The sequence below is a fragment of the Erythranthe guttata genome, chromosome 12, assembly GCF_056151865.1.
Source record: "Erythranthe guttata isolate IM_541 chromosome 12, IM_541, whole genome shotgun sequence".
Classification (NCBI taxonomy): domain Eukaryota; kingdom Viridiplantae; phylum Streptophyta; class Magnoliopsida; order Lamiales; family Phrymaceae; genus Erythranthe; species Erythranthe guttata.
In genome coordinates this window covers 10,596,973-10,741,151 of record NC_142544.1, presented here as the reverse complement: position 1 = coordinate 10,741,151, position 144,179 = coordinate 10,596,973, and positions in this window count along the sequence as shown.

The window sequence follows — 144,179 nt, the reverse complement described above, 5'->3', positions numbered from 1 at the left end:
ACTTGCCGTTAGACAAGAATTGTAGCCAGCTGAAATAGCTTTCTTATGCCGCCAGAACTAGTTGATATGGAGTCCGGATGAGAAAGTTATGCTAAAATTCGTGGATACTACCAAAGATGTTCATGGTTTCTCTCTTCTAATTTGATATTATTTTCTTAATTGCAACTCTTTTCTTACTCTTTGATCATTTTTGCTTCTTGGACACCTAATTTTCGATTTGTACCTATAAGATACCAAGTCCACCAATTAAAACAAGAATATAAATTAATCCGAAAAAAAATCCACGTAAACATAAAAGTAGAGTTTTATTTCTACACTCCACTTTATCTTTTTAATCTAGTGTTTTTGTTGTTGTTTGTTGATGCGTATTAAAGTCCTAGTATTGTAGTTTGTATTTTAAAGAACGCAGTTGCGAATGCACTTTTGCACATGTTTTATTCCATGTATGTTTGTGTATGTCCATGTGAGCGAGTGTGCTTGTGCACGTTTGTTGATTTGTATTAATGTCCTAGGATTGTAGTTTGTGTTTTTATAATCCTTTTTGCGAATGCGCGAGTACTTTTGTGCATGCTTTTGTACTTTTACTTATGTGCGTATCTTTTCTAGCAAGTGTTTTTGTGCACCTTTCTTGATGCGCATTCATGTCCTCAATTTGTAGTACGGATTTTCATGATCGCTTTTGGAATCAAATTTTGACCATGCTCGTGTCCGAATTTGGAAATTTGTCGTTACTCAGGAATTGTAGCCAGCTGAAATAGCTTTCTAATGCCACCGGAACAAGTTGATTTGAAGTCCGGATGAGAAAGTTTGGCTCGACTTCGTGGACACTACCAAAGATGTCGAGGGATTCTCTCTTCTAATTTGATTTTATTTTCCTAATTGCAACTCTTTTCTTACTCTTTGATCATTTTTGCTTCCTGGACACCTAATTTTCGATTTGTACCTATAAGATACCAAATCCACCAATTAAAACATAAATATAAATTAATTCGAAAAAAAATCCACGTAAACGTAGAGTTTTATTTCCACACTCCACTGTATCTTTTTAATCTAGTGTTTTTGCGGTTTTTTGTTGATGCATATTAAAGTCCTAGTATTGTAGTTCGTGTTTTTAAGAACGTTGTTGGGAATGCACTTTTGCGTATATTTTTTTACATGTACGTTTGTGCATGGCCATTTGAGAAAGTGTGCTTGTGCATGTTTGTTGATTTTTATTAATGTCCTAGGATTGTAGTTTGTGTTTTCATGATCCTTTTTGCGAATGCAGTTTTGCATGAGTAGTTTGTGCATGCTTTTGTACTTTTACTTATGTGCGTATCTTTTCTAGCGAGTGTTTTTATGCCCGTTTCTTGATGCGCATTCATGTCCTCGAACTGTAGTACGTATTTTCATGATCGCTTTTGGAATCCAATTTTGACCATGTTCGAGTCCGAATTTTGAAATTTGTCGTTAGACTGTAATTGTAGCAAGCTGAAATAGCTTTCTAATGCTTCCCGAACAAGTTGAGTTGGAGTCCGAATGAGAAAATTATGCTCGACATCGTAGACACTACCAAAGATGTTCACGGATTCTCTCTTCTAATTTGATTTTATTTTCCTAATTGCAACTCCTTTCTTACTCTTTGATCATTTTTGCTTCCTGGACACCTAATTTTCGATATTTACCTATAATATAGCAAAACCACCAATTAAAATAGAAATATAAGTTAATCCAAAAAAAATCCACGTAAACGGAAACGTAGAGTTTTATTTCCTCACACCACTGTATCTTTTTTATCTTGTGTTTTTGTTGTTGTTTGTTGATGCGTATTAAAGTCCTAGTATTGTAGTTCGTGTTTTAAGAACGTTGTTGCGAAGGCTCCGTTGTACATGTTTTTTTACATGTACGTTTGCGCATGTCCATTTGAGCGAGTGTGCTTGTGCATGTTTGTTGATTTGTATTAATGTCCTAGGATTGTAGTTTGTGTTTTCATGATCCTTTTTGCGAATGCACTTTTGCGTCAGTACTTTTGTGCATGCTTTTGTCCTTTTACTTATGTGCGTATCTTTTCTAGCGAGTCTTTTTGTGCACCTTTCTTGATGCGTATTCATGTCCTCGAACTGTAGTACGTATTTTCATGATCGCTTTTGGATTAAAATTTTGACCATGTTCGAGTCTGAATTCGGAAATTTGCAGTTAGAAAGAAATTGTAGCCAGCTGAAATAGCTTTCTAACGCCGCCGGAACCAGTTGATTTGGAGTAAGGATGAGAAAGTTATGCTCGACTTCGTGGACACTACCAAAGATGTTTAGGGATTATCTCTTCAAATATGATTTTAGTTTCCTTATTGCAACTCTTTTCTTATTCTTTGATCATTTTTGCTTCCCTGTCACCTAATTTTCGATTTGTTCCTATAAGATACCAAATCCACCAATTAAAACAGAAATATAAATTAATCCGAAAAAAAATCCACGTATACGTAAACGTATAGTTTTATTTCTTCACTCCACTGTATCTTTTTTATCTAGTGTTTTTATTGTTGTTTGTTGATGCGTATTAAAGTCTTAGTATTGTAGTTCGTGTTTTTCAGAACGTTGTTGCGGATGCCCTTTTGCGCATGTTTTTTTACATGTACGTTTGTGCATTTCCACTTGAGCGAGTGTGCTTGTGCATGTTTGTTGATTTCTATTAATGTCCTAGGATTTTAGTTTGTGTTTACATGATCCTTTTTGCGAATGCACTTTAGCGTTAGTACTTTTTTGCATGCTTTTGTACTTTTACTTATGTGCGTATCTTTTCTAGCGAGTGTTTTATGCACGTTTCTTGATGCGCATTCATGTGCTCAAACTGTAGTACGTATTTTCATGGTCGCTTTCCGAATCCAATTTTGACCATGTTCGAGTCCGAATTTTGAAATTTGCCGTTAGACTTGCATTGTAGCCAGCTGAAATAGCTTTCTAATCCTCCCGGAACCAGTTGATTTGGAGTCCGGATGAGAAAGTTATGCTCGACTTCGTGGACACTACCAAAGATGTTCATGGGTTCTCTTTTCTAATTTGATCATTTTTCCTAATTGCAACTCTTTTCTTAATCTTTGATCATTTTTGTTTCCCTGACAACTAATTTTCGATTTGTACCTATAAGATACCAAATCCACCAATTAAAACAGAAATATAAATTAATCCAAAAAAAATCCACGTAAACGTAAACGTAGAGTTTTATTTCTGCACTCCACTTTATCTTTTTTATCTAGTGTTTTTGTTGTTGTTTGTTGATGCGTATTAAGGTCCTAGTATTGGTTCGATTACTTGTTCTTGCGCTTGAACTTCACTTTGTGTTTCTTGAACTACTTCAAGTTCTATCATGCTGCCTTTTCTATCGGATGAAAACTCCCTTTCCATAAAGGTGGCGATTCTCGAAACAAACGTCTTTGCTTCATTGACATAATAAAATTCGTATCCCATTGAGTCTTCGGGATACCCCACAAAATAGCATAAGTCGGATTTACTATCCAACTTATCTCCCACTAATCGCTTCACATAAGCGGGACAATGCCATATCCTAATATGTTTGTAGTTGGGTTTCCGGGAATGCCAAAGTTCATAAGGTGTGGATTTAACTGCTTTGGTGTTAACTTTATTCAGCAAATACGCGGCAGTGCGAAGTGCATGACCCCACAAGTATGCCAGTAAGTTCGTGAACCCCATCATTGATCGAACCATATCCAATAAAGTTCGATTCCGACGTTCGGAAACTCCATTAAGTTGAGGAGTTCCAGGTGGAGTCCATTGAGATTGTATTCCATTCTCTTTCAGATAGTCAATGAACTCGATGCTCGAGTACTCTCCACCACGATCGGATCGCAGCTTCTTAATACTTCGTCCGAGTTGCTTCTCTACTTCGTGTCTAAAATCTTTGAACTTTTCAAATGTTTCGGACTTGTACTTCATCAAGTACACATACCCATACCTAGAGTAATCGTCGGTAAAGGTAGCGAAGTAGTTGTATCCACCCTTCGCATTAACACTTAGTGGACCACATACGTCTGTATGGATCAAATCCAAAAGAGCCTCGGCTTGTTCCATTTTCCCTTTGTAGGGTGACTTGGTCATTTTCCCTTTAAGGCAAGATTCACAAGTTTGTAGTGATTTCACGTCCTCCATAGAGAACAATCCTTCACTAACAAAATCGTTCATCCTTCTCAAAGGGACATGACCTAATCTAGCGTGCCAAAGTTGTGCGGGGTTTTGATCTATCTCCACATCACGTTTCGTCGGCCAAGTAGGCACTGGGGGTTGTACAGCTCGACATTTAACAACTCGACATTTAACGGCCAAATCCACCAATTATTTCTACACACCATTGTATATTTTTTATCAAGTTTTTTTGCTGCTGTTTGTTGATGTGTATTAAAGTTCTAGTATTGTAGTTCATGTTTTTAAGAATGTTGTAGCGAATGCAATTTTGCGCATGTTTTTTTACATGTACGTTTGTGCATGTCCGTTGGAGCGAGAGTATTTGGGCATGTTTGTTGATTTGTATTAATGTCCTAGGATTGTAGTTTTTGTTTTCATTATCCTTTTTGCGAATGCAATATTGCGGGAGTACTTCTGTGCATGCTTTTGTACTTTTACATTTGTGTGTATCTTTTCTAGCGAGTGTTCCTGTGCACATTTTTTGATGCGCATTCATGTCCTCGAACTGTAGTACGTATTTTCATGATCGCTTTCGAAATCCAATTTCGACCATGCTGGAGTCAGAATTTGGAAATTTGCCGTAAGACAATAATTATAGCCAGCTAAAATACCTTTCTTATGTCGCCGGAACCAGTTGATTTGGAGTCCAAATGAGAAAGTGATGCTCGACTTCGTGGACACTACCAAAGATGTTGAGGGATTCTCTCTTCTAATATGATTTTATTTTCCTAATTGCAACTCTTTTCTTACTCTTTGATCATTTTTGCTTCATGGACACCTAATTTTCAATTTGTACCTAAGAGATACCAAATCCACCAATTAAAACAGAAATATAAATTAATCCGGAAAAAATCAACGTAAACGTAAACGTAGAGTTTTATTTATACACTCCACTGTATCTTTTTTATCTAGTGATTTTGCTGTTGTTTGTTGATGCGTATTAAAGTCCTAATATTGAAGTTCGTGTTTTTAAAAACGTTGTTGCGAATGCACTTTTGCACATGTTTGTTTCCATGTACGTTTGGGCATGTCCATTTGAGCGAGTGTGTTTGTGCATGTTTGTTGATTTGTATTAATGTCCTAGGTCTGTAGTTTGTGTTTTCATGATCCTTTTTGCGAATGCACTTTTGCGTGAGTACTTTTGTGCACGCTTTTCTACTTTTACTTATATGCGTATCTTTTCTAGCGAATGTGTTGGTGCACGTTTCTTGATGCACATTCATGTCCTCAAATTGTAGTTCGTACTTTCATGATCGCTTTTGGAATCCAATTTTGACCATGTTCGAGTCCAAATTCGGAAATTTGCCTTTCCGTAGGAATTGCAGCCAGCTGAAATAGCTTTCTAATGCCGCCGGAACCAGTTGATTTGTAGTCCGGATGAGAAAGTTATGCTCGACTTCGTGGACACTTCCAAAGATGTTGAGGGATTCTCTATTCTAATTTGATATTATATTCCTAATTGCAATCCTTTTCTTACTCTTTGATCATTTTTGCTTCCTGGACACCTAATTTTCGATTTGTACCTATAAGATACCAAATCCACCAATTAAAAAAAAATATAAATTAATCCGAAAAAAAATCCACGTATACGTAAACGTAGAGTGTTATTTCTACACTCCATTCTATCTTTTTTATTTAGTGTTTTTGCTGTTGTTTCTTGATGCGTATTTAAGTTCTAGTATTGTAGTTCGTGTTTTTAAGAACGTTGTAGCGAATGCACTTTTGCGCAAGTTTTTTTATCTGTACGTTTGTGCATGTCCATTGGAGAGAGTGTGTTTGTGCATGTTTGTTGATTTGTATTAATGTCCTAGGATTGTAGTTTGTGTTTTCATGATCCTTTTTGCGAATGCACTTTTGCATAAGCACTTTTGTGCATGCTTTTGTACCTTTACTTATGCGCGTATCATTTCTAGCGAGTGTTTTTGTGCATGCCTTTGTACACTTACTTATGTGCGTATCTTTTCTAGCGAGTGTTTTTGTGCACCTTTCTTGATGCGCATTCATGTCCTCGAAGAGTAGTACTTATTTTGATGATCGCTTTTGGAATCCAATTTTGACCATGTTTGAGTCCGAATTTGGAAATTTGGCGTTAGGCACGAAGCGTAGCCAGCTGAAATAGCTTTCTTATGCCGTCAGAACCAGTTGATTCTGAGTCCGAATGAGAAAGTTATGCTCGACTTCGTGGACACTACCAAAGATGGTGAGGGATTCTCTCTTCTAATCTGATTTTACTTTCCTAATTGCAACTCTTTTCTTACTCTTTGATCATTTTTGCTTCCTAAACACCTAATTTTCGATTTGTACCTATAAGATACCAAATCCACCAATTAAAATAGAAATATAAATTAATCCGAAAAAAATCCACGTAAACGTAAACGTAGAGTTTTATTTCTACACTCCACTATATCTTTTTTATCTAGTGTGTTTGTTGTTGTTTGTTGATGCGTATTAAAGTCCTAGTATTGTAGTTCATGTTTTTAAGAGCGTTGTTGCGAATGCTCTTTTGCGCATGGTTTTTTATGTGATTATTACTCCCCCAATTCCTTCAGTTATGCAAGCAATGAACCCGGATTATTAACCTATGATGCTAATATAATCATAACCCGCTTCTGTGTGTATTATGATTATAATACTCTAGATTAAGTCACTGTATTCCTACACAATTAATTCTAGAACACAACATTAAGCACATATCACAATAATGGATACCTAAGAGATTAACTATATTCCTATGTTCATACCACAAAGGCTCTTCTACCACAGTTCTAATTATTAACCCGATCTTCCGATTCATGCGATTAACAATAACATAAAAGCACATAAGTTGATCAAGTTCATGCACTTAATAAAACAAGTAGAAGAAATAATCCGGAATTAAAACTTGCATAAAATCATAGAATTGGGTTCATAAATCCCACATAGGGTTCCAAATAAAATCCTAGAAATAAGAAAAATAGCTACTCATGATTAAAGGAAAAACGCAAATAAAATAAGTCATAAACGATAAATCTATGCTTAGAGTCTTCGAATTCTTCGTCTTCGTTATTGCTTCGTTTCTCTTGAAATTGTGTAAAAGATGGATGCCCAATTGTGTGCTTGACTTGGTCTTATATAGGGTGAAAAACTTGGTGAAGAAGGCAGTTTCCTAGTGCAATTAAAATCCCTTTACTGCGCTGCTTCGTGGTCTCGGACGGCGATCCCATGTTTTGAACTAAAATTCGGACGGCCGTCCGAGCTTTAAATCTTCATATTTTGATTTTTTTCACTTTTGGCCCATATTTTCCCAAAAATTGCTATTTTTACCCCATACTTCTCCAATTCTTCAATTTGTACCTAAAATATAATAAATCAACTTTTTATGCGCCAACTATCGTTAAAACATACCAAAAGCTCAAATATAAAGGTACGGTAAAGTGTAAAAATATACACTTAAGAGTACGTTTGAGCATGTCCATTTGAGCGAGTGTGTTTGTGTATGTTTGTTGATTTGTATTAATGTCCTAGGATTGTAGTTTGTGTTTTCATAATCCTTTTTGCGAATGCACTTTTAGGTGAGTACTTTTGTGCTTGCTTTTGTACTTTTACTTATGTGCGTATCTTTTGTAGCGAGTGTTTTTGTGCACGTTTCTTGATGCGCATTCATGTCCTCGAACTGTAATACGTATTTTCATGATCGCTTATGGAATCCAATTTGGACCATGTTCGAGTCCGAATTTGGAAATTTGCCGTTAGACAAGAATAGTAGCAAGCTGAAATAGCTTTCTAATGTCGCCGAAACCAGTTGATTTGGACTCTGGATGAGAGAGTTATGCTCGACTTCGTGGACTCTACCAAAGATGTTGAGGGATTCTCTTTTCTAATTTGATTTTATTTTCTTAATTGCAACTCTTTTCTTACTCTTTGATTATTTTTGCTTCCTTGACACCTAATTTTCAATTTGTACCTATAAGAAACCAAATCCACCAATTATAACAGAAATATAAATTAATCCGAACAAAAATCCCATAAACGTAAACGTAGAGTGTTATTTCTACACTCCATTGTATCTTTTTATCTAGTGTGTTTGTTGTTGTTCGTTGATGCATATTAAAGTCCTAGTATTGTAGTTCGTGTTTTTAAGAACGTTGTAGCGAATGCACTTTTGCGCATGTTTGTTTACATGTACGTTTGTGCATGTCCATTTGAGCGAGGGTGTTTGTGGTTGTTTGTTGATTTGTATTAGTGTCCTAGGATTGTAGTTTGTGTTTTCATGTTCCTTTTTGCGTGAGTACATTTGTTCATGCTTTTGTAATTTTACTTATGTGCGTATCTTTTCTAGCGAGTGTTTTTGTGCACGTTTCTTGATGCGCATTCATGTCCTCGAACAGTAGTACGTATTTTCATGATCGCTTTTGGAATCCAATTTTGACCAAGTTTGAGTCCGAATTTGGAAATTTGCTGTTAGAAAGGAATTGTAGCCAGTTGAAATAGCTCTCTAATGCCGCCGTAACCAGTTGATTTGGAGTCCGGATGAGAAAGTTATGCTCGAATTCGTGGAGACTACCAAAGATGTTGAGGGATTCTCTCATCTAATATTATTTTATTTTCCTAATTCCAACTTTTTTCTTACTCTTTGATCTTTTTTTACTTCCTCGACACCAAATTTTTGATTAGTACCTTTAACATACCAAATCCACCAATTAAAACAGAAATATAACTTAATACGAAAAAAATCCTCGTAAACGAAAACGGAGAGTTTTATTTCTACACTCCCCTGTATCTTTTTTATCTACTGTTTTTGCTGTTGTTTGTTGATGCATATTAAAGTCCTAGTATTGTAGTTCGTGTTTTTAAGAACGGTGTTGCGAATGCACTTTTGTACATGTTTTTTTTACATGTACGTATGTGCATGTCCATTTGAGCGAGTGTGTTTGTGCATGTTTGTTGATTTGTATTAATGTCCTAGGATTGTTGTTTGTGTTTTCATGATCCTTTTTGCGAATGCACTTTTGCGTGAGTGCTTTTATGCATGCATTTGTACTTTTAATTATGTGCCTATCTTTTCTAGAGAGTGTTTTTGTGCACGTTTCTTGATGCGCATTCATGTCCTTGAATTGTAGTACGTATTTTCATGATTGCTTTTGTTATCCAATTTTGACCATACTTGAGTCCGAATTTGGAAGTTTGCCGTTAGAAAGAAATTGTAGCCAGCTGAAATAGCTATCTAATGACGCTGGAACCAGTTGATTTTGAGTTTGGATGATAAAGTTATGTTCGACTTCGTGGACACTACCAAAGATGTTCAGGGATTCTTTCTTCTAATTTGATTTTATTTTCCAAATTGCAACTCTTTTCTTACTCTTTGATCATTTTTGCTTTCTGGACACCTAATATTCGATTTTTATCTATAAGATACCAAATCCACCAATAAAAGGAGAAATATAAATTAATCCGAAAAAAAATCCACGTAAACGTAGAGTGTTATTTCTACACTCCACTGTATCTTACTTATCTAATGTTTTTGCTGTTGTTTGTTGATGCGTATTAAAGTCCTAGTATTTTAGTTCGTGTTTTTAAGAACATTGTTGCGAATGCACATTTGCACATGTTTTTTGTACATGTACGTTTGTGCATGTCCATTTGAGCGAGTGTACTTGTGCATGTTTGTTGATTTGTATTAATTTCTTGGATTGTAGTTTGTGTTTTCATGAGCCTTTTTGCGAATGCACGTTTGCGTGAGTACTTTTGTGTATGCTTTTGTTCTTTTACTTAGGTGCGTAGCTTTTCTAGCGAGTGTTTTTGAGCACGTTTTTTGATGTGCTTTCATGTCCTTGAATTGTAGTACGTATTTTCATGATTGCTTTTGGTATCCAATTTTGACCATATTTGAGCTCGAATTTGGAAATTTGCCGTTAGGAAGGAATTGTGGCCAGCTGAAAAAGCTTTCTAATGCCGCCGGAACCAGTTGATTTTGAGTCTGAATGAGAAGTTATGCTCGAGTTCGTGGACACCACTAAAGATGTTGAGGGATTCTCTCTTCTAATTTTATTTTATTTTCCTAATTGCAACGCTTTTCTTACTCTTTGATCATTTTTTCTTTCTGAACACCTAATTTTCGATTTGTATCTATAAGATACCAAATCCACCAATTAAAACAGAACTATAAATTAATCTAAAGAAAATCCACATAAACGTAAACGTAGAGTTTTATTTTCTACACTCCATTGTATCTTTTTTATCTAGTGTTTTTGCTGTTATTTGTTGATGCGTATTAAAGTCCTAGTATTCTCGTTCATGTTTTTAAGAACGTTGTTGCGAATGCACTGTTGTCCATGTTTTTTTTACATGTACGTTTGTGCGACTGTGCTTTTGAGCGACTGTGCTTTTGGTTGTTTGTTGATTTGTATTAATGTCCTAGGATTGTAGTTTGTGTTTTCATGATCCTTTTTGCGAACACACTTTTGCGTGAGTACTTGTGTGCATGCTTTTGTACTTTTGCTTATGTGCGTATCTTTTGTACTTTTGCTTATGTGCATTGATGTCCTCGAACTATAGTACGTATTTTCATGATCGCTTTTGGTATCCAATTTTGACCATGTTTGAGTCCGAATTTGAATATATGCCGTTAGAAAGGAATTGTAGCCAGCTGAATAGTTTTCTAATGTCGCCGGAACCAGCTGATTTGGAGTCCGGATGAGAAAGTTATGCTCGACATCGTGGACACTACCAAAGATGTTGAGGGATTCTCTCTTCTAATTTGATTTTATTTTCCTTCTTGTAACTCTTTTCTTACTATTTGATCATTTTTGCATCCTGGACACCTAATTTTCGTTTTGTTCATATAAGATACCAAATCCACAAATTAAAACTGAAATATAAATTAATCCGAAAAAAATCCACGTAAATGTAAACGTAGAGTTTTATTTCCACACTCCAGTGTATCTTTTTTATCTAGTGTTTTGCTGGCGTTTGTTGATGCGTATTAAAGTCCTAGTATTGTAATTCGTGTTTTTAAGAACGTTGTTGCGACTGTACTTTTGCGCATGTTTTTTTACATGTACATTTGTGCATGTCCATTTGAGCGAGTGTGCTATTGCATGTTTTTTGATTTGTATTAATGTCCTAGGATTGTATTTTGTGTTTTCATGATCCTTTTTGCGAATGCATTTTTGCGTGAGTACTTTTGTGCATGCTTTTGTACCTTTACTTATGTGTGTATCTTTTTTAGCGAGTGTGCTTGTGCATGTTTGCTTATTTGTATTAATGTCCTAGGATTCCAGTTTGTGTTTTCATGATCCTTTTTGCGAATGCACTTTTGCGTGAGTATTTTTTTGCATGCTTTTGTGCTTTTACTTATGTGCGTATCTTTTCTAGCGAGTGTTTTTGTGCACGTTTCTTGATGCGCATTCATGTCCTCGAACTGTAGTATGTATTTTCAAGATCGCTTTTGGAATCCAATTTTGACCATGTTCGAGTACGAATTTTGAAATTTTCCATAAGACAAGAATCGTAGACAGCTTTAATAGCTTTGTAATTCCGCCAGAACGAGTTAATTTGGAGTCCGGATGAGAAAGTTATGCTCGACTTCGTGGACACAACCAAAGATGTTCAGGGATTCTCTCTTCTAATTTGATTTTATTTTCCTAATCGCAACTCTTGTCTTACTCTTTGATCATTTTTGCATCCTGGACACCTAATTTTCGATTTGTACCTATAAGATACCAAATCCACCAACTTAAACAGAAATATAAATTAATTCGAAAAAAAATCCACGTAAACGTAAACGTAGAGTTTTATTTCCACACTCCACTGTATCTTTTTTATCTAGTGTTTTTGCTGTTGTTTGTTGATGCGTATTAAAGTCCTAGTATTGTAGTTCGTGTTTTTAAGAACGTTGTTGTGAATGCACTTTTGCGCATGTTTTTTACATGTACGTTTGTGCATGTCCATTTGAGCGAGTGTGCTTGTGCATGTTTGTTGCTTTGTATTAATGTCCTAGGATTGTAGTTTTTATTTTCATGATCCTTTTTGCGAATGCACTTTTGCGTGAGTAGTTTTGTGCATGCTTTAGTACTTTTACTTACGTGCGTATCTTTTCTGGCGAGTGTTTTTGTGCCCGTTCCTGATGTGCATTCATGTCCTCGAACTGTAGTACGTATTTTCATGATCGCTTATGGAATCCAATTTTGACCTTGTTCGAGTCCGAATTTTGAAATTTGCCGTTACACTAGAATTGTAGCATGCTCAATTAGCTTTCTAATGCCGCCCGAACAAGTTGATTTGGAGTCCTAATGAGAAAGTTATGCTCGACTTCGTGGACACTACCAAAGATGTTCAGGGATTCTCTCTTCTAATTTGATTTTATTTTCCTTCTTGTAACTCTTTTCTTACTATTTGATCATTTTTGCATCATGCACACCTAATTTTCGATTTGTTCATATAAGATACCAAATCCACAAATTAAAACTGAAATATAAATTAATCCGAAAAAAATCCACGTAAATGTAAACGTAGAGTTTTATTTCCACACTCCAGTGTATCTTTTTTATCTAGTGTTTTGCTGGCGTTTGTTGATGCGTATTAAAGTCCTAGTATTGTAATTCGTGTTTTTAAGAACGTTGTTGCAACTGTACTTTTGCGCATGTTTTTTTACATGTACATTTGTGCATGTCCATTTGAGCGAGTGTGCTATTGCATGTTTTTTGATTTGTATTAATGTCCTAGGATTGTATTTTGTGTTTTCATGATCCTTTTTGCGAATGCATTTTTGCGTGAGTACTTTTGTGCATGCTTTTGTACCTTTACTTATGTGTGTATCTTTTTTAGCGAGTGTGCTTGTGCATGTTTGCTTATTTGTATTAATGTCCTAGGATTCCAGTTTGTGTTTTCATGATCCTTTTTGCGAATGCACTTTTGCGTGAGTATTTTTTTGCATGCTTTTGTGCTTTTACTTATGTGCGTATCTTTTCTAGCGAGTGTTTTTGTGCACGTTTCTTGATGCGCATTCATGTCCTCGAACTGTAGTATGTATTTTCAAGATCGCTTTTGGAATCAAATTTTGACCATGTTCGAGTACGAATTTTGAAATTTTCCATAAGACAAGAATCGTAGTCAGCTTTAATAGCTTTGTAATTCCGCCAGAACGAGTTAATTTGGAGTCCGGATGAGAAAGTTATGCTCGACTTCGTGGACACAACCAAAGATGTTCAGGGATTCTCTCTTCTAATTTGATTTTATTTTCCTAATCGCAACTCTTTTCTTACTCTTTGATCATTTTTGCATCCTGGACACCTAATTTTCGATTTGTACCTATAAGATACCAAATCCACCAACTTAAACAGAAATATAAATTAATTCGAAAAAAAATCCACGTAAACGTAAACGTAGAGTTTTATTTCCACAGTCCACTGTATCTTTTTTATCTAGTGTTTTTGCTGTTGTTTGTTGATGCGTATTAAAGTCCTAGTATTGTAGTTCGTGTTTTTAAGAACGTTGTTGTGAATGCACTTTTGCGCATGTTTTTTACATGTACGTTTGTGCATGTCCATTTGAGCGAGTGTGCTTGTGCATGTTTGTTGCTTTGTATTAATGTCCTAGGATTGTAGTTTTTATTTCATGATCCTTTTTGCGAATGCACTTTTGCGTGAGTAGTTTTGTGCATGCTTTAGTACTTTTACTTACGTGCGTATCTTTTCTAGCGAGTGTTTTTGTGCCCGTTCCTGATGTGCATTCATGTCCTCGAACTGTAGTACGTATTTTCATGATCGCTTATGGAATCCAATTTTGACCTTGTTCGAGTCCGAATTTTGAAATTTGCCGTTACACTAGAATTGTAGCATGCTCAATTAGCTTTCTAATGCCGCCCGAACAAGTTGATTTGGAGTCCTAATGAGAAAGTTATGCTCGACTTCGTGGACACTACCAAAGATGTTCAGGGATTCTCTCTTCTAATTTGATTTTATTTTCCTTCTTGTAACTCTTTTCTTACTATTTGATCATTTTTGCATCATGGACACCTAATTTTCGATTTGTTCATATAAGATACCAAATCCACAAATTAAAACTGAAATATAAATTAATCCGAAAAAAATCCACGTAAATGTAAACGTAGAGTTTTATTTCCACACTCCAGTGTATCTTTTTCATCTAGTGTTTTGCTGGCGTTTGTTGATGCGTATTAAAGTCCTAGTATTGTAATTCGTGTTTTTAAGAACGTTGTTGCAACTGTACTTTTGCGCATGTTTTTTTACATGTACATTTGTGCATGTCCATTTGAGCGAGTGTGCTATTGCATGTTTTTTGATTTGTATTAATGTCCTAGGATTGTATTTTGTGTTTTCATGATCCTTTTTGCGAATGCATTTTTGCGTGAGTACTTTTGTGCATGCTTTTGTACCTTTACTTATGTGTGTATCTTTTTTAGCGAGTGTGCTTGTGCATGTTTTCTTATTTGTATTAATGTCCTAGGATTCCAGTTTGTGTTTTCATGATCCTTTTTGCGAATGCACTTTTGCGTGAGTATTTTTTTGCATGCTTTTGTGCTTTTACTTATGTGCGTATCTTTTCTAGCGAGTGTTTTTGTGCACGTTTCTTGATGCGCATTCATGTCCTCGAACTGTAGTATGTATTTTCAAGATCGCTTTTGGAATCCAATTTTGACCATGTTCGAGTACGAATTTTGAAATTTTCCATAAGACAAGAATCGTAGTCAGCTTTAATAGCTTTGTAATTCCGCCAGAACGAGTTAATTTGGAGTCCGGATGAGAAAGTTATGCTCAACTTCGTGGACACAACCAAAGATGTTCAGGGATTCTCTCTTCTAATTTGATTTTATTTTCCTAATCGCAACTCTTTTCTTACTCTTTGATCATTTTTGCATCCTGGACACCTAATTTTCGATTTGTACCTATAAGATACCAAATCCACCAACTTAAACAGAAATATAAATTAATTCGAAAAAAAATCCACGTAAACGTAAACGTAGAGTTTTATTTCCACACTCCACTGTATCTTTTTTATCTAGTGTTTTTGCTGTTGTTTGTTGATGCGTATTAAAGTCCTAGTATTGTAGTTCGTGTTTTTAAGAACGTTGTTGTGAATGCACTTTTGCGCATGTTTTTTACATGTACGTTTGTGCATGTCCATTTGAGCGAGTGTGCTTGTGCATGTTTGTTGCTTTGTATTAATGTCCTAGGATTGTAGTTTTTATTTTCATGATCCTTTTTGCGAATGCACTTTTGCGTGAGTAGTTTTGTGCATGCTTTAGTACTTTTACTTATGTGCGTATCTTTTCTAGCGAGTGTTTTTGTGCCCATTCCTGATGTGCATTCATGTCCTCGAACTGTAGTACGTATTTTCATGATCGCTTATGGAATCCAATTTTGACCTTGTTCGAGTCCGAATTTTGAAATTTGCCGTTACACTAGAATTGTAGCATGCTCAAATAGCTTTCTAATGCCGCCCGAACAAGTTGATTTGGAGTCCTAATGAGAAAGTTATGCTCGACTTCGTGGACACTACCAAAGATGTTCAGGGATTCTCTCTTCTAATTTTGTTTTATTTTTCTAATTGCAACTCTTTTCTTACTCTTTTATCATTTTTGCTTCCTGAACACCTAATTTTCGATTTGTAGCCATAAGATAGCAAATCCACCAATTAAAACAGAAATATAAGTTAATCCAAAAAAAATCCACGTAAACGTAAACGTAGAGTTTTATTTCCACATTCCACTGTATTTTTTTTATCAACTGTTTTTGCTATTGTTTGTTGATGCGTATTAAAGTCCTAGTATTGTTGTTCGTGTTTTTAAGAACGTTGTTGCGAATGCACTTTTGCGAATGTTTTTGTACATGTCTGCATGTCTATTTGAGCCAGTGTGCTTGTGCATGTTCGTTGATTTGTATTAATGTTCTAGGATTGTAGTTTGTGTTTTCATGATCCTTTTTGCGAATGCTCTTTTGCTTGAGTACTTTTGTGCATGCTTGTGTCCAGTTACTTATGTGCGTATCTTTTCTAGCAAGTGTTTTTGTGCACGTTTCTTGATGCGCATTCATGTCCTCGAACTGTAGTACGTATTTTCATGATCGCTTTTGGAATCCAATTTTGACCATGTTCGAGCCCGAATTCGGAAATTTGCCGTTAGACTGGAATTGTAGCCAGCTGAAATAGATTTCCATCGCTGCCGGAACCAGTTGATTTGGAGTAAGGGAGACAGTTATGCTCGACTTCGTGGACACTAACAAAGATGTTTAGGGATTCTCTCTTCTAATATGATTTTAGTTTCATAATTGCAACTCTTTTCTTATTCTTTGATCATTTTTGCTTCCACGAGACCTAATTTTAGATTTGTACCTATAAGATACCAAATCCACCAATTAAAACAGAAATATAAATTAATCCGAAAAAAAATCCACGTATATGTGAACGTAGAGTTTTATATTTTCACTCCACTGTATCTTTTTTATCTAGTGTTTTTATTGTTGTTTATTGATCCGTATTAAAGTCCTAGTATTGAAGGTCGTGTTTTTAATAACTTTGTTGCGAATGCACTTTTGCGCATATTTTTTTACATGTATGCTTGCGCCTGTCCATTTGAGCGAGTGTGCTTGTGCATGTTTGTTGATTTGTATTAATGTCCTTGGTTTGTAGTTTGTGTTTTCATGATCCTTTTTGCGAATGCACTTTTGCGTGAGGACTTTTGTGCATGCTTTTGTACTTTTACTTATGTGCGTATCTTTTCTAGCGAATGTTTTTGTGCACGTGTCTTGATGTGCATTCATGTCCTCGAACTATAGTACGTATTTTCATGATCGGTTTCGGAATCTAATTTTTACCATGTTCGAATCCGAATTTGGGAATTTGCCGTTAGACAGGAATTGTAGCCAGCCGGAATAGCTTTCATATGGCGCAAGAACCAGTTGATTTGGAGTTTGGATGAGAAATTTATGCTCGACTTCGTGGACGCTACCCAAGATGGCGAGGGATTCTCTCTTCTTATTTGATTTGATTTTCCTAATTGCAACTCTTTTCTTACTCTTTGATCATTTTTGCGTCCTCGACACCTAATTTTCGATTTGTACCTATAAGATACCAAATCCACAAATTAAAACATAAATATAAATTAATTCGAAAAAAAATCCACATAAACGTAGAGTTTTATTTCTACACTCCACTATAGTTTTTTAATATATTGTTTTTGCTGTTGTTTGTTGATGCGTATTAATGTCCTAGTATTGTAGTTCATGTTTTTAAGAACGTTGTCGCGAATGGAATTTTCCGCATGTTTTTTTTACATGTACGTTTGTGTTTGTCCATTTGAGCGAGTGTGCTTGTGCATGTTTGTTGATTTGTATTAAGTCCCTAGGATTGTAGTTTGTACCTATAAGATACCAAATCCACCAATTAAAACAGAAATATAAATTAATCTAAAAAAAAAGACACGTAAACGTAAACGTAGAGTGTTATTTCTACACTCCACTGTATCTATTTGATCTAGTGTTTTGGCTGATGTTTGTTGATGCGTATTAAAGTCCTAGTATTGTATTTCGTGTTTTTATGAACGTTGTTGCGAATGCACTTTTGCGCATGTTTTTTTACATGTACGTTTGTGCATGTCCATTTGAGCGAGTGTGCTTGTGCATGTTTGCTTATTTGTATTAATGTCCTAGGATTGTTGTTTGTGTTTTTACGATCCTTTTTGCGAATACAGTTTTGCGTGAGTAGTTTGTGCATGCTTTTGTACTTTTACGTATGTGCGTATCTTTTCTAGCGAGTGTTTTTGTGCCTGTTTCTTGATGCGCATTCATGTCATCGAACTGTAGTACGTATTTTCATGGTCGCTTTTCGAATCCAATTTTGACCATGTTCCAGTCCGAATTTTGAAATTTGCCGTTTGACTTGAATTGTAGCTAGCTGAAATAGCTTTCTAATGCCGCAGGAACCAGTTCATTTGGAGTCCGGATGATAAAGTTATGCTTGACTTCGTGGACACTACCAAAGATGTTTAGTGATTCTCTCTTGTAATTTTATTTTATTTTTGTAATTGCAACTATTTTCATACTATTAGATAATTTTTGCTTCCTGGACACCTAATTTTCGATTTGTACCTATAAAAAAAATTCACGTAAACGTAAACGTAGAGTTTTATTTCAACACTCCAGTGTATCTTTTTTATCTAGTGTTTTTACTGTAGTTTATTGATGCGCAATAAAGTCCTAGTTTTGTAGTTCGTGTTTTTAACAACGCTGTTGCGAATGCACCTTGGGGCATATTTTTTTACATGTACGTTTAGGCATGTCCATTTAAGCGAGTGTAATTGTGCATGTTTGTTGATTTGTATAAATGTGCTAGGATTGTAGTTTGTGTTTTCATAATCCTTTTTGCAAATGCACTATTGCGTGAGTACGTTTGTGCATGCTTTTGTACTTTTACTTATGTGCGTATCTTTTCTAGCGAGTGTTTTTGTGCGCGTTTCTTGATGCGCATTCTTGTCCTCGAACTGTATTACGTATTTTCATGATCGCTTTTCGAATCCAATTTTGACCATGTTCGAGTCTGAATTTGGAAATTTGCCATTAGACAGGAATTGATGCCAACTAAAATAGCTTTTTAATGCCGCCGGAACTAGTTGATTTGGAGTCCGTATGAGAAAGTTATGCCCGACTTCGTGGACACTACCAAAGATGTTCAGGGATTCTCGCGTCTTATTTGATTTTATTTTCCTAATTTCAACTCTTTTCTTACTCTTTGATCTTTTTTGCTTCCTAGACACCTAATTTTCAATTTGTACCAATAAGATACCAAATCACCAATTAAAACAATAATGTAAATGAATCCAAAAAACAATATCTACGTAAACGTCAACGTAGAGCCTTATTTCTACACTCTACTGTATTTTTTTTATCTAGTGTTTTTGTTATTGTTTATTAATGGGTATTAAAGTCCTAGAATTGTTGTTCGTGTTTTTTAGAACGTTGTTGCGGATGCATTTTTGCGCATGTCCATGTGAGCGAGTGTGCTTGTGCATGTTTGTTGATTTGTATTAATGTCCTACGATTGTAGTTTGTGTTTTCATGATCCTTTTTGCGAATGCACTTTTGTGTGAGTACTTTTACGCATGCTTTTGTACTTTTACTTATGTGCGTATCATTTCTAGTGAGTGTTTTTGTGCACGTTTCTTGATGCGCATTCATGTCCTCGAACTGTAGTACGTATTTTCATGATCGCTTTTGGAATCCAATTTTGACCATGTTCGAGTCCGAATTTGGAAATTTGCCGTTAGACAGGAATTGAAAATAGCTTTCTAATGCCGCCGGAACCAGTTGATTTGGAGTCCGAATGAGAAAGTTATGCTCGACTTCGTGGAAACTACCAAGGATGTTCACGGATTCTCTCTTCTAATTTGATTTAATTTTCCTAATTGCAACTCCTTTCTTACTCTTTGATCATTTTTTCTTCTTGGACACCTAATTTTCGATTTGTAACAATAATATACCAAATCCACCAATTAAAACAGAACTATAAATTAATCCAAAAAAAAATCCACGTAAACGTAAACGTAGTGTTTTATTTCTACACTCCACTGTATCTTTTTTATCTAGTGTTTTTGCTGTTGTTTGTTGATGCGTATTAAAGTCCTTGTATTGTAGTTCGTGTTTTTAAGAACATTGTTGCGAATGCACTTTTGCGCTTGTTTTTTTACATGTACGTTTGTGAATGTCCATGTTAGCGTGTGTGCGTGTGCATGTTTGTTGATTTGTATTAATGTCCTACGATTGTAGTTTGTGTATTCATGATCCTTTTTGCGAATGCACTTTTGCGTGAGTACTTTTGTGCATGCTTTTGTACTTTTGCTTATGTGCGTATCTTTTCACGTGAGTGTTTTTGTGCACTTTTCTTGATGCGCATTCATGTCCTCGAACTGTAGTATGTATTTTCATGATCGCTTTTAGAATCCAATTTTGACCATGTTAGTCCGAATTTTGAAATTTTCCATAAGACAAGAATCGTAGTCAGCTTTAATAGCTTTGTAATGCCGCCAGAACGAGTTAATTTGGAGTCCGGGTGAGAAAGTTATGCTCGACTTCGTGGACACAACCAAAGATGTTCAGGGATTCTCTCTTCTAATTTGATTTTATTTTCCTAATCGCAACTCTTTTCTTACTCTTTGATCATTTTTGCATCCTGGACACCTAATTTTCGATTTGTACCTATAAGATACCAAATCCACCAACTTAAACAGAAATATAAATTAATTCGAACAAAAATCCACGTAAACGTAAACGTAGAGTTTTATTTCCACACTCCACTGTATCTTTTTTATCTAGTGTTTTTGCTGTTGTTTGTTGATGCGTATTAAAGTCCTAGTATTGTAGTTCGTGTTTTTAAGAACGTTGTTGTGAATGCACTTTTGCGCATGTTTTTTACATGTACGTTTGTGCATGTCCATTTGAGCGAGTGTGCTTGTGCATGTTTGTTGCTTTGTATTAATGTCCTAGGATTGTAGTTTTTATTTTCATGATCCTTTTTGCGAATGCACTTTTGTGTGAGTAGTTTTGTGCATGCTTTAGTACTTTTACTTATGTGCGTATCTTTTCTAGCGAGTATTTTTGTGCCCGTTCCTGATGTGCATTCATGTCCTCGAACTGTAGTACGTATTTTCGTGATCGCTTATGGAATCCAATTTTGACCTTGTTCGAGTCCGAATTTTGAAATTTGCCGTTACACTAGAATCGTAGCTTGCTCAAATAGCTTTCTAATGCCGCCCGAACAAGTTGATTTGGAGTCCTAATGAGAAAGTTATGCTCGACTTCGTGGACACTACCAAAGATGTTCAGGGATTCTCTCTTCTAATTTTATTTTATTTTTCTAATAGCAACTCTTTTCTTACTCTTTTATCATTTTTGCTTCCTGAACACCTAATTTTCGATTTGTACCCATAAGATAGCAAATCCACCAATTAAAACAGAAATATAAGTTAATCCAAAAAAAATCCACGTAAACGTAAACGTAGAGTTTTATTTCCACATTCCACTGTATTTTTTTTATCAACTGTTTTTGCTATTGTTTGTTGATGCGTATTAAAGTCCTAGTATTGTTGTTCGTGTTTTTAAGAACGTTGTTGCGAATGCACTTTTGCGAATTTTTTTGTACATGTCTGCATGTCTATTTGAGCCAGTGTGCTTGTGCATGTTCGTTGATTTGTATTAATGTTCTAGGATTGTAGTTTGTGTTTTCATGATCCTTTTTGCGAATGCTCTTTTTCTTGAGTACTTTTGTGCATGCTTTTGTCCATTTACTTATGTGCGTATCTTTTCTAGCAAGTGTTTTTGTGCACGTTTCTTGATGCGCATTCATGTCCTCGAACTGTAGTACGTATTTTCATGATCGCTTTTGGAATCCAATTTTGATTTGAGTTCGAATACGAATTTTGAAATTTGCTGTTAGACTGGAATTGTAGCCAGCTGAAATAGCTTCCTTATGGCGCTAAAACCAAGTGATTTGGAGTCCGGATGAGAAAGTTATGCTCGACTTCGTGGACACTACCAAAGATGTTCAAGGATTCTATCTTCTAATTTGATTTTATTTTCCTAATTGCAACTCTTTTCTTTCTCTTTGATCATTTTTGGTTCCTGGACACCTAATTTTCCATTTGTACCTATAAGATACCAAATCCACCAACTAAAACAGAAATATAATTTAATTCGAAAAAAAATCCTAGTTAACGTATACGTAGAATTTTATTTCCACACTCCACTGTATCTTTTTTATCTAGTGTTTTTGCTGTTGTTTTTTTATGCGTATTAATGTCCTAGTATTGTAGTTCGTGTTTTTAAGAACGTTGTTGCGAATGCACTTTCGCGCATGTTTTTTACATGTACGTTTGTGCATGTCTATTTGAGCGAGTGTGCTTGTGCATGTTTGTTGCTTTGTATTAATGTCCTAGGATTGTAGTTTTTACTTTCATGATCCTTTTTGCGAATGCACTTTTGCGTGAGTAGTTTTGTGCATGCTTTTGTACTTTTACTTATGTGCGTATCTTTTCTAGCGAGTGTTTTTGTGCCCATTCCTGATGTGCATTCATGTACTCGAACTGTAGTACGTATTTTCATGATCGCTTTTGGAATCCAATTTTGACCTTGTTCGAGTCCGAATTTTGAAATTTGCCGTTAGACTAGAATTGTAGCTTGCTGAAATAGCTTTCTAATGCCGCCCGAACAAGTTGATTTGGAGTCCGAATGAGAAAGTAATGCTCGACATTGTGGACACTACCAAAGATGTTTAAGGATTCTCTATTCTAATTTGATTTTATTTTCCTAATTGCAACTTCTTTCTCACTCTTTGATCATTTTTGCTTCCTGGACACCTAATTTTTGATTTGTACCTATCAGATAGCAAATCCACCAATTAAAAGAGAAATATAAGTTAATCCCAAAAAAAGAAAATCCACGTAAACATAAACGTAGAGGTTTATTTCCACACTCCACTATATCTTTTTTATCTTGTGTTTTTGTTGTTGTTTGTTGATGTGTATTAAAGTCCTAGTATTGTAGTTCGTGTTTTAAGAACGTTGTTGCGAATGCACTTTTGTTCATGTTTTTTTACATGTACGTTTGCGCATGTCTATTTGAGCGAGTGTGCTTGTGCATGTTTGTTGATTTGTATTAATGACCTAGGATTGTAGTTTGTGTTTTCATGATCCTTTTTGCGAATGCACTTTTGCTTGAGTACTTTTGTGCATGCTTTTGTCCATTTACTTATATGCGTATATTTTCTAGCGAGTTTTTTTGTGCACGTTTCTTGATGCGCATTCATGTCCTCGAACTGTAGTACGTATTTTCCTGAACGCTTATGGAATCCAATTTTGACCATGTTCGAGTCCGAATTCGGAAATTTGCCGTTAGACATGAATTTTAGCCAGCTGAAATAGCTTTCTAACGCCGCCAGAACCAGTTGATTAGGAGTAAGGATGAGACAGTTATGCTCGACTTCATGGACACTACCAAAGATGTTTAGGGATTCTCTCTTCAAATATGATTTTAGTTTCCTAATTGCAATTCTTTTCTTATTCTTGGATCATTTTTGCTTCCTGGACACCTAATTTACGATTTGTACCTACAAGATACCAAATCCACCAATTAAAACAGAAATATAAATTAATCCAAAAAAAAAGACACGTAAACGTAAACGTCGAGTGTTATTTCTACACTACACTGTATCTATTTTATCTAGTGTTTTGGCTGTTGTTTGTTGATGCGTATTAAAGTCATAGTATTGTAGTTCGTGTTTTTCTGAACAATGTTGCGAATGCACTTTTGCGCATGTTTTTTTACATGTACGTTTGTGCATATCCATTTGAGCGAGTGTTCTTGTGCATGTTTGCTTATTTGTATTAATGTCCTAGGATTGTAGTTTGTGTTTTCATGATCCTTTTTGCGAATGCAATTTTGCGTGAGTACTTTTGTGCAGGCTTTTGTACTTTTACGTATGTGCGTATCTTTTCTAGCGAGTGTTTTTGTGCACGTTTCTTGATGCACATTCATGTCCTCGAACTGTAGTACGTATTTTCATGATCGCTTTTGTAATCCAATTTTGACCATGTTCGAATACGAATTTTGAACTTTGCCGTTAGACTGGAATTGTAGCCATCTGAAATAGCTTCCTTAGGGCGCTAAAACCAAGTGATTTGGAGTCCGGATGAGAAAGTTATGCTCGACTTCGTGGACACTACCAAAGATGTTCAAGGATTCTATCTTCTAATTTGATTTTATTTTCCTAATTGCAACTCTTTTCTTTCTCTTTGATCATTTTTGGTTCCTGGACACCTAATTTTCCATTTTTACCTATAAGATACCAAATCCACCAATTAAAACAAAAATATAAATTAATCATAAAAAAAGCCACGTAAACGTATACGTACACTGTTATTTCTACACTCCACTGTATCTTTTTTATCTATAGTTTTGGTTATTGTTTTGCGAATGCACTTTTGCGCATATTTGTTTACATGTATGTTTGCGCCTGTCCATTTGAGCGAGTGTGCTTGAGCATGTTTTTTGATTTGTATTAATGTCCTAGGCTTGTAGTTTGTGTTTTCATGATCCTTTTTGCGAATGCAATTTTGCGTGAGGACTTTTGTGCATGCTTTTGTACTTTTACTTATGTGCGTATCTTTTCTAGCGAATGTTTTTTGTGCACGTTTATTGATGCGCATTCACGTCCTCGAACTATAGTGGGTATTTTCATGATCGGTTTTGGAATCTAATTTTTACCATGTTCGAGTCCGAATTTGGGAATTTGCCGTTACACTGGAATTGTAGCCAGCTGAAATAGCTTTCTTATGGCGCAAGAACCAGTTGATTTGGAGTTTGGATGAGAAATTTATGCTCGACTTAATGGACGCTACCAAAGATGTCGAGGGATTCTCTCTTCTAATTTGATTTTATTTTCCTAATTGCAACGCTTTTCTTACTCTTTGATTATTTTTGCTTCCTGGACACCTAATTTTCGATTTGAACCTATAAGATACCAAATCCACCAATTAAAACATAAATATAAATTAATTCGAAAAAAAATCCATGTAAACGTAGAGTTTTATTTCTACACTCCACTGTATCTTTTTAATCTAGTGTTTTTGCTGTTGTTTGTTTATGCGTATTAAAGTCCTAGTATTGTAGTTCGTGTTTTTAAGAACGTTGTTGCGAATGCACTTTTCTGCATGTTTTTTTTACATGTACGTTTGTGTTTGTCCATTTGGGCGAGTGTGCTTGTGCATGTTTGTTGATTTGTATTAAGTCCCTAGGATTGTAGTTTGTGTTTTCATGATCCTTTTCGCGAATGCACTTTTGCGTGAGTACTTGTGTGCATGCTTTGGTACTTTTACTTATGTGCGTATCTTTTCTAGCGAGTGTTTTTGTGCACATTTCTTGATGCACATTCATGTCCTCTAACTGTAATACGTATTTTAATGATCGCTTTTGGAATCCAATTTTGACCATGTTGGAGTCCGAATTTGGAAATATGCCTTTAGGCACGAATGGTAGCCAGCTGAAATAGCTTTCTAATGCCGCCGAAACCAGTTGATTTGAAGTCAGAATGAGAAAGGTATGCTCGAATTCGTGGACACTACCAAATATGTTCAGTGATTCTCTCTTTTAATTTGATTTTATTTTCCTAATTGCAACTCTTTTCTTACTCTTTCATCATTTTTGCTTCTTGGACACTTAATTTTCGATATGTACCTATAAGATAGCAAATCCACCAATTAAAAGAGAAATATAAATTAAGCCAAAAAAAAATCTACGTAAACGTACGTAGAGTTTTATTCCCACTCTCCACTGTATCTTTTTTATCTAGTGTTTTTGCTATTTTTTGTTGATGCGTATTAAAGTCCTTGTATTGTAGTTCGTGTTTTTAAGAACGTTGATGCGAATGCACTTTTGCGCATGTTTTTTTACATGTACGTTTATGCGTGTCCATTTGAGCGAGTGTGTTTGTGCATGTTAATTGATTTGTATTAATGTCCTAGGATTGTAGTTTGTGTTTTCCTGATCCTTTTTGCGAATGCAGTTTTGCGTGAGTAGTTTTGTGCATGGTTTTTTACTTTTACTTATGAGCGTATCTTTTCTAGCGAGTGTTTTTGTGCACGTTTCTTGATGCGCATTCATTTCCTTGAACTGTAGTATGTAATTTCGTGATCGCTTTTGGAATACAATTTTACCATGTTCGAGTCCGAATTTGGAAATTTGACGTTAGACACAAATTGAAGCCAGCTGAAATAGCTTTCTAATGCCGCCGGAACCAGTTGATTTGGAGTCCGGATGAGAAAGTTATGCTCGACTTCGTGGACACTACCAAAGATGTTGAGGGATCCTCTCTTCTAATTTGATTTTATATTCCTAAGTGCAACTCTTTTGTTACTCTTTGATCATTTTTGCTTCATGGACACCTAATTTTCGATTTGTACCTATAAGTTACTAAATCCAGCAATTAAAACAGAAAAATAAAATAATCCAAAAAAAATCCACGTAAACGTAATCGTAGAGTGTTATTTCTACACTCCACTATATCTTTTGTATCTAATGTTTTTGTTGTTTTTTGGTTATGCGTATTAAAGTCATAGTATTGCTATGTTTTTAAGAACGCTAATGCGAATGCACTTTGGCGCATGTTTTTCTACATGTACGTTTGTGCATATCCATTTGAGCGAGTGTGTTTGTGCATGCTTGTTGATTTGTATTTGTCTCCTAGGATTGTAGTTTGTGGTTTCATGATCCTTTTTGCGAATGCACTTTTGCGTGAGTACTTTTGTGCATGATTTTGTACGTTTACTTATGTGCGTATCTTTTCTAACGAGGGTTTTTGTGTAATTTTCTTGATGCGCATTCATGTCCTCGAGATGTAGCACGTATTTTCGTGATCGCTTTTGGAATCTAATTTTGACCATGTTTGAGTCCGAATTTGGAAACTTGACGTTCGACAAGAACTGAAGTCAGCTGAAATAGCTTTTTAAGCCAGCGGAACCAGTTGATGTGGAGTCCGGATGAGAATGTTATGCTCGACTTCGTGAACACTGCCAAAGATGTTGAGGGATCCTCTCTTCTAATTTGATTTTATTATCCTAATTGCAACTCTTTTCCTATTCATTGATCATTTTTGCATCATGGATACCTAATTTTAGATTTGTACCTATAAGATACTAAATCCACCAATTAAAACATAAATATAAATTAATCCAAAAAAAAATCCACGTAAACGTAAACGTAGAGTGTTATTTCTACACTCCACTGTATCTTTTGTATTTAGTTTTTTTGCTGTTTTTTGTTTATTCGTATTAAAGTCCTAGTGTTGTAATATTTAAGAGACCGTTGTTGCGAATGCACGTTTGCGCATGTTTTTCTACATGTACGTTTGTGCCTGTCCGATTGACCGAGTGTGTTTGTGCATGTTTGTTGATTTGTATTATTGTCCTAGGATTGTAGTTTGTGTTTTCATGATCCTTTTTGCGAATGCAATTTTGCGTGAGTACTTTTGTGCATGCTTTTGTACGTTTACTTAATTATGTGCGTATCTTTTCTAGCGCATGTTTTTGTGCATGTTTCTTGATGCGCATTCATGACCTCGAACTGTAGTACGTATTTTTATGATCGCTTTCAGAATCCTATTTTAACCATGTCCGAGTCAGTATTTGGAAATTTGACGTTAGACAGGAATTGTAACCAGCTGTAATAGCTCTCTATTGGCGCCAGAACCAGTTGATTTTGAGTCCGGATGAGAAAGTTATGCTCCACTTCGTGGACACTACCAAAGATGTTGAGGGATCCTCTCTTCTAATTTGATTTTATTTTCCTAATTGCAACTCTTTTCTTACTCTTTGACCATTTTTGCTTCATGGACACCTAGTTTTCGATTTGTACCTATAAGATACTAAATCCACCGATTACAACATAAATATAAATTAATCCAAAAAAAAATCCACTATATCTTTTGTATCTAGTGTTTTTGCTGTTGTTTGGTTTTGCGTGTTAAAGTCCTAGTGTTGTAATGTTTTTAAGACCGTGGTTGCGATCGCACTTTTGCGCTTGTTATTCATCATGTACGTTTGTGCATGTCCATTTGAGGGAGTGTGTTTGTGCATGTTTGTTGATTTGTATTAATATCCTATGATTGTAGTTTGTGTTTTCAGGATCCTTTTTGCGAATGCACTTTTGCGTGAGTACTTTTGTGCAAGCTTTTGTACTTTTAACTATGTGCGTATCTTTTCTAGCGAGTGTTTTTGTACACGTTTCTTGATGCGCATTCATGTCCTTGAACTGTAGTATGTAATTTCGTGATCGCTTTTGGAATACAATTTTACCATGTTTGAGTCCGAATTTGGATATTTGACGTTAGACACAAATTGAAGCCGGCTGAAATAGCTTTCTAATGCCGCCAGAACCAGTTGATTTGCAGACCGGATGAGAAAGTTATGCTCAACTTCGTGGACACTACCAAAGATGTTGAGGGATCCTCTCTTCTAATTTGATTTTATATTCCTAACTGCAACTCTTTTGTTACTCTTTGATCATTTTTGCTTCATGGACACCTAATTTTCGATTTGTACCTTTAAGTTACTAAATCCACCAATTAAAACAGAAAAATAAAATAATCCAAAAAAAAATCCACGTAAACGTAATCGTAGAGTGTTATTTATACACTCCACAGTATCTTAGTATCTTGTAATTTTGATGTTGTTTGGTTATGCGTATTAAACTCCTAGTGTTGTAGTTCGTGTTTTTAAGAACGTTGTTGCGAATGCAGTTATGCGCATGTCTTTTTACACATTGGTTTGTACATGTCCATTTGAGCGAGTGTGTTTATGCATGTTTGTTGATTTGTATTAATGTCCTAGGATTGTAGTTTGTGTTTTCATGATCCTTTTTGCGAATGCACTTTTGCGTGAGAACTTTTGCGTACATGCTTTTGTACTTTTACTTATGTGCGTATCTTTTCTAGCGAGTGTTATTGTGCATGTTTCTTGATGCGCATTCATGTGCTCCAACTGTAGTACGTATTTTCGTGATTCCTTTTGGAATCCAATTTTGACCATGTTCGAGTCCGAGTTTGGAATTTTGACGTTAGACAGGAATTGTAGCCAGCTGAAATAGTTTTCTAATGCCGCCGGAACCAGTTGATTTGGAGTCCAGATGAGAAAGTTATGCTCGACTTCGTGGACACTACCAAAGATGTTTAGGGATCCTCTCTTCTAATTTGATTTTATTTTCCTAATTGCAACTCTTTTGTTACTCTTTGATCATTTTTGCTTCAGGGACACCTAATTTATATTTGTACCTATAAGAAACTAAATCCACCAATTAAAACAGACATATAAATTAATCCAAAAAACATCCACGTAAATGTAAACGTAGAGTGTTATTTCTACACTCCAATGTATCTTTTGTATCTAGTGGTTTTGCTGTTCTTTGGTTATGCGTATTAAAGTCCTAGTGTTGTAATGTTTTTAAGAACGTTGTTGCGAATGCACTTTTGCGCTTGTTTATCTTCATGTACGTTTGTGCATGTCTGTTTGAGCGAGTGTGTTTGTGCATGTTTGTTGATTTATATTAATTTCCTAGGATTGTAGTGTGTGTGTTCATGATGCTTTTTGCGAATTCACTTTTACGTGCATGCTTTTGTACTTTTACGTGCATGCTTTTGTACTTTTACTTATGTGCGTATCTTTTCTAACGATTGTTTTTGTGCATGTTTCTTGATGCGCATTCATGTCCACGAACTGTATTACGTATTTTCGTGATCGCTTTTCGAATTCAATTTTGACCATGTTCGAGTCTGAATTTGGAATTTTGACGTCTGATAGGAATTGTAGCCAGCTGAAATAGCTTTCTTATGCCGCCAGAACCAGTTGATTTGTAGTCGAGATGAGAAAGTTATGCTCGACTTCGTGGACACTACCAAAGATCTTGAGGGATCCACTCTTCTAATTTGATTTTATTTTCCTAATTGCAACTCTTTTGTTCCTCTTTGATCATTTTTGCTTCATGGACACCTAATTTTCGATTTGTACCTATAAGATACTTAATCCTACAATTAAAACATAAATAAAAATTAATCCGAAAAATATCCACGTAAACGTAAACGTAGAGTGTTATTTCTACACTCCACTGCAACTTTTGTATCAAGTAATTTTGCTGTTGTTTGGTCATGCGTATTAAAGTCCTAGTGTTGTATTTCGTGCTTTTAGAATGTTGTTGCAAATGCAGTTATGCGCATGTTTTTTTACACGTACGTTTGTGCATGTCCATTTGAGTGAGTCTGTTTATGCATGTTTGTTGATTTGTATTAATGTGCTAGGATTCTAGTTTGTGTTTTCATGATACTTTTTGCGAATGCACTTTTGCGTGCATGCTTTTGTACTTCTACTTATGTGCGTATCTTTTCTACGCGAGTGTTTTTGTGCATTCATATCCTCGAACTATAGTACGTATTTTCGTGATCGCTTTTGGAATCCAATTTTGACCATGTTCGAGTCCGAATTTCGAATTTTGACGTTAGACAAGAATTGTAGCCAACTAAAATAGCTTTCTTATGCCACCGGAAAAGTTGATTTGGAGTCCGGATTGAAAGTTATGCTCGACTTCGTGTACTCTACCAAAGATGTTGACGGATCCACTCTTCTAATTTGATTTTATTTTCCTAATTGCAACTCTTTTGTTACTCTTTGGTCATTTTTGCTTCATGGACACCTAATTTTCGATTTGTACCTATAAGATACTAAATCTACCTATTAAAATAGAAATATAAATTAATCCGAAAAAAAATCCACGTAAACGTAAACGTAGAGTGTTTTTTCTACACTGCACTATATCTTTTGTATCTAGTGGTTTTGTTGTTGTTTGGTTATGCGTATTAAAGTCCTAGTGTTGTAAGGTTTTTAAGAACGTTGTTGCGAATGCACTTTTGCGCATGTTTTTCTTCATGTACGTTTGTGCATGTCTATTTGAGCGAGTGTGTTTGTGCATGTTTGTTGATTTGTATTAATTTCCTAGGATTGTAGTTTGTGTGTTTCATGATCCTTTTTACGAATTCACTTTTACGTGCATGCTTTTGTACTTTTACTTATGTGCTTATCTTTTCTAGCGAGTGTTTTTGTACTTGTTTCTAGATGCGCATTCATGTCCTCGAACTGTAGTACATATTTTGGTGATCGCTTTTGGAATCCAATTTTGACCATGTTCGAGTCCGAATTTTGAATTTTGACGCCAGACAGAAATTGTGGCCAGCTGAAATAGCTTTCTTATGCCGCCGGAACCAGTTGATTTGGAGTCCAGATGAGAAAGTTATGCTTGACTTCGTGGACACTACTAAACATCTTGAGGCATCCACTATTCGAATTTGATTTTATTTTCCTAATTGCAACTCTTTTGTTCCTCTTTGATCATTTTTGCTCCATGGACACCTAATTTTCGATTTGTACCTACAAGATACTTAATCCAACAATTGAAACAGAAATATAAATTAATCCGAAAAATATCTTCGTAAACGTAAGCGTAGAGTGTTATTTCTACACTCCACTTTAAGCGTAGAGTGTTATATCTTTTGTATCTAGTAATTTTGGTGTTTTTTGGTTATGCGTATTAAAGTCCTAGTGTTGTAGTTCGTGTTTTTAAGAACGTTGTTGCGAATACAGTTACGCGCATGTTTTTTTACACGTAAGTTTGTGCATGTCGATTTGAGGGAGTGTGTTTATGCATGTTTGTTGATTTGTATTAATTTCCTAGGATTGTAGTTTGTGTTTTCATAATCCTTTTTGCGAATTCACTTTTACGTGTATGCTTTTGTACTTTTACTTATGTGCGTACCTTTTCTAGCGAGTGATTTTGTGCATGTTTCTTGATGCGCATTCATGTCCTCGAATTGTAGTACGTATTTTCGTGATCGCTTTTGTAATCCAAGTTTGACCATGTTCGAGTCCGAATTTAGAATTTTGACGTTAGACATGAATTGTAGCCAACTGAAATAGCTTTTTTATGCCGCCGGAACCAGTTGATTTGGAGTCGGATGAGAAAGTTATGCGCGAATTCGTGGACACTACCAAAGATTTTGAGGGATCCTGTCTTCTAATTTGATTCTATTTTCCTAATTGCAACTCTTTTGTTACTCTTTGATCATTTTTGCTTCATGGACACCTAATTTTCGATTTGTACCTATAAGATACTAAATCCACCAATTAAAACAGAAATATAAAGTAATCCAAAAAAAATCCACGTAAACGTGAACGTAGAGTGTTATTTCTACACTCCACTGCATCTTTTGTATCCAGTAATTTTGCTGTTGTTTGGTTATGCGTATTAAAGTCCTAGTGTTGTATTTCGTGTTTTTAAGAACGTTGTTGCGAATGCAGCTATGCGCATGTTTTTTACACGTACGTTTGTGCATGTCCATTTGAGCAAGTGTGTTTATGCATGTTTGTTGATTTGTATTAATGTCCTAGGATTCTAGTTTGTGTTTTCTTGATCCTTTTTGCGAATGCACTTTTGCGTGCATGCTTTTGTACTTTTACTTATGTGCGTATCTTTTCTAGAGACTGTTTTTGTGCATTCATATCCTCGAACTATAGTACGTATTTTCGTGATCGATTTTGGAATCCAGTTTTGACCATGTTCGAGTCTGAATTTCAAATTTTGACGTTAAACAGGAATTGCAGCCAGCTGAAATAGCTTTCTTATGCTGCCGGAACCAGTTGATTTGGAGTCCGGATGAGAAAGTTATGCTCGACTTCATGGATACTACCAAAGATGTTGAGGGATCCACTCTTCTAATTTGATTTTATTTTCCTAATTGCAACTCTTTTGTTACTCTTTGATCATTTTTGCTTCATGGACACCTAATTTTCGATTTGTACCTATAAGATACTAAATCCACCAATTAAAACAGAAATATATATTAATCCAAAATAAAATCCACGTAAAGGTAAACGTAGAGTGTTATTTCTACACTCTACTATATCTTTTGTATCTAGTTGTTTTGCTATTGTTTGGTTATGCGTATTAAAGTCCTAGTGTTGTAATGTTTTTAAGAACGTTGTTGCGAATGCACTTTTGCGCATGTTTTTCTACATGTACGTCTGTGCATGTCTATTTGAGCGAGTGTGTTTGTGCATGTTTGTTGATTTGTATTAATTTCCTAGTATTGTAGTTTGTGTTTTCATGATCCTTTTTGCGAATCCAGTTTTACGTGCATGCTTTTGTACTTTTACTTATGTGCGTATGTTTTCTAGCGGGTGCTTTTGTGCATGTTTCTTGATGCGCATTCATGTCCTCGAACAGTAGTACGTATTTTCGTGATCGCTTTTGGAATCCAATTTTGACCATGTTCGAGTCCGAATTTGGAATTTCGACGTCAGACAGGAATTGTAGCCAGCTGAAATAGATTTCTTATGCCGCCGGAACCAGTTGATTTGGAGTCCTGATGAGAAAGTTATGCTCGACTTCGTGGACACTACCAAAGATGTTGAGGGATCCTCTCTTCTAATTTGATTTTATTTTCCTCATTGCAACTCTTTTGTTACTCTTTGATCAGTTTTGCTTCATGGACACCTAATTTTCCATTTGTACCTATAAGTTACTTAATCCAACAATTAAAACAGAAATATAAATTAATCTGAAAAATATCCACGTAAACGTAAACGTAGAGTGTTATTTCTACACTCCACTGTATCTTTTGTATCTAGTAATTTTGTTGTTTTTTGGTTATGCGTATTAAAGTCATAGTATTGCTATGTTTTTAAGAACGCTAATGCGAATGCACTTTGGCGCATGTTTTTCTACATGTACGTTTGTGCATATCCATTTGAGCGAGTGTGTTTGTGCATGCTTGTTGATTTGTATTTGTCTCCTAGGATTGTAGTTTGTGGTTTCATGATCCTTTTTGCGAATGCACTTTTGCGTGAGTACTTTTGTGCATGATTTTGTACGTTTACTTATGTGCGTATCTTTTCTAACGAGGGTTTTTGTGTAATTTTCTTGATGCGCATTCATGTCCTCGAGATGTAGCACGTATTTTCGTGATCGCTTTTGGAATCTAATTTTGACCATGTTTGAGTCCGAATTTGGAAACTTGACGTTCGACAAGAACTGAAGTCAGCTGAAATAGCTTTTTAAGCCAGCGGAACCAGTTGATGTGGAGTCCGGATGAGAATGTTATGCTCGACTTCGTGAACACTGCCAAAGATGTTGAGGGATCCTCTCTTCTAATTTGATTTTATTATCCTAATTGCAACTCTTTTCCTATTCATTGATCATTTTTGCATCATGGATACCTAATTTTAGATTTGTACCTATAAGATACTAAATACACCAATTAAAACATAAATATAAATTAATCCAAAAAAAAATCCACGTAAACGTAAACGTAGAGTGTTATTTCTACACTCCACTGTATCTTTTGTATTTAGTTTTTTTGCTGTTTTTTGTTTATTCGTATTAAAGTCCTAGTGTTGTAATATTTAAGAGACCGTTGTTGCGAATGCACGTTTGCGCATGTTTTTCTACATGTACGTTTGTGCCTGTCCGATTGACCGAGTGTGTTTGTGCATGTTTGTTGATTTGTATTATTGTCCTAGGATTGTAGTTTGTGTTTTCATGATCCTTTTTGCGAATGCAATTTTGCGTGAGTACTTTTGTGCATGCTTTTGTACGTTTACTTAATTATGTGCGTATCTTTTCTAGCGCATGTTTTTGTGCATGTTTCTTGATGCGCATTCATGACCTCGAACTGTAGTACGTATTTTTATGATCGCTTTCAGAATCCTATTTTAACCATGTCCGAGTCAGTATTTGGAAATTTGACGTTAGACAGGAATTGTAACCAGCTGTAATAGCTCTCTATTGGCGCCAGAACCAGTTGATTTTGAGTCCGGATGAGAAAGTTATGCTCCACTTCGTGGACACTACCAAAGATGTTGAGGGATCCTCTCTTCTAATTTGATTTTATTTTCCTAATTGCAACTCTTTTCTTACTCTTTGACCATTTTTGCTTCATGGACACCTAGTTTTCGATTTGTACCTATAAGATACTAAATCCACCGATTACAACATAAATATAAATTAATCCAAAAAAAAATCCACTATATCTTTTGTATCTAGTGTTTTTGCTGTTGTTTGGTTTTGCGTGTTAAAGTCCTAGTGTTGTTATGTTTTTAAGACCGTGGTTGCGATCGCACTTTTGCGCTTGTTATTCATCATGTACGTTTGTGCATGTCCATTTGAGGGAGTGTGTTTGTGCATGTTTGTTGATTTGTATTAATATCCTATGATTGTAGTTTGTGTTTTCAGGATCCTTTTTGCGAATGCACTTTTGCGTGAGTACTTTTGTGCAAGCTTTTGTACTTTTAACTATGTGCGTATCTTTTCTAGCGAGTGTTTTTGTACACGTTTCTTGATGCGCATTCATGTCCTTGAACTGTAGTATGTAATTTCGTGATCGCTTTTGGAATACAATTTTACCATGTTTGAGTCCGAATTTGGATATTTGACGTTAGACACAAATTGAAGCCGGCTGAAATAGCTTTCTAATGCCGCCAGAACCAGTTGATTTGCAGACCGGATGAGAAAGTTATGCTCAACTTCGTGGACACTACCAAAGATGTTGAGGGATCCTCTCTTCTAATTTGATTTTATATTCCTAACTGCAACTCTTTTGTTACTCTTTGATCATTTTTGCTTCATGGACACCTAATTTTCGATTTGTACCTTTAAGTTACTAAATCCACCAATTAAAACAGAAAAATAAAATAATCCAAAAAAAATCCACGTAAACGTAATCGTAGAGTGTTATTTCTACACTCCACAGTATCTTAGTATCTTGTAATTTTGATGTTGTTTGGTTATGCGTATTAAACTCCTAGTGTTGTAGTTCGTGTTTTTAAGAACGTTGTTGCAAATGCAGTTATGCGCATGTCTTTTTACACATTGGTTTGTACATGTCCATTTGAGCGAGTGTGTTTATGCATGTTTGTTGATTTGTATTAATGTCCTAGGATTGTAGTTTGTGTTTTCATGATCCTTTTTGCGAATGCACTTTTGCGTGAGAACTTTTGCGTACATGCTTTTGTACTTTTACTTATGTGCGTATCTTTTCTAGCGAGTGTTATTGTGCATGTTTCTTGATGCGCATTCATGTGCTCCAACTGTAGTACGTATTTTCGTGATTCCTTTTGGAATCCAATTTTGACCATGTTCGAGTCCGAGTTTGGAATTTTGACGTTAGACAGGAATTGTAGCCAGCTGAAATAGTTTTCTAATGCCGCCGGAACCAGTTGATTTGGAGTCCAGATGAGAAAGTTATGCTCGACTTCGTGGACACTACCAAAGATGTTTAGGGATCCTCTCTTCTAATTTGATTTTATTTTCCTAATTGCAACTCTTTTGTTACTCTTTGATCATTTTTGCTTCAGGGACACCTAATTTATATTTGTACCTATAAGAAACTAAATCCACCAATTAAAACAGACATATAAATTAATCCAAAAAACATCCACGTAAATGTAAACGTAGAGTGTTATTTCTACACTCCAATGTATCTTTTGTATCTAGTGGTTTTGCTGTTCTTTGGTTATGCGTATTAAAGTCCTAGTGTTGTAATGTTTTTAAGAACGTTGTTGCGAATGCACTTTTGCGCTTGTTTATCTTCATGTACGTTTGTGCATGTCTGTTTGAGCGAGTGTGTTTGTGCATGTTTGTTGATTTATATTAATTTCCTAGGATTGTAGTGTGTGTGTTCATGATGCTTTTTGCGAATTCACTTTTACGTGCATGCTTTTGTACTTTTACGTGCATGCTTTTGTACTTTTACTTATGTGCGTATCTTTTCTAACGATTGTTTTTGTGCATGTTTCTTGATGCGCATTCATGTCCACGAACTGTATTACGTATTTTCGTGATCGCTTTTCGAATTCAATTTTGACCATGTTCGAGTCTGAATTTGGAATTTTGACGTCTGATAGGAATTGTAGCCAGCTGAAATAGCTTTCTTATGCCGCCAGAACCAGTTGATTTGTAGTCGAGATGAGAAAGTTATGCTCGACTTCGTGGACACTACCAAAGATCTTGAGGGATCCACTCTTCTAATTTGATTTTATTTTCCTAATTGCAACTCTTTTGTTCCTCTTTGATCATTTTTGCTTCATGGACACCTAATTTTCGATTTGTACCTATAAGATACTTAATCCTACAATTAAAACATAAATAAAAATTAATCCGAAAAATATCCACGTAAACGTAAACGTAGAGTGTTATTTCTACACTCCACTGCAACTTTTGTATCAAGTAATTTTGCTGTTGTTTGGTCATGCGTATTAAAGTCCTAGTGTTGTATTTCGTGCTTTTAGAATGTTGTTGCAAATGCAGTTATGCGCATGTTTTTTTACACGTACGTTTGTGCATGTCCATTTGAGTGAGTCTGTTTATGCATGTTTGTTGATTTGTATTAATGTGCTAGGATTCTAGTTTGTGTTTTCATGATACTTTTTGCGAATGCACTTTTGCGTGCATGCTTTTGTACTTCTACTTATGTGCGTATCTTTTCTACGCGAGTGTTTTTGTGCATTCATATCCTCGAACTATAGTACGTATTTTCGTGATCGCTTTTGGAATCCAATTTTGACCATGTTCGAGTCCGAATTTCGAATTTTGACGTTAGACAAGAATTGTAGCCAACTAAAATAGCTTTCTTATGCCACCGGAAAAGTTGATTTGGAGTCCGGATTGAAAGTTATGCTCGACTTCGTGTACTCTACCAAAGATGTTGACGGATCCACTCTTCTAATTTGATTTTATTTTCCTAATTGCAACTCTTTTGTTACTCTTTGGTCATTTTTGCTTCATGGACACCTAATTTTCGATTTGTACCTATAAGATACTAAATCTACCTATTAAAATAGAAATATAAATTAATCCGAAAAAAAATCCACGTAAACGTAAACGTAGAGTGTTTTTTCTACACTGCACTATATCTTTTGTATCTAGTGGTTTTGTTGTTGTTTGGTTATGCGTATTAAAGTCCTAGTGTTGTAAGGTTTTTAAGAACGTTGTTGCGAATGCACTTTTGCGCATGTTTTTCTTCATGTACGTTTGTGCATGTCTATTTGAGCGAGTGTGTTTGTGCATGTTTGTTGATTTGTATTAATTTCCTAGGATTGTAGTTTGTGTGTTTCATGATCCTTTTTACGAATTCACTTTTACGTGCATGCTTTTGTACTTTTACTTATGTGCTTATCTTTTCTAGCGAGTGTTTTTGTACTTGTTTCTAGATGCGCATTCATGTCCTCGAACTGTAGTACATATTTTGGTGATCGCTTTTGGAATCCAATTTTGACCATGTTCGAGTCCGAATTTTGAATTTTGACGCCAGACAGAAATTGTGGCCAGCTGAAATAGCTTTCTTATGCCGCCGGAACCAGTTGATTTGGAGTCCAGATGAGAAAGTTATGCTTGACTTCGTGGACACTACTAAACATCTTGAGGCATCCACTATTCGAATTTGATTTTATTTTCCTAATTGCAACTCTTTTGTTCCTCTTTGATCATTTTTGCTCCATGGACACCTAATTTTCGATTTGTACCTACAAGATACTTAATCCAACAATTGAAACAGAAATATAAATTAATCCGAAAAATATCTTCGTAAACGTAAGCGTAGAGTGTTATTTCTACACTCCACTTTAAGCGTAGAGTGTTATATCTTTTGTATCTAGTAATTTTGGTGTTTTTTGGTTATGCGTATTAAAGTCCTAGTGTTGTAGTTCGTGTTTTTAAGAACGTTGTTGCGAATACAGTTACGCGCATGTTTTTTTACACGTAAGTTTGTGCATGTCGATTTGAGGGAGTGTGTTTATGCATGTTTGTTGATTTGTATTAATTTCCTAGGATTGTAGTTTGTGTTTTCATGATCCTTTTTGCGAATTCACTTTTACGTGTATGCTTTTGTACTTTTACTTATGTGCGTACCTTTTCTAGCGAGTGATTTTGTGCATGTTTCTTGATGCGCATTCATGTCCTCGAATTGTAGTACGTATTTTCGTGATCGCTTTTGTAATCCAAGTTTGACCATGTTCGAGTCCGAATTTAGAATTTTGACGTTAGACATGAATTGTAGCCAACTGAAATAGCTTTTTTATGCCGCCGGAACCAGTTGATTTGGAGTCGGATGAGAAAGTTATGCGCGAATTCGTGGACACTACCAAAGATTTTGAGGGATCCTGTCTTCTAATTTGATTCTATTTTCCTAATTGCAACTCTTTTGTTACTCTTTGATCATTTTTGCTTCATGGACACCTAATTTTCGATTTGTACCTATAAGATACTAAATCCACCAATTAAAACAGAAATATAAAGTAATCCAAAAAAAATCCACGTAAACGTGAACGTAGAGTGTTATTTCTACACTCCACTGCATCTTTTGTATCCAGTAATTTTGCTGTTGTTTGGTTATGCGTATTAAAGTCCTAGTGTTGTATTTCGTGTTTTTAAGAACGTTGTTGCGAATGCAGCTATGCGCATGTTTTTTACACGTACGTTTGTGCATGTCCATTTGAGCAAGTGTGTTTATGCATGGTTGTTGATTTGTATTAATGTCCTAGGATTCTAGTTTGTGTTTTCTTGATCCTTTTTGCGAATGCACTTTTGCGTGCATGCTTTTGTACTTTTACTTATGTGCGTATCTTTTCTAGAGACTGTTTTTGTGCATTCATATCCTCGAACTATAGTACGTATTTTCGTGATCGATTTTGGAATCCAGTTTTGACCATGTTCGAGTCTGAATTTCAAATTTTGACGTTAAACAGGAATTGTAGCCAGCTGAAATAGCTTTCTTATGCTGCCGGAACCAGTTGATTTGGAGTCCGGATGAGAAAGTTATGCTCGACTTCATGGATACTACCAAAGATGTTGAGGGATCCACTCTTCTAATTTGATTTTATTTTCCTAATTGCAACTCTTTTGTTACTCTTTGATCATTTTTGCTTCATGGACACCTAATTTTCGATTTGTACCTATAAGATACTAAATCCACCAATTAAAACAGAAATATATATTAATCCAAAATAAAATCCACGTAAAGGTAAACGTAGAGTGTTATTTCTACACTCTACTATATCTTTTGTATCTAGTTGTTTTGCTATTGTTTGGTTATGCGTATTAAAGTCCTAGTGTTGTAATGTTTTTAAGAACGTTGTTGCGAATGCACTTTTGCGCATGTTTTTCTACATGTACGTCTGTGCATGTCTATTTGAGCGAGTGTGTTTGTGCATGTTTGTTGATTTGTATTAATTTCCTAGTATTGTAGTTTGTGTTTTCATGATCCTTTTTGCGAATCCAGTTTTACGTGCATGCTTTTGTACTTTTACTTATGTGCGTATGTTTTCTAGCGGGTGCTTTTGTGCATGTTTCTTGATGCGCATTCATGTCCTCGAACAGTAGTACGTATTTTCGTGATCGCTTTTGGAATCCAATTTTGACCATGTTCGAGTCCGAATTTGGAATTTCGACGTCAGACAGGAATTGTAGCCAGCTGAAATAGATTTCTTATGCCGCCGGAACCAGTTGATTTGGAGTCCTGATGAGAAAGTTATGCTCGACTTCGTGGACACTACCAAAGATGTTGAGGGATCCACTATTCTAATTTGATTTTATTTTCCTCATTGCAACTCTTTTGTTACTCTTTGATCAGTTTTGCTTCATGGACACCTAATTTTCCATTTGTACCTATAAGATACTTAATCCAACAATTAAAACAGAAATATAAATTAATCTGAAAAATATCCACGTAAACGTAAACGTAGAGTGTTATTTCTACACTCTACTGTATCTTTTGTATCTAGTAATTTTGCTGTTGTTTGGTTATGCGTATTAATGTCCTAGTGTTGTAGTTCATGTTTTTAAGAACGTTGTTGTGAATGCAGTTATGCGCATGTTTTTTACACGTACGTTTGTGCATGTCGATTTGAGCGAGTGTGTTTATGCATGTTTGTTGATTTGTATTAATTTCCTATGACTGTAGTTTGTGTTTTCATGATCCTTTTTGCGAATTCACTTTTACGTGCATGCTTTTGTACTTTTACTTATGTGCGTATGTTTTCTAGCGGATGCTTTTGTGCATGTTTCTTGATGCGCATTCATGTCCTCGAACTGTAGTACGTATTTTCATGATCGCTTTTGGAATCCAATTTTGACCATGTTCGAGTCCGAATTTCGAATTTTGACGTTAGGCAGGAATTGTAGCCAGCTAAAATAGCTTTCTTATGCCGCCGGAAAAGTTGATTTTCAGTCTGGATGAGAAAGTTATGCTCGACTTCGTGGACTCTACCAAAGATGTAGAGGCATCCACTCTTCTAATTTGATTTTATTTTCCTAATTGCAACTCTTTTGTTACTCTTTGGTCATTTTTACTTCATGGACACCTAATTTTCGATTTGTACCTATAAGATACTAAATCTACCTGTTAAAACAGAAATATAAATTAATCCGAAAAAAAAATCCACGTAAACGTAAACGTAGAATGTATTTTCTCACTCCACTATATCTTTTGTATCTAGTGGTTTTGTTGTTGTTTGGTTATGCGTATTAAAGTCCTAGGGTTGTAATGTTTTTTAGAACGTTGTTGCAAATGCATTTTTGCGCATGTGTTTCTACATGTATGTTTGTGCATGTCTATTTGTGCGAGTGTGTTTGTGCATGTTTGTTGATTTCTATTAATTTCCTAGGATTGTAGTTTTTTTTTTCATGATCCTTTTTGCAAATTCACTTTTACGTGCATGCTTTTGTACTTTTACTTATGTGGGTATCTTTTCTAGCGAGTGTTTTTGTGCATGTTTCTTGATGCACATTCTTGTCCTCGAACTGTAGTACGTATTTTCGTGATCGCTTTTGGAATCCATTTTTGACCATGTTTGAGTCAGAATTTGGAATTTTGACGCCAGACAGAAATTGTAGCGAGCTGAAATAGTTTTCTTATGCCGCCGAAACCAGTCGATTTGGAGTTGAGATGAGAAAGTTATGCTCGACTTCGTGGACACTACCAAAGATCTTGAGGGATCCACTCTTCTAATTTGATTTTATTTTCCTAATTGCAACTCTTTTGTTCCTCTTTGATCATTTTTGCTTCATGGACACCTAATTTTTGATTTGTACCTATAAGATACTTAATACAACAATTAAAACAGAAATATAAATTAATTTGAAAGATATCCACGTAAACGGAAACGTATAGTGTTATTTCTACACTCCACTGTATATCTTTTGTATCTAGTAGTTTTGCTGTTGTTTGGTTATGCGTATTCAAGTCCTAGTGTTGTAGTTCGTGTTTTTAAGAACGTTGTTGCGAATGCAGTTATGCGCATGTTTTTTTTACACGTACGTTTGTGCATGTCAATTTTAGTGAGTGTGTTTATGCATGTTTGTTGATTTGTATTAATTTCCTATGAGTGTAGTTTGTGTTTTCATGATCCTTTTTGCGAATTCACTTTTACGTGCATGCTGTTGTACTTTTACTTATGTGCGTATGTTTTCTAGCAGATGCTTTTGTGCATGTTTCTTGATGCGCATTCATGTCCTCGAACTGTAGTACGTATTTTCGTGATCGCTTTTGGAATCCAATTTTGACCATGTTCGAGTAAGAATTTGGAATTTTGACGTCAGACAGGTATTGTAGCCAGCTGAAATAGATTTGTTATGCCGCTGGAACCAGTTGATTTGGAGTCCGGATGAGAAAGTTATGCTCGACTTCATGGACACTACCAAAGATGTTGAGGGATCCACTATTCTAATTTGATTTTATTTTCCTCATTGCAACTCTTTTGTTACTCTTTGATCAGTTTTGCTTCATGGACACCTAGGCAATGTTTGGAACCGTTTTTATTTTGTTCTCACTGTTTCCCCAAAATAAAATGGGATTTATTACACTTTTCAAATCATTTTCTCAAAACAATTTCAAAAGTTTCTCTCTCCTCCAGACATGATGTGACTGCTACAGTAAAATGATTTGATTGCTACAGTAAAAAATGTCTTCACTAAAAAACAAATAAACATCACTTCACCTTTCAATTTTCTTCTTCAAAAATATCTTTTTCTAACACTTTTAAACATGATTAAACTTCTACAGTGTATTTTGTCTCCTTCCAAATACAAACAAACATTACTTTCATTCTCAAATTATTCCCCCAAAACATATTTCCTCAAAATGAAATCAAAATAAGATCCAAAACGGTTCCAAACATTGCCCTAATTTTCCGTTTGTACCTATAAGACACTTAATCCAACAATTAAAACAGAAATATAAATTAATCCGAAAAATATCCACGTAAACGTAAACGTAGAGTGTTATTTCTACACTCCACTGTATCTTTTGTATCTAGTAATTTTGCTGTTTTTTGGTCATGCGTATTAATGTCCTAGTGTTGTAGTTCATGTTTTTAAGAACGTTGTTGCGAATGCAGTTATGCGCATGTTTTTTACACGTACGTTTGTGCATGTCGATTTGAGCGTGTGTGTTTATGCATGTTTGTTTATTTGTATTACTGTCCTGGGATTGTAGTTTGTGTTTTCATGATCCTTTTTGCGAATGCACTTTTGCGTGCATGCTTTTGTACTCTTACTTATGTGCGTATCTTTTCTAGCGAGTGTTTTTGTGCATGTTTCTTGATGCGCATTCATGTCCTCAAACTGTAAGACGTATTTTCATGATCGATTTTGGAATCCAATTTTGACCATGTTCGAGTCCGAATTTCGAATTTTGACATTAGACAGGAATTGTAGCCAGCTGAAATAGATTTCTTTTGCCGCCGGAAAAGTTGATTTGCAGTCCGGATGAGAAAGTTATGCTCGACTTCGTGGACTCCACCAAAGATGTAGAGGGATCCACTCTTCTAATTTGATTTTATTTTCCTAATTGCAACTCTTTTGTTACTCTTTGGTCATTTTTGCTTCATGGACACCTAATTTTCGATTTGTACCTATAAGATACTAAATCTACCTAAGTACGTATTTTCGTGATCGCTTTCGGAATCCATTTTTGACCATGTTCGAGTCAGAATTTGGAATTTTGACGCCAGACAGAATTTGTAGCGAGCTGAAATAGCTTCCTTATGCCGCCGAAACCAGTTGATTTGGAGTTCAGATGAGAAAGTTATGCTCGACTTCGTGGACACTACCAAAGATCTTGAGGGATCCACTCTTCTAATTTGATTTTATTTTCCTAATTGCAACTCTTTTGTTCCTCTTTGATCATTTTTGCTTCATGGACACCTAATTTTCGATTTGTACCTATAAGATACTTAATACAACAATTAAAACAGAAATATAAATTAATTAGAAAGATATTCACGTAAACGTAAACGTAGAGTGTTATTTCTACACTCCACTGTATATCTTTTGTATCTAGTAATTTTGCTTTGGTTTGGTTATGCGTATTCAAGTCCTAGTGTTGTAGTTCGTGTTTTTAAGAACGTTGTTGCGAATGCAGTTATGCGCATGTTTTTTTACACGTACGTTTGTGCATGTCAATTTGAGTGAGTGTGTTTATGCATGTTTGTTGATTTGTATTAATTTCCTATGATTGTAGTTTGTGTTTTCGTGATCCTTTTTGCGAATTCACTTTTACGTGCATGCTTTTGTACTTTTACTTATGTGCGTATCTTTTCTAGCGAGTGTTTTTGTGCATTCATGTCCTCGAACTGTAGTACGTATTTTCGTGATCGCTTTTGGAATCCAATTTTGACCATGTTCGAGTCCGAATTTCGAATTTTCACGTTAGACAGGAATTGTAGCCAGCTGAAATAGCTTTCTTATGCTGCCAGAACCAGTTGATTTGGAGTCCGGATGAAAAAGTTATGCTGGACTTCATGGACACTACCAAAGATGCCGAGGGATCCACTCTTCTTATTTGATTTTATTTTCCTAATTGCAACTCTTTTGTTACTCTTTGATCATTTTTGCTTCATGGACACCTAATTTTTGATTTGTAACTATAAGATACTAAATCCACCAATTTAAACAGAAATATATATTAAGCCAAAATAAAATCCACGTAAAGGTAAACGTAGAGTGCTATTTCTACATTCCACTGTATCTTTTGTATCTAGTTGTTTTGCTGTTGTTTGGTTATGCGTATTAAAGTCCTAGTGTTGTAATGTTTTTGAGAACGTTGTTGCGAATGCACTTTTGCTCATCTTTTTCTACATGTACGTCTGTGCATGTCTATTTGAGTGAGTTTGTTTGTGCATGTTTGTTGATTTGTATTAATTTCCTAGGACTGTAGTTTGTGTTTTCATGATCCTTTTTGCGAATGCTCTTTTACGTGCATGCTTTTGTACTTTTACTTATGTGCGTATCTTTTCTAGCAAGTGTTTTTGTGCATGTTTCTTGATGCGCATTCATGTCCTCGAACTGTAGTATGTATTTTCGTGATCGCTTTTGTAATCCAATTTTGACCATGTTCGATTCCGAATTTAGAATATTGACGTTAGACAGGAATTGTAGCCAGCTGAAATAGCTTTCTGATGCCGCTGGAACCAGTTGATTTGGAGTCCGGATGAGAAAGTTATGTTGGGGTTCGTGCATGTATACGCAGCGGAGTTTAAAAATTTTATATCGAACTAGTTTCGATTACATGCATAAACTAATCACATAGTCAACGTACCTTAACGCTTCCGCCATACATATGGTAATTGTCGATTTAATTGAAAAATACATAAAACCGAAAATCACGAAACATGCTTATTCATCATTCAATGAAATCGAAACACGTAATCACATATTACTCATAATCATAAATCATAATTCATACAAACATGCTCGAATTAATTTACGAAAGTTTCGATTTATTTACCTCTTGTAGCGTGAGATTTCGACGAATCGAAACCTAGAACGAATCACGTACAAGCTGATCCAGCAAGCAACGAACGGCGACGAATGGCAGCAGCAGCGGCGGCGCGTGAGCGGCAGTGCGGCGCGTGCGGCGGTGCGTGGATTCGTCGGGGCAGCAGCTCCTCTCCAATTAGGTTTCACCTCGTATTTTCGACCCACTCGAACTACAGCACTAGATGTAAACGAGTTAGATAACAACACGAATAAAACGAAGGAAAAAGAGGAGAAAACCGGTGGTTTTCCGGCGGTGGCGCGTGAGCGGCAGCAACGGCCGAAGGGGGCTGAGCGGCTAGGGTTTTTGTGCTGAAAAATCTGATCTCAAACTCTTGTTTGAGGTCTATTTATACCTAGGGTTTTCAACCCTAGCGGGCTTAAGTCATTGGGCTTGACCCACTGATGCATTAAACCCATTCTCTCGTCGGCCTCGTTTCTAATAAATGATCGTTCACAAAATTATAACAAAATTATATTTGTGACGAGCTCAAAGTCGTCGTCGATACGAATGCCTCTTCGAAATTTCCAATTTCCAAAATTGGAAACTTCCACTTCAGTGGACTTGCTAAATCGGGAAACTTCCCAATTTAGAAAGTTCACTAAATTCCGCATTTCTCTCTTTCTCTACGTTTATTCCGATTCGCAATCCACAATTACGAATCTTGGATTCAATCATATCGACATCCAATCGTTCAAAGATTAACACATTAATCTATGCTTGTTGTTATCAAGGATCTATATTACACGAGAAGTGTGACCCTCAATGGTTCAGGTGTATGCTAGCCGTGGGCTCACAACTCTTTGTGATTCGAACAACACATTGTTCTTATACGAACTCCTCCCAAGAGTCCCGATTAGAGTAAAACTCATTTTACCTAATCCCGATCAAATCGGTGCCCAACGAATCAAGATTGGCGTCTAGCAACTACGCATCATGATTCCCTAGATACAAGTGAAGTGCCTGCAAGAACCTTATGATATAGTTAGCGTACAGTACGATCCCTTCGTAGCACATGTCCCGATTGAACTAGAGGCATTGGTTCACCGAGACCTCTTATAAAGTTCAATAACCGTGCGAACGTTCTAGGTATTATAAATCCGTTCGTGTGCGACTTAGGGAAACACATTTCCCTAATCACCCCACTATCAACTCTGGCCAGAGATTCCATGGATTATAAACCGTCAGAACACACAGGAAATCCATGACTACTCAAGCGCTCGAATCCCCTACTACAATGCACAGACTTCACACTAGATTTCGGATTGCACGAACGTTGGCCCTTGGAGTGGTCCGCGGTGGGACTCAGGGACAGGTCACGATACAATCGGTCCTCTAGTGAAGTCACGGTGATGTCTGGGTCTTAAGGACTAATGGTGTACAACTATATCTCAGAAACCTATTACTCGATGAATGAGAACCACTTATAGATTTCTAGGGCGAGGGAGTTCAGTGAACTCATCCAGTATGAGCACCCACTCAAGTATGCCGATGTCATAACACCGAGGACTGATGAGACGCAGTACACATACACTAAGTGCTAGTCTCAAAAGGGAAAGGCCGGTATCCTCATTATTGGCGTAACCCATCGACTAGGAACAAGTTTTAACAGTTACATTACATTGTTGAGTTATCTCACGATTCTACTAGATCAACTCACAGTAATAGAGTAACTCGTTAGGACTATATCTATGCTGCTTGCATGGGATAACAGATATAGAATGCCAAATAAGATATTTTATTATTACGAACGAAAAACGATTGTTTTATTACAAAGAAAAGAGAAAGACCACAGCCACAAGTTGGCTTGCCGGTCACCTACTCTAACAATCTCCCACTTGACCTAAAGCCAACTACTCATAAATCTAAGTCCCATCGACTCTCGATGTTTCTCGTGGACTGATCCTGACAATGGCTTGGTGAAGGGATCTGCAATATTGTCCTCCGAGGTGACTCTGTCTAGCTTGACTTCACCTCTCTCTATGATCTCTCGGATCACATGGTATTTTCTCAACACGTGCTTCGACTTCTGATGAGCTCTTGGTTCCTTAGCTTGCGCTACGGCTCCGTTGTTATCGCAGTACAGCCGTACTGGATCGCTAGCGTTCGGAAATACACCCAACTCTTGGATGAATTTCCTAATCCATGACCCTTCCTTTGAAGCATCTGATGCTGCAATATATTCACCCTCGGTGGTGGAATCAGCCGTCGTGCCTTGTTTGGAACTCTTCCAACACACGGCACCCCCGTTGACTTTGAATATATACCCCGAGTTTGACTTTGAGTCATCCACGTCCGATTGAAAACTAGAATCCGTGAAGCCTTCTAATTTCAACTCGGTATCCCCATAGACCAAAAACAAATCTCGAGTTCTTCGCAAGTACTTGAGAATGTCCTTCACAGCCTTCCAATGGGCTGGGCCGGGGTCGGACTGATATCTGCTTGTGACGCTCACAGCATACGCAATATCAGGTCATGTACACAGCATGCCATACATTATGCTTCCTATAGCGGATGCATAAGGTGTCCTTTTCATCTCCTCGATTTCCATTTGCGTTTGAGGACGCATGGATTTCGAGAGACGAACCCCATGGGACATGGGCAAGAATCCCTTCTTGGATTCTTCCATGCTAAACCGTTTAAGAACGGTGTCTATGTACATGGATTGGGACAAGCCAAGCAATCTCCTCGATCTATCTCTATAGATCCGTATTCCCAATACGTAGGATGCTTCTCCCAAATCCTTCATCGAGAAACGTGTGGATAACCATACTTTAGTCGACTGCAACATCCCTACATCATTCCCAATGAGTAGTATGTCATCAACATAAAGTACAAGAAAAGTCACTGCACTCCCACTAACCCTCTTGTAGACACAAGGTTCCTCCGGGTTTTTCACAAATTCAAACTCTTTGATAGTTGTGTCGAACCTTTTGTTCCAACTACGGGATGCTTGTTTCAATCCATAAATGGATCGCTGGAGTTTGCAAACCTTTTGCTCATCTCCAGAAGATATGAAGCCTTCCGGCTGCGCCATGTAAATTTCTTCCTCAATGTCCCCATTAAGGAAAGCGGTCTTCACATCCATTTGCCATATCTCGTAGTCATACCACGCAGAGATGGCCAGCAAAATTCTAATGGACTTAAGCATAGCAATTGGAGAGAAGGTTTCCTCATAGTCAACTCCTTGCTTTTGAGTATAACCCTTCGCTACCAATCTAGCCTTGTAGGTCGATACCTTTCCATCTACTCCAATTTTCTTCTTATAGATCCACTTGCAGCCTATGGGAACAATTCCCTCGGGTGGATCTACCAAGGTCCATACCTTGTTGGAGTACATAGAGTCCATTTCGGATTTCATGGCATTTAGCCAATGTCCCTTGTCTGTATCTGATACAGCTTCGTTGAAAGTTCTAGGATCACATCCTTGGTCAACTTCATCAACGAGGAATAACCTATCGGGCGCTCTCCGAACTCTTTCGGATCTACGCAGCGACGGTTCAGGAGGTATGTTAGTGGTTTGTTGAATTGGTTCATTATCTGATTGTTGTGCTTGAACTTCAGATTGTGGTTCTCGAACTTCTTCGAGATCAACTACACTGCCCTTTCTATCCGATAGAAATTCCTTCTCAAGGAACACGGCATTTCTCGAGACGAACACCTTAGCCTCGGAAACATAGTAGAATTCGTATCCCATGGAATCCTCGGGATACCCCACAAAATAGCATAGGTCGGATTTTCCATCCAACTTATCTCCCACTAGCCGCTTCACGTAAGCGGGACAACCCCATATCCTAATATGTTTAAACGTGGGTTTCTTGGAGTGCCAAAGTTCATAAGGTGTGGAGTTAACTGCTTTGGTATTAACCCTATTCAGCAAATACACGGCAGTTAGCAGTGCATGACCCCACAGGTATGCCGGTAGCTCGGTGAACCCCATCATAGATCGAACCATGTCTAACAGTGTTCGATTCCGACGTTCGAAAACTCCATTAAGTTGAGGAGTTCCAGGAGGAGTCCATTGAGACAGAATCCCATTCTCTTTAAGATAGTCTATAAACTCAGTACTTAAGTATTCGCCACCACGATCGGATCGTAGTTTCTTAATACGTCTACCGAGTTGGTTTTCTACTTGGTGTCTAAAATCTTTGAACCTTTCAAAAGTTTCAGACTTATACTTCATTAAGTACACGAAACCATACCTAGAATAATCATCGGTAAAGGTAACGAAGTAGTTAAAACCACCCCTAGCACTAACGCTTAGTGGACCACACACGTCTGAATGGATCAAATCCAAAAGACCCTCGGCTCGTTCCATCTTCCCTTTGAAGGGAGTCTTGGTCATTTTTCCTTTAAGGCAGGATACACAAGTTTGTAGTGATTTCACGTCCTCCAAGGAGAACATTCTTTCACTTACAAACTTGTTCATCCTTCTTAAGGAAATGTGACCAAGTCGAGCGTGCCAAAGTTGTGCGGGGTTAAGACTTATATCTTTTCGTTTTGCTGATATAACGTTAATTGGTATTTCATTTGGATTTAGTTCATATAAGTTGTTTATAAGTTGTCCCTTACAAATCATATTTTGTTCCTTTTGTATAATGCAAATCGAATTTCCAAAAACAAAAGTAAAACCTTCATTATCCAAAACAGGAATAGAAATAAGGTTTCGAATAAGTGACGGAACAAATAAACAATTGTTCAAAACAATGGAAAAACTTGAATCCAAAACAGAAAGATAAATTGTCCCAATGGCTTCTTCAGCAGCAACCCTTGCTCCGTTTCCCATTCTTAGGTAGGTCTCACCCACATTAAGCTTCCTACTTCTTGTCATGAGCTCCAAATCATTACAAAGATCTGAGCCACAACCAGTATCCAATACCCAAGCAGAAGATTTAACGGACAAATTAACTTCAACTAAATACGTACCCTTTTCAGAACGTTTCTGATCGAGGTAAGCCTTGCAGTTGCGTCTCCTCTACTAGGAGCACATGTTTCAGATTGCGAAACCAATCCAAATAGTTTGGACCGGTGAGTTTGTTTTGGTCGAGGATAGAGGAAAGGGGATGTTTGGACATTGTTGATGAGAAAATTTTAAGAAGACAATAATTAGAGTTTGGTTCGTAATAATCGTTAAAATTAAAATTTTGGACTTTTATGTTTTAATTGTTCTCCCACTAATTTTATCGAATTCCACCACCCTCTAGCAGACAATCGAGAAAACTTATTTTTCTTTAATGGGCTTTAGGTCCAATAGCGCTAATGTAACCCGTAGTTAATCTATCCCGATTACATAAGCCTAAAGGTAGAGTACTATCAATCACATCACTATGTGACCCTAAAGATCGATTTACCTCACACTTGATAATGACCTAAGTTAATCTAGCGAATATCAAAATCTTCGTATGTCAAGTCTAGCCTACCAATATGAGATGTCATAGATCCAACTATATCAAACTAATGCAATCCCTAGTTAATCTAGCCGACCACATTAATCCAACATAATTTTATCTATGACCGTATCTCCATCTAATGTCAATTAAATTACAGCTTATCCCACAATAGCACTCCCCGCTAACACGGCTTACTGCACTATTATGAGAGGCTACACATAATTTAATTGTTGGTAGAAGGAAAGAAAAATTCAACAATTTGGTTTTTCTTTATAGCTTGATAATTATTCTTGATTAAGAATGAGGGATTTTATTTATTAAATCTTATTAGCTCATCGGAAGTTTTCGGTTATGATCGTTTGTGATTCCTACAACTATGTTCTCTAGGTATGTGGAAACGCATATTGATCCTAAGAGAGACATACGATCATCATCGTACTTAATCACAATTATTCATCTCATGAATTAATTAATTAATACGATAAATTGCAAATATAATTAACGGACCTCCTTCATTCATAAATCATTCAAATAAGAATGAAGCCCATTAATTATTTGCCATCTAATTTGTGTTCCATTAATTAAACTAATTTAACAATTAAATTAAATAATTAATCCAACACTATTCTTTGAATTCAAATTATATTAATGGATCAATTATCTAATTTGGGTTTAATTGATAAATAATTTCAAAAAGTAAAAATCAATTAATTTTTAATATTAATTTCAGAAAATCAAATTAATTTTTTTTTTTTTTTTTTTTTTTTTTGTTGTGGTGACCGGACCGGTCGGACCGGTCGGACCGGACCGGTTCGGTCAGCTGAAAAACAGCAGAAAAAATATAATTTTTCAAAATTAAAATTTTTTATATTTTCTGAAATATTCAAAATATTTAATTAATATTAAAACACCCAATTAGATTACACCAATAATTCAACAATTCAACAAATCGAAGCATGCTTTCGAAAATGATAAACACGTTGACAAATAAACGATTAACCCGTGGCTCTGATACCACTGTTGGGGTTCGTGCATGTATACGCAGCGGAGTTTAAAAATTTTATATCGAACTAGTTTCGATTACATGCATAAACTAATCACATAGTCAACGTACCTTAACGCTTCCGCCATACATATGGTAATTGTCGATTTAATTGAAAAATACATAAAACCGAAAATCACGAAACACTGATGCATTAAACCCATTCCCTCGTCAGCCTCGTTTCTAATAAACGATCGTTCACAAAATTATAACAAAATTATATTTGTGACGAGCTCAAAGTCCTCGTCGATACGAATGCCTCTTCGAAATTTCCAATTTCCAAAATTGGAAACTTCCACTTCAGTGGACTTGCTAAATCGGGAAACTTCCCAATTTAGAAAGTTCACTAAATTCCGCATTTCTCTCTTTCTCTACGTTTATTCCGATTCGCAATCCACAATTACGAATCTTGGATTCAATCATATCGACATCCAATCGTTCAAAGATTAACACATTAATCTATGCTTGTTGTTATCAAGGATCTATATTACACGAGAAGTGTGACCCTCAATGGTTCAGGTGTATGCTAGCCGTGGGCTCACAACTCTTTGTGATTCGAACAACACATTGTTCTTATACGAACTCCTCCCAAGAGTCCCGATTAGAGTAAAACTCATTTTACCTAATCCCGATCAAATCGGTGCCCAACAAATCAAGATTGGCGTCTAGCAACTACGCATCATGATTCCCTAGATACAAGTGAAGTGCCTGCAAGAACCTTATGATATAGTTAGCGTACAGTACGATCCCTTCGTAGCACATGTCCCGATTGAACTAGAGGCATTGGTTCACCGAGACCTCTTATAAAGTTCAATAACCGTGCGAACGTTCTAGGCATTATAAATCCGTTCGTGTGCAACTTAGGGAAACAAATTTCCCTAATCACCCCACTATCAACTCTGGCCAGAGATTCCATGGATTATAAACCGTCAGAACACACAGGACATCCATGACTACTCAAGCGCTCGAATCCCCTACTACAATGCACAGACTTCACACTAGATTTCGGATTGCACGAACGTTGGCCCTTGGAGTGGTCCGCGGTGGGACTCAGGGACAGGTCACGATACAATCGGTCCTCTAGTGAAGTCACGGTGATGTCTGGGTCTTAAGGACTAATGGTGTACAACTATATCTTAGAAACCTATTACTCGATGAATGAGAACCACTTATAGATTTCTAGGGCGAGGGAGTTCAGTGAACTCATCCAGTATGAGCACCCACTCAAGTATGCCGATGTCACAACACCGAGGACTGATGAGACGCAGTACACATACACTAAGTGCTAGTCTCAAAAGGGAAAGGCCGGTATCCTCATTATTGGCGTAGCCCATCAACTAGGAACAAGTTTTAACAGTTACATTACATTGCTGAGTTATCTCACGATTCTACTAGATCAACTCACAGTAATAGAGTAACTCGTTAGGACTATATCTATGCTGCTTGCATGGGATAACAGATATAGAATGCCAAATAAGATATTTTATTATTACGAACGAAAAACGATTGTTTTATTACAAAGAAATGAGAAAGACCACAGCCACAAGTTGGCTTGCCGGTCACCTACTCTAACAAGTTATGCTCGAATTCGTGGACACTACCAAAGATGTTCAGGGATCCTGTCTTCTAATTTGATTTTATTTTCCTTATTGCAACTCTTTTGTTACTCTTTGATCATTTTTACTTCATGGACACCTAATTTTTGATTTGTACCTATAAGATACTAAATCCACCAATTAAAATAGAAATATAAATTAATCCAAAAAAAATCCACGTAAACGTAAACGTAGAGTGTTATTTCAACACTCCACTGCATCTTTTGTATCAAGTAATTTTGCTGTTTGTTTGGTTATGCGTATTAAAGTCCTAGTGTTGTATTTCGTGTTATTAAGAACGTTGTTGCGAATGCAGTTATGCACATGTTTTTTTACACGTACGTTTGTGCATGTCCATTTGAGCGAGTGTGTTTATGCATGTTTGTTGATTTGTATTAATGTCCTACGATTCTAGTTTGTGTTTTCATGATCCTTTTTGCGAATGCACTTTTGCGTGCATGCTTTTGTACTTTTACTTATGTGCGTATCTTTTCTAGCGAGTGTTTTTGTGCATGTTTCTTGATGCGTATTCATGTCCTCGAACTGTAGTACGTATTTTCGTGATCGCTTTTGGAATCCAAATTTGACCATGTTCGAGTCCAAATTTGGAATGTTACGTTAGATACGAATTGTAGCCTGCTGAAATAGCTTTCTTATGCCGCTCGAACCAGTTGATTTGGAGTCCGGATGAGAAAGTTATGCTCGACTTCATGGACACTACCAAAGATGTTGTGGGATCCACTCTTCTAATTTGATTTTATTTTCCTAATTGTAACTCTTCTGTTACTCTTCGATCATTTTTGCTTCATGGACACCTAATTTTCGATTTGTACCTATAAGTTACTTAATCCACCTATTAAAATAGAAATATATATTAAACCAAAAAAAATCCAGGTAAACGTAAACGTAGAGTGTTATTTCTACACTCCACTGTATCTTTTGTATCTAGTTGTTTTGCTGTTGTTTGGTTATGCATATTAAAGTCCTAGTATTGTAATGTTTTTAAGAACGTTGTTGCGAATGCACTTTTGCGCATGTTTTTCTACATGTGCGTCTGTGCATATTTGTTGATTTGTTTTACTGTTCTAGGATTGTAGTTTGTGTTTTCACGATCCTTTTTGCGAATGCACTTTTGTGTCTGTACTTTTGTGCATGCTTTTGTACTTTTACTTATGTGCGTATCTTTTCTAGCGAGTGTTTTTGTGCATGTTTCTTGATGCGCATTCATGTCCTCAAACTGTAGTACGTATTTTCGTGATCGCTTTTGGAATCAAATTTTGACCATGTTCGAGTCCGAATTCGGAAATTTGTCGTTAGACAAGAATTGTGGCCAGCAGAAATAGCTATCTAAAACCACCAAAATTAGTGATTTGGAGTCCGGATGAGAAAGCTATGCTCGACTTCGTGGACACTACCAAAGATGTTTAAGGACCCTCTCTTCTAATTTGATTTTATTTTCCTTATTGCAACTCTTTTCTTACTCTTTGATTATTTTTGCTTCATGGACACCTAATTTTCGATTTGTACCTATAAGATACTAAACCCACCAATTAAAACAGAAAGATAAATTAATCCAAAAAACAAAATCCACATAAACGTAAACGTAGAGTGTTATTTCTACACTCCAATGTACCTTTTGTATCTAGTGGTTTTGCTGTTACTTGGTTATGCGTATTAAAGTCCTAGTGTTGTAATGTTATTAAGAACGTTGTTGCGAATGCACTTTTGCGCATGTTTTTCTACATGTACGTTTGTGCATGTCTATTTGAGCGAGTGCGTTTGTGCATGTTTGTTGATTTGTATTAATGTCCTAGGATTGTAGTTTGTGTTTTCATGATCCTTTTTGCGAATGCACTTTTACGTGCATGCTTTTGTACTTTTACTTATGTGCGTATCTTTTCTAGCGAGTGCCTTTGTGCATGTTTCTTGATGCCCATTCATGTCATCTGTTGGGTGCTTAATACCTAACACGCAAGTGCACGTATCGCAAACAAGTAGTAAAAGTGGACTCATGAGAGTCGGATGTCGATCCCACTGGGAATACTCAAATTATCTAATCCTAAGTACCAAATTCTAACAATTATGATTTTTATCCAGCCTACGCAAAGTTGTCAACTTTAATCAACTAAATAATTAAACTAATTACGAAAGCACTTAAACACGAGAAAATATCAATAAAAACGGACCTAGGATTTTATCTCCCCCCTATGCAGGAATTGCTCACCCAAAACCCCTCAATCATGAAATATATGATTCATGATTATTAACCCGAGACACTAATTTACTCATAATCCGATGTCGCGTGTATTATGAGTCTATTAATCATAAACGGTTCACTATATGTCTATGGAAACAAATTATGAACAAAGCATTAACTAACAAGTCTCGTAAATAGATATCTAAGGTGATATATGTATGTCTCCAACACCACATGCAATTCACACACTCATCCGGTGAAAACTACTCGAAGGTTCTTATACTTACCGTCTAATTATCAAAATAGCTCTGTCGAGTCAATCCCAATAATCACAGATAAAGCACATAAATTGATCAAGTTCATGCACTAACAATCATAACATGTATAAGAAATAATCATGAAATCATAATTGCATAATCTCAAGAAAACGGGTTCACCATCCCCACATAGGGTTCCAACAAAATCCTAGATTAAAAACTTAGCTACTCATGTTCTATACGAAAAACATAATAAAAATATAAAAACACATAGATTAAGAAAAGATAGATAAAAGAAGAATTGTGATGAAGATTTGTCAATTCTCCATCTTCGATTCTTTGTTCTCTCGCTCCTCTCGCTCCAAGGTTGTGTCCTAAAGTCGTCTAATTCGTGCTTGGTTTGGCCTTAAATAGATGCCCCAACTTTGTAGATTATTTTAGGTTTCCTTGTGTGATTAAAAGTCCAAAATTGTCTCCAGCCTGTGTTGGCGCGGCCGCGCGAGAATCGCCGAAACCTTCTGCCCAACTTCAGCAATTGGCGCGGCCGCGCCAAAGTTAGGCTAAATTTGGCACGGCCGCGCGGACCACTTTTCAGCCAATTTTCACCATTTTTTGTTTTCTTCCGTTTTTGCCCGTTTTTGACCTGTTTTGGCTCGTTTCGTCCTTGGAACTTCCAAATCATCAAGTTGTACCTAAAATACAATAAACCACTCATTAAGCATCATTAAATCAATAAAAGTAAACAAAAATCCTCATAAGAAAGTATACATCGAATGTAAACTATACACTCAACACACCCCGAAACTTGAACTTTTGCTTGTCCTCAAGCAAAAACTAGCAACCTTCAGAGCAACACTCTCAACAAATGCCTCCCATCACATAGATTAATGGTCAACTTTCTTTTTTTCAGAACTTGCAATTATCATGACAATTCTCAAAATTTTACAAACTCGTAATTCAAAGATACGTGTTCACTCACCATTGCTAAAAACCACAAACCATGCTATCGCTTCAAGTATCCCATATTTGTACATTAAAAATGGAGAAAATTTATACTTACATAATAATATTCAACTCCAAAGACTCACCAAATTTCTTTACTCGGCTAGTATCAAATAATTGAGCTATTGGGATCATTGGGACTTTTTGGCTTTCAAATGTTGGGCTTTTGGTACAAGGTAGAAAATATGGGTAAAAGTGGCTACTCTTCTCCTTTCATTTCACAATTAGTCACTAAGAGTTGCACTTATTTATAACTCTTTATTTTGACTAGAGGTGTTTTTGCTAAAATTTAGCTTTTGGACTTATTTATTCACCTCAAAGGACTATTTCTTAACTCGCTTTGTTAAGAGTTCAAAAGTCGACACTTTTGCTCTCAACATAATGGTTCGAGTTTTTACTTAAAAATATTTCTCAAGTCTTTTCTTCCCCTTCTATCTTTCTTATTTTTCTTCACTCTTTTTTTTTTATTTCTTCATCAATTTTTTTTTTTCGAAGAAAAAAAACGTAACAATTTGTTTTTTCAACCAAGCTCCAAGGGAAAATTTATCAAGAAATCTCCATCTAATCTACCCACTTTATTTTGGCTAAAAGAAAGAACACCGTTTCTCCAAGGCTCAATCAAGGTTCGAATGATAAAAAATTAAAGGTAGGCTTGAAAGGCTCAAACGGTTCAAAGATGGCCCAAATCACTTCCCAAATTGCTCAACAATTTAATATTTCACTTTGTAAACTCCTAAGGCTAGTTCCAAAACCGAATAGCATATGATATAGCATAAATTAATTCGACGTTTTAAAACACAAAACTTTCAACCAAAGCAAGGCATAATTCGTGATTCCTAACAATGACTCCTTCCTACGACACTTTGAATCAAAAGCTCACCAAAATTCAATCACAATCAAGATAAAGCAAGCAATTTCATCATTAAACATCAAACATCTTTCATCATCCTGATTCATCGAAGCATTTATCTCAAACATTATTTTTTTTTTCGAAAGCAATAAATAAACTAAAACAACTAAACATAAATCCTAATGCATGCAAACTAAAAAATTAAAGCACATCAAAACAAGCAATTTTCCACCCCCAAACTTAAAATTTACATTTCCCTCAATGTAATTAGCACGAAGTTTAAGAATAGAATACACCTGAATTAGTCGTCTTGGCCATGTCCGGGCTGCTCTTCCACCCTCGCCTTTATTCTGCCTCTATACTTTCCGCACGGCCGTATGAGATTTTGAATTGTTTACCGCACGGCCATGCGAATTGCCAAAATTGGGCAGTAGCTGTCTGTTTCTCGTACGACCGTGTGAGATTATGGTATTTTTCTCGCGCAACCGTGCACAAAGTGAAAATTGGGCAGTAGGTTCCCTGCTTTTCCGGACGGCCGTATGATACTTTTGCTTTGTTCGGGACGGCCGTATGAGCTCCAGAGCTGCAATTTTTTTGTCCTAAACATTAAAAACATGTTTAATTTGTTAGCTTGCATGGTTATTAAATAAATAAATAAAATAAAACAAGAGAAAGAAATAATAATAAAAAAAAACGAAAAATCCCAGGTTGCATCCCGAGAAGCGCTAAGTTTACAGTCTTCAGCCAGACTTTGTCTGCTTCTTTGTTCAAGCTAACGTGACCAATGTCACTTGGCGATTGAATTCTTCTCCCCGATAATGCTTGTTTGGTTCTTTAGGTGGCCACATCCTCCTTGCACGTTCATCGCCGTTAGCACCCCAACTCTTTTGACTATCTCTCGGAGGAGTGGAAATTGAGTCCGCAAAATAGACTTTCTCCTTTCGATTCCCTTTTCCATTATCATCTCATGTACTCAAAGATGCTTTCCCATGGTCCAAGATCGAAACATCAAATTTTTCATGATTTGTAAAATCCGTAAGACCAATAGTAAAGCACTTATTATTATCACATGGATTTTTATTAGCACTAAAAACATTAAATTTGATTGTTTGATCATGCACCGTCATTGTAAGATCACTACTAACACAATCAATTAGAGTTTTCGACGTGGCTAAAAACGGTCTCCCTAAAATAAGAGGTATCTCCTTATCTTCATCTATATCAAGTATAACGAAATCAATAGGGAAGATAAATTTGTTCACTTTTACTAGCTCATTCTCTAAAATACCTTTTGGGTAAACTAAAGACCTATCGGCTAATTGAAGAGTTACAGCCGTCGGTTCAATCTCACCTAACCCAAGATTTTTATAAGTGGAATAAGGCATAAGATTAATGCTAGCACCGAAATCAATGAGCGATCTAAAATTTTTACCTCCTATAGTACAAGGAATAGTGAACTTACCCGGATCACCGAGTTTTGGAGGAAGGGGCCGTGTAAGAATTGCACTGCATTGATCCGTGAGTTGGATCATCTCGTTCCCTTGCAATTTTTTCCTCTTTGTCACGAGATCCTTGAGAAATTTCACCCACTTTGGCATCTTTTGAAGGGCTTCGATAAACGGGATATTTATGTGAATTTCCTTCAACTTGTCGAAAAATCCTTGGTATTCGGCATCGAGCTTCTTCTTTAGAAGCTTTTGAGGATATGGAATTGGAGGGGCTCGTAATTTCACTGTGGATAATAGTGGTTCTTCGTCAGTTTCTTTTTTTTCCCCAATCACTCTCGGCTTCTCGATTACCGTGTTTTGCTTCTCTTTTCGTGGGGCTTCATCCAATTGTCTCCCATTCCTTAAACTTACATCATTTCACTGCTCAATGTTGCTCTTCCGAGTATCTTCCGTATATGACGGTAGTGCTCCCGATGGCCTCGCGTTTAGCTGGGTTGCAAGTTGACCCATCTATGTTTCCGAATTGCGGATGGAAGCTTGAGTGGATGTCATAAATTGAGCTAAGATATTTGCGAGATCTCCACCTTCAGGTGGAGCTTGAGGCGGATTTTGGAATCCGGGAGCTGGCTGAGGTCTTGGTTGAGGTTGACCATGTGGCGGTGCTTGGCCTTGACTTTGCTCATTTCCTCCCCATCCAAAGTTGGGGTGGTCTCTCCATCCCGGATTATAAGTGTTGGTGTACAGGTTCCACTCTTGTCGGTTGGTGTCATTCACGTAATTTAGAGACTCCGTTTCTTCTAAGCACCGGTCGGGATCTTGGATTGCATGGACTTGCTGAGTCTGCAAAAATGCTACTTGCTTTGATAGCTTTTCTAACTGGGCGGTGATTGCGGTGACCCCGTCTAACTTTAAAATTTCTCCCGTCTTATTGGTTCCGCTATTTGACCGGTCCGATGCCCGCATGTTTTTATTTCTAGCGATTCGCTCCAAAATCTCGTATGCTTCGTCATATGTCAAACTCATGAACATTCCTCCAGCTGCAGAGTCGACCACAGTTCTCAAGTTATCTTGTAATCCATCATAGAATATTTGCAGTTGGCGCCACTCTTGAAGTCCGTGATTCGGACATCTCCGAATTAATTGTTTGAACCGCTCCCACGTCTCGAATAACGCTTCACCGGCTTCTTGTATGAAATTATGTATTTCTCTCCGAATTCTTTCATTTTTTGTTGGGGAATTATATGTGTTCGTGAAGAGTTGCGCTAGCTGGGGCCAAGACGAGATGGAGTGCGGCGCACGAGTTTGTAACCATTCTCGGGCTGCTCTTTGTAATGAGTGCTTGAAAAGGCGGAGTTGCAGTGCTTCGGGTGATACTCTATTCATCTTGTGCGAATCACACGTTTTGAGAAAGTTGACCAAGTGGAGATGCGGATCTTCATGAGCTAATCCGCTGAACACCCCGTTGTTTTGGAGCATAGTAAGGAGTCCCGCTCGAATTTAAAAATTGTTGGCTTCAATGGGGGGCTGCTGGATGCTTGATTGAAACCCATTGAGTGTTGGAACCGTGTACTCATGCAATGCTCGTTGACGAGGTGGTGGATTAATTAGTTGAAGTTGCTCTTGCTCGTTGACGATATTTCATGCCGCATTCGGTAGGTGCCCTTGGTCATCTCCCCTACGATTATTCTCTTCTTCCATTGTCGCATAAAAAGTACCTAAAACAAATAAAATAATTCAATAAAATTAATAAAACGCCTGAAGTAAGAAAAATTGTTCAAATTTAATATTAGGATAAATAGATAATTTAGCCGTATTACCCGGCAACGGCGCCAAAAACTTGTTGGGTGCTTAATACCTAACACAAGTGCACGTATCGCAAACAAATAGTAAAAGTGGACTCGTGAGAGTCGGATGTCGATCCCACATGGAATACTCAAATTATCTAATCCTAAGTACCAAATTGTAACAATTATGATTTTTATCCAGCCTACGCAAAGTTGTCAACTTTAATCAACTAAATAATTAAACTAATTATGAAAGCAATTAAACACGAGAAAATATCAATAAAAACGGACCTAGGATTTTATCTTCCCCCTATGCAAGAATTGCTCACCCAAAACCCCTCAATAATGAAATATATGATTCATGATTATTAACCCGAGACACTAATTTACTCATAACCCGTTGTCGCGTGTATTATGCGTCTATTATTCATAAACGGTTCACTATATGTCTATGCAAACAAATTATGAATAAAGCATTAACTAGCAAGTCTCGTAAGTGGCTACCTAAGGTGATATTTGTATGTCTACGACACCACATGCAATTGACACACTCATCCGGTGAAAACTACTCGAAGGTTCTTATACTTACCGTCAAATTATCAAAATAGCTCTGTCGAGTCAATCCCAATAATCACAGATAAAGCACATAAATTGATCATGTTCATGCACTAAAAATCACAACAAGTATAAGAAATAATCATACAAAATCCTAGATTAAAAACTTAGCTACTCATGTTCTCTACGAAAAACATAATAAAAATATAAAAACACATAGATTAAGAAAAGATAGATAAAAGAAAAATTGTGATGAAGATTTGTCAATTCTCCATCTTCGTTTCTTCGTTCTCTCGCTCCTCTCGCTCCAAGCTTGTGTGCAAAAGTCCTCTAATTCGTGCTTGGTTTGGCCTTAAATAGATGCCCCAACTTTGTAGATGATTTTAGGTTTCCTTGTGTGATTAAAAGTCCAAAATTGTCTCCTGCGTGTGTTGGCGCGGCCGCCCGAGAATCGGTGCAATTCTCACATGGCCGCGCGAGAATCGCCGAAACCTTCTGCCCAACTTCTGCAATTGGCGTGGCCGCGCCAAAGATAGGTTAAATTTGGCATGGCTGCGCAGACCACTTTTCAGCCAATTTTCAGCAGTTTTTGTTTTCTTCCGTTTTTGCTCGTTTTTGACCTTTTTCTCGTTTCGTCCTTGGAACTTCCAAATCGTCAAGTTGTACCAAAAATACAATAAACCACTCATTAAGCATCATTAAATCAATAAAAGTATACAAAAATCCTCGTAAGAAAGTATACATCGAGTGTAAACTATACACTCAACATCCTCGAACTGTAGTACGTATTTTCGTGATCGCTTTTGGAATCCAATTTTGACCAAGTTCGAGTCCGAATTTGGAATTTTGACGTTAGACATGAATTGTAGCCAGTAGAAATAGCTATCTATTACCACCGGAACCAGTGATTTGGAGTCCGAATGAGAAAGTTATGCTCGACTTCATGGACACTACCAAAGATGTTGAGGGACCCTCTCTTCTAATTTGATTTTATTTTCCTAATTTCAACTATTTTCTTACTCTTTGACCATTTTTGCTTCATGGACACCTAATTTTCGATTTGTACCTATAAGATACTAAACCCACCAATTAAAACAGAAAGATAAATTAATCAAAAAAAAAATCCATGTAAACGTAAACGTTGAGTGTTATTTCTACACTCCAATGTATCTTTTGAATCTAGTGGTTTTGCAGTTATTTGGTTATGCGTATTAAAGTCCTAGTGTTGTAATGTTTTTAAGAACGTTGTTGCGAATGCACTTTTGCGCATGTTTTGCTACATGTACGTTTGTACATGTCTATTTGAGCAAGTCTGTTTGTGCATGTTTGTTGATTTGTATTAATGTCCTAGGATTGTAGTTTGTGTTTTCATGATCCTTTTGCGAATGCACTTTTACGTGCAAGCTTTTGTACTTTTACTTATGTGCGTATCTTTTCTAGGGAGTGCCTTTGTGCATGTTTCTTGATGCCCATTCATGTCATCTGTTGGGTGCTTAATACCTAACACGCAAGTGCACGTATCGCAAACAAGTAGTAAAAGTGGACTCATGAGAGTCGGATGTCGATCCCACAGGGAATACTCAAATTATCTAATCCTAAGTACCAAATTCTAACAATTATGATTTTTATCCAGCCTACGCAAAGTTGTCAACTTTAATCAACTTAATAATTAAACTAATTATGAAAGCAATTAAACACGAGAAAATATCAATAAAAACGGACCTAGGATTTTATCTTCCCCATATGCAGGAATTGCTCACCCAAAACCCCTCAATTATGAAATATATGATTCACGATTATTATGAGTCTATTAATCATAAACGGTTCACTATATGTCTATGGAAACAAATTATGAATAAAACATTAACTAACAAGTCTCGTAAATGGCTACCTAAGGTGATATATGTATGTCTACAACACCACATGCAATTGACACACTCATCCGGTGAAAACTACTCGAAGGTTCTTATACTTACCGTCTAATTATCAAAATAGCTCTGTCGAGTCAATCCCAATAATCACAGATAACGCACATAAATTGATCAAGTTCATGCACTAACAATCATAACAAGTATAAGAAATAATCATAAAATCATAATTGCATAATCTCAAGACAAACGGGTTCACCATCCCCACATAGGGTTCCAACAAAATCCTATATTAAAAACTCAGCTACTTATGTTCTCTACGAAAAACATAATAAAAATATAAAAACACATAGATTAAGAAAAGATAGATAAAAGAAGAATTGTGATGAAGATTTGTCAATTCTCCATCTTCGATTCTTCGTTCTCTCGCTCCAAGGTTGTGTCCAAACGTCCTCTAATTCGTGCTTGGTTTGGCCTTAAATAGATGCCCCAACTTTGTAGATGATTTTAGGTTTCCTTGTGTGATTAAAAGTCCAAAATTGTCTCCAGCGTGTGTTAGGGCTTTTGTACTTTTACTTATGTGCGTATATTTTCTAGCGAGTGTTTTTGTGCCTGTTTCTTGATGCACATTCATGTCCTCGAACTGTAGTACGTATTTTCATGATCGCTTTTGGGATCCAATTTTGACCATGTTCGAGTCCGAATTTTGAAATTTGCCGTTAGACTGGAATTGTAGCCAGCTAAAATAGCTTTCTAATGCCGCCCGAACAAGTTGAGTTGGAGTCCGAATGAGAAAGTAATGCTCGACATCGTGGACACTACCAAAGATTTTTAGGGATTCTCTCTTCTATTTTGATTTTATTTTCCTAATTGCAACTCCTTTCTTACTCTTTGATCATTTTGTCTTCCTGGAAACCTAATTTTCGATTTATACCTATAAGGTACCAAATCCACCAATTAAAACAGAAATATAAATTGATCCGAAAAAAAATCCACGAATACGTAAACTTAGAGTTTTATTTCTTCAATCCACTGTATCTTTTTTATCTAGTGTTTTTGTTGTTGTTTGTTGATGCGTATTAATGTCCTAGTATTGCAGTTTGTGTTTCTTAAGAACGTTATTGCGAATGCACTTTTGCGCATGTTTTTTTACATGTACATTTGAGCATGTCCATTTGAGCGAGTGTCCTTGTGCATGTTTGTTGATTTATATTAATGTCCTATGATTGTAGTTTTTCTTTTTATGATCCTCTTTGCGAATGCACTTTTGCGTGAGTACTTTTGTGCATGCTTTTGTACTTTTACTTTTGTGCGTATGTTTTATAGCGAGTGTTTCTGTGCACATTTTTTGATGCGCATTTATGACCTCGAACTGTAGTACGTAATTTCATGATTGCTTTTGGAATCCAATTTTGACCATGTTCGAGACCGAATTTGGAAATTTGCCGTTGGACTAGTATTGTAGCCAGGTGAAATAGCTTTCTAATGCAGCCGGAACCTGTTGATTTGGAGTCCGGATGATAAAGTTATGCTCGACTTCGTGGACACTACCAAAGATGTTTTGTGATTCTCTCTTCTAATTTGATTTTATTTTTCTAATTGCAACTATTTTCTTACTATTGGATCATTTTTGCTTCCTGGACACCTAATTTTCGAGTTGTACCTATAAAAATTATTCACTTCAATGTAAACGTAGAGTTTTATTTCAACACTCCAGTGTATCTTTTTTATCTAGTGTTTTTGCTGTAGTTTGTTGATGCGCACTAAAGTCCTAGTATTGTAGTTCATGTTTTTAACAACGTTGTTGCGAATGCACCTTTGCGTATGTTTTTTTACATGTACGTTTGGGCATGTCTATTTGAGCGAGTGTGCTTGTGCATGTTTGTTGATTTGTATTAAAGTCCTAGAATTGTAATTTGTGTTTTCATGATCCTTTTTGCGAATACACTTTTGCGTGAGTACTTTTGTGCATGCTTTTGTACTTTTACTTATGTGCGTATCTTTTCTACCGAGTGTTTTTGTGCACTTTTCTGATGTGCATTCATGTCCTCGAACTGAAGTACGTATTTTGATGATGGCTTTTGGAATCCAATTTTGACCATGTTCGACTCCAAATTTGGAAACTTGCCGTTAGACAAGAATTGTAGCCAGCTGAAATAGCTTTCTTATGCCGCCAGAACTAGTTGATATGGAGTCCGGATGAGAAAGTTATGCTAAAATTCGTGGATACTACCAAAGATGTTCATGGTTTCTCTCTTCTAATTTGATATTATTTTCTTAATTGCAACTCTTTTCTTACTCTTTGATCATTTTTGCTTCTTGGACACCTAATTTTCGATTTGTACCTATAAGATACCAAGTCCACCAATTAAAACAAGAATATAAATTAATCCGAAAAAAAATCCACGTAAACATAAAAGTAGAGTTTTATTTCTACACTCCACTTTATCTTTTTAATCTAGTGTTTTTGTTGTTGTTTGTTGATGCGTATTAAAGTCCTAGTATTGTAGTTTGTATTTTTAAGAACGCAGTTGCGAATGCACTTTTGCACATGTTTTATTCCATGTATGTTTGTGTATGTCCATGTGAGCGAGTGTGCTTGTGCACGTTTGTTGATTTGTATTAATGTCCTAGGATTGTAGTTTGTGTTTTTATAATCCTTTTTGCGAATGCGCGAGTACTTTTGTGCATGCTTTTGTACTTTTACTTATGTGCGTATCTTTTCTAGCAAGTGTTTTTGTGCACCTTTCTTGATGCGCATTCATGTCCTCAATTTGTAGTACGGATTTTCATGATCGCTTTTGGAATCCAATTTTGACCATGTTCGTGTCCGAATTTGGAAATTTGTCATTACTCAGGAATTGTAGCCAGCTGAAATAGCTTTCTAATGCCACCGGAACAAGTTGATTTGAAGTCCGGATGAGAAAGTTAGGCTCGACTTCGTGGACACTACCAAAGATGTCGAGGGATTCTCTCTTCTAATTTGATTTTATTTTCCTAATTGCAACTCTTTTCTTACTCTTTGATCATTTTTGCTTCCTGGACACCTAATTTTCGATTTGTACCTATAAGATACAAAATCCACCAATTAAAACATAAATATAAATTAATTCGAAAAAAAATCCACGTAAACGTAGAGTTTTATTTCAACACTCCAGTGTATCTTTTTTATCTAGTGTTTTTGCGGTTTTTTGTTGATGCATATTAAAGTCCTAGTATTGTAGTTCGTGTTTTTAACAACGTTGTTGCGAATGCACTTTTGCGTATGTTTTTTTACATGTACGTTTGGGCATGTCTATTTGAGCGAGTGTGCTTGTGCATGTTTGTTGATTTTTATTAATGTCCTAGGATTGTAGTTTGTGTTTTCATGATCATTTTTGCGAATGCAGTTTTGCATGAGTAGTTTGTGCATGCTTTTGTACTTTTACTTATGTGCGTATCTTTTCTACCGAGTGTTTTTGTGCACTTTTCTGATGTGCGTTCATGTCCTCGAACTGAAGTACGTATTTTGATGATGGCTTTTGGAATCCAATTTTGACCATGTTCGACTCCAAATTTGGAAACTTGCCGTTAGACAAGAATTGTAGCCAGCTGAAATAGCTTTCTTATGCCGCCAGAACTAGTTGATATGGAGTCCGGATGAGAAAGTTATGCTAAAATTCGTGGATACTACCAAAGATGTTCATGGTTTCTCTCTTCTAATTTGATATTATTTTCTTAATTGCAACTCTTTTCTTACTCTTTGATCATTTTTGCTTCTTGGACACCTAATTTTCGATTTGTACCTATAAGATACCAAGTCCACCAATTAAAACAAGAATATAAATTAATCCGGAAAAAAATCCACGTAAACATAAAAGTAGAGTTTTATTTCTACACTCCACTTTATCTTTTTAATCTAGTGTTTTTGTTGTTGTTTGTTTGCGTATTAAAGTCCTAGTATTGTAGTTTGTATTTTTAAGAACGCAGTTGCGAATGCACTTTTGCACATGTTTTATTCCATGTATGTTTGTGTATGTCCATGTGAGCGAGTGTGCTTGTGCACGTTTGTTGATTTGTATTAATGTCCTAGGATTGTACTTTGTGTTTTTATAATCCTTTTTGCGAATGCGCGAGTACTTTTGTGCATGCTTTTGTACTTTTACTTATGTGCGTATCTTTTCTAGCAAGTGTTTTTGTGCACCTTTCTTGATGCGCATTCATGTCCTCAATTTGTAGTACGGATTTTCATGATCGCTTTTGGAATCCAATTTTGACCATGTTCGTGTCCGAATTTGGAAATTTGTCATTACTCAGGAATTGTAGCCAGCTGAAATAGCTTTCTAATGCCACCGGAACAAGTTGATTTGAAGTCCGGATGAGAAAGTTAGGCTCGACTTCGTGGACACTACCAAAGATGTCGAGGGATTCTCTCTTCTAATTTGATTTTATTTTCCTAATTGCAACTCTTTTCTTACTCTTTGATCATTTTTGCTTCCTGGACACCTAATTTTCGATTTGTACCTATAAGATACAAAATCCACCAATTAAAACATAAATATAAATTAATTCGAAAAAAAATCCACGTAAACGTAGAGTTTTATTTCCACACTCCACTGTATCTTTTCAATCTAGTGTTTTTGCGGTTTTTTGTTGATGCATATTAAAGTCCTAGTATTGTAGTTCGTGTTTTTAAGAACGTTGTTGGGAATGCACTTTTGCGTATGTTTTTTTACATGTACGTTTGTGCATGGCCATTTGAGCAAGTGTGCTTGTGCATGTTTGTTGATTTTTATTAATGTCCTAGGATTGTAGTTTGTGTTTTCATGATCCTTTTTGCGAATGCAGTTTTGCATGAGTAGTTTGTGCATGCTTTTGTACTTTTACTTATGTGCATATCTTTTCTAGCGAGTGTTTTTATGCCCGTTTCTTGATGCGCATTCATGTCCTCGAACTGTAGTCGAGTCCGAATTTTGAAATTTGTCGTTAGACTGGAATTGTAGCAAGCTGAAATAGCTTTCTAATGCTGCCCGAACAAGTTGAGTTGGAGTCCGAATGAGAAAATTATGCTCGACATCGTAGACACTACCAAAGATGTTCACGGATTCTCTCTTCTAATTTGATTTTATTTTCCTAATTGCAACTCCTTTCTTACTCTTTGATCATTTTTGCTTCCTGGACACCTAATATTCGATATTTACTTATAATATAGGAAAACCACCAATTAAAACAGAAATATAAGTTAATCCAAAAAAAATCCACGTAAACGTAAACGTAGAGTTTTATTTCCTCACACCACTGTATCTTTTTTATCTTGTGTTTTTGTTGTTGTTTGTTGATGCGTATTAAAGTCCTTGTATTGTAGTTCGTGTTTTAAGAACGTTGTTGCGAAGGCTCTTTTGTACATGTTTTTTTACATGTACGTTTGCGCATGTCCATTTGAGCGAGTGTGCTTGTGCATGTTTGTTGATTTGTATTAATGTCCTAGGATTGTAGTTTGTGTTTTCATGATCCTTTTTGCGAATGCACTTTTGCGTCAGTACTTTTGTGCATGCTTTTGTCCTTTTACTTATGTGCGTATCTTTTCTAGCGAGTCTTTTTGTGCACGTTTCTTGATGCGTATTCATGTCCTCGAACTGTAGTACGTATTTTCATGATCGCTTTTGGAATCAAATTTTGACCATGTTCGAGTCCGAATTCGGAAATTTGCCGTTAGAAAGAAATTGTAGCCAGCTGAAATAGCTTTCTAACGCCGCCGGAACCAGTTGATTTGGAGTAAGGATGAGAAAGTTATGCTCGACTTCGTGGACACTACCAAAGATGTTTAGGGATTATCTCTTCTAATATGATTTTAGTTTCCTTATTGCAACTCTTTTCTTACTCTTTGATCATTTTTGCTTCCCTGACACCTAATTTTCGATTTGTTCCTATAAGATACCAAATCCACCAATTAAAACAGAAATACAAATTAATCCGAAAAAAAATCCACGTATACGTAAACGTATAGTTTTATTTCTTCACTCCACTGTATCTTTTTTATCTAGTGTTTTTATTGTTGTTTGTTGATGCGTATTAAAGTCTTAGTATTGTAGTTCGTGTTTTTAAGAACGTTGTTGCGAATGCCCTTTTGCGCATGTTTTTTTACATGTACGTTTGTGCATGTCCATTCGAGCGAGTGTGCTTGTGCATGTTTGTTGATTTGTATTAATATCCTAGGATTTTAGTTTGTGTTTACATGATCCTTTTTGCGAATGCACTTTAGCGTTAGTACTTTTTTGCATGCTTTTGTACTTTTACTTATGTGCGTATCTTTTCTAGCGAGCGTTTTATGCACGTTTCTTGATGCGCATTCATGTGCTCAAACTGTAGTACGTATTTTCATGGTCGCTTTTCGAATCCAATTTTGACCATGTTCGAGTCCTAATTTTGAAATTTGCCGTTAGACTTGCATTCTAGCCAGCTGAAATAGCTTTCTAATGCCGTCGGAACCAGTTGTTTTGGAGTCCGGATGAGAAAGTTATGCTCGACTTCGTGGACACTACCAAAGATGTTCATGGGTTCTCTTTTCTAATTTGATCATTTTTCCTAATTGCAACTCTTTTCTTAATCTTTGATCATTTTTGTTTCCCTGACAACTAATTTTCGATTTGTACCTATAAGATACCAAATCCACCAATTAAAACAGAAATATAAATTAATCCAAAAAAAATCCACGTAAACGTAAACGTAGAGTTTTATTTCTGCACTCCATTTTATCTTTTTTATCTAGTGTTTTTGTTGTTGTTTGTTGATGCGTATTAAGGTCCTAGTATTGGTTCGATTACTTGTTCCTGCGCTTGAACTTCACTTTGTGGTTCTTGAACTACTTCAAGTTCTATCATGCTGCCTTTTCTATCGGATGAAAACTCCCTTTCCATAAAGGTGGCGATTCTCGAAACAAACGTCTTTGCTTCATTGACATAATAAAATTCGTATCCCATTGAGTCTTCGGGATACCCCACAAAATAGCATAAGTCGGATTTACTATCCAACTTATCTCCCACTAATCGCTTCACATAAGCGGGACAACGCCATATCCTAATATGTTTGTAGTTGGGTTTCCGAGAATGCCAAAGTTCATAAGGTGTGGATTTAACTGCTTTGGTGTTAACTTTATTCAGCAAATACGCGGCAGTGCGAAGTGCATGACCCCACAAGTATGCCGGTAAGTTCGTGAACCCCATCATTGATCGAACCATATCCAATAAAGTTCGATTCCGACGTTCGGAAACTCCATTAAGTTGAGGAGTTCCAGGTGGAGTCCATTGAGATTGTATTCCATTCTCTTTCAGATAGTCAATGAACTCGATGCTCGAGTACTCTCCACCACGATCGGATCGCAGCTTCTTAATACTTCGTCCGAGTTGCTTCTCTACTTCGTGTCTAAAATCTTTGAACTTTTCAAATGTTTCGGACTTGTACTTCATCAAGTACACATACCCATACCTAGAGTAATCGTCGGTAAAGGTAGTGAAGTAGTTGTATCCACCCTTCGCATTAACACTTAGTGGACCACATACGTCTGTATGGATCAAATCCAAAAGAGCCTCGGCTCGTTCCATTTTCCCTTTGTAGGGTGACTTGGTCATTTTCCCTTTAAGGCAAGATTCACAAGTTTGTAGTGATTTCACGTCCTCCATAGAGAACAATCCTTCACTAACAAAATCGTTCATCCTTCTCAAAGAGACATGACCTAATCTAGCGTGCCAAAGTTGTGCGGGGTTTTGATCTATCTCCACATCACGTTTCGTCGGCCAAGTAGGCACTGGGGGTTGTACAGCTCGACATTTAACAGCTCGACATTTAACGGCCAAATCCACCAATTATTTCTACACACCATTGTATATTTTTTATCAAGTTTTTTTGCTGCTGTTTGTTGATGTGTATTAAAGTTCTAGTATTGTAGTTCATGTTTTTAAGAATGTTGTAGCGAATGCAATTTTGCGCATGTTTTTTTAGATGTACGTTTGTGCATGTCCGTTTGAGCGAGAGTATTTGGGCATGTTTGTTGATTTGTATTAATGTCCTAGGATTGTAGTTTTTGTTTTCATTATCCTTTTTGCGAATGCAATATTGCGTGAGTACTTCTGTGCATGCTTTTGTACTTTTACATTTGTGTGTATCTTTTCTAGCGAGTGTTCCTGTGCACATTTCTTGATGCGCATTCATGTCCTCGAACTGTAGTACGTATTTTCATGATCGCTTTCGAAATCCAATTTCGACCATGTTGGAGTCAGAATTTGGAAATTTGCCGTAAGACAATAATTATAGCCAGCTAAAATACCTTTCTTATGTCGCCGGAACCAGTTGATTTGGAGTCCGGATGAGAAAGTGATGCTCGACTTCGTGGACACTACCAAAGATGTTGAGGGATTCTCTCTTCTAATTTGATTTTATTTTCCTAATTGCAACTCTTTTCTTACTCTTTGATCATTTTTGCTTCATGGACACCTATTTTTCAATTTGTACCTAAAAGATACCAAATCCACCAATTAAAACAGAAATATAAATTAATCCGGAAAAAATCCACGTAAACGTAAACGTAGAGTTTTATTTATACACTCCACTGTATCTTTTTTTTCTAGTGATTTTGCTGTTGTTTGTTGATGCGTATGAAATTCCTAGTATTGAAGTTCGTGTTTTTAAAAACGTTGTTGCGAATGCACTTTTGCCTATGTTTGTTTCCATGTACGTTTGGGCATGTCCATTTGAGCGAGTGTGTTTGTGCATGTTTGTTGATTTCTATTAATGTCCTAGATTGGTAGTTTGTGTTTTCATGATCCTTTTTGCGAATGCACTTTTGCGTGAGTACTTTTGTGCATGCTTTTCTACTTTTACTTATATGCGTATCTTTTCTAGCGAATGTGTTGGTGCACGTTTCTTGATGCACATTCATGTCCTCAAATTGTAGTTCGTACTTTCATGATCGCTTTTGGAATCCAATTTTGACCATGTTCGAGTCCAAATTTGGAAATTTGCCTTTCCGTAGGAATTGCAGCCAGCTGAAATAGCTTTCTAATGCCGCCGGAACCAGTTGATTTGGAGTCCGGATGAGAAAGTTATGCTCGACTTCGTGGACACTTCCAAAGATGTTGAGGGATTCTCTATTCTAATTTGATATTATATTCCTAGTTGCAACCCTTTTCTTACTCTTTGATCATTTTTGCTTCCTGGACACCTAATATTCGATTTGTACCTATAAGATACCAAATCCACCAATTAAAAAAAAATATAAATTAATCCGAAGAAAAATCCACGTATACGTAAACGTAGAGTGTTATTTCTACACTCCATTGTATCTTTTTTATTTAGTGTTTTTGCTGTTGTTTCTTGATGCGTATTTAAGTTCTAGTATTGTAGTTCGTGTTTTTAAGAACGTTGTAGCGAATGCACTTTTGCGCAAGTTTTTTTATCTGTACGTTTGTGCATGTCCATTTGAGAGAGTGTGTTTGTGCATGTTTGTTGATTTGTATTAATGTCCTAGGATTGTAGTTTGTGTTTTCATGATCCTTTTTGCGAATGCACTTATGCGTAAGCACTTTTGTGCATGCTTTTGTACCTTTACTTATGTGCGTATCATTTCTAGCGAGTGTTTTTGTGCATGCCTTTGTACACTTACTTATGTGCGTATCTTTTCTAGCGAGTGTTTTTGTGCACCTTTCTTGATGCGCATTCATGTCCTCGAAGAGTAGTACTTATTTTTATGATCGCTTTTGGAATCCAATTTTGACCATGTTTGAGTCCGAATTTGGAAATTTGGCGTTAGGCTAGAAGTGTAGCCAGCTGAAATAGCTTTCTTATGCCGTCGGAACCAGTTGATTCTGAGTCCGAATGAGAAAGTTATGCTCAACTTCGTGGACACTACCAAAGATGGTGAGGGATTCTCTCTTCTAATCTGATTTTATTTTCCTAATTGCAACTCTTTTCTTACTCTTTGATCATTTTTGCTTCCTGGACACCTAATTTTTGATTTGTGCCTATAAGATACCAAATCCACCAATTAAAACAGAAATATAAATTAATCCAAACAAAAATACACGTAAACGTAAACGTCGAGTATTATTGCTACACTCCTTTGTATGTTTTTTATCTAGTGTTTTTGCTGTTGTCTGTTGATGCGTATTAAAGTCATAGTATTGTAGTTCGTGTTTTTAAGAGCGTTGTTGCGAATGCTCTTTTGCGCATGGTTTTTTATGTGATTATTACTCCCCCAATTCCGTCAGTTATGCAAGCAATGAACCCGGATTATTAACCTGAGATGCTAAAATAATCATAACCCGCTTCTGTGTGTATTATGATTATAATACTCTAGATTAAGTCACTGTATTCCTACGCAATTAATTCTAGAACACAACATTAAGCACAAATCACAATAATGGATACCTAAGAGATTAACTATATTCCTATGTTCATACCACAAAGGCTCTTCTACCACAGTTCTAATTATTAACCCGATCTTCCCATTCATGCGATTAATAATAACATAAAAGCACATAAGTTGATCAAGTTCATGCACTTAATAAAACAAGTAGAAGAAATAATCCGGAATTAAAACTTGCATAAAATCATAGAATTGGGTTCATAAATCCCACATAGGGTTCCAAATAAAATCCTAGAAATAAGAAAATTAGCTACTCATGATTAAAGGAAAAACGCAAATAAAATAAGTCATAAACGATAAATCTATGCTTAGAGTCTTCGAATTCTACGTCTTCGTTATTGCTTCGTTGCTCTTGAAATTGTGTAAAAGATGGATGCCCAATTGCGTGCTTGACTTGGTCTTATATAGGGTGAAAAACTTGGTGAAGAAGGCAGTTTCCTAGTGCAATTAAAATCCCTTTACTGCGCTGCTTCGTGGTCTCGGACGGCGATCCCATATTTTGAACTAAAATTCGGACGGCCGTCCGAGCTTTAAATCTTCATATTTTGATTTTTTTCACTTTTGGCCCATATTTTCCCAAAAATTGCTATTTTTACCCCATACTTCTCCAATTCTTCAATTTGTACCTAAAATATAATAAATCAACTTTTTAAGCACCAACTATCGTTAAAACATACCAAAAGCTCAAATATAAAGGTACGGTAAAGTGTAAAAATATACACTTAAGAATACGTTTGTGCATGTCCATTTGAGCGAGTGTGTTTGTGTATGTTTGTTGATTTGTATTAATGTCCTAGGATTGTAGTTTGTGTTTTCATAATCCTTTTTGCGAATGCACTTTTAAGTGAGTACTTTTGTGCATGCTTTTGTACTTTTACTTATGTGCGTATCTTTTGTAGCGAGTGTTTTTGTGCACGTTTCTTGATGCGCATTCATGTCCTCGAACTGTAGTACGTATTTTCATGATCGCTTATGGAATCCAATTTTGACCATGTTCGAGTCCGAATTTGGAAATTTGCCGTTAGACAAGAATTGTAGCCAGCTGAAATAGCTTTCTAATGTCGCCGAAACCAGTTGATTTGGACTCTGGATGAGAGAGTTATGCTCGACTTCGTGGACTCTACCAAAGATGTTGAGGGATTCTCTTTTCTAATTTGATTTTATTATCTTAATTGCAACTCTTTTCTTACTCTTTGATTATTTTTGCTTCCTGGACACCTAATTTTCAATTTGTACCTATAAGAAACCAAATCCACCAATTATAACAGAAATATAAATTAATCCGAACAAAAATCCCATAAACGTAAACGTAGAGTGTTATTTCTACACTCCATTGTATCTTTTTATCTAGTGTGTTTGTTGTTGTTCGTTGATGCATATTAAAGTCCTAGTATTGTAGTTCGTGTTTTTAAGAACGTTGTAGCGAATGCACTTTTGCGCATGTTTGTTTACATGTACGTTTGTGCATGTCCATTTGAGCGAGGGTGTTTGTGGTTGTTTGTTGATTTGTATTAGTGTCCTGGGATTGTAGTTTGTGTTTTCATGTTCCTTTTTGCGTGAGTACATTTGTCCATGCTTTTGTAATTTTACTTATGTGCGTATCTTTTCTAGCGAGTGTTTTTGTGCACTTTTCTTGATGCGCATTCATGTCCTCGAACTGTAGTACGTATTTTCATGATCGCTTTTGGAATCCAATTTTGACCAAGTTTGGGTCCGAATTTGGAAATTTGCTGTTAGAAAGGAATTGTAGCCAGTTGAAATAGCTCTCTTATGCCGCCGGAACCAGTTGATTTGGAGTCTGGATGAGAAAGTTATGCTCGAATTCGTGGAGACTACCAAAGATGTTGAGGGATTCTCTCATCTAATATTATTTTATTTTCCTAATTCCAACTCTTTTCTTACTCTTTGATCTTTTTTTACTTCCTCGACACAAAATTTTTTATTAGTACCTTTAACATACCAAATCCACCAAATAAAACAGAAATATAACTTAATACGAAAAAAATCCTCGTAAACGAAAACGGAGAGTTTTATTTCTACACTCCCCTATATCTTTTTTATCTACTGTTTTTGCTGTTGTTTGTTGATGCATATTAAAGTCCTAGTATTGTAGTTCGTGTTTTTAAGAACGGTGTTGCGAATGCACTTTTGTACATGGTTTTTTTACATGTACGTTTGTGCATGTCCATTTGAGCGAGTGTGTTTGTGCATGTTTGTTGATTTGTATTAATGTCCTAGGATTGTTGTTTGTGTTTTCATGATCCTTTTTGCGAATGCACTTTTGCGTGAGTGCTTTTATGCATGCATTTGTACTTTTACTTATGTGCCTATCTTTTCTAGCGAGTGTTTTTGTGCACGTTTCTTGATGCGCATTCATGTCCTTGAATTGTAGTACGTATTTTCATGATTGCTTTTGTTATCCAATTTTGACCATACTTGAGTCCGAATTTGGAAGTTTGCCGTTAGAAAGAAATTGTAGCCAGGTGAAATAGCTATCTAATGACGCTGGAACCAGTTGATTTTGAGTTTGGATGATAAAGTTATGTTCGACTTCGTGGACACTACCAAAGATGTTCAGGGATTCTTTCTTCTAATTTGATTTTATTTTCCAAATTGCAACTCTTTTCTTACTCTTTGATCATTTTTTCTTCCTGGACACCTAATATTCGATTTTTATCTATAAGATACCAAATCCACCAATAAAAGAAGAAATATAAATTAATCCGAAAAAAAATCCACGTAAACGTAGAGTGCTATTTCTACACTCCACTGTATCTTACTTATATAATGTTTTTGCTGTTGTTTGTTGATGCGTATTAAAGTCCTAGTATTGTAGTTCGTGTTTTTAAGAACATTGTTGCGAATGCACATTTGCACATGTTTTTTGTACATGTACGTTTGTGCATGTCCATTTCAGCGAGTGTACTTGTGCATGTTTGTTGATTTGTATTAATTTCTTGGATTGTAGTTTGTGTTTTCATGAGCCTTTTTGCGAATGCGCGTTTGCGTGAGTACTTTTGTGTATGCTTTTGTTCTTTTACTTAGGTGCGTAGCTTTTCTAGCGAGTGTTTTTGTGCATGTTTTTTGATGTGCTTTCATGTCCTTGAATTGTAGTACGTATTTTCATGATTGCTTTTGGTATCCAATTTTGACCATATTTGAGCTCGAATTTGGAAATTTGCCGTTAGGAAGGATATGTGGCCAGCTGAAAAAGCTTTCTAATGCCGCCGGAACCAGTTGATTTTGAGTCCGAATGAGAAGTTATGCTCGACTTCGTGGACACCACTAAAGATGTTGAGGGATTCTCTCTTCTAATTTTATTTTATTTTCCTAATTGCAACGCTTTTCTTACTCTTTGGTCATTTTTTCTTTCTGAACACCTAATTTTCGATTTGTATCTATAAGATACCAAATCCACCAATTAAAACAGAACTATAAATTAATCCAAAAAAAATCCACATAAACGTAAACGTAGAGTTTTATTTTCTACACTCCATTGTATCTTTTTTATCTAGTGTTTTTGCTGTTATTTGTTGATGCGTATTAAAGTCCTAGTATTCTCGTTCATGTTTTTAAGAACGTTGTTGCGAATGCACTGTTGTCCATGTTTTTTTTACATGTACGTTTGTGCGACTGTGCTTTTGAGCGACTGTGCTTTTGGTTGTTTGTTGATTTGTATTAATGTCCTAGGATTGTAGTTTGTGTTTTCATGATCCTTTTTGCGAACACACTTTTGCGTGAGTACTTGTGTGCATGCTTTTGTACTTTTGCTTATGTGCGTATCTTTTCTAGTGAGTGTTTTTTTGCACGTTTCTTGATGTGCATTGATGTCCTCGAACTATAGTACGTATTTTCATGATCGCTTTTGGTATCCAATTTTGACCATGTTTGAGTCCGAATTTGAAAATATGCCGTTAGAAAGGAATTGTAGCCAGCTGAAATAGTTTTCTAATGTCGCCGGAACCAGTTGATTTGGAGTCCGGATGAGAAAGTTATGCTCGACATCGTGGACACTACCAAAGATGTTGAGGGATTCTCTTTTCTAATTTGATTTTATTTTCCTTCTTGCAACTCTTTTCTTACTATTTGATCATTTTTGCATCCTGGACACCTAATTTTCGATTTGTACATATAAGATACCAAATCCACCAATTAAAACTAAAATATAAATTAATCCAAAAAAAATCCACGTAAACGTAAACGTAGAGTTTTATTTCCACACTCCAGTGTATCTTTTTTATCTAGTGTTTTGCTCGCGTTTGTTGATGCGTATTAAAGTCCTAGTATTGTAATTCGTGTTTTTAAGAACGTTGTTGCGACTGTACTTTTGCGCATGTTTTTTTACATGTACATTTGTGCATGTCCATTTGAGCGAGTGTGCTATTGCATGTTTTTTGATTTGTATTAATGTCCTAGGATTGTAGTTTGTGTTTTCATGATCCTTTTTGCGAATGCATTTTTGCGTGAGTACTTTTGTGCATGCTTTTGTACCTTTACTTATGTGTGTATCTTTTTTAGCGAGTGTGCTTGTGCATGTTTGCTTATTTGTATTAATGTCCTAGGATTCTAGTTTGTGTTTTCATGATCCTTTTTGCGAATGCACTTTTGCGTGAGTATTTTTTTGCATGCTTTTGTGCTTTTACTTATGTGCGTATCTTTTCTAGCGAGTGTTTTTGTGCACGTTTCTTGATGCGCATTCATGTCCTCAAACTGTAGTACGTATTTTCAAGATCGCTTTAGGAATCCAATTTTGACCATGTTCGAGTACGAATTTTGAAATTTTCCGTTAGACTGGAATTGTAGCCAGCTGAAATATCTTTCTTATGGCGCTAGAACCAGTTGATTTGGAGTCCGTATGAGAAAGTTATGCTCGACTTTGCGGACACTACCAAAGATGTTCAGGGATTCTATCTTCTGATTTTATTTTATTTTCCTAATTGCAACTCTTTTCTTACTCTTTGATCATTTTTGGTTCCTGGACACCGAATTTTCGATTTGTACCTATAAGATACCAAATCCACCAATTAAAACAGAAATATAAATTAATCCAAAAAAAAGCAACGTAAGCGTAAACGTAGAGTGTTATGTCTACACTCCACTGTAACTTTTTTATCTAGTGTTTTCGCTGTTGTTTGTTGATGCGTATTAAAGTCCTAGTATTGTAGTCCGTGTTTTTAAGAACATTGTTGTGAATGCACTTTTGTGCATGTTTTTTACATGTACATTTGTGCATGTCCATTTGAGCGAGTGTGCTTCCGCATGTTTATTGATTTGAATTAATGTCCTAGGATTGTAGTTTTTATTTTCATGATCCTTTTTGCGAATGCACTTTTGCGTGAGTAGTTTTGTGCATGCTTTAGTACTTTTACTTATGTGCGTATCTTTTCTAGCGAGTGTTTTTGTGCCCGTTCCTGATGTGCATTCATGTCCTCGAACTGTAGTACGTATTTTCATGATCGCTTATGGAATCCAATTTTGACCTTGTTCGAGTCCGAATTTTGAAATTTGCCGTTACACTAGAATTGTAGCTTGCTCAAATAGCTTTCTAATGCCGTCCGAACAAGTTGATTTGGAGTCCTAATGAGAAAGTTATGCTCGACTTCGTGGACACTACCAAAGATGTTCAGGGATTCTCTCTTCTAATTTTATTTTATTTTTCTAATTGCAACTCTTTTCTTACTCTTTTATCATTTTTGCTTCCTGAACACCTAATTTATGATTTGTACCTATAAGATAGCAAATCCAAGTATAAGTTAATCCAAAAAAAAATCCACGTAAACGTAAACGTAGAGTTTTATTTCCACATTCCACTGTATTTTTTTTATCAACTGTTTTTGCTGTTGTTTGTTGATGCGTATTAAAGTCCTAGTATTGTTGTTCGTGTTTTTAAGAACGTTGTTGCGAATGCACTTTTGCGAATGTTTTTGTACATGCCTGCATGTCTATTTGAGCCAGTGTGCTAGTGCATGTTCGTTTATTTGTATTAATGTTCTAGGATTGTAGTTTGTGTTTTCATGATCCTTTTTCCGAATGCTGTTTTGCTTGAGTACTTTTGTGCATGCTTTTGTCCTTTTACTTATGTGCGTATCTTTTCTAGCAAGTGTTTTTGTGCACGTTTCTTGATGCGCATTCATGTCCTCGAACTGTAGTACGTATTTTCATGATCGCTTTTGGAATCCAATTTTGACCATGTTCGAGTCCGAATTCGGAAATTTGCCGTTAGACTAGAATTGTAGCCAGCTGAAATAGCTTTCTATTGCTGCCGGAACCAGTTGACTTGGAGTAAGGGAGACTGGAATTGTAGCCAGCTGAAATAGCTTTCTATCTCTTCTAATATGATTTTAGTTTCATAATTGCAACTCTTTTCTTATTCTTTGATCATTTTTGCTTCCATGAGACCTAATTTTAGATTTGTACCTATAAGATACCAAATCCACCAATTAAAACAGAAATATAAATTAATCCGAAAAAAAATCCACGTATATGTGAACGTAGAGTTTTATTTTTTCACTCCACTGTATCTTTTTTATCTAGTGTTTTTATTGTTGTTTGTTGATCCGTATTAAAGTCCTAGTATTGAAGGTCGTGTTTTTAATAAATTTGTTGCGAATGCACTTTTGCGCATATTTTTTTACATGTATGCTTGCGCCTGTCCATTTGAGCGAGTGTGCTTGTGCATGTTTGTTGATTTGTATTAATGTCCTTGGTTTGTAGTTTGTGTTTTCATGATCCTTTTTGCGAATGCACTTTTGCGTGAGGACTTTTGTGCATGCTTTTGTACTTTTACTTATGTGCGTATCTTTTCTAGCGAATGTTTTTGTGCACGTTTCTTGATGTGCATTCATGTCCTCGAACTATAGTACGTATTTTCATGATCGGTTTTGGAATCTAATTTTTACCATGTTGGAATCCAAATTTGGGAATTTGCCGTTAGACAGGAACTGTAGCCAGCCGGAATAGCTTTCATATGGCGCAAGAACCAGTTGATTTGGAGTTTGGATGACAAATTTATGCTCGACTTCGTGGACGCTACCCAAGATGTCGATGGATTCTCTCTTCTTATTTGATTTGATTTTGCTAATTGCAACTCTTTTCTTACTCTTTGGTCATTTTTGCGTCCTCGACACCTAATTTTCGATTTGTACCTATAAGATACCAAATCCACAAATTAAAACATAAATATAAATTAATTCGAAAAAAAATCCACGTAAACGTAGAGTTTTATTTCTACACTCCACTATACTTTTTTAATATATTGTTTTTGCTGTTGTTTGTTGATGCGTATTAATGTCCTAGTATTGTAGTTCATGTTTTTAAGAACGTTGTTGCGAATGGAATTTTCCGCATGGTTTTTTTACATGTACGTTTGTGTTTGTCCATTTGAGCGAGTGTGCTTGTGCATGTTTGTTGATTTGTATTAAGTCCCTAGGATTGTAGTTTGTACCTATAAGATACCAAATCCACCAATTAAAACAGAAATATAAATTAATCTAAAAAAAAAGACACGTAAACGTAAACGTAGAGTGTTATTTCTACACTCCACTGTATCTATTTTATCTAGTGTTTTGGCTGATGTTTGTTGATGCGTATTAAAGTCCTAGTATTGTATTTCATGTTTTTATGAACGTTGTTGCGAATGCACTTTTGCGCATGTTTTTTTACATGTACGTTTGTGCATGTCCATTTGAGCGAGTGTGCTTGTGCATGTTTGCTTATTTGTATTAATGTCCTAGGATTGTTGTTTGTGTTTTTACGATCCTTTTTGCGAATACAGTTTTGCGTGAGTAGTTTGTGCATGCTTTTGTACTTTTGATGCGCATTCATGTCATTGAACTGTAGTACGCATTTTCATGGTCGCTTTTCGAATCCAATTTTGACCATGTTCAAGTCCGAATTTTGAAATTTGCCGTTTGACTTGAATTGTAGCCAGCTGAAATAGCTTTCTAATGCCGCCGGAACCAGTTGATTTGGAGTCCGGATGATAAAGTTATGCTTGACTTCGTGGACACTACCAAAGATGTTTAGTGATTCTCTCTTCTAATTTTATTTTATTTTTCTAATTGCAACTATTTTCATACTATTAGATAATTTTTGCTTCCTGGACACCTAATTTTCGATTTGTACCTATAAAAAAAATTCCAGTGTATCTTTTTTATTTCAACACTCCAGTGTATCTTTTTTATCTAGTGTTTTTACTGTAGTTTATTGATGCGCAATAAAGTCCTAGTATTGTAGTTCGTGTTTTTAACAACGCTGTTGCGAATGCACCTTGGGGCATATTTTTTTACATGTACGTTTAGGCATGTCCATTTAAGCGAGTGTAATTGTGCATGTTTGTTGATTTGTATAAATGTGCTAGGATTGTAGTTTGTGTTTTCATGATCCTTTTTGCAAATGCACTATTGCGTGAGTACGTTTGTGCATGCTTTTGTACTTTTACTTATGTGCGTATCTTTTCTAGCGAGTGTTTTTGTGCGCGTTTCTTGATGCGCATTCTTGTCCTCGAACTGTATTACGTATTTTCATGATCGCTTTTCGAATCCAATTTTGATCATGTTCGAGTCTGAATTTGGAAATTTGCCATTAGACAGGAATTGATGCCAACTGAAATAGCTTTCTAATGCCGCCGGAACTAGTTGATTTGGAGTCCGGATGAGAAAGTTATGCCCGACATCGTGGACACTACCAAAGATGTTCAGGGATTCTCGCGTCTCATTTGATTTTATTTTCCTAATTTCAACTCTTTTCTTACTCTTTGATCTTTTTTGCTTCCTAGAAACCTAATTTTCAATTTGTACCAATAAGATACCAAATCACCAATTAAAACAATAATGTAAATGAATCCAAAATACAATATCTAAGTAAACGTCAACGTAGAGTGTTATTTCTACACTCTACTGTATTTTTTTTATCTAGTGCTTTTGTTGTTGTTTATTAATGGGTATTAAAGTCCTAGTAATGTTGTTCGTGTTTTTAAGAACGTTGTTGCGGATGCATTTTTGCGCATGTCCATGTGAGCGAGTGTGCTTGTGCATGTTTGTTGATTTGTATTAATGTCCTATGATTGTGGTTTTGTTGTTCTTTGGTTATGCGTATTAAAGTCCTAGTGATGTAATGTTATTACGAACGCTGTTGCGAATGCACTTTTGCGCTTGTTTTTCTTCATGTACGTTTGTGCATGTCTATTTGAGCGAGTGTGTTTGTGCATGTTTGTTGATTTCTATTAATGTCCTAGGATTGTAGCTTGTGTTTTCATGATCCTTTTTGCGAATGCACTTTTGTGTGAGTACTTTTACGCATGCTTTTGTACTTTTACTTATGTGCGTATCATTTCTAGTGAGTGTTTTTGTGCACGTTTCTTGATGCGCATTCATGTCCTCGAACTGTAGTACGTATTTTCATGATCGCCTTTGGAATCCAATTTTGACCATGTTCGAGTACGAATTTGGAAATTTGCCGTTAGACAGGAATTGGAAATAGCTTTCTAATGCCGCCGGAACCAGTTGATTTGGAGTCCGAATGAGAAAGTTATGCTCGACTTCGTGGAAACTACCAAGGATGTTCACGGATTCTCTCTTCTAATTTGATTTAATTTTCCTAATTGCAACTCCTTTCTTACTCTTTGATCATTTTTGCTTCTTGGACACCTAATTTTCGATTTGTACCAATAATATACCAAATCCAACAATTAAAACAGAACTATAAATTAATCCAAAAAAAAATCCACGTAAACGTAAACGTAGTGTTTTATTTCTACACTCCACTGTATCTTTTTTATCTAGTGTTTTTGCTGTTGTTTGTTGATGCGTATTAAAGTCCTTGTATTGTAGTTCGTGTTTTTAAGAACATTGTTGCGAATGCACTTTTGCGCTTGTTTTTTTACATGTACGTTTGTGAATGTCCATGTTAGCGTGTGTGCGCATGTTTGTTGATTTGTATTAATGTCCTACGATTGTAGTTTGTGTATTCATGATCCTTTTTGCGAATGCACTTTTGCGTGAGTACTTTTGTGCATGTTTTTGTACTTTTGCTTATGTGCGTATCTTTTCACGTGAGTTTTTTTGTGCACTTTTCTTGATGCGCATTCATGTCCTCGATCTGTAGTATGTATTTTCATGATCGCTTTTAGAATCCAATTTTGACCATGTTTGTCCGAATTTTGAAATTTTCCATAAGACACGAATCGTTTTCAGCTTTAATAGCTTTGTAATGCCGCCAGAACGAGTTAATTTGGAGTCCGGATGAGAAAGTTATGCTCGACTTCGTGGACACAACCAAAGATGTTCCGGGATTCTCTCTTCTAATTTGATTTTATTTTCCTAATTGCAACTCTTTTCTTACTCTTTGATCATTTTTGCATCCTGGACACCTAATTTTCGATTTGTACCTATAAGATACCACATCCACCAACTTAAACAAAAATATAAATTAATTCGAAAAAAAATCCACGTAAACGTAAACGTAGAGTTTTATTTCCACACTCCACTGTATCTTTTTTATCTAGTGTTTTTGCTGTTGTTTGTTGATGCGTATTAAAGTCCTAGTATTGTAGTTCGTGTTTTTAAGAACGTTCTTGCGAATGCACTTTTGCGCATGTTTTTTACATGTACGTTTGTGCATGTCTATTTGAGCGAGTGTGCTTGTGCATGTTTGTTGCTTTGTATTAATGTCCTAGGATTGTAGTTTTTACTTTCATGATCCTTTTTGCGAATGCACTTTTGCGTGAGTAGTTTTGTGCATGCTTTTGTACTTTTACTTATGTGCGTATCTTTTCTAGCGAGTGTTTTTGTGCCCGTTCCTGATGTGCATTCATGTCCTCGAACTGTAGTACGTATTTTCATGATCGCTTTTGGAATGCAATTTTGACCTTGTTCGAGTCCGAATTTTGAAATTTGCCGTTAGACTAGAATAGTAGCTTGCTGAAATATCTTTCTAATGCCGCCCGAACAAGTTGATTTGGAGTCCGAATGAGAAAGAGTTGCAATTAGGAAAATAAAATCAAATTAGAAGATAGAATCCTTGAACATCTTTGGTAGTGTCCATGAAGTCGAGCATAACTTTCTCATCCGGACTCCAAATCACTTGGTTTTAGCGCCATAAGGAAGCTATTTCAGCTGGCTACAATTCCAGTCTAACGACAAATTTCAAAATTCGTATTCGAACATGGTCAAAATTGGATTCCAAAAGCGATCATGAAAATACGTACTACAGTTCGAGGACATGAATGTGCATCAAGAAACGTGCACAAAAACACTCGCGAGAAAAGATACGCACATACGTAAAAGTACGTATAAGATACCAAATCCACCAACTAAAACAGAAATATAATTTAATTCAAAAAAAAAATCCAAGTTAACGTATACGTAGAATTTTATTTCCACACTCCACTGTATCTTTTTTATCTAGTGTTTTTGCTGTTGTTTTTTGATGCGTATTAAAGTCCTAGTATTGTAGTTCGTGTTTTTAAGAACGTTGTTGTGAATGCACTTTCGCGCATGTTTTTTACATGTACGTTTGTGCATGTCTATTTGAGCGAGTGTGCTTGTGCATGTTTGTTGCTTTGTATTAATGTCCTAGGATTGTAGTTTTTACTTTCATGATCCTTTTTGCGAATGCACTTTTGCGTGAGTAGTTTTGTGCATGCTTTTGTACTTTTACTTATGTGCGTATCTTTTCTAGCGAGTGTTTTTGTGCCCGTTCCTGATGTGCATTCATGTACTCGAACTGTTGTACGTATTTTCATGATCGCTTTTGGAATCCAATTTTGACCTTGTTCGAGTCCGAATTTTGAAATTTGCCGTTAGACTAGAATAGTAGCTTGCTGAAATAGCTTTCTAATGCCGCCCGAACAAGTTGATTTGGAGTCCGAATGAGAAAGTAATGCTCGACATCGTGGACACTACCAAAGATGTTCAAGGATTCTCTATTCTAATTTGATTTTATTTTCCTAATTGCAACTTCTTTCTCACTCTTTGATCATTTTTGCTTCCTGGACACCTAATTTTTGATTTGTACCTATCAGATAGCAAATCTACCAATTAAAAGAGAAATATAAGTTAATCCCAAAAAAAAAAAAATCCACGTAAACGTAAACGTAGAGTTTTATTTCCACACTCCACTATATCTTTTGTATCTTGTGTTTTTGTTGTTGTTTGTTGATGCGTATTAAAGTCCTAGTATTGTAGTTCGTGTTTTAAGAACGTTGTTGCGAATGCACTTTTGTTCATGTTTTTTTACATGTACGCTTGCGCATGTCTATTTGAGCGAGTGTGCTTGTGCATGTTTGTTGATTTGTATTAATGACCTAGGATTGTAGTTTGTGTTTTCATGATCCTTTTTGCGAATGCACTTTTGCTTGAGTACTTTTGTGCATGCTTTTGTCCATTTACTTATGTGCGTATATTTTCTAGCGAGTTTTTTTATGCACGTTTCTTGATGCGCATTCATGTCCTCGAACTGTAGTACGTATTTTCCTGAACGCTTATGGAATCCAATTTTGACCATGTTCGAGTCCGAATTCGGAAATTTGCCGTTAGACATGAATTTTAGCCAGCTGAAATAGCTTTCTAACGCCGCCGGAACCAGTTGATTAGGAGTAAGGATGAGACAGTTATGCTCGACTTCATGGACACTACCAAAGATGTTTAGGGATTCTCTCTTCAAATGTGATTTTAGTTTCCTAATTGCAATTATTTTCTTATTCTTGGATCATTTTTGCTTCCTGGCACCTAATTTACGATTTGTACCTATAAGATACCAAATCCACCAATTAAAACAGAAATATAAATTAATCCAAAAAAAAAGACACGTAAACGTAAACGTCGAGTGTTATTTCTACACTACACTGTATCTATTTTATCTAGTGTTTTGGCTGTTGTTTGTTGATGCGTATTAAAGTCATAGTATTGTAGTTCGTGTTTTTCTGAACAATGTTGCGAATGCACTTTTGCGCATGTTTTTTTACATGTACGGTTGTGCATATCCATTTGAGCGAGTGTTCTTGTGCATGTTTGCTTATTTGTATTGATGTCCTAGGATTGTAGTTTGTGTTTTCATGATCCTTTTTGCGAATGCAATTTTGCGTGAGTACTTTTGTGCATGCTTTTGTACTTTTACGTATGTGCGTATCTTTTCTAGCGAGTGTTTTTGTGCACGTTTCTTGATGCACATTCATGTCCTCGAACTGTAGTACGTATTTTCGTGATTGCTTTTGGAATCCAATTTTGACCATGTTCGAGTCCGAGTTTGGAATTTTGACGTTAGACAGGAATTGTAACCAGCTGAAATAGTTTTCTAATGCCGCCGGAACCAGTTGATTTGGAGTCCAGATGAGAAAGTTATGCTCGACTTGTTGGACACTACCAAAGATGTTCAGGGATCCTCTCTTCTAATTTGATTTTATTTTCCTAATTGCAACTCTTTTGTTACTCTTTGATCATTTTTGGTTCATGGACACCTAATTTTCCATTTGTACCTATAAGATACCAAATCCACCAATTAAAACAAAAATATAAATTAATCAAAAAAAAAGCCACGTAAACGTATACGTACAGTGTTATTTCTACACTCCACTGTATCTTTTTTATCCATAGTTTTGGCTATTGTTTTGCGAATGCACTTTTGCGCATATTTGTTTACATGTATGTTTGCGCCTGTCCATTTCAGCGAGTGTGCTTGAGCATGTTTTTTGATTTGTATTAATGTCCTAGGCTTGTAGTTTGTGTTTTCATGATCCTTTTTGCGAATGCAATTTTGCGTGAGGACTTTTGTGCATGCTTTTGTACTTTTACTTATGTGCGTATCTTTTCTAGCGAATGTTTTTTGTGCACGTTTATTGATGCGCATTCACGTCCTCGAACTATAGTGCGTATTTTCATGATCGGTTTTGGAATCTAATTTTTACCATGTTCGAGTTCGAATTTGGGAATTTGCCGTTACACTGGAATTGTAGCCAGCTGAAATAGCTTTCTTATGGCGCAAGAACCAGTTGATTTGAAGTTTGGATGAGAAATTTATGCTCGACTTAGTGGACGCTACCAAAGATGTCGAGGGATTCTCTCTTCTAATTTGATTTTATTTTCCTAATTGCAACGCTTTTCTTACTCTTTGATTATTTTTGCTTCCTGGACACCTAATTTTCGATTTGAACCTATAAGATACCAAATCCACCAATTAAAACATAAATATAAATTAATTCGAAAAAAAATCCATGTAAACGTAGAGTTTTATTTCTACACTCCACTGTATCTTTTTAATCTAGTGTTTTTGCTGTTGTTTGTCTATGCGTATTAAAGTCCTAGTATTGTAGTTCGTGTTTTTAAGAACGTTGTTGCGAATGCACTTTTCTGCATGTTTTTTTTACATGTACTTTTGTGTTTGTCCATTTGGGCGAGTGTGCTTGTGCATGTTTGTTGATTTGTATTAAGTCCCTAGGATTGTAGTTTGTGTTTTCATGATCCTTTTCGCGAATGCACTTTTGCGTGAGTACTTGTGTGCATGCTTTGGTACTTTTACTTATGTGCGTATCTTTTCTACCGAGTGTTTTTGTGCACATTTCTTGATGCACATTCATGTCCTCTAACTGTAATACGATTTTAATGATCGCTTTTGGAATCCAATTTTGACCATGTTGGAGTCCGAATTTGGAAATATGCCTTTAGGCACGAATGGTAGCCAGCTGAAATAGCTTTCTAATGCCGCCGAAACCAGTTGATTTGAAGTCAGAATGAGAAAGGTATGCTCGAATTCGTGGACACTACCAAATATGTTCAGTGATTCTCTCTTTTAATTTGATTTTATTTTCCTAATTGCAACTCTTTTCTTACTCTTTCATCATTTTTGCTTCTTGTACACTTAATTTTCGATATGTACCTATAAGATAGCAAATCCACCAATTAAAAGAGAAATATAAATTAAGCCAAAAAAAAATCTACGTAAACGTACGTAGAGTTTTATTCCCACTCTCCACTGTATCTTTTTTATCTAGTGTTTTTGCTATTTTTTGTTGATGCGTATTAAAGTCCTTGTATTGTAGTTCGTGTTTTTAAGAACGTTGTTGCGAATGCACTTTTGCGCATGTTTTTTTACATGTACGTTTATGCGTGTCCATTTGAGCGAGTGTGTTTGTGCATGTTAATTGATTTTTATTAATGTCCTAGGATTGTAGTTTGTGTTTTCCTGATCCTTTTTGCGAATGCAGTTTTGCGTGAGTAGTTTTGTGCATGGTTTTTTACTTTTACTTATGAGCGTATCTTTTCTAGCGAGTGTTTTTGTGCACGTTTCTTGATGCGCATTCATGTCCTTGAACTGTAGTATGTAATTTCGTGATCGCTTTTGGAATACAATTTTACCATGTTCGAGTCTGAATATGGAAATTTGACGTTAGACACGAATTGAAGCCAGCTGAAATAGCTTTCTAATGCCGCCGGAACCAGTTGATTTGGAGTCCGGATGAGAAAGTTAACTTCGTGGACACTACCAAAGATGTTGAGGGATCCTCTCTTCTAATTTGATTTTATATTCCTAACTGCAACTCTTTTGTTACTCTTTGATCATTTTTGCTTCATGGACACCTAATTTTCGATTTGTACCTTTAAGTTACTAAATCCACCAATTAAAACAGAAAAATAAAGTAATCCAAAAAAAATCCACGTAAACGTAATCGTAGAGTGTTATTTCTACACTCCACAATATCTTTAGTATCTTGTAATTTTGCTGTTTTTTGGTTATGCGTATTAAAGTCCTAGTATTGCTATGTTTTTAAGAACGCTAATGCGAATGCACTTTTGCGCATGTTTTTCTACATGTACGTTTGTGCATATCCATTTGAGCGAGTGTGTTTGTGCATGCTTGTTGATTTGTATTTGTGTCCTAGGATTGTAGTTTGTGGTTTCATGATCCTTTTTGCGAATGCACTTTTGCGTGAGTACTTTCGTGCATGATTTTGTACGTTTACTTATGTGCGTATCTTTTCTAGCGAGGGTTTTTGTGTAATTTTCTTGATGCGCATTCATGTCCTCGAGCTGTAGCACGTATTTTCGTGATCGCTTTTGGAATCTAATTTTGACCATGTTTGAGTCCGAATTTGGAAACTTGACGTTCGACAAGAACTGAAGTCAGCTGAAATAGCTTTTTAATGCCAGCGGAACCAGTTGATGTGGAGTCCGGATGTGAATGTTATGCTCGACTTCGTGGACACTGCCAAAGATTTTGAGGGATCCTCTCTTCTAATTTGATTTTATTATCCTAATTGCAACTCTTTTCCTATTCATTGATCATTTTTGCATCATGGACACCTAATTTTAGATTTGTACCTATAAGATACTAAATCCACCAATCAAAACAGAAATATAAATTAATCCAAAAAAAAATCCACGTAAACGTGAACGTAGAGTGTTATTTCTACACTCCACTGTATCTTTTGTATTTAGTTTTTTTGCTGTTTTTTGTTTATTCGTGTAGCACCCCCCTTCTAGACGGGCGATAAATCGAACCGGTTTATCGGAATATTTATTAAACTAGCGGAAGCAAAGGATCTCTTTGTAATTTTTGAAACATTGGAATGGGGTGAAAATGCAATTATCAAAACTTGGTTCTTTTGGGTATTGAAGGCTTTGCATTTTCAAAAACTTTGTGATATTGCTTTAGCCGAATACAAGGCTTGATTTGGAAATAAGTTTCGAAAGGAGGTTTCTCATTCGAGTGCTACATTCTCACTAATCATTTTTTTTTCAGTTCGAGAAGAAATCAGAGTTCGAAAAGGTTATTTTGGTGGATAAATCGAAGTTCTCTAACGAAGGCATGAAAATAGCAATTTACGAAACTTACTATATTAAAGTAGAAATTAAGTACGAGTCATAACGAAAACGAGTTCAAAAGTACGAAAGGGAAATATTACGGTTTAGGGTTACACCACCAAAAGAAAATAACCAAAAGTCTAGCATCGTTCATAGGTCCTCGTACGTCTTCCAAAAATCCCGGGCAAGACCTCGATCCACTACTCGATCCATCCCGGTTGAGGATTACTACTACCTGCAATTAAAAGACATCTATATGAGCTATAAAGCTCAGTAAGAAATCCGAGTATTATCAATCTTTTGGAAATACGTTATAAATAATATATAATATCGTATACCCGTTCTTGCCCACAATCCGCACACAACATAAGGCAATCGGTCAAAGCACATATCTCACGAAAACACAAAAATCCACGCAATTAAGCAAAAATGACTAAAATGCCCTTTTTGTGAAAATCATGAAAAACACATTTTTTTTTTCGGTTTATCGGATCCGTGAAGGATTAATTTCTGTACCGGATAATAAACCTGATACGAGCCCGTTTTCACTAAGTGGAATCAAACCACTACACACATCATCCTAGTTGGATACCGGCCCACTATATCCGAGTTGTTCATTACCCGATATTCCATTAATCTTTCAAATAAAAATCATTTAATGCAATTTTTCGAAATAATGCTCTAACCCACACATGACATCACAAATATCAATCAAGTGCCACAAATCACACAAATATCACAATTTACCACATATTTATGATTTGGGCAAAACTCCCAAATTTACTCACACATAAACACACAACCACACACAACACACACACCATGCACAATCAGCACCCACACATTCACACCATTTCAGCATACACACATGCACAATCAACACATTAAACATCACTAATTGTTCATCAAAGCAAGCTTAAGCACAAATACCCCTTTTTACCTTTCATTTAATGGACTTATTACCACATCTAGGTAATAATCCAGTCCAATCAATTTCTCACAACCATTAAACACATTCAACAGTAATTAAAGTACCAAAATACTAAAATTCATCACTTATTACTATTAAATCAAGAACATAAACATTAAAGCACAAAACATGTTAAATGGTATGCAAATGGTCCTAATTTCGAAATATTAGCAAACTAATTCCAAAAATTCTCAAATTAAATCCTAGAACTCCTACTGGCTCAAATTCCAAAATTCTGAAGTTATTTTAAAATTTTACAAAGTTTCGAATTTTCTTGAAATAAAACTAGGAAAAATCCTTTTTCTCAATTTAAAAAAATCCAAAACTCTAATATCACTCTAATTAATTTAAAAAACTTGTTAAATAAAACTTTTTCCTAATTAATACTTGCTGAAAAACAGATCCAAACTTTAAAATGAGAGATTTTTCAGAAATTGCAGTTTTGACCCAAAAGTTTCGAAATTTACACATGCAACCACACTAGAAATTCAAAATCAACTTTTTCATGAAAACCCCTAACAAATCTGAAATTCCACTTTACTAGATGCAGAAAATGAAGTTGAAAAGTCACTTTATGCAGAAATTTCGGAATTTACATATTTTACCCCAAAATCTCTAGATCTACACATGCAAGCCTATTAAAGTTTCCAAATCAACTTTTTCTTACCAAAAATTCTTTAAATCCGAAATTTTAGTTCAATAAATGCTGGAAAACAGTTTTGAAAACATTTTTCGGACAGACTTTACAAAAATTACAGATTTGGCCCAAACTTTCAAAGATCTACACATGCAACCACAAAAAGTTAAAAATTTCATTTTCTTGAAAAACCCCTTTTTGAAATCTGAAATTTTTAAGGCTTTTGGCCAATAAAAGTTGTATCTAACCACTATCAACATAGATGATGCATGCAAGAACAAGAATTTAACAAGAACACTCATATTCCATTTTTCTTCAAAAAGCCCTAATTTTTTCGAAATCTTCCCCAATCTTTTAAAATTTCATGAAAATCTTTTTAATACTATTGATGTCCCTTAATTGCAGCAAGAAATCGAATTTCTTACCTTAAAATCGAAGAAAGAAAATATAACCGAAGGGGAGAGAGAGACTTTCAAGCACCAAAGTTCAACCAAGCCACCTTGATTGTGAAGGAGATGGTGTGAGCTTCAAGGAGGGAGGAGTTGTGATCTCCCGTAAGGAGGCAAGTGGTTTTGATGGTGTTTTTGGAATAGTCTATAGCAAGAGTTAAATAAGGAACCTTCATTTTTATTTTGGGGTTTTCTTTGAAAATGAGAAATGAGGTGGAGAGAGGAGGACCGATGATGGTGGTGATGGTTTCGGTGGAACGAGAAGAGGAAGACAAGTAGGGGGTTTAGGTGTTGGAAGAAGAAATATGAAGGGTGTCTCTTCATCTCACTAATGAGAGTGTTGAGTGTGAGTTTAGGTAAAATGATTAGGGTGTGCCAAGTGTAAAAACATGCACCCTTATTCACTAATTATTTAATTAATATAATGACAACTTGCATAAACACTACACACTCACACACACATATCCGAACACACACACATTTTCGGATATACATATATATATATTCAAATGTATAATACAAACATTAGTATATATGTATGTATACGTATGCATGCATGTATGTACGAGTATATATATATATATATATATATATGTATACCATTCACATAATTTACCAAGTTTCAAATAATTTATCAAATAAGTAAGAATACGCAATTATTCACATAAACCACGTAATTCACGAAATTTCATAGTGTTTCAATTTTTTTCGGGAATTTAAATCATATAAGTCACATATATAATAGTGCACGTAATTATTCACGCAAGTAACATAATTAAATTCACGTAATGCATATAATCACGTAATAATATTTCCTAAGGGTTTTCGAGTTAGGAATATTAATCTCGGGTGTTAAGGTTTTCGGGTTTTGGAAAGGTGGGGTGTTACAGTCTCCCCCCCTTAAAGAAATTTTGTCCCCAAAATTGTTACCTGAACAACTCGGGGTATCGCTCGCGCATTTCTTCTTCTCGTTCCCACGTGGCTTCTTCGGGTGTATGATTCTCCAAAGGATCTTAACGAATTTAAGGTCTCGGTTTCGAAGGGTTTTGGTTTTGAAATCAAGTATTTGAGAAGGTCTCTCTTCGTAGGAGAGGTTGGGGTTTAGTTCGACCGGTTCGGTTTTCAATATGTGGTCGGGGCTGCGAATGTATTTTCGAAGCATCGAAACGTGAAAGACATTGTGAAAATTGGATAAGTTGGGCGTGTTAGAGTAGGTGACCAACAAGCCAACTTGTGGCTGTGGTCTTTCGTATTTATTATTGTAATAAACGAACCTTTATTCGTATTAATGATAAAACACATTGGCATTCTATATCTTTGTCCCTTTGTCACAAGCATAGATATAGTCCTTACAGTTATTACAAGTACTAGTAATTGATCGTTAGGATCGTGAGATATTTACTTAAGTATTATAACTGTTAAACCTGTTCCTAGTCGAAGGGTTACGCCACTAATGAGGATATCGGCCTTTCCCATTAAGACTAGCACTTAGTGTATGTGTACTGCATCTCATCAGTAAACGGTATTGTGATATCGGCATGCACAAGTGGGTGCTCGTAAGTTGACGAGTTCACTGAACTCCCTCACCCTAGAAATCTCTAAGTGGTTCCCAATAATCGAGTAGAGATATCTATGGTATAGTTGTACACCATTAGTCCTTATGACCTAGACATCACCGTGACTTCACTAGAGGACCAGCTGTATCGTGACCTGTCCCTGAGTTCCACCGAGGACCATCCCAAGGGCCAGTGTTCGTGCAGTCCGAAATCTAGTGGGAGGTCTGTGCATTGTAGTCGGGGATTCGATCGCTAGAATAGTCTTGGATGTCCTGTGTGTTCTGAAAGGTTGTAATCAATCTAAGTCTCTGGCCAGAGCTGACTAAGTGATGATTAGAGAATTCGATTCTCTAAGTCATGCACGAAAGGATTACAACACTTAGAACGATCGCACCGTTGTTGAACATATAAAGAGGTCTCGATGAACCAATGCCTCTAGTTCGATCGGGACATATGAATCGAAGGGACCGTACTGTACGTTAACTATATCTGAAGGTTCTTGCAGGCACTTCATTTGTATCTAGGGAATCATGACGCGTAGTTGCTAGACGCCAATCTTGATTCGTTGGGTGATTAAGATGAAACGAGCTTCATCTTAATCGTAACTCGAAGGGGACGAGTTTTGACCACAAAGAGTTGTGGGCCCACGGCTAGCTTACACCTGAACCATCGAGGGTCACACTGCTCGTGCACATGAGATCTTTGAATAAACGGTCAGAGATAAAATAGTTTATCTTTGCATAATTGGAAGTCAATATGATTGAGTCCAACATTCGTAATTTGGAATTATGAATGAGAATAAGAAAAGGAAAAGAATAAGCGAACGTGTTAGTGAACTTTCTAAATCGGGAAGTTTCCAAATTTAGAAAGTCCACTGAACTAGGGTTTCCACTTTTGGAAAGTTGGAAAATAAGAGATGGCACTCGTAATGACGAGAAAATTATAGTGACTCGGAAAATGTAATCGTTACAATTTTTCGATCATTGAATTGAGAGATACGAGCGATTAAAGAAACTAACGAGCTTAAGCTGTTGGGCCCAGTCCAACTTAAGCCCGCTAGGGTTTCATGCAAGGGACTATAAATACATGATTTATAACCCTAGCACAACATAAGAAAACCCTAACCCTAAGCGGCCACCCTCTCTCTCTCGCCCTCTCTTCCGCGCGGCCACCACCGCACCGCCGTCGCCGCTCCGTCGCCGGAAACGGCCGTTCCTTGGCCGGCTTTTGTTCGGTATTCTTTCTCCTTTATTTTCTTTCCGTTTTATTCTAACTACTTCGTGTCTAGTGCCACGATTTAGTAGATCGAAGTATACGAGGTGAAATCCGAGAGGAGGAAGACTGTAGATCGAAGAATCGAGGAGCAACGCACGAGCCGAAGCCGCACGCTGCCCCACGCGCCGCCCCGAAGCCGCGCGTACGCTACACGCGCCGCCGTGACCTCACGCGCCGCTGCTGCCCACGCACCGCTGCTGCCCCGATTCTACGGATTGGTTTCCGTAGTAATCACGACGTATCGTTCGCTCCTACCTCACGCGTCAAGAGGTAAATACACGAAACCCTAGTTTCGTTTTAGGGTTTAATTTAAACTATGATTTCATGCTTGTGTTTGTATGATTTTATGTGATTATGTGTAATCGATTAAATCGTTGCGAGCATGTTATTTGGTTTAAGTTGCGAGCATGCTAATTGATTTAAATTCGGTTAAATTTATTAGCATGTATGTTGTTTTTAATTTCGCTGGAAGCGCAAAGGTACGCAATTAATTGATTTAATTCTTCGGGCATGTAATTGTGTGTTTTAAAGTCGTTTAAATCACGTAAAATTTTTGTTTTCCGCTGCGTATGGGTGCCCGAAACCCAACAGTGGTATCAGAGCTCGTTGCGCAATTAATTGCGTTCGTTTTAATATGCATGTTCGATTTATTAAAGTAGTGATTGTCGTATTGTGTAATTGGGAGTTTTCGTAAGTTTAAAATATTTTTGAAATATTTTTTAGAATTTTTCCAGCTTTAAAATTGTTTAAAATTGGAAAATCGGATCTGAAATTATTTTAAAATGTCGGTTTTTAAATTGTTCGGATCGAACCGGCCGAACCGGCCGGTTCGATGGTTGTGTGCGGTTTAGTTGACCGAATCCAAGTGGATTCGGGTCGGTCAGACCGGTTCTCGGTCCGACTGACCCGGCCCACTGATTTGGGTCAGCTGGACCGGACAGAACCGGCCCGATTCGGTCCGAACCGGTCAGACCGGTTGGGCCGAACCGGTCCACTGAAAAATAAAAAAAAAAAAAAAATTTTTATTTCAGATTTCTAAAATTAAACTTAAAACAAATTGATTTTAATTTTTGGAAAATTATTTTCAATTAATCCCAATTAGATAATTGGATCGACAATCATCTATTTTAGTAAATAGGTGTTAGATTAATTAATTAATTTAAATTGTTAAATTGATTTCAATTAATAGAACACATATATAATATTGATTATAAGTTCAACTTAATTAGTAGTACCTCAACATTATTTGAATGATTTATGCTAGTTGAGGTTCTATAATTATTTTGAAAACTCGATAATTAATTAATGTAATTAATTATATAGTTAGGTCGTATGTTCCTCTTAGGACAATATGCGTTTTCCATATACCTTTAGAGAACATAGATGTAGGAATCACATAGACCAATCCAAAACCTTCTGATGAGATAAAACACTTAATCAAAACCCCTCATTCTTTTAATTAAGAATCATTTCAAGCTATAAAGAAAAACCCAATCTGTTGAGTTGTTTCTTTCCTTCTGCCAACGGTTGGATTATGTGTAGCCCTTCACTGTAGTGCAGTAAGCCGTGTTAGCGGGGAGTGCTATGGTGGAGTAAGCTGTAATTCAATTGACATAGCGATGAAGGTAGCCATAGAAAAGGGTTATGTTGGATTAACGTGGTCGGCTAGATTAACTAGGGACTGCATTAGTTTGGCATAATCAAGTTCTATGAGCATCTTTGATTGGTAGGTTAGACTTGACACACGACGATTTTGATATTCGCGAGATTAACTTAGGTCATTATCAAGTGTGAGGAAAATTAATTTAGGGTCATATTGTGGATATGATTGATTGTGATCTACCTTTGGGCAAATATAATCGGGCTAGATTAACTACGGGTTATATTTGTCTATTGGACCTAAAGCCCATTAAGAAAAATCAGTTTTCTCGTTTGTCTACTAGAGGGAAGTGGAATTCGATAAAATTAGTGGGAGAACAATTAAATAACATAAGTCCAAACATTTAATTGTAACAATCATTTAACGCGAATCTCTAATAATCCTCTTCTCTATATGTCTCAGATAATTATGTCTAAGAATCCCATAATGTCAATCCTCGACAATAAACTCAATGGCCCTAATTACCTAGATTGGTTGCGTAGTCTTAAGCTTGTGCTAACTGTTGAGGGGCGTCTCTACGTTTTGAACGAGAGGCTTCCCGCCACTTTACCTGCCACAGCGACTGATGCTGAAAAGGAAACTTATGAAGTTTGGAAGAAAGATGACACTCATGCTAGGTGCTATATGATAGCCGCCATGGAGCCCGCTCGTGCGAGGAAATATGAGTCTCACTTGCATGCTTTCGATATAAAGGCTCATCTCGATAGCATGTATAGTGAGAATATTAGGGCATCGAGGTACGCTGCTACAAAGGAGTTGATCACGGCGAGACTGCGCGAAGGGACTTCGGTCCACGAGCACTGTCTCAAAATGATCACTCTCCTTGAAAAGCTAGTGAATCTCGATGTCACCCTCCCGGCCGAGCTCTCGTTGGATTTGATCCTGTTGTCTCTTCCTAGTTCCTATGAATTGTTCATAGTGAACTTCAACATGAACAAACTAGATCCTCCCTTGGATGAGTTAATGAACATGTTGGTCAGCTTCGAGTCCACCATTAAGAAAGAGAAGTCTGTTCTCATTGCTGCTCCTTCTGGAAAGAAGAGTTCTTTCCAAAAGAAGAGAAAGGAAAGAGTTTCCTTCCCAAACAGCAAGTTCGAAGTGGGTGAAGGCAGTGGGGGCCCCAAAGCAAAGGTTAGCAAACAAGTTGATGATGCTTGCCATCACTGTGGAAAGAAAGGACATTGGCGCCGCAACTGCAAGGCTTACCTAAAGCAGAAAGGTTCTGAAAAGGGTACGTATTTCATTGACGTAAATTTGTCTGTCAACTCTTCTTCTTGGGTATTGGATACGGGCTGTGGCTCACATTTGTGCAATGATTTGCAGCTAATGACAAGAAGTCGAAGACTTAGAGCGGGTGAGACCTACCTAAGGATGGGGAATGGAGCAAGAGTTGCTGCTGAAGCCATTGGCACTATTTACTTAAATGTTTTGGATTCTAGTTTTCCTATTGTTTTGAACGATTGTTTATTTGTTCCGTCGCTCATTAGAAACCTTATTTCTATTCCTGTACTAGATATTGAAGGTTTTACTTTTGTTTTTGGAAATTCGATTTGCATTATACAAAAGAATGAGAATCTAATTTGCAAAGGACGACTATTAAACAACTTATATGAACTAAATCCAAGTGAAATACCTATTAACGTTATATCAGCAAAACGTAAGGAGATAGATCAAAACCCCGCACAACTTTGGCACGCTAGATTAGGTCATGTCTCTTTAAGAAGGATGAACGATTTTGTTAGTGAAGGATTGTTCTCTTTGGAGGACGTGAAATCACTACAAACTTGTGAATCTTGCCTTAAAGGGAAAATGACCAAGTCACCCTACAAAGGGGTAATGGAACGAGCCGAAGGTCTTTTGGATTTGATCCATACAGACGTATGTGGTCCACTAAGTGTTAGTGCGAAGGGTGGGTATAACTACTTCGCTACCTTTACCGACGATTATTCTAGGTATGGGTATGTGTACTTGATGAAGTACAAGTCTGAAACATTTGAAAGGTTCAAAGATTTTAGACACGAAGTGGAAAAGCAACTCGGACGAAGTATTAAGAAGCTGCGATCCGATCGTGGTGGGGAATACTTGAGCATCGAGTTCATTGACTATCTAAAAGAAAATGGGATACAGTCCCAATGGACTCCACCAGGAACTCCTCAACTTAATGGAGTATCCGAACGTCGGAATCGAACTCTATTAGATATGGTTCGATCAATGATGGGGTTCACAAACTTACCGGCATACTTGTGGGGTCATGCACTCCGTACTGCCGCGTATTTGCTGAATAGAGTTAACACCAAAGCAGTTAAATCCACACCTTATGAACTTTGGCATTCCCGGAAACCCAATTACAAACATATTAGGATATGGGGTTGTCCCGCTTATGTGAAGCGGTTAGTGGGAGATAAGTTGGATAGTAAATCCGACTTGTGCTATTTTGTGGGGTATCCCGAAGACTCGATGGGATACGAGTTCTACTATGTCAAAGAAGCAAAGACGTTTGTTTCAAGAAATGCCACCTTTTTGGAAAGGGAGTTTCTATCCGATAGAAAGGGCAGCATGATAGAACTTGAAGTAGTTCAAGAACCACAAAGTGAAGTTCAAACGCAAGAACAAGTAATCGAACCAATACAACAAACCACTAATATACCTCCTGAACCTACGGTACGTAGATCCGAAAGAGTTCGGAAAATGCCGGATAGGTTATTCCTCCTCGAAAATGATGAAGATCATGTTGATCTTGGACGCGATCCAAGAACATACAATGAGGCCGTATCGGATGCGGACATGGGACATTGGCTAACTGCCATGAAATCCGAAATGGACTCCATGTACTCCAACAAGGTATGGACCTTGGTAGATCCACCTAAAGGAATTGTTCCTATAGGCTGCAAGTGGATCTATAAGAAGAAAATTGGAGTGGATGGAAAGGTGTCGACCTATAAAGCTAGATTGGTAGCAAAAGGATACACTCAAAGGCAAGGTGTTGACTATGAGGAAACCTTTTCGCCGGTCGCGATGCTGAAGTCCATTAGGATTTTGCTGGCCATAGCTGCGTGGTACGACTACGAGATATGGCAAATGGATGTGAAGACCGCCTTCCTTAATGGAGATATTGAGGAAGAAATTTACATGGCGCAGCCGGAAGGCTTCATATCTTCTGGAAGTGAGCAAAAGGTTTGCAAGCTCCAGCGATCCATTTATGGATTGAAACAAGCATCCCGTAGTTGGAACATTAGGTTCGACTCAACTATCAAAGAGTTTGATTTTGAGAAGAATCCGGAGGAACCTTGTGTATACAAGAAGGTTAGTGGGAGGGCACTAATATTTCTAGTGCTTTACGTTGATGACATTCTACTCATTGGGAATGACGTAGGAATGTTACAGCAAACGAAAGCATGGTTGTCCACACGTTTCTCAATGAAGGATTTGGGAGAAGCATCTTATGTATTAGGAATACGCATCTATAGAGATAGAGCGAGAAAGATGCTTGGCTTATCCCAAAGCCTGTACATAGACACCGTTATGAAACGGTTTAGCATGGAAGAATCCAAGAAGGGATTCTTGCCAATGTCCCATGGGGTTCGTCTCTCGAAATCTATGTGTCCCCAAACACCTAGTGAGATCGAGGAGATGAAAAGGACGCCTTATGCTTCTGCTATAGGAAGCATAATGTATGGCATGCTGTGTACAAGACCCGATATTGCGTATGCTGTGAGTGTCACAAGCAGATATCAGTCTAACCCCGGCCCGGCTCACTGGAAAGCCGTGAAAGATATCCTCAAGTACTTGCGAAGGACTAAGGATATATTTTTGGTCTATGGGGGTGCCGAGTTGAAATTAGAGGGTTTCACTGACTCTAGTTTTCAATCGGATGTGGACGACTCGAAGTCGAATTTTGGATTTATATTCACGCTTAATGGTGGTCCCGTGTGTTGGAAGAGTTCCAAGCAAAGCACGACGGCCGATTCCACTACCGAAGCGGAATACATTGCAGCGTCCGAAGCTGCAAAAGAAGGGACTTGGATAAGGAAATTCATCCAAGAGTTGGGTGTCATTCCTGATGCTAGTGATCCAGTACCGTTGTACTGTGATAACACCGGAGCCGTGGCGCAAGCTAAGGAGCCGCGATCTCATCAGAAGTCGAAGCATATTCTGAGGAAGTATCACGTGATCCGAGAGATCATTGATAGAGGTGAAGTTAAGGTAGAACGAGTCACCTCGGAAGAGAACGTTGCAGACCCCTTCACGAAGCCTTTACCGAGATCAGTCCATGAGAAACATCGAGAGTCGATGGGATTGCGATTTATGGGTAGTTGGCTTTAGGTCAAGTGGGAGATTGTTAGAGTAGGTGACCAACAAGCCAACTTGTGGCTGTGGTCTTTCGTATTTATTATTGTAATAAACGAACCTTTATTCGTATTAATGATAAAACACATTGGCATTCTATATCTTTGTCCCTTTGTCACAAGCATAGATATAGTCCTTACAGTTATTACAAGTACTAGTAATTGATCGTTAGGATCGTGAGATATTTACTTAAGTATTATAACTGTTAAACCTGTTCCTAGTCGAAGGGTTACGCCACTAATGAGGATATCGGCCTTTCCCATTAAGACTAGCACTTGTGTATGTGTACTGCATCTCATCAGTAAACGGTATTGTGATATCGGCATGCACAAGTGGGTGCTCGTAAGTTGACGAGTTCACTGAACTCCCTCACCCTAGAAATCTCTAAGTGGTTCCCAATAATCGAGTAGAGATATCTATGGTATAGTTGTACACCATTAGTCCTTATGACCTAGACATCACCGTGACTTCACTAGAGGACCAGCTGTATCGTGACCTGTCCCTGAGTTCCACCGAGGACCATCCCAAGGGCCAGTGTTCGTGCAGTCCGAAATCTAGTGGGAGGTCTGTGCATTGTAGTCGGGGATTCGATCGCTAGAATAGTCTTGGATGTCCTGTGTGTTCTGAAAGGTTGTAATCAATCTAAGTCTCTGGCCAGAGCTGACTAAGTGATGATTAGAGAATTCGATTCTCTAAGTCATGCACGAAAGGATTACAACACTTAGAACGATCGCACCGTTGTTGAACATATAAAGAGGTCTCGATGAACCAATGCCTCTAGTTCGATCGGGACATATGAATCGAAGGGACCGTACTGTACGTTAACTATATCTGAAGGTTCTTGCAGGCACTTCATTTGTATCTAGGGAATCATGACGCGTAGTTGCTAGACGCCAATCTTGATTCGTTGGGTGATTAAGATGAAACGAGCTTCATCTTAATCGTAACTCGAAGGGGACGAGTTTTGACCACAAAGAGTTGTGGGCCCACGGCTAGCTTACACCTGAACCATCGAGGGTCACACTGCTCGTGCACATGAGATCTTTGAATAAACGGTCAGAGATAAAATAGTTTATCTTTGCATAATTGGAAGTCAATATGATTGAGTCCAACATTCGTAATTTGGAATTATGAATGAGAATAAGAAAAGGAAAAGAATAAGCGAACGTGTTAGTGAACTTTCTAAATCGGGAAGTTTCCAAATTTAGAAAGTCCACTGAACTAGGGTTTCCACTTTTGGAAAGTTGGAAAATAAGAGATGGCACTCGTAATGACGAGAAAATTATAGTGACTCGGAAAATGTAATCGTTACAATTTTTCGATCATTGAATTGAGAGATACGAGCGATTAAAGAAACTAACGAGCTTAAGCTGTTGGGCCCAGTCCAACTTAAGCCCGCTAGGGTTTCATGCAAGGGACTATAAATACATGATTTATAACCCTAGCACAACATAAGAAAACCCTAACCCTAAGCGGCCACCCTCTCTCTCTCGCCCTCTCTTCCGCGCGGCCACCACCGCACCGCCGTCGCCGCTCCGTCGCCGGAAACGGCCGTTCCTTGGCCGGCTTTTGTTCGGTATTCTTTCTCCTTTATTTTCTTTCCGTTTTATTCTAACTACTTCGTGTCTAGTGCCACGATTTAGTAGATCGAAGTATACGAGGTGAAATCCGAGAGGAGGAAGACTGTAGATCGAAGAATCGAGGAGCAACGCACGAGCCGAAGCCGCACGCTGCCCCACGCGCCGCCCCGAAGCCGCGCGTACGCCTCACGCGCCGCTGCTGCCCACGCACCGCTGCTGCCCCGATTCTACGGATTGGTTTCCGTAGTAATCACGACGTATCGTTCGCTCCTACCTCACGCGTCAAGAGGTAAATACACGAAACCCTAGTTTCGTTTTAGGGTTTAATTTAAACTATGATTTCATGCTTGTGTTTGTATGATTTTATGTGATTATGTGTAATCGATTAAATCGTTGCGAGCATGTTATTTGGTTTAAGTTGCGAGCATGCTAATTGATTTAAATTCGGTTAAATTTATTAGCATGTATGTTGTTTTTAATTTCGCTGGAAGCGCAAAGGTACGCAATTAATTGATTTAATTCTTCGGGCATGTAATTGTGTGTTTTAAAGTCGTTTAAATCACGTAAAATTTTTGTTTTCCGCTGCGTATGCGTGCCTGAAACCCAACAGGGCGGTAAGGCGAGTCGGTAGGCGCGAATACCAACTTTGTCGAGAATCTCGAATGGGCCAATAAATCGCGGTGCTAATTTTCCCTTTTTCCCAAATCGCATAATCCCTTTGAAAGGCGCCACTTTTAGGAATACGGAGTCTCCGACTTCGAATTCGAGATCTCTCCTTCGAGTGTTGGCATAGCTTTGTTGTCGATCTTGGGCAATTCGCATTTTCTCTCGGATGCATTTGATCATATCGACGGTTTGTGGGACTAGGTCGGGACCAAGGAATTTTCTTTCGCCTATTTCGTCCCAATGGAGCGGGGACCTACACTTGCGGCCGTAAAGGGCTTCGTAGGGTGCCATTCCAATCGACGAGTGAAAGCTATTGTTGTACGCGAATTCGATTAGTGGGAGGCGGGATTCCCAATTTCCTCCAAAATCGAGAATACAAGCGCGGAGAAGATCTTCTAGGGTTTTGATAGTTCGTTCGGATTGACCGTCGGTTTGGGGGTGATAGGCGGTGCTGAATTTTAATCGTGTTCCAAGGGTTTCGTGTAAGCTTTTCCAGAATTTTGATGTAAATCGAGGGTCTCGGTCGGAAATAATGGAGACGGGGACGCCGTGGAGTCGGACTATTTCTCGGACGTATAATTCGGTCAGCTTCTCTAGACTGAACGTCATTCGGATCGGAAGAAAGTGAGCCGTTTTGGTCAGTCGGTCAACGATCACCCAAATGGCGTCGGATCCTCTTTGGGTCTTCGGAAATCCTTGCACGAAGTCCATTGTGATAGCTTCCCATTTCCATTCCGGAATTAGGTTCGATTGAAGTAAACCTCCGGGTCTTTGATGTTCCGCCTTGACTTGTTGGCACACTAGGCATTCAGCCACGAATTGGGCCACGTCTTTCTTCATTCCAGGCCACCAGTACAGCTTTTTGAGGTCTTGGTACATCTTGGTTTCTCCGGGATGGCAAGTGTAAGTGGTTTGGTGAGCTTCGGTTAAGATGAGTCGGCGAACGCTTGAGTCATCGGGGACGTAAATGCGATTTTGGAATCGGACAAGACCATCTTTGGTGATTTGAAAATCGGGGTTGGATTCGAGGTTATTGCGGATTTTGAAAATTTGAGGATCGTTTTGTTGGGCTGATTTGATCGATTCTCCCAAGTTAGGTTGGACTACGAGGGCGTTGATCGATTTGCGGCTAAGCGCGTCGGCGACCACATTTGCTTTGCCGGGGTGGTAGAGTATCTCGCAGTCGTAATCTTTGACTAGTTCGAGCCATCTTCGTTGCCGCATGTTTAAGTCTTTTTGACTGAAGAAATATTTCAGACTCTTGTGATCGGTGTAGATGGTACACTTTTCACCATAGAGGTAGTGTCGCCAGATTTTGAGTGCGAAAACGACGGCGGCTAATTCGAGATCGTGCGTTGGATAATTGCGTTCGTACTCTTTGAGTTGACGAGAGGCGTAGGCAATGACCTTTCCATTTTGCATGAGTACGGCGCCTAGACCTAATTTCGAAGCATCACTGTCGACTATGAATTCTCCGACTTTCTCTGGTAGTGCGAGAATTGGTGCTGATGTGAGTCGAGCTTTTAATTCGGTGAAACTGGCGTCGCATTCGGGAGTCCACTGATATTTGACGTCCTTTCGAGTCAATCGGGTGAGTGGAGAGGCAAGCTTTGAGAAATCCTTTACGAATTTGCGGTAGTAGCCGGCTAGTCCAAGGAAACTTCGAATTTCCTTCGCGTTCTTCGGAATTGACCAATTTGACACGGCCTCTATCTTGCTGGGGTCGACGGAGATTCCTTGTTCTGAAACAATGTGACCAAGGAAAGCCACACTCGAAAGCCAGAACTCGCATTTGCTGAACTTGGCGTATAGTTGATGCGATCGGAGAGTTTGGAGTACGGTGCGAAGGTGAGACATATGATCTCCTTGGGTTTTGGAGTAGATGAGAATGTCATCGATGAAAACAATCACGAACTGGTCCAAGTATTGATGAAAAACTCGGTTCATAAGGTCCATGAAAGCTGCGGGGGCGTTGGTTAAACCGAAGGGCATGACAACGAATTCATAATGGCCGTATCGGGTTCTGAAAGCCGTTTTGGGGATATCGGATTCCTTGATTTTGAGTTGGTGATAGCCGGATCGGAGATCGATTTTCGAGAAGACTGATGAGCCTTGAAGTTGGTCGAAGAGATCATCGATTCGAGGGAGAGGGTATTTATTCTTGATTGTGACTTTGTTGAGTTCACGGTAATCGATGCAAAGGCGGAGGGATCCGTCTTTCTTTTTGACAAAAAGAACCGGTGCACCCCACGGGCAATGGCTGGGTCGAACATAGCCTTTGTCGAGCAATTCTTGGACTTGATCTTTCAGTTCCTTCAATTCCATTGGGGCCATACGGTACGGTGCTTTGGAGATTGGCGTAGCTCCGGGAATCAGATTGATTTCGAACTCGATTTCTCGATCGGGCGGAAGTCCGGGAATGCCATCGGGAAATACGTCGGGAAATTCTTGGACGGCTCGAATGTCGGCAATTTGGGCTTTAGGGTCGGACTCGGATTTTACAATATCCACTATGTAGCCGGAATGACCCTTGTGAATGAGTTTAACTGCTTTGATCGCGGATATGATTGGAATCGAGAGTTTGGGTTGACTTCGAAATTTTAGGGTTTCGCCATTCGGAAGTGGAAAAATGACCGTTTTCGAGGCACAGTCGATTTGGGCTTTGAATTTGGTTAACCAATCCATGCCTAGTATAACTTTGAAGTTTTGGATCGGTAAGAGGATTAGGTCGAAATTCATGGTTTGAGTATGAACTCGGATTGGACAATTGAGTATGACTAGGTTAGAGCACATTTCTTCGCCAGAGGGAATGAGAATTCGGTATTCGTAATTTAATCGGTTCGGTTCGAGATTTAAGTGCGCAATTATGTCTTTCGATATAAAGGAATGAGTAGAGCCGGAATCGATAAGAGCGTAAATGGGTTCTTCGAGGATAAATACGGTACCTGCTATCATAGACGGGTCTTGCTCGATCTGTTCTTGAGTCATGGCGAACACTCGACCGGGGACGTTCGGTGGAGGTTTCGGGCAGTCTTTCACCATATGTCCGGGCTGATGGCATCGAAAACAACTCCGTGTTCCGTGTACGCATTCTCCGGAGTGACTCTTTCCACACTTTGGGCAGGTTGGCCTTGGCGGCGGTGGCGGTGGTCCGGTTGTTTGGCGAATGGGCTGCGTTCCTTTTCCTCGGAATGGGCGGTTGCCAAAGTTGTTCTTTTTCCACGGTCGTGGAGTAATTCCTGGTGGTCGGCGGCTGTTTTGAATGTCGCGTTCGTCTTGGGCAGCCATGAGTGCTTTGTCTACGAGTTGGCGGAAAGTTGAGGCGTCGGACATACGAATATCTCTACGGATTTCAGGTTGGAGGCCACAAATGAAATGGTTCTTCTTTTCTTCGGCGTCTCGAGCGATGAATGGGGTGTAGAGGCAGCCACGTTCGAAACGGCGGATGTACTCAATCATAGGTAAGTCGCCTTGTCGGTGTTCGAGAAATTCTTTGAGTTTGTGGGCTCGCACGTCTTTCGAGAAATATTTTTCGAAAAATTAAACTTTGAAATCGGTCCATGGCAAAGTTTCGAGGTTTGTTCCTTCCTTGATTCCTTCCCACCAGTGACGAGCTTTGTTTCGGAGGAGGAATATGGCACAGTGCACGCGGTCGCGGTCGGTCATTTGCATGTAGTCGTAGATGACTTCGAGAGATTTGATCCACTCTTCGGCTATAGTGGGGTCGGTTCCACCGTGAAATTCGGATGGGTTCATTCGGAGAAATCGTTCGTATATGGCTTGAGGCGCATTATTTTGAGGCGGGTTTTGGTTACGTTGGAGAAGTTGTTCGATTTGACGTTGGTGGTTTTGGGCTTGTTCACGGATTAAATTGGAGAGGTCATTAATGGTTTGATTGGGGTCGTGTGGTTCATCGGCGGGATTGCTCGGGTTTGCTCGGGTTATACGTCTCGCCATTAGTTCTATATTGATTATCATTAATAAGTAAAGCAAATAAAACACACAAAGAAAATAATACACATACGTTACCGGATGGTCCGAGTTTCGCGTCTCGAGTAGTCCTTAAGCCCGTGAAGTTCGTACGAGTATCTATGAACAATGCTCTGATACCACCGTTGTAGCACCCCCCTTCTAGACGGGCGATAAATCGAACCGGTTTATCGGAATATTTATTAAACTAGCGGAAGCAAAGGATCTCTTTGTAATTTTTGAAACATTGGAATGGGGTGAAAATGCAATTATCAAAACTTGGTTCTTTTGGGTATTGAAGGCTTTGCATTTTCAAAAATTTTGTGATATTGCTTTAGCCGAATACAAGGCTTGATTTGGAAATAAGTTTCGAAAGGAGGTTTCTCATTCGAGTGCTACATTCTCACTAATCATTTTTTTTTCGGTTCGAGAAGAAATCAGAGTTCGAAAAGGTTATTTTGGTGGATAAATCGAAGTTCTCTAACGAAGGCATGAAAATAGCAATTTACGAAACTTACTATATTAAAGTAGAAATTAAGTACGAGTCATAACGAAAACGAGTTCAAAAGTACGAAAGGGAAATATTACGGTTTAGGGTTACACCACCAAAAGAAAATAACCAAAAGTCTAGCATCGTTCATAGGTCCTCGTACGTCTTCCAAAAATCCCGGGCAAGACCTCGATCCACTACTCGATCCATCCCGGTTGAGGATTACTACTACCTGCAATTAAAAGACATCTATATGAGCTATAAAGCTCAGTAAGAAATCCGAGTATTATCAATCTTTTGGAAATACGTTATAAATAATATATAATATCGTATACCCGTTCTTGCCCACAATCCGCACACAACATAAGGCAATCGGTCAAAGCACATATCTCACGAAAACACAAAAATCCACGCAATTAAGCAAAAATGACTAAAATGCCCTTTTTGTGAAAATCATGAAAAACACATTTTTTTTTTCGGTTTATCGGATCCGTGAAGGATTAATTTCTGTACCGGATAATAAACCTGTTACGAGCCCGTTTTCACTAAGTGGAATCAAACCACTACACACATCATCCTAGTTGGATACCGGCCCACTATATCCGAGTTGTTCATTACCCGATATTCCATTAATCTTTCAAATAAAAATCATTTAATGCAATTTTTCGAAATAATGCTCTAACCCACACATGACATCACAAATATCAATCAAGTGCCACAAATCACACAAATATCACAATTTACCACATATTTATGATTTGGGCAAAACTCCCAAATTTACTCACACATAAACACACAACCACACACAGCACACACACCATGCACAATCAGCACCCACACATTCACACCATTTCAGCATACACACATGCACAATCAACACATTAAACATCACTAATTGTTCATCAAAGCAAGCTTAAGCACAAATACCCCTTTTTACCTTTCATTTAATGGACTTATTACCACATCTAGGTAATAATCCATTCCAATCAATTTCTCACAACCATTAAACACATTCAACAGTAATTAAAGTACCAAAATACTAAAATTCATCACTTATTACTATTAAATCAAGAACATAAACATTAAAGCACAAAACATGTTAAATGGTATGCAAATGGTCCTAATTTCGAAATATTAGCAAACTAATTCCAAAAATTCTCAAATTAAATCCTAGAACTCCTACTGGCTCAAATTCCAAAATTCTGAAGTTATTTTAAAATTTTACAAAGTTTCGAATTTTCTTGAAATAAAACTAGGAAAAATCCTTTTTCTCAATTTAAAAAAATCCAAAACTCTAATATCACTCTAATTAATTTAAAAACTTGTTAAATAAAACTTTTTCCTAATTAATACTTGCTGAAAAACAGATCCAAACTTTAAAATGAGAGATTTTTCAGAAAATGCAGTTTTGACCCAAAAGTTTCGAAATTTACACATGCAACCACACTAGAAATTCAAAATCAACTTTTTCATGAAAACCCCTAACAAATCTGAAATTCCACTTTACTAGATGCAGAAAATGAAGTTGAAAAGTCACTTTATGCAGAAATTTCGGAATTTACATATTTTACCCCAAAATCTCTAGATCTACACAGGCAAGCCTATTAAAGTTTCCAAATCAACTTTTTCTTACCAAAAATTCTTTAAATCCGAAATTTTAGTTCAATAAATGCTGGAAAACAGTTTTGAAAACATTTTTCGGACAGACTTTACAAAAATTACAGATTTGGCCCAAACTTTCAAAGATCTACACATGCAACCACAAAAAGTTAAAAATTTCATTTTCTTGAAAAACCCCTTTTTGAAATCTGAAATTTTTAAGGCTTTTGGACAATAAAAGTTGTATCTAACCACTATCAACATAGATGATGCATGCAAGAACAAGAATTTAACAAGAACACTCATTTTTCCATTTTTCTTCAAAAAGCCCTAATTTTTTCGAAATCTTCCCCAATCTTTTAAAATTTCATGAAAATCTTTTTAATACTATTGATGTCCCTTAATTGCAGCAAGAAATCGAATTTATTACCTTAAAATCGAAGAAAGAAAATATAACCGAAGGGGAGAGAGAGACTTTCAAGCACCAAAGTTCAACCAAGCCACCTTGATTGTGAAGGAGATGGTGTGAGCTTCAAGGAGGGAGGAGTTGTGATCTCCCGTAAGGAGGCAAGTGGTTTTGATGGTGTTTTTGGAATAGTCTATAGCAAGAGTTAAATAAGGAACCTTCATTTTTATTTTGGGGTTTTCTTTGAAAATGAGAAATGAGGTGGAGAGAGGAGGGCCGATGATGGTGGTGATGGTTTCGGTGGAAGGAGAAGAGGAAGACAAGTAGGGGGTTTAGGTGTTGGAAGAAGAAATATGAAGGGTGTCTCTTCATCTCACTAATGAGAGTGTTGAGTGTGAGTTTAGGTAAAATGATTAGGGTGTGCCAAGTGTAAAAACATGCACCCTTATTCACTAATTATTTAATTAATATAATGACAACTTGCATAAAGACTACACACTCACACACACATATCCGAACACACACACATTTTCGGATATACATATATATATATTCAAATGTATAATACAAACATTAGTATATATGTATGTATACGTATGCATGCATGTATGTACGAGTATATATATATATATATATATATATATATATATATATGTATACCATTCACATAATTTACCAAGTTTCAAATAATTTATCAAATAAGTAAGAATACGCAATTATTCACATAAACCACGTAATTCACGAAATTTCATAGTGTTTCATTTTTTTTCGGGAATTTAAATCATATAAATCACATATATAATAGTGCGCGTAATTATTCACGCAAGTAACATAATTAAATTCACGTAATGCATATAATCACGTAATAATATTTCCTAAGGGTTTTCGAGTTAGGAATATTAATCTCGGGTGTTAAGGTTTTCGGGTTTTGGAAAGGTGGGGTGTTACAGTCTCCCCCCCTTAAAGAAATTTTGTCCCCAAAATTGTTACCTGAACAACTCGGGGTATCGCTCGCGCATTTCTTCTTCTCGTTCCCACGTGGCTTCTTCGGGTGTATGATTTTGCCAAAGGATCTTAACGAATTTAAGGTCTCGGTTTCGAAGGGTTTTGGTTTTGAAATCAAGTATTTGAGAAGGTCTCTCTTCGTAGGAGAGGTTGGGGTTTAGTTCGACCGGTTCGGTTTTCAATATGTGGTCGGGGCTGCGAATGTATTTTCGAAGCATCGAAACGTGAAAGACATTGTGAAAATTGGATAAGTTGGGCGGTAAGGCGAGTCGGTAGGCGCGAGTACCAACTTTGTCGAGAATCTCGAATGGGCCAATAAATCGCGGTGCTAATTTTCCCTTTTTCCCAAATCGCATAATCCCTTTGAAAGGCGCCACTTTTAGGAATACGGAGTCTCCGACTTCGAATTCGAGATCTCTCCTTCGAGTGTTGGCATAGCTTTGTTGTCGATCTTGGGCAATTCGCATTTTCTCTCGGATGCATTTGATGATATCGACGGTTTGTGGGACTAGGTCGGGACCAAGGAATTTTCTTTCGCCTATTTCGTCCCAATGGAGCGGGGACCTACACTTGCGGCCGTAAAGGGCTTCGTAGGGTGCCATTCCAATCGACGAGTGAAAGCTATTGTTGTACGCGAATTCGATTAGTGGGAGGCGGGATTCCCAATTTCCTCCAAAATCGAGAATACAAGCGCGGAGAAGATCTTCTAGGGTTTTGATAGTTCGTTCGGATTGACCGTCGGTTTGGGGGTGATAGGCGGTGCTGAATTTTAATCGTGTTCCAAGGGTTTCGTGTAAGCTTTTCCAGAATTTTGATGTAAATCGAGGGTCTCGGTCGGAAATAATGGAGACGGGGACGCCGTGGAGTCGGACTATTTCTCGGACGTATAATTCGGTCAGCTTCTCTAGACTGAACGTCATTCGGATCGGAAGAAAGTGAGCCGTTTTGGTCAGTCGGTCAACGATCACCCAAATGGCGTCGGATCCTCTTTGGGTCTTCGGAAATCCTTGCACGAAGTCCATTGTGATAGCTTCCCATTTCCATTCCGGAATTAGGTTCGATTGAAGTAAACCTCCGGGTCTTTGATGTTCCGCCTTGACTTGTTGGCACACTAGGCATTCAGCCACGAATTGGGCCACGTCTTTCTTCATTCCAGGCCACCAGTACAGCTTTTTGAGGTCTTGGTACATCTTGGTTTCTCCGGGATGGCAAGTGTAAGTGGTTTGGTGAGCTTCGGTTAAGATGAGTCGGCGAACGCTTGAGTCATCGGGGACGTAAATGCGATTTTGGAATCGGACAAGACCATCTTTGGTGATTTGAAAATCGGGGTTGGATTCGAGGTTATTGCGGATTTTGAAAATTTGAGGATCGTTTTGTTGGGCTGATTTGATCGATTCTCCCAAGTTAGGTTGGACTACGAGGGCGTTGATCGATTTGCGGCTAAGCGCGTCGGCGACCACATTTGCTTTGCCGGGGTGGTAGAGTATCTCGCAGTCGTAATCTTTGACTAGTTCGAGCCATCTTCGTTGCCGCATGTTTAAGTCTTTTTGACTGAAGAAATATTTCAGACTCTTGTGATCGGTGTAGATGGTACACTTTTCACCATAGAGGTAGTGTCGCCAGATTTTGAGTGCGAAAACGACGGCGGCTAATTCGAGATCGTGCGTTGGATAATTGCGTTCGTACTCTTTGAGTTGACGAGAGGCGTAGGCAATGACCTTTCCATTTTGCATGAGTACGGCGCCTAGACCTAATTTCGAAGCATCACTGTCGACTATGAATTCTCCGACTTTCTCTGGTAGTGCTAGAATTGGTGCTGATGTGAGTCGAGCTTTTAATTCGGTGAAACTGGCGTCGCATTCGGGAGTCCACTGATATTTGATGTCCTTTCGAGTCAATCGGGTGAGTGGAGAGGCAAGCTTTGAGAAATCCTTTACGAATTTGCAGTAGTAGCCGGCTAGTCCAAGGAAACTTCGAATTTCCTTTGCGTTCTTCGGAATTGACCAATTTGACACGGCCTCTATCTTTCTAGGGTCGACGGAGATTCCTTGTTCTGAAACAATGTGACCAAGGAAAGCCACACTCGAAAGCCAGAACTCGCATTTGCTGAACTTGGCGTATAGTTGATGCGATCGGAGAGTTTGGAGTACGGTGCGAAGGTGAGACATATGATCTCCTTGGGTTTTGGAGTAGATGAGAATGTCATCGATGAAAACAATCACGAACTGGTCCAAGTATTGATGAAAAACTCGGTTCATAAGGTCCATGAAAGCTGCGGGGGCGTTGGTTAAACCGAAGGGCATGACAACGAATTCATAATGGCCGTATCGGGTTCTGAAAGCCGTTTTGGGGATATCGGATTCCTTGATTTTGAGTTGGTGATAGCCGGATCGGAGATCGATTTTCGAGAAGACTGATGAGCCTTGAAGTTGGTCGAAGAGATCATCGATTCGAGGGAGAGGGTATTTATTCTTGATTGTGACTTTGTTGAGTTCACGGTAATCGATGCAAAGGCGGAGGGATCCGTCTTTCTTTTTGACAAAAAGAACCGGTGCACCCCACGGGGAATGGCTGGGTCGAACATAGCCTTTGTCGAGCAATTCTTGGACTTGATCTTTCAGTTCCTTCAATTCCATTGGGGCTATACTGTACGGTGCTTTGGAGATTGGCGTAGCTCCGGGAATCAGATTGATTTCGAACTCGATTTCTCGATCGGGCGGAAGTCCGGGAATGCCATCGGGAAATACGTCGGGAAATTCTTGGACGGCTCGAATGTCGGCAATTTGGGCTTTAGGGTCGGACTCGGATTTTACAATATCCACTATGTAGCCGGAATGACCCTTGTGAATGAGTTTAACTGCTTTGATCGCGGATATGATTGGAATCGAGAGTTTGGGTTGACTTCGAAATTTTAGGGTTTCGCCATTCGGAAGTGGAAAAATGACCGTTTTCGAGGCACAGTCGATTTGGGCTTTGAATTTGGTTAACCAATCCATGCCTAGTATAACTTTGAAGTTTTGGATCGGTAAGAGGATTAGGTCGAAATTCATGGTTTGAGTATGAACTCGGATTGGACAATTGAGTATGACTAGGTTAGAGCACATTTCTTCGCCAGAGGGAATGAGAATTCGGTATTCGTAATTTAATCGGTTCGGTTCGAGATTTAAGTGCGCAATTATGTCTTTCGATATAAAGGAATGAGTAGAGCCGGAATCGATAAGAGCGTAAATGGGTTCTTCGAGGATAAATACGGTACCTGCTATCATAGACGGGTCTTGCTCGATCTGTTCTTGAGTCATGGCGAACACTCGACCGGGGACGTTCGGTGGAGGTTTCGGGCAGTCTTTCACCATATGTCCGGGCTGATGGCATCGAAAACAACTCCGTGTTCCGTGTACGCATTCTCCGGAGTGACTCTTTCCACACTTTGGGCAGGTTGGCCTTGGCGGCGGTGGCGGTGGTCCGGTTGTTTGGCGAATGGGCTGTGTTCCTTTTCCTCGGAATGGGCGGTTGCCAAAGTTGTTCTTTTTCCACGGTCGTTGAGTAATTCCTGGTGGTCGGCGGCTGTTTTGAATGTCGCGTTCGTCTTGGGCAGCCATGAGTGCTTTGTCTACGAGTTGGCGGAAAGTTGAGGCGTCGGACATACGAATATCTCTACGGATTTCGGGTTGGAGGCCACGAATGAAATGGTTCTTCTTTTCTTCGGCGTCTCGAGCGATGAATGGGGTGTAGAGGCAGCCACGTTCGAAACGGCGGATGTACTCAATCATAGGTAAGTCGCCTTGTCGGAGTTCGAGAAATTCTTTGAGTTTGTGGGCTCGCACGTCTTTCGAGAAATATTTTTTGAAAAATTGGACTTTGAAATCGGTCCATGGCAAAGTTTCGAGGTTTGTTCCTTCCTTGATTCCTTCCCACCAGTGACGAGCTTCGTTTCGGAGGAGGAATATGGCACAGTGCACGCGGTCGCGGTCGGTCATTTGCATGTAGTCGTAGATGACTTCGAGAGATTTGATCCACTCTTCGGCTATAGTGGGGTCGGTTCAACCGTGAAATTCGGATAGGTTCATTCGGAGAAATCGTTCGTATATGGCTTGAGGCGCATTATTTTGAGGCGGGTTTTGGTTACGTTGGAGAAGTTGTTCGATTTGACGTTGGTGGTTTTGGGCTTGTTCACGGATTAAATTGGAGAGGTCATTAATGGTTTGATTGGGGTCGTGTGGTTCATCGGCGGGATTGCTCGGGTTTGCTCGGGTTATACATCTCGCCATTAGTTCTATATTGATTATCATTAATAAGTAAAGCAAATAAAACACACAAAGAAAATAATACACATACGTTACCGGATGGTCCGAGTTTCGCGTCTCGAGTAGTCCTTAAGCCCGTGAAGTTCGTACGAGTATCTATGAACAATGCTCTGATACCACCGTTGTAGCACCCCCCTTCTAGACGGGCGATAAATCGAACCGGTTTATCGGAATATTTATTAAACTAGCGGAAGCAAAGGATCTCTTTGTAATTTTTGAAACATTGGAATGGGGTGAAAATGCAATTATCAAAACTTGGTTCTTTTGGGTATTGAAGGCTTTGCATTTTCAAAAACTTTGTGATATTGCTTTAGCCGAATACAAGGCTTGATTTGGAAATAAGTTTCGAAAGGAGGTTTCTCATTCGAGTGCTACATTCTCACTAATCATTTTTTTTTCGGTTCGAGAAGAAATCAGAGTTCGAAAAGGTTATTTTGGTGGATAAATCGAAGTTCTCTAACGAAGGCATGAAAATAGCAATTTACGAAACTTACTATATTAAAGTAGATATTAAGTACGAGTCATAACGAAAACGAGTTCAAAAGTACGAAAGGGAAATATTACGGTTTAGGGTTACACCACCAAAAGAAAATAACCAAAAGTCTAGCATCGTTCATAGGTCCTCGTACGTCTTCCAAAAATCCCGGGCAAGACCTCGATCCACTACTCGATCCATCCCGGTTGAGGATTACTACTACCTGCAATTAAAAGACATCTATATGAGCTATAAAGCTCAGTAAGAAATCCGAGTATTATCAATCTTTTGGAAATACGTTATAAATAATATATAATATCGTATACCCGTTCTTGCCCACAATCCGCACACAACATAAGGCAATCGGTCAAAGCACATATCTCACGAAAACACAAAAATCCACGCAATTAAGCAAAAATGACTAAAATGCCCTTTTTGTGAAAATCATGAAAAACACATTTTTTTTTTCGGTTTATCGGATCCGTGAAGGATTAATTTCTGTACCGGATAATAAACCTGTTACGAGCCCGTTTTCACTAAGTGGAATCAAACCACTACACACATCATCCTAGTTGGATACCGGCCCACTATATCCGAGTTGTTCATTACCCGATATTCCATTAATCTTTCAAATAAAAATCATTTAATGCAATTTTTCGAAATAATGCTCTAACCCACACATGACATCACAAATATCAATCAAGTGCCACAAATCACACAAATATCACAATTTACCACATATTTATGATTTGGGCAAAACTCCCAAATTTACTCACACATAAACACACAACCACACACGGCACACACACCATGCACAATCAGCACCCACACATTCACACCATTTCAGCATACACACATGCACAATCAACACATTAAACATCACTAATTGTTCATCAAAGCAAGCTTAAGCACAAATACCCCTTTTTACCATTCATTTAATGGACTTATTACCACATCTAGGTAATAATCCATTCCAATCAATTTCTCACAACCATTAAACACATTCAACAGTAATTAAAGTACCAAAATACTAAAATTCATCACTTATTACTATTAAATCAAGAACATAAACATTAAAGCACAAAACATGTTAAATGGTATGCAAATGGTCCTAATTTCGAAATATTAGCAAACTAATTCCAAAAATTCTCAAATTAAATCCTAGAACTCCTACTGGCTCAAATTCCAAAATTCTGAAGTTATTTTATAATTTTACAAAGTTTCGAATTTTCTTGAAATAAAACTAGGAAAAATCCTTTTTCTCAATTTAAAAAAATCCAAAACTCTAATATAACTCTAATTAATTTAAAAACTTGTTAAATAAAACTTTTTCCTAATTAATACTTGCTGAAAAACAGATCCAAACTTTAAAATGAGAGATTTTTCAGAAATTGCAGTTTTGACCCAAAAGTTTCGAAATTTACACATGCAACCACACTAGAAATTCAAAATCAACTTTTTCATGAAAACCCCTAACAAATCTGAAATTCCACTTTACTAGATGCAGAAAATGAAGTTGAAAAGTCACTTTATGCAGAAATTTCGGAATTTACATATTTTACCCCAAAATCTCTAGATCTACACATGCAAGCCTATTAAAGTTTCCAAATCAACTTTTTCTTACCAAAAATTCCTTAAATCCGAAATTTTAGTTCAATAAATGCTGGAAAACAGTTTTGAAAACATATTTCGGACAGACTTTACAAAAATTACAGATTTGGCCCAAACTTTCAAAGATCTACACATGCAACCACAAAAAGTTAAAAATTTCATTTTCTTGAAAAACCCCTTTTTGAAATCTGAAATTTTTAAGGCTTTTGGCCAATAAAAGTTGTATCTAACCACTATCAACATAGATGATGCATGCAAGAACAAGAATTTAACAAGAACACTCATTTTTCCATTTTTCTTCAAAAAGCCCTAATTTTTTCGAAATCTTCCCCAATCTTTTAAAATTTCATGAAAATCTTTTTAATACTATTGATGTCCCTTAATTGCAGCAAGAAATCGAATTTCTTACCTTAAAATCGAAGAAAGAAAATATAACCGAAGGGGAGAGAGAGACTTTCAAGCACCAAAGTTCAACCAAGCCACCTTGATTGTGAAGGAGATGGTGTGAGCTTCAAGGAGGGAGGCAAGTGGTTTTGATGGTGTTTTTGGAATAGTCTATAGCAAGAGTTAAATAAGGAACCTTCATTTTTATTTTGGGGTTTTCTTTGAAAATGAGAAATGAGGTGGAGAGAGGAGGGCCGATGATGGTGGTGATGGTTTCGGTGGAAGGAGAAGAGGAAGACAAGTAGGGGGTTTAGGTGTTGGAAGAAGAAAGATGAAGGGTGTCTCTTCATCTCACTAATGAGAGTGTTGAGTGTGAGTTTAGGTAAAATGATTAGGGTGTGCCAAGTGTAAAAACATGCACCCTTATTCACTAATTATTTAATTAATATAATGACAACTTGCATAAAGACTACACACTCACACACACATATCCGAACACACACACATTTTCGGATATACATATATATATATTCAAATGTATAATACAAACATTAGTATATATGTATGTATACGTATGCATGCATGTATGTACGAGTATATATATATATATATATATATATATATATATATATATATATATATGTATACCATTCACATAATTTACCAAGTTTCAAATAATTTATCAAATAAGTAAGAATACGCAATTATTCACATAAACCACGTAATTCACGAAATTTCATAGTGTTTCATTTTTTTTCGGGAATTTAAATCATATAAATCACATATATAATAGTGCGCGTAATTATTCACGCAAGTAACATAATTAAATTCACGTAATGCATATATTCACGTAATAATATTTCCTAAGGGTTTTCGAGTTAGGAATATTAATCTCGGGTGTTAAGGTTTTCGGGTTTTGGAAAGGTGGGGTGTTACAATTCGTATTAAAGTCCTAGTGTTGTAATGTTTAAGAGACCGTTGTTGCGAATGCACGTTTGCGCATGTTTTTCTACATATACGTTTGTGCTTGTCCGATTGACCGAGTGTGTTTGTGCATGTTTGTTGATTTGTATTATTGTCCTAGATTGTAGTTTGTGTTTTGATGATCCTTTTTGCGAATGCAATTTTGCTTGAGTACTTTTGTGCATGCTTTTGTACGTTTACTTATGTGCGTATCTTTTCTAGCGCATGTTTTTGTGCATGTTTCTTGATGCGCATTCATGACCTCGAACTGTAGTACGTATTTTTATGATCGCTTTCAGAATCCTATTTTAACCATGTTCGAGTCAGTATTTGGAAATTTGACGTTAGACAGGAATTGTAACCAGCTGAAATAGCTCTCTATTGGCGCCAGAACCAGTTGATTTTGAGTCCGGATGAGAAAGTTATGCTCCACTTCGTGGACACTACCAAAGATGTTGAGGGATCCTCTCTTCTAATTTGATTTTATTTTCCTAATTGCAACTCTTTTCTTACTCTTTGACCATTTTTGCTTCATGGACACCTAGTTTTCGATTTGTACCTATAAGATACTATATCCACCGATTACAACATAAATATAAATTAATCCAAAAAAATTCCACTATATCTTTTGTATCTAGTGTTTTTGCTGTTGTTTGGTTTTGCGTGTTAAAGTCCTAGTGTTGTAATATTTTTAAGATCGTGGTTGCGATCGCACTTTTGCGCTTGTTATTCATCATGTACGTTTGTGCATGTCCATTTGAGCGAGTGTGTTTGTGCATGTTTGTTGATTTGTATTAATGTCCTACGATTGTAGTTTGTGTTTTCAGGATCCTTTTTGCGAATGCACTTTTGCGTGAGTACTTTTGTGCAAGCTTTTGTACTTTTAACTATGTGCGTATCTTTTCTAGCGAGTGTTTTTGTACACGTTTCTTGATGCACATTCATGTCCTTGAACTGTAGTATGTAATTTCGTGATCGCTTTTGGAATACAATTTTACCATGTTTGAGTCCGAATTTGGATATTTGACGTTAGACACAAATTGAAGCCAGCTGAAATAGCTTTCTAATGTTGCCGGAACCAGTTGATTTGTAGACCGGATGAGAAAGTTATGCTCAACTTCGTGGACACTACCAAAGATGTTGAGGGATTTTCTCTTCTAATTTGATTTTATATTCCTAACTGCAACTCTTTTGTTACTCTTCGATCATTTTTGCTTCATGGACACCTAATTTTCGATTTGTACCTTTAAGTTACTAAATCCACCAATTAAAACAGAAAAATAAAATAATCCAAAAAAAATCCACGTAAACGTAATCGTAGAGTGTTATTTCTACACTCCACAGTATCTTTAGTATCTTGTAATTTTGCTGTTGTTTGGTTATGCGTATTAAACTCCTAGTGTTGTAGTTCGTGTTTTTAAGAACGTTGTTGCGAATGCAGTTATGCGCATGTTTTTTTACACATTGGTTTGTGCATGTCCATTTGAGCGAGAGTGTTTATGCATGTTTGGTTATTTGTATTAATGTCCTAGGATTGTAGTTTGTGTTTTCATGATCCTTTTTGCGAATGCACTTTTGCGTGCATGCTTTTGTACTTTTACTTATGTGCGTATCTTTTCTAGCCAGTGTTATTGTGCATGTTTCTTGATGCGCATTCATGTGCTCCAACTGTAGTACGTATTTTCGTGATTGCTTTTGGATTCCAATTTTCACCATGTTCGAGTCCGAATTTGGAATTTTGACGTTAGACAGGAATTGTAGCCTGCTAAAATAGTTGTCTAATGCCGCCTCAAATAGTTGATTTAGAGTCCTGATGAGAATGTTATGCTCGACTTCGTGGACACTACCAAAGATGTTGAGGGATCCTCTCTTCTAATTTGATTTTATTTTCCTAATAGCAACTCTTTTGTTACTCTTTGATCATTTTTGCTTCAGAGACACCTTATTTATATTTTTACCTATAAGATACTAAATCCACCAATTAAAACAAAAATATAAATTAATCGAAAAAAAATCCACGTAAATGTAAACGTAGAGTGTTATTTCTACACTCCAATGTATCTTTTGTATCTTGTGGTTTTGTTGTTCTTTGGTTATGCGTATTAAAGTCCTAGTGATGTAATGTTATTACGAACGTTGTTGCGAATGCACTTTTGCGCTTGTTTTTCTTCATGTACGTTTGTGCATGTCTATTTGAGCGAGTGTGTTTGTGCATGTTTGTTGATTTCTATTAATGTCCTAGGATTGTAGCTTGTGTTTTCATGATCTGTTTTGCGAATGCACTTTTGCGTGAGTACTTTTGTGCATGCTTTTGCACTTTTACTTATGTGCGTATCTTTTCTAGCGAGTGTTTTTGTGCATGTTTCTTGATGCACATTCATGTCCTCAAACTGTAGTACGTATTTTCATGATCGCTTTCGGAATCAAATTTTGACCATGTTCGAGTCCGAATTTGGAAACTTGACGTTAGACAGGAATTGTAGCTAGCTGAAATTGCTTTCTAATGCCGCCGGAACTAGTTATTTGGAGTCCGGATGAGAAAGTTAAGATCGACTTCGTGGACACTACCAAAGATGTTGAGGGATACTCTCTTCTAATTTAATTTTATTTTCCTAATTGCAACTCTTTTGTTACTCTTTGATCATTTTTGCTTCATGGACACCTAATTTTCGATTTGTACCTATTAGATACTAAATCCACCAATTAAAACATAAATATAAATTAAGCCAAAAAAAACCACGTTAACGTAAACGTAGAGTGTTATTTCTACACTCCACTGTATCTTTTGTATCTAGTGGTTTTGCTGTTGTTTGGTTATGCGTATTAAATTCCTAGTGTTGTAATGTTTTTAAGAACCTTATTGCGAATGCACTTTTGCGCATGTTTTTCTAAATGCGTTTATGCATGTCTATTTGAGCGAGTGTGTTTGTGCATGTTTGTTGATTTGTATTAATGTCCTAGGATTCTAGTTTGTGTTTTCATGATACTTTTTGCGAATGCACTTTTGCGTGCATGCTTTTGTACTTTTACTTATGTGCGTATGTTTTCTAGCGAGTGTTTTTGTGCATGTTTCTTGATGCGCATTCATGTGCTCCAACTGTAGTACGTATTTTCGTGATTGCTTTTGGAATCCAATTTTGACCATGTTCGAGTCCGAGTTTGGAATTTTGACGTTAGACAGGAATTGTAACCAGCTGAAATAGTTTTCTAATGCCGCCGGAACCAGTTGATTTGGAGTCCAGATGAGAAAGTTATGCTCGACTTCGTGGACACTACCAAAGATGTTCAGGGATCCTCTCTTCTAATTTGATTTTATTTTCCTAATTGCAACTCTTTTGTTACTCTTTGATCATTTTTGCTTCAGGGACACCTAATTTATATTTGTACCTATAAGATACTAAATCCACCAATTAAAACAGAAATATAAATTAATCCAAAAAACATCCACGTAAATGTAAACGTAGAGTGTTATTTCTACACTCCAATGTATCTTTTGTATCTAGTGGTTTTGCTGTTCTTTGGTTATGCGTATTAAAGTCCTAGTGTTGTAATGTTTTTAAGAACGTTGTTGCGAATGCACTTTTGCGCTTGTTTATTTTCATGTACGTTTGTGCATGTCTATTTGAGCGAGTGTGTTTGTGCATGTTTGTTGATTTATATTAATTTCCTAGGATTGTAGTGTGTGTGTTCATGATGCTTTTTGCGAATTCACTTTTACGTGCATGCTTTTGTACTTTTACTTATGTGCGTATCTTTTCTAACGATTGTTTTTGTGCATGTTTCTTGATGCACATTCATGTCCACGAACTGTATTACGTATTTTCGTGATCGCTTTTCGAATTCAATTTTGACCATGTTCGAGTCTGAATTTGGAATTTTGACGTCTGATAGGAATTGTAGCCAGCTGAAATAGCTTTCTTATGCCGCCAGAACCAGTTGATTTGTAGTCGAGATGAGAAAGTTATGCTCGATTTCGTGGACACTACCAAAGATCTTGAAGGATCCACTCTTCTAATTTGATTTTATTTTCTTAATTGCAACTCTTTTGTTCCTCTTTGATCATTTTTGCTTCATGGACACCTAATTTTCGATTTGTACCTATAAGATACTTAATCCTACAATTAAAACATAAATAAAAATTAATCCGAAAAATATCCACGTAAACGTAAACGTAGAGTGTTATTTCTACACTCCACTGCATCTTTTGTATCAAGTAATTTTGCTGTTGTTTGGTTATGCGTATTAAAGTCCTAGTGTTGTATTTCGTGTTTTTAGAATGTTGTTGCGAATGCAGTTATGCGCATGTTTTTTTACACGTACGTTTGTGCATGTCCATTTGAGTGAGTGTGTTTATGCATGTTTGTTGATTTGTATTAATGTCCTAGGATTCTAGTTTGTGTTTTCATGATACTTTTTGCGAATGCACTTTTGCGTGCATGCTTTTGTACTTCTACTTATGTGCGTATCTTTTCTGGCGAGTGTTTTTGCGCATTCATATCCTCGAACTATAGTACGTATTTTCGTGATCGCTTTTCGAATCCAATTTTGACCATGTTCGAGTCCGAATTTCGAATTTTGACGTTAGACAAGAATTGTAGCCAACTAAAATAGCTTTCATATGCCACCGGAAAAGTTGATTTGGAGTCCGGATTGAAAGTTATGCTCGACTTCGTGTACTCTACCAAAGATGTTGACGGATCCACTCTTCTAATTTGATTTTATTTTCCTAATTGCAACTCTTTTGTTACTCTTTGGTCATTTTTGCTTCATGGACACCTAATTTTCGATTTGTACCTATAAGATACTAAATCTACCTATTAAAATAGAAATATAAATTAATCCGAAAAAAAATGGAGAAAATTTATACTTACATAATAATATTCAACTCCAAAGACTCACCAAATTTCTTTACTCGGCTAGTATCAAATAATTGAGCTATTGGGATCATTGGGACTTTTTGGCTTTCAAATGTTGGGCTTTTGGTACAAGGTAGAAAATATGGGTAAAAGTGGCTACTCTTCTCCTTTCATTTCACAATTAGTCACTAAGAGTTGCACTTATTTATAACTCTTTATTTTGACTAGAGGTGTTTTTGCTAAAATTTAGCTTTTGGACTTATTTATTCACCTCAAAGGACTTATATCTTAACTCGCTTTGTTAAGAGTTCAAAAGTCTCCACTTTTGCTCTCAACATAATGGTTCGAGTTTTTACTTAAAAATATTTCTCAAGTCTTTTCTTCCCCTTCTATCTTTCTTATTTTTCTTCACTCTTTTTTTTTTTATTTCTTCATCAATTTTTTTTTTTCGAAGAAAAAAAACGTAACAATTTGTTTTTTCAACCAAGCTCCAAGGGAAAATTTATCAAGAAATCTCCATCTAATCTACCCACTTTATTTTGGCTAAAAGAAAGAACACCGTTTCTCCAAGGCTCAATCAAGGTTCGAATGATAAAAAATTAAAGGTAGGCTTGAAAGGCTCAAACGGTTCAAAGATGGCCCAAATCACTTCCCAAATTGCTCAACAATTTAATATTTCACTTTGTAAATTCCTAAGGCTAGTTCCAAAACCGAATAGCATATGATATAGCATAAATTAATTCGACGTTTTAAAACACAAAACTTTCAACCAAAGCAAGGCATAATTCGTGATTCCTAACACTGACTCCTTCCTACGACACTTTGAATCAAAAGCTCATCAAAATTCAATCACAATCAAGATAAAGCAAGCAATTTCATCATTAAACATCAAACATCTTTCATCATCCTGATTCATCGAAGCATTTATCTCAAACATTATTTTTTTTTTCGAAAGCAATAAATAAACTAAAACAACTAAACATAAATCCTAATGCATGCAAACTAAAAAATTAAAGCACATCAAAACAAGCAATTTTCCACCCCCAAACTTAAAATTTACATTTCCCTCAATGTAATTAGCACGAAGTTTAAGGATAGAATACACCTGAATTAGTCGTCTTGGCCATGTCCGGGCTGCTCTTCCACCCTCGCCTTTATTCTGCCTCCGTACTTTTTGCACGGCCGTATGAGATTTTGAATTGTTTACCGCACGCCCGTGCGAATTGCCAAAATTGGGCAGTAGCTGTCTGTTTCTCGTACGGCCGTGTGAGATTATGGTATTTTTCTCGCGCAACCGTGCACAAAGTGAAAATTGGGCAGTAGGTTCCCTGCTTTTCCGGACGGTCGTATGATACTTTTGCTTTGTTCGGGACGGCCGTATGAGCTCCAGAGCTGCAATTTTTTTGTCCTAAACATTAAAAACATGTTTAATTTGTTAGCTTGCATGGTTATTAAATAAATAAATAAAATAAAACAAGAGAAAGAAATAATAATAAAAAATAACGAAAAATCCCAGGTTGCCTCCCGAGAAGCGCTAAGTTTACAGTCTTCAGCCAGACTTTGTCTGCTTCTTTGTTCAAGCTAACGTGACCAATGTCACTTGGCGATTGAATTCTTCTCCCCGATAATGCTTGTTTGGTTTTTTAGGTGGCCACATCCTCCTTGCACGTTCATCGCCGTTAGCACCCCAACTCTTTTGACTATCTCTCGTAGGAGTGGAAATTGAGTCCGCAAAATAGACTTTCTCCTTTCGATTCCCTTTTCCATTATCATCTCCTGCACTCAAAGATGCTTTCCCATGGTCCAAGATCGAAACATCAAATTTTTCATGATTTGTAAAATCCATAAGACCAATAGTAAAGCACTCATTATTATCACATGGATTTTTATTAGCACTAAAAACATTAAATTTGATTGTTTGATCATGCACCGTCATTGTAAGATCACTACTAACACAATCAATTAGAGTTTTCGACGTGGCTAAAAACGGTCTCCCTAAAATAAGAGGTATATCCTTATCTTCATCTATATCAAGTATAACGAAATCAATAGGGAAGATAAATTTGTTCACTTTTACTAGCTCATTCTCTAAAATACCTTTTGGGTAAACTAAAGACCTATCGGCTAATTGAAGAGTTACAGCCGTCGGTTCAATCTCACCTAACCCAAGATTTTTATAAGTGGAATAAGGCATAAGATTAATGCTAGCACCTAAATCAATGAGCGATCTAAAATTTTTACCTCCTATAGTACAAGGAATAGTGAACTTACCTGGATCACCGAGTTTTGGAGGAAGGGGCCGTGTAAGAATTGCACTGCATTGATCCGTGAGTTGGATCATCTCGTTCCCTTGCAATTTTTTCCTCTTTGTCACAAGATCCTTGAGAAATTTCACCCACTTTGGCATCTTTTGAAGGGCTTCGATAAACGGGATATTTATGTGAATTTCCTTCAACTTGTCGAAAAATCCTTGGTATTCGGCATCGAGCTTCTTCTTTAGAAGCTTTTGAGGATATGGAATTGGAGGGGCTCGTAATTTCACTGTGGATAATAGTGGTTCTTCGTCAGTTTCTTCTTTTTCCCCAATCACTCTCGGCTTCTCGATTACCGTGTTTTGCTTCTCTTTTCGTGGGGCTTCATCCAATTGTCTCCCATTCCTTAAACTTACATCATTTCACTGCTCGATGTTGCTCTTCCGAGTATCTTCCGTATATGACGGCAGTGCTCCCGATGGCCTCGCGTTTAGCTGGGTTGCAAGTTGACCCATCTATGTTTCCGAATTGCGGATGGAAGCTTGAGTGGATGTCATAAATTGAGCCAAGATATTTGCGAGATCTCCACCTTGAGGTGGAGCTTGAGGCGGATTTTGGAATCCGGGAGCTGGCTGAGGTCTTGGTTGAGGTTGACTATGTGGCGGTGCTTGGCCTTGACTTTGCTGATTTCCTCCCCATCCAAAGTTGGGGTGGTCTCTCCATCCCGGATTATAAGTGTTGGTGTACGGGTTCCACTCTTGTCGGTTGGTGTCATTCACGTAGTTTAGAGACTCTGTTTCTTCTAAGCACCGGTCGGGATCTTGGATTGCATGGACTTGCTGAGTCTGCAAAGATGCTACTTGCTTTGATAGCTTTTCTAACTGGGCGGTGATTGCGGTGACCCCGTCTAACTCTAAAATTTCTCCCGTCTTATTGGTTCCGCTATTTGACCGGTCCGATGCCCGCATATATTTATTTCTAGCGATTCTCTCCAAAATCTCGTATGCTTCGTCATATGTCAAACTCATGAACATTCCTCCAGCTGCAGAGTCGACCACAGTCCTCAAGTTATCTTTTGTAATCCATCATAAAATATTTGCAGTTGGCGCCACTCTTGAAGTCCATGATTCGGACATCTCCGAATTAATTGTTTGAACCGCTCCCACGTCTCGAATAACGCTTCACCGGCTTCTTGTATGAAATTATGTATTTCTCTCCGAATTCTTTCATTTTTTGTTGGGGAATTGTATGTGTTCATGAAGAGTTGCGCTAGCTGGGGCCAAGACGAGATGGAGTGCGGCGCACGAGTTTGTAACCATTCTCGGGCTGCTCCTTGTAACGAGTGCTTGAAAAGGCGGAGTTGTAGTGCTTCGGGTGATACTCCATTCATCTTGTGCGAATCACACGTTTTGAGAAAGTTGACCAAGTGGAGATGCGGATCTTCATGAGCTAATCCGCTGAACACCCCGTTGTTTTGGAGCATAGTAAGGAGTCCCGCTCGAATTTAAAAATTGTTGGCTTCAATGGGGGGCTGCTGGATGCTTGATTGAAACCCATTGAGTGTTGGAACCGTGTACTCATGCAATGCTCGTTGACGAGGTGGTGGATTAATTAGTTGAAGTTGCTCTTGCTCGTTGACGATATTTCATGCCGCATTCGGTAGGTGCCCTTGGTCATCTCCCCTACGATTATTCTCTTCTTCCATTGTCGCATAAAAAGTACCTAAAACAAATAAAATAATTAAATAAAATAAATAAAACGCCTGAAGGAAGAAAAATTGTTCAAATTTAATATTAGGATAAATAGATAATTTAGCCGTATTACCCGGCAACGGCGCCAAAAACTTGTTGGGTGCTTAATACCTAACACGCAAGTGCACGTATCGCAAACAAGTAGTAAAAGTGGACTCGTGAGAGTCGGATGTCGATCCCACATGGAATACTCAAATTATCTAATCCTAAGTACCAAATTCTAACAATTATGATTTTTATCCAGCCTACGCAAAGTTGTCAACTTTAATCAACTAAATAATTAAACTAATTATGAAAGCAATTAAACACGAGAAAATATCAATAAAAACGGACCTAGGATTTTATCTTCCCCCTATGCAAGAATTGCTCACCCAAAACCCCTCAATAATGAAATATATGATTCATGATTATTAAGCCGAGACACTAATTTACTCATAACCCGTTGTCGCGTGTATTATGCGTCTATTATTCATAAACGGTTCACTATATGTCTATGCAAACAAATTATGAATAAAGCATTAACTAGCAAGTCTCGTAAATGGCTACCTAAGGTGATATTTGTATGTCTACGACACCACATGCAATTGACACACTCATCCGGTGAAAACTACTCGAAGGTTCTTATACTTACCGTCAAATTATCAAAATAGCTCCGTCGAGTCAATCCCAATAATCACAGATAAAGCACATAAATTGATCATGTTCATGCACTAACAATCACAACAAGTATAAGAAATAATCATACAAAATCCTAGATTAAAAACTTAGCTACTCATGTTCTCTACGAAAAACATAATAAAAAAATAAAAACACATAGATTAAGAAAAGATAGATAAAAGAAGAATTGTGATGAAGATTTGTCAATTCTCCATCTTCGTTTCTTCGTTCTCTCGCTCCTCTCGCTCCAAGGTTGTGTCCAAAAGTCCTCTAATTCGTGCTTGGTTTGGCCTTAAATAGATGCCCCAACTTTGTAGATGATTTTAGGTTTCCTTGTGTGATTAAAAGTCCAAAATTGTCTCCTGCGTGTGTTGGCGCGGCCGCCCGAGAATCAGTGCAATTCTCACATGGCCGCGCGAGAATCGCCGAAACCTTCTGCCCAACTTCTGCAATTGGCGCGGCCGCGCCAAAGATAGGTTAAATTTGGCATGGCCGCGCAGACCACTTTTCAGCCAATTTTCAGCAGTTTTTGTTTTCTTCCGTTTTTGCTCGTTTTTGACCTTTTTCTCGTTTCGTCCTTGGAACTTCCAAATCGTCAAGTTGTACCAAAAATACAATAAACCACTCATTAAGCATCATTAAATCAATAAAAGTATACAAAAATCCTCGTAAGAAAGTATACATCGAGTGTAAACTATACACTCAACATCCTCGAACTGTAGTACGTATTTTCGTGATCGCTTTTGGAATCCAATTTTGACCAAGTTCGAGTCCGAATTTGGAATTTTGACGTTAGACATGAATTGTAGCCAGTAGAAATAGCTATCTATTACCACCGGAACCAGTGATTTGGAGGCCGAATGAGAAAGTTATGCTCGACTTCATGGATACTACCAAAGATGTTGAGGGACCCTCTCTTCTAATTTGATTTTATTTTCCTAATTGCAACTATTTTCTTACTCTTTGATCATTTTTGCTTCATGGACACCTAATTTTCGATTTGTACCTATAAGATACTAAACCCACCAATTAAAACAGAAAGATAAATTAATCAAAAAAAAATCCATGTAAAAGTCCTAGTGTTATTTCTACACTCCAATGTATCTTTTGAATCTAGTGGTTTTGCAGTTATTTGGTTATGCGTATTAAAGTCCTAGTGTTGTAATGTTTTTAAGAACGTTGTTGCGAATGCACTTTTGCGCATGTTTTTCTACATGTACGTTTGTACATGTCTATTTGAGCAAGTCTGTTTGTGCATGTTTGTTGATTTGTATTAATGTCCTAGGATTGTAGTTTGTGTTTTCATGATCCTTTTGCGAATGCACTTTTACGTGCATGCTTTTGTACTTTTACTTATGTGCGTATCTTTTCTAGCGAGTGCCTTTGTGCATGTTTCTTGATGCCCAATCACGTCATCTGTTGGGTGCTTAATACTTAACACGCAAGTGCACGTATCGCAAACAAGTAGTAAAAGTGGACTCATGAGAGTCGGATGTCGATCCCACAGGGAATACTCAAATTATCTAATCTTAAGTACCAAATTCTAACAATTATGATTTTTATCCAGCCTACGCAAAGTTGTCAACTTTAATCAACTTAATAATTAAACTAATTATGAAAGCAATTAAACACGAGAAAATATCAATAAAAACGGACCTAGGATTTTATCTTCCCCATATGCAGGAAATGCTCACCCAAAACCCCTCAATTATGAAATATATGATTCATGATTATTATGAGTCTATTAATCATAAACGGTTCACTATATGTCTATGGAAACAAATTATGAATAAAACATTAACTAACAAGTCTCGTAAATGGCTACCTAAGGTGATATATGTATGTCTACAACACCACATGCAATTGACACACTCATCCGGTGAAAACTACTCGAAGGTTCTTATACTTACCGTCTAATTATCAAAATAGCTCTGTCGAGTCAATCCCAATAATCACAGATAACGCACATAAATTGATCAAGTTCATGCACTTACAATCATAACAAGTATAAGAAATAATCATAAAATCATAATTGCATAATCTCAAGACAAACGGGTTCACCATCCCCACATAGGGTTCCAACAAAATCCTATATTAAAAACTCAGCTACTTATGTTCTCTACGAAAAACATAATAAAAATATAAAAACACATAGATTAAGAAAAGATAGATAAAAGAAGAATTGTGATGAAGATTTGTCAATTCTCCATCTTCGATTCTTCGTTCTCTCGCTCCAAGGTTGTGTCCAAACGTCCTCTAATTCGTGCTTGGTTTGGCCTTAAATCAGTGCAATTCTCACACGGCCGCGCGAGAATTGCCGAAACCTTCTGCCCAACTTCTGCAATTGGCGTAGCCGTGCCAAAGATAGGTTAAATTTGGCACGGCCGCGCGGACCACTTTTCAGGCAATTTTCAGCAGTTTTTGTTTTCTTCCGTTTTTGCTCGTTTTTGACCTTTTTTTGGCACGTTTCGTCCTTGGAACTTCCAAATCGTCAAGTTGTACCTAAAATACAATAAACCACTCATTAAGCATCATTAAATCAATAAAAGTATACAAAAATCCTAGTAAGAAAGTATACATCGAGTGTAAACTATACACTCAACATCCTCGAACTGTAGGACGTATTTTCGTGATTGCTTTTGGAATCCAATTTTGACCATGTTCGACTCCGAATTTGGAATTTTTACGTCAGACACGAAGTGTAGCTAGCTAAAATAGCTTTCTTATGCTGCCGGAATCACTTGATTTGGAGTCCGGATGAGAAAGTTATGCTCAACTTCGTGGACACTACCAAAGATGTTGAGGGATCCACTCTTCTAATTTGATTTTATTTTCTTAATTGCAACTCATTTGTTACTCTTTGATCATTTTTGCTTCATGGACACCTAATTTTCGATTTGTACCTATAAGATACTAAATCCACCAATTAAAACAGAAATACAAATTAATCCAAAAAAAATCCACGTAAACGTAAACGTAGAGTGTTATTTCTATACTCCACTATATCTTTTGTATCTAGTGGTTTTGCTATTGTTTGGTTATGCGTATTAAAGTCCAAGTGTTGTAATGCTTTTAAGAACGTTGTTGCGAATGCACTTTTGCGCATGTTTTTTTACCTGTGCGTTTGTGCATGTCTATTTGAGCAAGTGTGTTTGTGCATGTTTATTGATTTGTATTAATCTCCTAGGATTGTAGTTTGTGTTCTCATGATCCTTTTTGCGAATGCACTTTTACGTGCATGCTTTTGTACTTTTACTTATGTGCGTATCTTTTCTAGCAAGTGTTTTGGTGCATATTTCTTGATCCGCATTCATGTCCTCGAACTGTAGTACGTATTTTCGTGATCGCCTTTGGATCCAATTTTGACCATGTTCGAGTCCGAATTTGGAAATTTGACGTTAGACAGTAATTGCAGGCAGCTGAAATAGCTTTCTAATGCCGCCGAAACCAGTTGATTTGGAGTCCAGATGAGAAATTTATGCTCGACTTTGTGGACACTACCGAAGATGTTGAGGGATCCTCTCTTCTAATTTGATTTTATTTTCGTTATTGCAACTCTTTTGTTGCTCTTTGATCATTTTTGCTTCATGGACACCTAATTTTCGATTTTTACCTATGAGATACCAAATCCATCAATTAAAACAAAAATATAAATTAATCCAAAAAAAATCCACGTAAACGTAAACGTAGAGTGTTATTTCTACACTCCATTGTATCGTTTTTATCTTTTGTTTTTGCTTTTGTTTGTTGATGCGTATTAAAGTCCTAGTGTTTTAGTTCGTGTTTTAAAAACGTTGTTCGGTATGCAGTTATGCGCATGTTTTTTTACATGTACATTTTTGCATGTCTATTTGAGCGAGTGTGTTTGTGCATGTTTGTTGATTTGTATTAATGTCCTAGGACTGGTGTTTGTGTTTTCATGATCCTTTTTGCGAATACGCTTTTGCGTCAGTACTTTTGTGCATGCTTTTGTACTTTTACTAATGTGCGTATATTTTCAAGCGAGTGTGTTTTATGCACGTTTCTTGATGCGCATTCATGTCCTCGAACTGTAGCACGTATTTTCAAGATCGCTTTTGGAACTTAATTTTGACCATGTTCGAGTCCGAATTTGGAAATTTGAAATAGCATTCTCATGCCGTCAAAACCAGTTGATTTGGAGTCCGGAGGAGAAAGTTATGCTCGACTTCGTCGACACTACCAAAGATGTGGAGGGATCCTCTCTTCTAATTTGATTTTATTTTTCTAATTTCGACTCTTTTCTTAGTCTTTGATCATTTTTGCTTCATGGGCACCTTATTTTCCATTTGAACCGATAAGATACTAAATACACCAATTAAAACAGATATATAAATTAATCCAAAAAAAATCCACGTAAATGTAAACGTAGAGTGTTATTTCTACACTCCACGGTATTTTTTGTATCTAAAGTTTTTGCTGTTGTTTAGTTATGCATATTAAAGTCCTAGTGTTTTAGTTTGTGTTTTTAAGAACGTTGTTGCAAATGCAGTTATGCGCATGTTTTTTTACACGTACGTTTATGCATGTCCATTTGAGCGAGTGTGGTTATGCATGTTTGTTGATTGTATTAATGTCCTAGGATTGTAGGTTGTGTTTTCATGATCCTTTTTGCGAATGCACTTTTGCGTGCATGCTTTTATACTTTTACTTATGTGCGTATCTTTTCTGGCGAGTTTTTTTGTGCATGTTTCCCGATGCGCATTCATGTCCTCGAACTATAGTACGTATTTTCGTGATCGCTTTTGGAATCCAATTTTGACCTTGTTCGAGTCCGAATTTGGAATTTTGACGTTGGACAGGAATTGTAGCCAGCTGAAATAGCTTTCTTATGCCGCCGGAACTAGTTGATTTGGAGTCCGGATGAGAAAGTTATGCTCGACTTCGTGGACACTACCAAAGATGTTAAGGGATCCACTCTTCTAATTTTATTTTATTTTCCTAATTGCAACTCTTCTGTTACTCTATGATTATTTTCGTTTCATGCACACCTAATTTTCGATTTGTACCTATAAGATACTAAATCCACCAATTAAAACAGAAATATAAATTAATCCAAAAAAAAAATCCACGTAAACGTAAACGTAGAGTGTTATTTCTACACTCCACTGTATCTTTTGTATCTAGTGTTTTTGTTGTTGTTTGGTTATGCGTATTAAAGTCCCAGTGTTGTAATTTTTTTAAGAACGTTGTTCCGAATGCACTTTTGCGCATGTTTTTCTACATGTACGTTTTTTGCATTTCCATTTGAGCGAGTGTGTTTGTGCATGTTTGTTGATTTGTATTAATGTCCTAGGATTGTAGTTTGTGTTTTCATGATCCATTTTGCGAATGAACATTCGCGTGAGTACTTTTGTCATGCTTTTGTACTTTTACTTATGTGCGTATCTTTTCTAGCGAATTTTTTTGTGCACATTTGTTGATGCGCATTCATGTCCTCGAACTGTAGCACGTATTTTCATGATCGCTTTTGGAATCCAATTTTGACCATGTTCGAGTCCGAATTTGAATATTTGACGAATTGTAGCCAGCTGAAATTGCTTTCTAATGCCGCCGGAACCAGTTGATTTGGAGTCCGGATGAGAAAGTTATGCTGGACTTCGTGGACACTACCAAAGATGTTGAGGGATCCTCTCTTCTAATTTGATTTTATTTTCCTAATTGTAACTCTTTTGTTACTTTATGATCATTTTCGTTTCATGCACACCTAATTTTTGATTTGTACCTATAAGATACTAAATCCACCAATTAAAACAGAAATATAAATTAATCCAAAAAAAAAATCCACGTAAACGTAAACGTAGAGTGTTATTTCTACACTCCACATTATCTTTTGTATCTAGTGTTTTTGTTGTTGTTTGGTTATGCGTATTACAGTCCTACTGTTGTACTGTTTTTAAGAACGTTGTTGCGAATGCACTTTTGCGCATGTTTTTCTACATGTACGTTTTTTGCATTTCCATTTGAGCGAGTGTGTTTGTGCTTGTTTGTTGATTTGTAATAATATCCTAGGATTGTAGTTTGTGTTTTCATGATCCTTTTTGCGAATGAACATTCGCGTGAGTACTTTTGTGTCTACTTTTGTACTATTATTTATGTACGTATCTTTCATAGCGAGTGTTTTTGTGCATGTTTCGTGATGTGCATTCATGTCCTCGAACTGTAGCACGTATTTTCATGATCGCTTTTGGAATCCAATTTTTACCATGTTCGGGTCCGAATTTGAAAATTTGACGAATTGAAGCCAGCTGAAATTGCTTTCTAATGCCGCCGGAACCAGTTGATTTGGAGTCCGGATGAGAAAGTTATGCTGGACTTCGTGGACACTACCAAAGATGTTGAGGGATCCTCTCTTCTAATTTGATTTTATTTTCCTAATTGTAACTCTTTTGTTACTTTATGATCATTTTCGTTTCATGCACACCTAATTTTTGATTTGTACCTATAAGATACTAAATCCACCAACTAAAACAGAAATATAAATTAATCCAAAAAAAAAATCCACGTAAACGTAAACGTAGAGTGTTATTTCTACACTCCACATTATCTTTTGTATCTAGTGTTTTTGTTGTTGTTTGATTATGCGTATTACAGTCCTAGTGTTGTACTGTTTTTAAGAACGTTGTTGCGAATGCACTTTTGCGCATGTTTTTCTACATGTACGCTTTTTGCATTTCCATTTGAGCGAGTGTGTTTGTGCTTGTTTGTTGATTTGTAATAATGTCCTAGGATTGTAGTTTGTGTTTTCATGATCCTTTTTGCGAATGAACATACTCGTGAGTACTTTTGTGTCTACTTTTGTACTTTTATTTATGTACGTATCTTTCATAGCGAGTGTTTTTGTGCATGTTTCGTGATGTGCATTCATGTCCTCGAACTGTAGCACGTATTTTCATGATCGCTTTTGGAATCCAATTTTTACCATGTTCGAGTCCGAATTTGGAAATTTGACGTTAGACAGGAATTGTAGCAAGCTCAAATAGCTTTCTAATGCCGCGGGAAGCAGTTGATTTGTAGTCATGATGAGAAAGTTATGCTTGACTTCGTGGACACTACCAAAGATGTTGAGGGATCCTCTCTTCTAATTTGATTTTATTTTCCTAATTGCATCTCTTTTCTTATTCTTTGATCGTTTTTGCTTCATGGACACCTGATTTTCGATTTGTACCTATAAGATACTAAATCCACATATTAAAACAGCAATATAAATTAATCCAAAAAAAAATCCACATAAACGTAAACGTAGAGTGTGATTTTTACACTCCACTGTATCTTTTGTATCTAGTGTTTTTGCTACTGTTTGTTTATGCGTATTAAACTCCTAGTGTTGTACTATTTTTAAGAACGTTGTTGCGAATGCACTTTTGCGCATGTTTTTCAACATGTACGTTTGTGCATGTTTGTTGATTTGTATTACTGTCCTAGGATTGTAGTTTGTGTTTTCATGATCCCTTTTGCGAATGAACATTCGCGTGAGTACTTTTGTGTCTACTTTTGTACTATTATTTATGTACGTATCTTTCATAGCGAGTGTTTTTGTGCATGTTTCGTGATGTGCATTCATGTCCTCGAACTGTAGCACGTATTTTCATGATCGCTTTTGGAATCCAATTTTTACCATGTTCGGGTCCGAATTTGAAAATTTGACGAATTGAAACCAGCTGAAATTGCTTTCTAATGCCGCCGGAACCAGTTGATTTGGAGTCCGGATGAGAAAGTTATGCTGGACTTCGTGGACACTACCAAAGATGTTGAGGGATCCTCTCTTCTAATTTGATTTTATTTTCCTAATTGTAACTCTTTTGTTACTTTATGATCATTTTCGTTTCATGCACACCTAATTTTTTATTTGTACCTATAAGATACTAAATCCACCAATTAAAACAGAAATATAAATTAATCCAAAAAAAAAATCCCCGTAAACGTAAACGTAGAGTGTTATTTCTACACTCCACATTATCTTTTGTATCTAGTGTTTTTGTTGTTGTTTGGTTATGCGTATTACAGTCCTAGTGTTGTACTGTTTTTAAGAACGTTGTTGCGAATGCACTTTTGCGCATGTTTTTCTACATGTACGCTTTTTGCATTTCCATTTGAGCGAGTGTGTTTGTGCTTGTTTGTTGATTTGTAATAATGTCCTAGGATTGTAGTTTGTGTTTTCATGATCCTTTTTGCGAATGAACATTCGCGTGAGTACTTTTGTGTCTACTTTTGTACTTTTATTTATGTACGTATCTTTCATAGCGAGTGTTTTTGTGCATGTTTCGTGATGTGCATTCATGTCCTCGAACTGTAGCACGTATTTTCATGATCGCTTTTGGAATCCAATTTTTACCATGTTCGAGTCCGAATTTGGAAATTTGACGTTAGACAGGAATTGTAGCAAGCTCAAATAGCTTTCTAATGCCGCGGGAAGCAGTTGATTTGTAGTCATGATGAGAAAGTTATGCTTGACTTCGTGGACACTACCAAAGATGTTGAGGGATCCTCTCTTCTAATTTGATTTTATTTTCCTAATTGCATCTCTTTTCTTATTCTTTGATCGTTTTTGCTTCATGGACACCTGATTTTCGATTTGTACCTATAAGATACTAAATCCACATATTAAAACAGCAATATAAATTAATCCAAAAAAAAATCCACATAAACGTAAACGTAGAGTGTGATTTTTACACTCCACTGTATCTTTTGTATCTAGTGTTTTTGCTACTGTTTGTTTATGCGTATTAAACTCCTAGTGTTGTACTATTTTTAAGAACGTTGTTGCGAATGCACTTTTGCGCATGTTTTTCAACATGTACGTTTGTGCATGTTTGTTGATTTGTATTACTGTCCTAGGATTGTAGTTTGTGTTTTCATGATCCTTTTGCGAATGCACTTTTGCGTCAGTACTTTTGTGCATGCTTTTGTACTTTTACTTATGCGCGTATCTTTTCTAGCGAGTGTTTTTGTGCATGTTTCTGAATGCGCATTCATGTCCTCAAACTGTAGTACGTATTTTTGTGATCGCTTTTGGAATCAAATTTTGGCCATGTTCGAGTCTGAATTTGGAAATTTGTCGTTAGAGATGAATTGTAGCGAACAGAAATAGCTATCTAATACCACCAAAACCAGTGATTTGGAGTCCGGAGGAGAAAGTTATGCTCGACTTCGTCGACACTACCAAAGATGTGGAGGGATCCTCTCTTCTAATTTGATTTTATTTTTCTAATTTCGACTCTTTTCTTAGTCTTTGATCATTTTTGCTTCACGGGCACCTTATTTTCCATTTGAACCGATAAGATACTAAATACACCAATTAAAACAGATATATAAATTAATCCAAAAAAAATCCACGTAAATGTAAACGTAGAGTGTTATTTCTACACTCCACGGTATTTTTTGTATCTAAAGTTTTTGATGTTGTTTAGTTATGCATATTAAAGTCCTAGTGTTTTAGTTTGTGTTTTTAAGAACGTTGTTGCAAATGCAGTTATGCGCATGTTTTTTTACACGTACGTTTATGCATGTCCATTTGAGCGAGTGTGTTTATGCATGTTTGTTGATTGTATTAATGTCCTAGGATTGTAGGTTGTGTTTTCATGATCCTTTTTGCGAATGCACTTTTGCGTGCATGCTTTTATACTTTTACTTATGTGCGTATCTTTTCTGGCGAGTTTTTTTGTGCATGTTTCCCGATGCGCATTCATGTCCTCGAACTATAGTACGTATTTTCGTGATCGCTTTTGGAATCCAATTTTGACCTTGTTCGAGTCCGAATTTGGAATTTTGACGTTGGACAGGAATTGTAGCCAGCTGAAATAGCTTTCTTATGCCGCCGGAACTAGTTGATTTGGAGTCCGGATGAGAAAGTTATGCTCGACTTCGTGGACACTACCAAAGATGTTAAGGGATCCACTCTTCTAATTTTATTTTATTTTCCTAATTGCAACTCTTCTGTTACTCTATGATCATTTTCGTTTCATGCACACCTAATTATCGATTTGTACCTATAAGATACTAAATCCACCAATTAAAACAGAAATATAAATTAATCCAAAAAAAAAATCCACGTAAACGTAAACGTAGAGTGTTATTTCTACACTCCACTGTATCTTTTGTATCTAGTGTTTTTGTTGTTGTTTGGTTATGCGTATTAAAGTCCCAGTGTTGTAATTTTTTTAAGAACGTTGTTCCGAATGCACTTTTGCGCATGTTTTTCTACATGTACGTTTTTTGCATTTCCATTTGAGCGAGTGTGTTTGTGCATGTTTGTTGATTTGTATTAATGTCCTAGGATTGTAGTTTGTGTTTTCATGATCCATTTTGCGAATGAACATTCGCGTGAGTACTTTTGTCATGCTTTTGTACTTTTACTTATGTGCGTATCTTTTCTAGCGAATTTTTTTGTGCACATTTGTTGATGCGCATTCATGTCCTCGAACTGTAGCACGTATTTTCATGATCGCTTTTGGAATCCAATTTTGACCATGTTCGAGTCCGAATTTGAATATTTGACGAATTGTAGCCAGCTGAAATTGCTTTCTAATGCCGCCGGAACCAGTTGATTTGGAGTCCGGATGAGAAAGTTATGCTGGACTTCGTGGACACTATCAAAGATGTTGAGGGATCCCTCTTCTAATTTGATTTTATTTTCCTAATTGTAACTCTTTTGTTACTTTATGATCATTTTCGTTTCATGCACACCTAATTTTTGATTTGTACCTATAAGATACTAAATCCACCAATTAAAACAGAAATATAAATTAATCCAAAAAAAAAATCCACGTAAACGTAAACGTAGAGTGTTATTTCTACACTCCACATTATCTTTTGTATCTAGTGTTTTTGTTGTTGTTTGGTTATGCGTATTACAGTCCTAGTGTTGTACTGTTTTTAAGATCGTTGTTGCGAATGCACTTTTGCGCATGTTTTTCTACATGTACGTTTTTTGCATTTCCATTTGAGCGAGTGTGTTTGTGCTTGTTTGTTGATTTGTAATAATATCCTAGGATTGTAGTTTGTGTTTTCATGATCCTTTTTGCGAATGAACATTCGCGTGAGTACTTTTGTGTCTACTTTTGTACTATTATTTATGTACGTATCTTTCATAGCGAGTGTTTTTGTGCATGTTTCGTGATGTGCATTCATGTCCTCGAACTGTAGCACGTATTTTCATGATCGCTTTTGGAATCCAATTTTTACCATGTTCGAGTCCGAATTTGGAAATTTGACGTTAGACAGGAATTGTAGCAAGCTCAAATAGCTTTCTAATGCCGCGGGAAGCAGTTGATTTGTAGTCATGATGAGAAAGTTATGCTTGACTTCGTGGACACTACCAAAGATGTTGAGGGATCCTCTCTTCTAATTTGATTTTATTTTCCTAATTGCAACTCTTTTCTTATTCTTTGATCGTTTTTGCTTCATGGACACCTGATTTTCGATTTGTACCTATAAGATACTAAATCCACATATTAAAACAGCAATATAAATTAATCCAAAAAAAAATCCACGTAAACGTAAACGTAGAGTGTGATTTTTACACTCCACTGTATCTTTTGTATCTAGTGTTTTTGCTACTGTTTGTTTATGCGTATTAAACTCCTAGTGTTGTACTATTTTTAAGAACATTGTTGCGAATGCACTTTTGCGCATGTTTTTCAACATGTACGTTTGTGCATGTTTGTTGATTTGTATTACTGTCCTAGGATTGTAGTTTGTGTTTTCATGATCCTTTTGCGAATGCACTTTTGCGTCAGTACTTTTGTGCATGCTTTTGTACTTTTACTTATGCGCGTATCTTTTCTAGCGAGTGTTTTTGTGCATGTTTCTTAATGCGCATTCATGTCCTCAAACTGTAGTACGTATTTTTGTGATCGCTTTTGGAATCAAATTTTGGCCATGTTCGAGTCTGAATTTGGAAATTTGTCGTTAGAGATGAATTGTAGCGAACAAAAATAGCTATCTAATACCACCAAAACCAGTGATTTGGAGTCTGGATGAGAAAGTTATGCTCGACTTCGTGGACACTACCAAAGATGTTGAGGGACCCTCTCTTCTAATTTGATTTTATTTTCCTAATTGCAACTCTTTTCTTACTCTTTGATCATTTTTCCTTCATGGACACCTAATTTTCGATTTGTACCTATAAGAAACTAAATCCACCAATTAAAAAAGAAATATAAATTAATCCAAACAAAATTCCACGTAAACGTAGACCGTTATTTCTACACTCCACTGTATCTTTTGTATCTAGTGTTTTTGCTGTTGTTTGGTTATGCGTATTAAAGTCCTAGAGTTGTAGTTCGTGTTTTTAAGAATGTTGTTGCAAATGCATTTTTGCGCATGTTTTTTTACATGTATGTTTGTGCATGTCTAGTTGAGCGAGTGTGTTTGTGCATGTTTGTTGATTTGTATTAATGTCCTAGGATTGTAGTTTGTGTATTCATGATCCTTTTGGTGAATGCACTTTTGCGTGAGTACTTTTGTGCATGCTTTTGTACTTTTAATTATGTGCGTATCTTTTCTAGCGAGTGTTTTTGTGCATATTTCGTGATGTGCATTCATGTCCTCGAACTGTAGCACGTATTTTGATTATCGCTTTTGGAATCCAATTTTGACCATGCTCGAGTCTGAATTTGGAAATTTGAGGAATTGTAGCCGGCTGAAATAGCTTTCTAATGCCGTGGGAACCAGTTGATTTGGAGTCAGGATGAGAAACATATGCTCGACTTCGTGGACACTACCAAAGATGTTGATGGATCCTCTCTTCTAATTTGAATTTTATTTTCCTAATTGCAACTCTTTTGTTATTCTTTGAACATTTTTGCTTCATGGAGACCTAATTTTCGATTTGTACCTATAAGATACTAAATCCACCAATTAAAACAGAAACATAAATTAATCCAAAAAAATCCACGTAATCGTAAACGTAGAGTGTTATTTCTACACTCCACTGTATCTTTTGTATCTAGTAATTTTTCTGTTGTTTGGTTATGCATATTAAAGTCCTAGTGTTGTAGTTCGTTTTTAAAAACGTTGTTGCGAATGCAGTTATGCGCATGTTTTTTTACAAGTAAGTTTGTGCATGTCCATTTGAGCGAGTGTGTTTAAGCATGTTTGTTGATTTGTATTAATGTCCTAGGATTGTAGTTTGTGTTTTCATGATCCTTTTTGCGAATGCATTTCTCATGCATGCTTTCGTACTTTTACTAACGTGCGTATATTTTCTAGCGAGTGTTTTTGTGCATGTTTCTTGATGCGCATTCATGTTCTCGAACTGTAGTACGTATTTTCGTGATCGCTTTTGGTAATCCAATTTTGACCATGTTAGAGTCCGAATTTGGAATTTTGACGTTAGACAGGAATTGTAGCCTGATGAAATAGCTTTCTTAAGACGTCGGAACCAGTTGATTTGGCGTCCGAATGTGAAAGTTATGCTCGACTTCGTGGACACCACCAAAGATGTTGAGGGATCCACTCTTCTAATATGATTTTATTTTCCTAATTGCAACTCTTTTGTTACTCTTTGATTAGTTTTGCTTCATGGACACCTAATTTTCGATTTGTACCTATAAGATACTAAATCCACCAATAAAAACATAAATATAAATTAATCCAAAAAAAATCAACGTAAACATAAACGTAGAGTGTTATTTCTACACTCCACTGTATCTTTTGTTTCTAGTAATTTTGCTGTTGTTTTGTTATGCGTATTAAAGTCCTAGTGTTGTAGTTCGTGTTTTTAAGAACGTTGTTGCGAATACAGTGATGCGCATGTTTTTTTAAACGTACCTTTGTGCATGTCCATTTGAGCGAGTGTGTTTATGCATGTTTGTTGTTTTGTATTAATGTCCTAGGATTGTAGTTTGTGTTTTCATGATCCTTTTTGCGAATGCACTTTTTTGTGCATGCTTTTCTACTTTTACTTATGTGCGTATCTTTTCTAGCGTGTGTTTTTGTGCATGTTTCTTGATGCGCATTCATGTCCTCGAACTTTAGTATGTATTTTCGTGATCACTTTTGGAATCCAATTTTGACCATGTTCGAATCCGAATTTGGAAATTTGACGTTAGACAGGAATTGTAGCCAGCTGAAATAGCTTTCTAATGCCGCCAAAACCAGTTCTTTTAGAGTCCAGATGAGAAAATTATTGATGTGATCCCAATCACATCAAGCAATCAATGATTTCAAAGGTTTTCGATTTAGATTTTAAATTGGTCCAAATCAGATTTGAGAAGCTTTAACCACAAAGATAACAATCTTGGAATGTTTCAATTGATGCAATCACATATTTTAAGGCTTTGGAAGGTCCAAGATTTACACAATAAAACATGCACCCGTTTTTAAGAGTTTGGAAGGCTCCTTATTAGTGCATTTCAGCCGTGGAAGATCACGACCATGATTTTAAAAGGTTTCTTAATTTAGATTCAATAAATTTTAATTGGATTGGCTGATTTGTGGCTGAGTTGATTAGATAGATAATAATTCATTGTTCTTAGTTTCTTTCCATAGATTTGGATAGCATTGAACCCTATATAAATGGATGAACTTGTATGAATAAAAACACTACAATGTATTGAAATCATTTTGAATAAGAGTGTGTCTCTTCAGTTTTTAAAAAACCATTGTTTTTTTAATGAACTTATCAGAGTTGTTCTCCGTGGCATTCACCCCTGACTCATCAATCAATCTTCCACAATTGATTGTGGCGTCTTCGCATACCAAGGTTCTTGCCTCTTTATAGGCAATAGGTCGAGGTCCCACCCCATTGAATCCTTCTTTGGACGGTCCAGGATTTGAAATCCGAAGTATTGATACCGGGTCTCGTCACATGGTTGACGTGGTTTGTATTATTCTTGATCTTCCAAGGATGAAACGCACTAATAAAGAGCCTTCCAAACTCCTAAAAACGTGTGCATGTTTTATTGTGTAAATCTTGGACCTTCCAAAGCCTTAAAATATGTGATTGCATCAATTTAAACATTCCAAGATTGATATCTTTGTGGTTAAAGCCTCTCAAATCTGATTTGGACCAATTTAAAATCTGAATCGAAAACCTTTGAAATCATTGATTGCTTGATTGTGATTGGGATCACATCAGTTATGCCCGACTTCGTTGACACTACCAAAGATGTTGAGGAATCCTCTCTTCTAATTTAATTTTATTTACATAATTGCAATTGTTTTTGTTACTTTTTGATCATTTTTGCTTCATGGACACCTAATTTTCAATTTGTACCTATAAGATACTAAATCCTCCAATTAAAACAGAAACATAAATTAATCCAAAAAAAATCCACGTAAACGTAAACGTAGAGTGTTATTTCTACACTCCATTGTATCTTTTGTAATTTTGCTGTTGTTTGGTTATGCGTATTAAAGTCTTAGTGTTGTAGTACGTGTTTTTATGAACGTTGCTGCGAAAGCAGTTATGCGCATGTTCTTTTACACGTACGTTTGTGCATGTCCATTTGAGCGAGTGTGTTTATGCATATTGTTGATTTGTATAAATTTCCTAGGATTGTAGTTTGTGTTTTCATGATCTTTTTTGCGAATACACTTTTGCGTGCATGCT